Below are 144,179 nucleotides of genomic sequence, written 5' to 3'. Positions count from 1 at the left end.
AATAAAAGTAACTTATCAAGTTTTAATATATCCCTTCAAATCCTTTTTTTTTTTTTTTCTTCTTTTCATATCTCGCTATTTTCTTTTATTTCTTTCCAACCAAACAGAGTACCAACACATCCCACTATGAACTTCTTGAGTTAAAGACCTGCCTAGAGCAAAATGAACGGAGATATTAATTTGCAAGCCCAAGAGAAAATTACTTTTGAGAACTAATTGTATGATTTCGTTTATTTAAAAATGAAATATTGTGCTTAGGGCTTTAAATATAACAAATTTGACTTGAGATCTGATACGAAATTTATTTTTAGATTTAAATTTATATTTGAAAAAGGAACAAATACGAAACATTTCTTGAAAGATCCATCACATAATTGGGTCGGATTGGAATGTGACATTACTTTTTGAAATAATTATATAATGTTACAGTAATTTTGAAGGATAATTGTGATATTTACTTTTTTCTATAAATAAAAAAAATAAAAAATAAAAAACCAAAGAAAGAAAGAAAGAAAAAAAAACAACTATTGGACAATAAGAAGAGTACACCACGCAAGGAATGTGACTTCCCCAAAAAAAAACATACAGGTAATGTGAAGACTGAAGAGTACACAACACAAATGTGAAGATTATTTCACTAATTTTTTTTATTGTTACTTTTTAAATTAAAGAAAAAATTAGAATACGCATTGGCATTATTAAAGAACCTCATTAAATGACACCAAAGCTTGCTCCATCCGAGAGCTCGCTAAAAATTCTTGAAGAAGATCATTTTTCTAGAAGAAAAGTAGGATTTGGACAAAATCAATGAAAATTTGTCTGATTAAAATAAAAAATCATGATCGGGTTCACAGATTAAGATTCAGAAAACCCAATCCAATCCGATTCTTATTATATTAATATATTTATATTTTACATACATCTACCATCTAACCCTAAATCTATCAACCCCTTCACCCTTTCAGGCTGCTCTAACTGTAACTGAAACTCTGATGAGAGTGTACAAAATTTGACTCCATAAAATTCCATTACCTTGTATTCCATGAACAGAACTCTTGGATTTGTTCACATAAGCACCTGAACAACTTCAAATTATATGAACAGGCACGAAATAAAGAGCAATATAATTCGAATTGGTCATAAAGACATCTGTAAGGGACAATACATGAAGGAAATTGAGAATAGAAAACGGGAAGGGAAAAAAAGAAGATCACCTGCATTAAATACAACAAGGGATGCAAGCTACAGAAAATGTTCTGAAGTAAATAAAAAGGCGATGCAAAATCTTTTCTGTCCTCTGTAAGAAGTGAACTGCATCAGAACTACACGAGTTTGAGAATGGCGTTTCAGGGTTTAAGGAAGCAGATTTCTATGTAGCCAAAGCATAGAACATGAGTAGCATTAGTTGCACTGGCCATTTTCTAATTTGGTAGCAATACAAAACGAAGAACAACTTATTGTAAACACAAAATGAATTTGAATCTACAAACAAAGGTCTATTCTTTTTGTCTGAAATCATAAGTGCCTTCTTTCTCCAACACCCTCTATGTTATTTATTTGGCCTTACAAAATTAAAATAAATTTGAGACTCGTGTCAATAAAAAATCAATTTTCCCTGAGACCGCCTTTCTCTTCTATGTCTCCTGAGTTAGGCTTCTCCAACCAAAGTATTTATTCAACCCTTCTAAATTAATTAGTATGGTCTTCTCTACTCCGACTGCTGTTCTAATCCCATCTTCTGAGTGGTGTATCAAGGAATCTAAGTCAGGAACATGTCCAGCTTCCTTCATGTGTGAACGAGCATTCCAAAACTCGCACACCCATCTATATGACAACCCAATTCGTCTCCAACAACAAAAGTATAAACCTGAATTTTATCTCAGCGCAACTCCTCCCAGCATCTTTCTAATTCCTTATTCCTCTGATCAATTTGCTCATTCTCGCAAAATCTCCCCACTTACCTTCAGCTGCATATATAGTTGACATCATATTACCTGAGATCTTCTTCCTCTTCCATCTCACCTGATTTAGTGTTCTCCAACCAAAATATTTCTTTATCCAAATCAGTAAGGTCATCTGAACTTCCCTGCTTCAGCTGCTGTTCAAATCACACCTTCAAAGTCATGTATCAAGCAATCTAAATCAAGAATACATCCAGCTTCTTTCATATGTTCAACGAACAATTCAAGAATACCATACTTCACTCTATAAGAAGACCGACTTTGTGTTCAACTACAAACCTGATTTCTTCTTTTACCTTAACCCAACTCCTCCCAGCCTCTTTCTTACTCATTTCTCTTATTAACTTCATCATTCTAGAAAACTCTCAGCACTTACCTTTAGCTGCAACAATGTTTGACATCATGTTACCCGAGATCATACTTCTCTTCCATGTCTACTGATTTAGGCTTCACAACCAAAGTATTTCTGCAACCCTTCCAATCAGTATGGTCTTCTCAATTCTTCTACTTCAGCTGCTGTTCAAGTCCCACACTCCCATCTTCTAAGTCATGTATCAAGCAATCTAAATCAGGGACATATCCAGCTTCTTTGATATGTTGAATGAGCATTTGCAGAACACCATACACCCACTCTATATGGGGACCCGCTTTGTCTCCAACCACAAAACTATAAACCTGATTTTTCACCTCAATCCAACTCCTCCCGGCCTCCTTTTTGCTCCCCATTCCTCTCATCAACTTCCTCATTCTAGCAAACTCTTCCCACTTACCTTCAGCAGCATAAATGTTTGACATCATCACGTAAGTCCCTGCTTTATTTGGCCTCAAATCCAATATCCTCCTTTCTGCCAATTTGCCCAAATTAGGAACCTCATAAGCTTTACAAGCACCAAGAAATGCTCCCCATACAGACTCATCAGGCTTAAATGGCATACTCTCGATCAGTTCATACGCCTCCTTAACTCTTCCAGCACGTCCTAGCAAATCTACAACACACCCATAAATCTCCTGATCCGGGGTAACATTGTAATCATTGATCATTGATTTAAAATAACTCAAACCTTTATCTACAAGTCCAGCATGGCTACAAGCGCTCAGAACTGCAACAAACACTATCCGATCAGGCCTAATACCAGAACCGACCATCTCATCAAACAATTCTAGAGCCTCTTTTCCGTAACCATGACTTCCATATCCAATCATCATAGATGTCCAAGAAACCAAATTTTTGCAAGACATTTCACCAAAAATTTTGTGTGAATCCTCTATGTTACCGCACTTGCCATACATGTCTATAAGGGCATTAGCCAATGCCAAGTTCCCTTCAAGACCCCTTCGAACAATCCCTCCATGAACCTGTTGTCCACAACGCAAAACTGTTAAATTTGCACAGGCTGCCATAACACTGGTAAAAGTGAAGCAATTTGGCCCAAAACCTTCTGACTCCATTTGTGAAAATATATAGAGGGATGCAATGCTATTTGATTTCTCATATCCGGCTATTAATGTGTTCCACGTAATCACATCTTTGTGGGTCATCCCATGAAAACACTGATTTGCTTCACATAAACAATCACACCTACAGTACATGTCTAATATAGAATTCATGACAGGAATACTAGATTCAAACCCGTGTTTAATTACTGCAGCATGGATTTGCTTGCCACAAGTGTAAGAGCTAATTAAGGTGCAAGCTCTAACCGCAATTGAAAAACTAAATGAGTTTGGTTCAGCTCCCTCCTGTTTGCCAAGAAATGCAAGAATATTGTCAATAGAAAATACATTGAACATTATTCATATTGAAATTTTAATAACTAATGCAACGAATTTACATTCAAGTAATCCTGTAGTAATTAGTGTCATTTTAGCCACTTACCGACAACATTTGCCTAAAAACTTGAAGCCCGCCATGACCATCTCCGCGATGAGTGTATCCTGTGATCAATGTAGTCCATGAGACATCATTCTTTCGGTGAATTTCTTGAAAGACAATGCATGCATCCTCCATACTAACACTACACGTCGCGTATATGTCCAAGAGTGCATTATTAACGTACAAGCAACCACCCATTCCATGTTTAATAGCCAACCCATGAACCAAAGCACCACAAGAGAGTGAGCTCATTCCCTTACAAGCCTTCAATGCACTTGACATAATAAATTCATTTGGGTTTTCCAAATCTTCCCTCATCATCTCACAAAACACATTCCACGCACGGCTGTGATAATTGCAAGAAGTATACCCAGCAATCATGACCGTCCATACAACAACATCTCTCTCAGGCAATTCATCGAACAGCATACGTGCATCTCTGATCATACCCTTTTCGAAGTATGATTTGATGACATTGGTGGCTAAGATTGCGGGTTTCTTTGGTTGAAAGGGTGGCTTCGATTGGGCAGTGCAGTTTTGGACCCACTGAAGAGAGTTTCGGACCATTGGTGGGATCAGATGATGATGAGAGGTGGAGAGTAGCTTCTTAGAACTCATTTTAGTTGTACATGTTCATAGCCTCAAAATTAGAATTTTATACTATCTTATAGCATAATACAGGGCGTCTAGGTTGGTATAACGTAGCCGTGTATTAAAATCAATACAGTCGTAGTCGTATCAATCTAACTCTGTGCAAAAATAAAATTCACTTCCTATTAGACAAAAAGTAAGAGTTGTTTATGATATATATAAATAAATATATGTGTGTGGGGGCCTAAGCTCATTTTGTAAGGAGATATACGAACTCGAGCAGCCACCAAATTTTGGTGGCACTGCTCGAACATTAATCTGCCCTCTGACTTTAGCTTTGTATCAAGTCTACAGGTCTTATTCCATTGTCTTATTAGTTAATTTAGGTTTGTTAACTAAAATTTGTTAAAAGTTGTCCAAATGAAATTTTTAATTAACTAAAATGGTCTTCAAAAGGTCAACCAAAATCCTCTTCATCCTTCCTTGCTTTATTCCCCATAATTCATATTGTTTCAGAAGTTGTGAACCAAATTAAATCTAAATTTCCTCTTATATTTCTTGCTGGAATCACCAAGTGTCATCGTTAATATAAATATACAAATAAAAAAGGCATATAGTGATTGAGAATTATTGGGGAACAAATTGTTTGAATCTGTTTTTCAAACTATATCCAAGTGAACCATGATATAAACAAGAAGAAAAGCATAGGCTAATTGAATTCCAAAAATTCAAGAATTTTCTAGATCCTCTCATATTCATTCTATACAAAACATCTCAAAATTCCCAAAAGTCATACAAAATATCCAATCGGCCCTGTTACACCTTCATAGTAGTTTAAGAAGAACCAAATTTAATATTATCCAACACAGTGATTTGGTAAATGCCAATAGCAATTCTAAGTTTCTTGTCCGCGGTTCTTTTGTTCCCTTTCCCTTCTTCATGTATGAACTCAGACAACGCTAAATGCAGACTGTAATGTCGATGAGAACCGATTTGCAATGGTCTGGGAGGCAAATGCTTGAATCTGTTTCTTAGCATCTGAGAACACCACCAAACAATTTTTATTGTGAACAACATTTCAAAAGAAAAAACATATATAATATCATATAAACAAGAGCGACTGATATGAGATAAGAGTAGCCACAGATTGTTACTAAAGAGGTAGTAGAAAAATATTTCAAAACAGCAATAGCAATGAACAACACCCAGAGAGCACATTCTAAAAAGGCAGTATTATATTTATGGGAATAAAAAAAAAAAAAAAAGGCAGAACAGTTAGCATTTAAATAAAGACCATTTCTGTACGGTTGCATTCACTGGAGTGCTTCAGAATTCCACTTCTGTACGGTTGAATTCATAGGAGTGCTTCAGAACTTATGCACCCAACTTATTTCAATATCATGCTTCGACAAAGATGAAAGACAGCATTAACATTTTAACCCCCACCCCCGGATAAAAAAAGGCTTATCATTAAAAATTGGTAGAAGAGCTAAAGGCTTCTCTGTACTAATTCACATCTCCAAATTAAGTCTCAAATTTCTCCTTTCCCCGTGGATGGGACATCCCAGTCAGGAGAGTCCAATTGTCACCAGAACTAAAATGATACTACCTCCAAGTAACAATGTCCTTAAATATTAATGGATAAATCTGCCAATTAAATATGAGAAAACTATATTTTCTTGTGAAAAAACAATTCAAAAGAAAGATGAAAACTGCAATGTATATAGAACAAAAGTTGAAACGAGGCAGAGTAGCCACTAGCCACATATTATTAGTAAGGGGGAGGAAAAACATTTCAAGCTGCAATAGCAAAGAACAACAACAGCAAGCAGCAAGCAGTGGGAACAAAGTGATCGCATTCTAGAGGGAGGCAATATTTTACGAGTTTGATTAGCATTTAAATAAGCACTTTTTCCGTATAGTCGCATGGATTGAAACAACCTTTGAAATTCATGCAACTAACTTATTTCGATATCATGCCATAATAAATGTTGAAGACTATACTTTTTTGATAACTTCATTCTCCTTTATGCCTTCAAATGATGCAGAGAACAAAATAACATGATTCCATTTACACTGGATATCTTTCCCGGACTGAATGAAGAAGTACATAGTTTCCGACTTAATGGTTGCATTAATCAGATCATTAACAACTAGTAAATAGATTGCGGCTTCCCCCATCATCATTCATCACTCCAAATCATGTCTTGATTTTTCCATTTTCCTTCGCTGGGACATCCCAGTTAAAAACATTCAATTATTAGCAGACTAAATGGACAACGCCACCAAAGCAACAATGCCCTCAAAAGATGAATGGATAAACCTATCAATTAATTCACAACTAAATATGAGTTAGAGCAACCTAAGATATGTCACTTTTGTGCCTCTGCCTGTGATTTCATTAGGGATACAACCTCGGGAAAGCATTTAGTCTGTGACTGCTCAAATTTAAACCCCTGAATAATATTTTCAATGCATTCAAAAACCACAGATAATTTCTTTCAGCATTTTGCGATCAACTTCTATATTTAAATGATTTGCTACAATTATGTGCTGAAATTCTAAGGTCAAGGTTCTTAGCTTCAATTAAAGATTGTATCATCAAAGGAACAATATTTATTACACAAAATTTTGTTTGCATCTGTAAAAATGTTCATTTTTATTATTAATTGCGAACTTGGTATATTTTATACATTGCACTTACATATGATGTTGACGTTTAGTTTCAGTTCAGGCACATCATGCAATAACTATTTACATTGATATCCCATATTTCAATTTTTTTTTTTGTAAGATCTGGTGCCTTCTCTTTGATTCCAAAATTTGTTTCCAATGCAGGCAGGAACATCAATATACATTGTCATCATTCTTGTCTCCTCTTTCTTTTACTCTCTCTCTTCTTTTTTTTTTTTTTTTGGAGAAGGGGGGGTGCTTAGCTTCACATATAAATGAGTTTGTTTCACATTTCCAAATGCTTCAAAGCTTTTAAAACTTGTACCAAAACTTTATGTACAACAATTGCCTATATGATATGTTGTCCAGAAGATCTCCATTTTTCCAGTCAATTGATACTCACTTCCCTTTCACTTTGGAACATGATTACTACATGGGTTGTCACCGCTCAACGCTTTTTAGGGATTGCTTTAATCTGTCTAACACAGAGTCACAGACACAAGCGTAATGTGAGCACTGAGGACAACGATCTTTCCTTGAATGCCTCAAGAAATGGTGCCAAAGTAAAGTTCGCAAAAATAATAATAATATTGTTTATTATAATATTATTGTTTTTAATTATTATGACATTTAAGCCTACCTTCTCAAGGGGGGAAAAAGTACAGAATTACAATAGCTTAGAGAATGGCCAACATATTGCTAAAGCAACCAGTAAAACATACTCTAGATGAAAATTCATCATGTAGAAAGTAAATTGAATAAAAAAAAAACATGCAGCTGATAAGTCCATATGTTTATTTAATGAGTAAACTAGATAATCCTAATTTCTCTTTCCAAATGACCTCGACTTAGACATCATGAACTGATTCCTTACAATTACAAGAATTTTCTTATTACCTTAATGCAACATTAATTCCTGACTCCCATATCTCCTAGTGAAAAAATAAATCTCCACAAAATGATGAATTAATAATGATGTAAAATAGCAATGCAACCCCTATTGTTGCTGAATTGTTGGAGATTTGCAATATTACACAGCATAAGCCCAAAAACTAAATTTCAATTTCAGGCCAAACAATATCAGAAGCCTTAAATTCTGAAAGGTTAAAAAAACTGATAGTCAGTGTACCTTTGCGGCATTTAGTAAATCCAACAATATTTGCGATGCTGAGGGTCAAACAAACTCCTACAACGAGGAGATAATCAGCCTGAAACCTTATGAGAGAGAATATTCCAAGCACAATCCATGCAACTGCCTGAGAATAAAAGAACAGAAACCTTTATTGAAAAGAACCTATTATAATTTATAGAAGTACAGGATATAGCTTATAACTAAAATGAAACAGAACTTATTTACCGAAAAGAAAAAATGAGACACAACTGAATACTGAATGGTATCAATCTATGATGTACGTTTCACCTATAAATTTTATACATGTGCCTAAAGCTCCATTAGCTCTATCATTCCCAGTTCTTCGCATTGGTATTTAATACAAAATTTAAAATAATCCTACTTTTAGAAACTATGTCACTTTTCTTTGCATTACCTAAAATTCTTCAAGCTAATCTACATCTATGCTAACTTTTTTTCATGCATTTGGAAAATTTTCCATTTTATTTGAAGAACGAACACTGACAATCTAGGTGGCAGTTACATGCTATAATCAGAAGAAACATTTTTCTTACTGTAAGGTAAATGGTCCACCAGAATAACCAGGAATCCTTCTTGTTCATTCGAGCCAATGACTGTAGCAATAACAAGGATAAAATATATGTGAGACCAATGTAATCTAAAGTAAAAATAAATAAATAAATAAATAAATAATAAAAAATAAAAAAAAAAGTGACACTATTTATATCTTGCAGGAGTTCCAAGGGGAAATAATGGTATGACCAAGGAAAAATGCATATAGAAATGCATGAAAGCTGTCACAAACCTCTTGATCAAGGCATTCAAATTTCCACACGCTCTCGCCATCATCATTTATTTCATTCCACCACCTCAAACCAACTAAGATACGCCCACTCACATTCTTGACAACCCAAAAATCAAGAGCAGCAAGAAGAACAGTGACCACGAAAATGATAACGAAACTATCAAAAAAGATGGCTGAAAGTATGTAAAATGCCAAAGCTGCACCCTGCCGAATAGGAGAATTAAGATATTACATTATTTACACAATCACAAATAAAGCCCGAACATAAAATATCAAGAACTCATATGTACTAGACCTTGAAGAATACATGGAAGAAACATATCTTTGGGTTGGCGTAATTCTCCCCTGCAGGCTGCACAAACAAGAGAGGAATAACTAAAACAGTAACCTTAAAATTAAGGGTGGGTCTGGCGCAATTGTAAGGTTGCTCCATTATGACCTGGAGGTCACACCAGATACCCGACCCCAAAGAGAGGGAGAGAGAACAAATGAACAAGCAACACAACAACAAATATCCAAGTGATAGAAATACTCATAAATGGATTTCTTATTTTTCTCCTTTCGCAGAGTATGACTTTCCCTCAAGGCAATTGTCATGGGTGAATGCAACAAATTTTGATTATATTCCTACTCAAGAGCTTTTCCTTTTCCAAAAAAAAAAAAAAAAAGGGAAAGGAAAGGAAGAAGTACATAACATAACAATACAACCCGATTATAAAAACAAAAAAGGAGAAAGGCTAATGCTTTATTTGGTGCGAATGATAAAAAATAAATTAAAAAAAAAAAGGTATGAAGGATAGATGAGACATCCCTAGGGAGGAAAAGTCTCCCTTCTCCCTTTTTGTTTAGTGGAGTGGAAGGAAGCAGAAGAAGGTGACACCTTCCATTGTTTGGTAAGAAGGAAGGAAAGGAAGGTTTTATGTTCTTTTACCAATATACCCTCATTATATAATTTTACAAAAAACTGATGAATGGTAATAGCATCACTTTTCATAATACACCATACTTATCATTCTCTTCCCTCCTCTCTCCGTCCATTTATGGAGGATGAAAAACGATAGGCCAGGAATGATGCCTCATCTATCCATTCTTCCATTCTCTCCAACTTTCCCTTGTAGCAAAGGATGGAGATTCACTCCATCCCTTCTCTCTTCCCTCCCTCCCCCTTCCTTTATCTCCTACCAAACACAACCTAAACCAAAGGTCTATTACCGCAAAGCATACATCAATTACGAAGGGATAAAACAAGTGAAAGGATCCAAATGGGAACCAGAATTGAAAAAATCAACTCCAAAGGAACAGCGACCTATGGAGAATCTCCTTAAGCTTCAAAGTAAGCAACAAAGATTCCCTTTTTTTTTCTTTGTATATACACCAAAGAAGATAGATGTAGGTTAGTTCTGAAACAATCTTGCAATTTCAACTACTGAATATGGACTGAACTAGACATGCCTCGAGACACCTTAAACAAATAAAAAGGGGAATTCCAAAATCCCAACCTTTGATACAACAAAGAAAATGATGATCCACCATTTTTTCATTACACTTGCAGATTAAAATTATCAGGGATAATCCATATTCCAATAGATTAAATGGTTCATCATCCCATATTTATTTCTATTAGGTCTATTACATGTGTTCCCTATTTTACGACCATCATATAAAGTTAGAATGATAGCATTGAGTCACTTCATTGATTGTAAGACATCGAGATCTGACTGAAAGATCTAAGGCAGAAGCAATTTTGCATCACCAACATGATTCTTCGAATAATTTGATCACACACCTTAGAGATGGTAGGTAATTAGATACCTGGGGTTTAAGTTGGCTAATTTCCAAATTAGTTGACCTAACACATACTAGACGACCATTGTTAATGGATGAACATTTCTAATTGATCTAGAGCAGTTTGTGAAAGGTGAACTGATCAAACCTTTCAGTAGAGTGGTCCATCATTAAACATTGGTCCGCTTGGGCCAAATAATGGACCAGTCAACAGGAGTTCAAGAGGCACTCAACCCATCAAGGTGATTGTTGACCAGTCGACTACGAAATATTGATATGAACATAAAACAGTGACACAACATAGAGACACTGACAATAGATCTTAAAAAAATGTAATATTAGCAAGGTGAGGGGATAATAAAATATATAGGGAGGGTTTGGTACAGTTATATGAAAATAGTTTTCCAGACTTTGAAAAAAAAAAAAATTTTAAGATCTATAAAAGACAGTATTTTTTTTTCTTGTTTTCTTTTTTACTTTGTTTTCAAATAACAGTTTTCAAAAATTTGACAATTAAACTAATGACACAAACGGCTTGGTTCGGTTCGGTTTGAGAGGGTAAATTAGAAGCAAACCAATCCCAATGGTTCCATGAAACTTGGAAGAACCACTTAAGCCAACCAATCAACAGTATAATAAACTATTGGTTTGGTTTATGTAGTTTAAAAGTATAACTAGACCAACCCAAAATCGAGAGGAAATTTTTAGCATTCCCCACCTTCTCCAAAAATATTAACATAGCTTAACAAACAAATAAAGCAAGAGCAAAAAACTAGTGTTCGAATTATCAAAAAGAAAAAATTAAAATAAAAAACTCTACTAAGTCCCACTAGCTTCCGTCAACAAATTTGCTTGCCAATATTGACATGCTCAAAGAACAAATTAATGAAGCAATCCTCAAAGAAGTGCCCACACTTCCTACTTCTTGGAGAGGTCAAAAAAGTCTTTTCTCAGAGTCAAAGGTTGCATTACCAAAGTACTCAAAAATCACACCCGCTTACTCAAATCCTAACCTTTGATTATTTTCTCAAGCAACAAAAAAAAAAAAAAAAAGTGGCTCCGAAAATTTCACAGTTATATTCATTCTGAAGACACCATTCCAACAGTTCTTGCAACTAACCCAATATTTGCACAAAATTACTTTCATGTTCATTAAATTGTTAGTCTATTGTACTTATTTTCTCTCACATCACAATCTCATATTTCTTTACGCAAGATTGCAGGATTATTTTTAACTAATCTAATGATAGAATCAAAATGAGTTCTAACTATGCCACCGCCATAACCGTATCTCCCTTACACATTGATTATGTAAACAATAATTCATATAATGCGAATGGAAATAAATTTTGTCAATTCACAACATAATTTAGGGTCAGTATGTATCATAAACCAAGATAAATGCAATTCAATAACAGATCTACGATATAAGACAAAGAAATCGAGAAAAGATAGCATCCAGATTCCTAGCTACTGACATTCTAAACGAGATTTATCATTAACAATCATTATAATATATAAGAATATATTACATACAAATGCATATTGCCCTAATTTAATCATTCCGGCTCTAAAAATTAGGTAAAGCTGAATCAAATTTGCAGAAATTAAAATCTCATACATAAATATGTGAGTTTATATATGAGATGTATATGCGTATTCAGCTAGAGAAAGAAGTGGATATGATTAAACCTACCGGATTTAGATCCATATTGCGAGATGAAAATTGTATCAGAAAGCAGATCTTCGTTATTTCTCGCACTCTGAAAAGACTTTCATACAGAAAATTGTAATTTCGGACCTGATTTTTGTCCTTTAAGGTATAAATCTCATGTCACTGTAAGCCCCTAAAACTTTATTTAATTACTTAAATCTCCCCAAGTTTTACTACTCCGTATTTGAAAGCTTTGCTAGTGAGATTTTAACGGGCCGGGATGATCCGGCCCAGATATGAAAAATAGATCAGCCTGAAATGAAATTAACTTTCCAGGCCCGACATAAGCGGAAATTTTCCAAAGGGTTCAGGCTAAGATGGTGCAGGCCCGAAAATTGAAAACAGCCCGTGATTCAGTGTAACATTGAACAAGTGTATTTATTTTCGTTTTATGTTTTGACTTAAAATATTACACATGGAATAAAAAGGTTCAAATTTTAAGCGATAGAAAACTTTGTTAAAGACGATGGTAAGGTGATTTTAGATTTTAAAATATTTTATTAATAATAATTTTAAGGCATAATTTCAGTGACAACCCCACTAATTTGGCCAAATAAACATCTTTAGAAAATAACTATCACACACGTTACAAACGTTTGCTCCGTTTTTCACTCACACCCCAAAAATTAGTTTGCAGGTATGTCAGAACACTTTTACATATAAAAAGACATTTTTACCCTTTTACTTTGGTTTGACCCTTGACTTTGGTCTACCCTCATTTTTTTAATTTATTTTTTTACAAAATATCAGTATTAAAAGACAATATGGCCCCTTAAAAATTTATAAATTTACAAATTATATTATATATACAGGTAGAAATATATATAATCCTATATACATATATATATACACACACACACACATACATATATATATATATACACACACACAGACATACACACACACACACACACCCACACAAGCACAACACCACCACCAATCGTCGTCGATCGCAGTAAAGAGGACCTCCAACACGTCGTGACTGCTCTCCTCAAGAAGATGTCGATCGGCGTGTGTGGCGCAATTCCAGCGACGGGGTGCTGAGCTTGTCTTTGCCATGGTTTGAGTCCGATTCCGATTCAGATTCGTCTCCGGCGGGGTTTGTTGGGTCTTGTGGGTCTCGGTGGCAGCCATCGTTGCCGAGTTTGGGTTTGATTTACACCACCACCGACACCGACACCGGCGAGGATGTCGCCACAAGAGACAGCGACGGCGACAGCCGAATCGTGGTGGCTGAGCACCAAACCACCCTCTCCGACCTCACCAGCCATATCTCCAAAACCATTCTCAGCGCCCAATATGGCCGCCGCAACCCAAAAGTCGTCTCGCCTCCCCAATTGGGTCCTTGCTAAAACTTTACAAGATCGGAGGATTGGTTCCTCAACGGCGCGAATAGAGGGCCTTCGGATTCGGTGTCGGTGATGTGGAGGCACAGAATGAATCTTTTGGGAATGCTAAAAGGGGTTAGTTCAAGATGTTCATTCGGTGCCTGGTTCGCCGATGCTGGAGACGACATCGTCGTTCGGGTTAACTTCGTCCTCGCCGTCACCGCCCTAAACCACGTTGCTGCTTCTGTCGCCTGAAGTTTCTGCTGTGAACCACGCCACCGCTTCCAACCCCCGCGTCAACCTCACCTGACAACAAAAATGGGTTTGGGTTATGTAACCACAGTCGCCGGCAGCACCACCACCACCACCACCCCCATCATCACCGACCACCAACCACCAATCTCTCTATACATTTTCTCTCTCTTCTGCAACACTCAAAACACCACCAAAAAAGCCTTTACTATTGGAACCACCACCCACCACCACAACGGCCAACAGCACCATCTACCCAATGCTCATTCAAAGAGGGTGTTGACATCGTCGGAGAGATGATGAAGTTTAGGGATTTTATTTGTGGTATAATTGTCAGGGGTATAATTGTCTTTAACTAATACAATATTCTGAAATAAATGTTATTAAAAAAATAAGGGCAAAGTTGTATTTTCACATGTTTTTAATGGAGACTGTGACGGAAAATCAAAAATGGACCTAAGTGATAGTTATTTTCGAAAGATGTTTTAGACTGATATTTGGTCAAATTAGTGGGGGTGTCTGTAAAATTATCCCTAATTTGTGATTTGTCGGATCTTGAACAACATGTTTCTAATTTCACTCAGGATGGGTCAGAAGACCTAAAAGCCCACCAGAACCTTAATTCTTCTATAAAAGAAGGCACAAGGCTTCAGAAGAATTGTCCTTTGAATATAAAATTTCTACAGTTGGCCTTCTCTTTCTTCCCTCTCCTGTGAATGGATTTTTGTTTTTAGTTTACTCCAATATCACCAAATTTCAATTAACATGATTCTTTTTCTTCACTTCCAGACGTCCACAGTTCAATTTACATATAACTCCTTATATTAATATTAGAATGGCTTCCACGGTGCTTCTAGTCTAAGTAGGTGAGTACCCTTCCCACGAGACGATTCTAAAAAGAGTAGACCATTTAAATTTATAATGAACGATCCGTCCCACCATTGTTATGATATAAGTAAAAATAGTATGATTTGTGTGAATTCTAAATTCCGTTTAATAAATACTTCATTTTTATAAGTCATTCACTTTACATTAATTTATTTCATATGATTGACAATCACACACAATTTTATATTTGTGCAATAATCACACATAATTTTATATATGTACTTGATTCACTTGTTAACAATGTAGATTTACATGAAAATATTTTAGATGTAATAGTTGAACGAGAACACATTAAGTTTTAAACATTTTTTTACAAATAAACGTGACAATATATCAATTATAGATTAAGCAATTTCATTAAGGTGGTATATTTTGCTCAATTAAGAGTAAAACTTTTAATCTGATTGTAACCCTACTCTTTCATTAATTTTAACTCTTCAACTCGAGTCAATCCTAATATGTTCAAAATTTTAAACTCAGTTCGGCTAAAATAGGAATGAAAATTAAATTGATATTGGATTTAATCAAGGTAATGTCATTGTTCCTATAATATAATTTTTTCCTCTTTACACATATTGCTAAGTTAATATACTCCTTTTTCTTTTCGGTGAAATTCATTATTTTATGTATGTGTTTATATTATATATATATATATATATATATATATAGTATCTGTTACAGAAATATTACGTGTATAAAATATTGAGGACACAAATTTAATATGTACAACATTCATATTTCAATTTTTGCATTTAACAATCTTAATGAATTCATCAATTTGTGATTAATACGGTTCGTTTAAAATTTAGTACTTGAAATTTCTAGCTTTTAATTTTCAATATTATCAAACAACACCGAAAAATCGAACAAGTTCTTCAAAATCCCATTTTATTTGGAGTTAAAAATCAACCAAACTAAAATTCATTCTAAATACTTTACTAATTTAATTAAGTTATATATAAATTGAATTTTTTAGTTATAAAAAATATAAATATACAGTTTTTTACTTACATTTGTGTTAGTTTGTATATCAAGAATTAAAGTATGTAACATTGATAAACATTTTTTAAAAATCTGTATTTAAATGATGGAAGAATTCTCATGGAGAGTGGAGACACTAACACAGGGATCCTTACACTCCTAAATTTATACTTTTTTGTATTTGTACCTACAAAATTTTGAAATTGCTCTCAATGAAATTTTGAAAAAATCTCTCTATATAAATTTGTCCAAGTACGGAGTGCCATTAAAGAGCTACAAGATTATAAAATAATAAAAATGCGCTAAATAATTTAGAATTATGTGATCATTTATTATTATGAGGTCTCAAATAAATAAGCTGGTCATAAAATTTGAATAATGTTATGAGGTTTCAAATAAATAAGCTGATGATAAAACTTGAGTAAAATATTTCAAGAGGTATATACATTACTCCGGTGTAAATAATAATAATAATAATAAATAAATAAATAAATAAATAAATAAATAAATAATACAAATCCATAAAAATAAAACCATACAAATCAATAAAAATCAATAAAAATAAAATCAATGAATTTGTGTCATTTTCACATTATATCATATTCAAACATTTATTTTAATAAATAATTAAACTTGTTGATTTGGTGGGCAACCTTATCCAGCATTTCCGTTCTCTTTTAGTTAATGATAAAAGAAATTTTATTTTTAGTACTTTACTCCAATATCATAAAAAGCAGCATTGCTCTTTTCTACTCAAACGAAAAATGTGAACACAAATAATATTTAACAAACTATAAATACTTTCCAACAAGTCAATGCCATATAACTCCATTGTATTAGGGATTGCTTTCACGGGATGGTCTACATAAATGACTACCTTTCATTTGAGATGATTTTAAAAAAGAATAGACCATCTAAACTTATAATCAACAGCATGCAATGTAATCATTCCCATTATTGTTATGATGCAAAATTAATATAAATAAGAATAGAATGATTTGCGTGAGTTATAACCTCCTTCTAATACATATTTCATTTTTAAAAGTCATGCACTTTATATTACAATCCCACACAATTTTATAATTGTTTTTGATTTCTCTCTCACTTGTGTGTGTGTATATATATATATATATAAATGAAATGATTTTAGATGTGATAGCTGGAAAACGACGCATTAAGTTAATCTTTTTACAAAGAAACGTGGCAATATATCAATTACAGGTTTGCTCAACCTAAATGCAAAACTTCTAATCCCCATCTGTAACCCAACTTTTTCGTCAACTTAAGCTCCTCAACTAGAGCCAACCCAAATATGTTCAAAATTTAAAACTGAGCTAAGTTATTATAGTTGAATGAAAATTGAATTAATATTGAATTCTGCCCGGTTAACATAATTGTTCCTAGAATATAATTTTTTCCTGCGTACCATCTTTAGATTCTTTACATATATTGTTAACTTACATATATTTGTTGAGTTGATATACTTCTTTTGGTGAAATTCATTATTTTACACGTGTTAATATATATATATATATATATAGTATATTTTATAACAACATTATTGGTACAAAATATTGAGGACAAAAATGTAACATGTATAATATTTAGATTTTAACTCTTGCATTTAACAAATAATCTTAATTAATTTCACGTTTAAATTCAAGATAGTATGAAAGAGGTATTCATAGTAATACATTGAACGGTTAAAATTTCATCGCTTAAAATTCAATACTTAAAATTTTTAGTGCTTAATTTTTAATTTTATCAAACAACACCAACAAAAAATGAAACAAGTTCTTCAACATCCCATTTTATTTTGGAATTAAAAATCAACCAAACTAAAAGTCATTCTAAACACTTTGCTAATTTAATTAAGTTATAAATTGAATCTTTTACATCTTATGATCTTATGATATGTTATTCTTTATTATTTTTAGTTATAAAAAATATATATTTACAATTTTTTATATTCATTTTTGTTTGTTAGTGTGTGTATTAAAGTATACAGAAACATTGATAAACATTAAATAAATAAATAAAATAAAATAAAATAAAAATTGATGAGGGATTCTCATCTTCTTAGAATTACAGGATCATTTATTATTACGAGTTCTCAAATAAATAAGCTGGTCATAAAATTTGAATAATTGTACGAGGCTTCAAATAAATAAGCAGATCATAAAACTTGAATAAAATATTTTCAATAGGATTTACTTTTTAGTCTAGTAATATCTTACACATGGAAGTTGAGAGTTCAAACTATATTAGTCACAAAAAAAAGAGTAAATAAGCGGTAATAAAAAAATAATAATAATAATACAAAATGATAAAAATAAAATCAACGAATTTATGTGATTTTCACCTCTCATAATATCCCTGGTTGGGTTAAGTTGAAGGAGAGGCTGGGGAGGGTTGGAAATAACCGGCGATGAGTGGGGTCATTGTCTTATCCTAATTGTAAGAATGAGAGACGTCCAAAGTGGGAAAGAAGTGATGATGGGCAGCCTCCCAAGCCCTCAAATTTCAGTTCTAACGGACACAACTACTCCAAAGGAGAGGAGGTACCATGGCAAGATTGGTGGTGGTGCAGCAAAAACAACCTTCTTTCTCTCTCCTCCCTTCTTCTCTCTCTGAATTCACTGGCATCAGATTAAACACCTCAATTCAGGTATACTCTCTCTCTCTGTATTTATATATATATATAATATGCATATATTGTTTGCATCCCAACTAAATCTAGAATGCTATATAAGTGGAGCTATTGTTATTTGGGTCAAATTTGTGACTCAAACTACCCACCTGCACAACACATTACTGAACCCATGGCATGTTTTGATTTCAATTTACATCAAGATTCAAGTATTTGATTAGAATTAGCTTCTTAGCCAAACTGAAGAGTACATTTAGCTCATAATTTCCATAACTTGGATATTAAATTGATAGAAAGGAGAAATGCTTGATTTCTCATTAGAATGTTAATAATTCAATGAGCTTAATGTATATCAGTATATGTAGAGGTTCTTTTATCAGCCAAGCATTAATACAAAGCATAAAAAGGGCTAGCCCAGTGCACGAGGCTCCCGCCATTGCGGGGATCAAATGTACGCAGCGTTACCTCCCGTATGGAGAAACACAACTCTGAATAATTAGCTAAAAGCAAAGAAAATAACTCAGGAGGAGCCACTGAAACTTAATCCAATGGAAGCTCTCCTCTAGCCTTCAACCCAACATCTCAATGGGCCACCCTATTCTCACTTCAAGACATTGTCTGAAAAGGAATTTTTTTTTTTTTTTTTCCTTAGTTGGTACTCACACACACATGCCTCCACTGAGGCTTGAATGCCTGACCTCCCTTTGGGAAGTAAGGGCCTGATATCGTTGGCCTGTTGGTTTAAAAAAGAAAAAGCTTTATAGCCTCTTTCCACCAAAGGGTTTCTGAACTAATAGGTTTAATCTCCTTGGGAAATCTTAAAGGAGAAGCGTTAACAGAAGCCTCTGTAGCTGCGAAGGTTTGTGTTTGCAGACCTGAGGAAATGGAAATCTTAGCAACTCTGTCCAGCAACCTTTCTATTGCACGCCACCGCAACCATGCTAGCCTTTACAAACTTGGGATTAAAAAGTACTTAATAGTTAATCCTGAACCAATGATTGAAAGACCACCCTTCTGAAAAATTAAGGATGTTTTTACAGCAATAATCATCCCATGCTTTGGAAGCCCTTCTGATAGTAGACTTATGATTACAGGCCTTTTTTCAAACATGAATTTATCTTCACCATCCCAGATAGAATACTTCACTTTGGAGGTCAAAAAAATCTCAGCATAAGAGTTCAGACTGTTCAGCAACCCCATCAACCACAACTGCATTGATTGAATAAATTCTGGCTTAACCATATCATTCAATACCATGTCAACGCATTTAAACATTGAATGTCAGTGGTCTTCACTTCACTACCAAATGGAACAAATAGGAGAAGCTGAGTATTTCTGAAGAACTAGTTCTCCCTAGTGGCAAGGGCACTATTACATGCCTTCTGCCAGAAATTCTTGACCCTAGAATAGCGTTCAGAATCTAATTAACATGACATTTATGACATTAGTGAACAAGCTGATATATTTGTCATCATTTGGCTAGCATTTGGGAGTACCGTTCTTATATATTATTGAGAATAAAATCAAAAAGCAAAAGGAAAAAAAAAACTCTCAAAATTCTGAACAGACCATGAATTAGTGGTTTAAACGAATTACCAGTAATGAAGATGTAGATCATGCCTCATTCTTACCCAAAAACAAGCAGTCCTTGAGGATCACACATGCACATGCATACAACTCTCTCTCTCTCTCTCTCTATGTGTGTGTATATATATATATATATATATATAATTATTCCCAAGCAAATATATATATATATATATATATATATATATATATATATTTGCTTGGGAATAATTAATATAATTATTATCATCAATGATGGTGCAGTATAGAAGAAAAGCATGGAAGCCAAAAGGAGCATTAAATGTTACCGCATCAAGCGAAAAGAAAATCCTCATAATGGGAGGCACCCGATTCATTGGTTTGTTTTTGTCAAGACTTCTTGTCAAAGAGGGCCATCAGGTATAGCCATCCCCTCTCCCTTCCTGTTTACAATTTACTTTTGAGTTTAGATATTAATTCAATAATTTCCTCTCATCATGAAAATTTAACCATCTTTCTACCTTGTGGCGCGGTAATCAATTATTTTAGGGATCGACTTTCAAGGATGTTTTTGCCACTCCATAAACAAAAGATGTATATTGTAATGCAGGTGACTCTATTTACAAGAGGAAAAGCTCCCATCACCCAACAATTGCCTGGTGAATCAGACAAGGATTATGCTGATTTTTCTTCCAAGGTTATTAATTTTCACATTTAAAAAAAAAAAAAAAAAGGAAAGAAAAAAAAAAATCCATGTTCAGATACTGTATCATCTCTTCGTACTTAGTTTCATACTTATCTGATCTTGAGTAATGTAATAGTAAATTCCATGTATAGATTTTGCACTTGAAAGGAGACAGGAAGGACTTTGAATTTGTGAAAAGCAGTCTCTCAGCTGAAGGCTTTGATGTTGTTTATGATATAAATGGTTCGTATACTCAAATTTTGGCGATCCTTATGCGATAAACTTGATGTTTTCTTCTTCCTCTCCCACTATGATCTGTATTATTCTTTTTGTTTTATCTTGACAAAAGGTGTTTAATACTTTTCCTGTTGTATTCAAGTACTTTTTTATATATATTTGGTATATTTTCAGGACGAGAGGCAGATGAAGTGGAACCCATATTGGATGCACTACCAAAGCTAGAACAGTAAGCTGTGAACTTTAATTTATTCACTTTAGTAAGATACTCTGAATCATTCAAACAAAGAGGGTGTATGGTCTTGTATTTGTAATAGAGTCTTTTAGTTTAGGGCCTCATTTGGCCTTCCTGGTCTATAATCTGAAGAAATTCCCAAATTAGAAAAAATATTTAAATTTTTGGGAAAAAGGGTTTTGCTTATGTTATCTACTATATCAGAAGCAACAAAAATAACACATTAACTAGTAACAGATGTTCAAAGGTGCAAAATTATTTTGTCCTGATTTACCAATTTTTCTTTCTAGTTGTCCTCTTTTTTTTCTTTTTTTTTTTATACATATGTGATGCATTTGAAAATCAAAATAGAGCAAGACTACAATCAGAGATGAGATAAAGAAGTGTCAATTAGCATTGTTTATACTAATACATCTAAAAAGAAGAATAAAGGCAGTGCCATGGTTAAATATGATAACTGTAAACAGATATGCTTATATGTCAGTAACTTATCAAAAAAAAGATATGCTTATACCTCGGTAGAAAAGTTAGATCTTTCGTGGATAAATTTAGTTGGAAAGTGTACTAGAGAAATTCATGCTTGAATTGATGACATTGTGATGGCCTAGACAGTCACTAGTCACTAGCGTTGAACTAATGTACTGCACTTTGGTTGGACTGATTAGTAAAATAATAGTTTCCTTCACTAAATATAATTTTTCTACTGAATATCAGGTACATATACTGCTCTTCAGCTGGTGTTTATCTTAAATCCGATCTTTTACCCCATTGTGAGGTCAGATTTATAACTGTTGTTTTTCAAAGTCTATTCTCCAACTGTTGCAGATTTTACTGTAGTAATGTTAACGTTTACATTTGACCTCTGAAATTAGTAGGGTTGGTCCAAAGAACCGAGCATAGCATCTTATTTCTCTACAAACGTCCTTTCCAGTTATACAGTGATCCAGTGCTAGAAGTAATTAAATTTTAGCCTAAATTTTAAACTTTTAATTTACTCGTTCAGTGATTTTTTCATGTGTTAATTAGGCTTTCCCGCTTACTTTACCAAAACAGTGAAACTCTAGTAAAGGCTGGAAATGAGTGAAGTAAAGCTTTTCTTTTCCTAGATTTAGGCTTCAGAATTTGAAAGTTATCTTTGGCTACCAATCTGGGAACTCAAGCCTGCAAATCCAATTCCTTTGTTGGCAGTCCTTATATTAGTGTCATTTCTGGCTGTATTACTTGTGAAATGGTGGATTAAAAACCTCCATCATTTGTAAAGCGCTGCAACATAGAGACCTTTCTACCCATCATTTTTCACTTATCATCTACCATTTTTCCATTTTAATTCTCACTTGTTTGTGCCTGGTGATAGATTGATGCAGTTGATCCAAAGAGTAGGCACAAGGGAAAGCTTAACACAGAGAGCTTGTTGGAATCAAGGGATGTTAATTGGACTTCTCTGAGGCCAGTCTATATCTATGGGCCATTGAACTACAACCCTGTTGAAGAGTGGTTCTTCCATCGGTTGAAAGCAGGTCGCCCAATTCCGGTCCCCAACTCAGGGATACAAATAACGCAACTTGGTCATGTAAAGGTTAGTGAATTTACAATCTCAATATACTAATATCCACTTCAATGATATTCTAAAAGCAACCACCTTAGTGATTATTATAGCTATTCTTAGTGGAAACATTTTTAGCAACTTCATTGAACCACTGTTGGCATCCTGAAAAGCTAGAATGTCCTGCTTATTGGGACAAGTTAGAAAGATCCATTTCAAGGTGTGAAACATATGCATTCTGCTGAAGTGACACTCTATTTATTTCTCCTCCTTCACTTCTTACTTTGAAGAGATATTGGGAGCTGCACCAGAAAATTTGTTTCCAAACAGGCTGATGCACCTATGGCCAGTTGCACATAACATTTTGAAACTCCAAATTAGAAATCTGAATATGCACTAGAAATCGGGACCATGAAAAACATACATCTAATACAGTGAAGTTGAACAAATCCCAGGATTTGGCAAAGGCTTTCATTCAGGTTCTTGGTAATGAAAAAGCCATCAAGCAAGTATTCAACATCTCAGGAGAAAGATATGTCACTTTTGATGGGTTAGCAAGGGCGTGTGCCAAGGTAATTCTAGCAACGATACTGCTGAAGAAATTAATACCCCTTAACTTACTGAAAAGTAAAGTTTAACATTTATTTTTACACAGGCAGCAGGATTCCCAGAGCCCGAGATTATTCACTACAACCCAAAGGAGTTCGATTTTGGGAAAAAGAAAGCATTTCCCTTCCGGGACCAGGTAAGTCGGATGCATAAATTAAATTTCAGTTGTTAATACATGAAAAGTAAACTAATGAAGACTACCATAGTTGTTCTTTCGTTAGCTATCTCTGTGCAATCATCTCACAACAGTCAAAGGGAAAATACTTTTATTGTGTTTTCCTAGGAGCAACAGACTTTAGGCATTGTACCTACTGTGTTATAGTAGAACTATGGTTGATACGCTTTGCGACTTTCTTGAGGTGACAGCATATAAGTTTAAACAGCTGCATATGTTGATGTGTTTCCACATCAAACAAAACTGTTAATGACTTACACCCAAAGTGAGGAAGATGTTCAACTGAAAAGGCGGACGGATTGACACGTGTCATAGAAAATTTCACTGGATTTAGTGTTGCAAGTTTAAATTAAATACTCTTGAATTTGTATATCAGGAAGAAAATGTGTTAGCTTTTCCTCGTGACTAATTGTACAATCATTTACATAAATGATGAAATGCAGCACTTCTTTGCATCTGTTGAAAAGGCGAAGAGTGTGCTTGGGTGGAAACCGGAATTCGACTTGGTGGAAGGTCTTGCGGACTCCTACAACCTAGACTTCGGTAGGGGAACATTCAGGAAAGAGGCTGATTTCTCCACAGATGACATTATTCTAGGCAAGAGTCTTGTTCTCCAGAGCTAAGCCATTTATTTTCTCTTCATTTCTTACCTTCTTTTTCCATTTTCTTTTTTCCTTTTCCTTTCCTTGACCTCAAAAGTCTATTAGAAATTAATGGTTCCTGGTTTGATAATGTAGCCCAGTTTCCAAAATAGAAAGATGGGAAATCTTTCATGTTGTTAATTTATTTGAGAATGGAATTAATGGGGAAAAAAATTGCATTTTCATTTCTTGAAAGGGAAAGAATTTTCCTGTGGCTTCAGAATATGAAATCAAATAGTGAAAAAAATGTAATCACTCTGGAAAGAAAGGTTTGTGCATCCGTCTTCATTTAAGCATGATTACTGCTTTGCTTTGCTTGGTGGGTGGAAACTTGAAAGCGTAATTCGGTAAGGCTGCAAACGAGATGAGCTATTCATGAACAGCGCTCGATTAAAGCTCTGTTCAAGTTTGTTTGTTCAGTAAACTGTTGGAGTTCGATTTTAAAGCTTGCCTGACAAACGAGTTGTACCTGAACCATTCATAACTCCGCTCATTAGGTTCATAAACATGTTCATGAATAGGTATTTGTGAATAAGCTCGATAAAAGGCTCATGAACAGAAGGCTCCTGATTAAATTCTTGTTTGTGAGGAATTGTTTCGAATTATAGTTGTTTTTTCCTCATTAACAATATGATCTCAGGCGAGATCATAATTAAAATTGATTAAACAATAAGTTGCAGTCTAGCTCCGCAAGTAAGTTAAATTAAACTTTAGCGCTCTTGTATGGGCTCATTGAAACTCGAGCTCAAATAGTCAAAAACTCCGCTTGGCTCTGGTCATTTGAATAAAAGAAATTCAAAAGAAAAATGTATATTATATATAATGTATTTAAAATTTATATATATATATATAATTAATACTATAATATGAGATTGAATTGTTTAGAGTTAAGTCACATTAAACGAGAGTAAATGCGAGAGCATGAGAGCGATAAAATTATATTAAAAATAGTGAGAATTTGAGTTAGGACGTGCGGAGCGTATTCGAAACGTGAGGACGATATCTGTTAAGAAAGATTGTGTGACTTAGATTTAGAGTGCAAACCCAACTCTAATTAAATTTGTGTTTAAGTTTTTCATCCCAAAATTATAAAAGATTGAGTTCGTATCGAGTTGGCTGGTTCAAGTTACCTTTATTTTTGCGTACCTTTGGACTCCAAGATTTGACGAGTTTAATTAATACTTATAGGCATATTTATATCCAAATACGTGAAATTCGTGTAATATAAGATTTGATAAGACACTTCTTTTTCATTTTGATTTGTTACTTAGAATTTTCATTTGCTTCTTATTTATCTATCTATAATATCAATTTGGTCCTACATAAATTTTAAATATTTGATTTGTATTAAATAAGAATAAAAAAAATTCTTTCAACTCTCTTAGTAGCAAAAATTGCATTATTAAAGTAGAATTTACTACTTAGAATCAGAAATAAAATTCGGTCGTTAAATTATTATTTTTAAAAATAAAAATAATGATTTAAGGACATAATTTTACAATTGTCAAATTCAATTTATGTGACAAAAGTAATGGGTCTCATAACTCTAGTTACATAACGATATGACGACATCGTATGATAGATTCCACCATCACATTCACATAATTACCAAATTACATCCTCAAATTATTATTCTATACCATTAGTAAAATAACAAAATAAAAATCATAATGATCGGACATGATCATATCAAAATATATAAAAGGGTTTTTCACATTATCAATTTGGAAATATAGTGATGTTTTGGTTAGGAGATCACAAATCACTAGTGTAATGTAGATTATGGTATTTCTAAAATTAATTAGTGGACAAAATGGCAAAAGATTAAGCGGAAAGAATTACATTAGGCTAATTAATTAGTGGACAATATAGCAAATAATTCGTATTGTTAACTATGGGGAGACAGAAAAATACGAGAACCCCACAAAATTTGACAATATTGAAGAAGAATATTACAGAATATTCCTGATTTTTCGTGGAAAGTTCAATTAAATTATCTCCTTATTTAATACCTAATTAGTCCACAGTTAGAGCAACTAACCAAACTATAAAAAAAAAGAGTATAAAAAGAAATGGACCCACCAAGTTTGTAGCCACACACGCTCTCTCTGTCTCTCACTTTTTGCCACGTGGCAAATCACGTACTCTACGTTAGAAGCTCACACACGGTCAAATCCTGTGAACCCCACCTCACCATTGTTATTGAAAATAGTGTGAAGTACATAGACAGCCTGAGATTTGGGGGTAACAAGAAGCAGATGGAAATTCTCCTGAAATTTGCCTCCCACAGATCTTACGACGTATGAAAAGTTTATTTTACTTTTTACTATTTTATTGATTTTAATTATAAAATATTAAAATATTTAAACGACCAAATTACCCTTATATACATACACAACAGTCACCACCAGCCCCAACCGGAAGATGAGAGAGAACCAGGAATAAACGGAAAAGAAAATTGAAAAAATCTCTAAATCATCAACTTCGACAAACTACAGGACTTTCAGATTAGATTTAAAGCAACAACGCCGACACGAAGAAGAGACCAGCCACAGATCCACCGATCGTCACTCTATTCAAAGCGGCGCCATTGGGAGTCGATGATTCCTGAAGAAAACGACGGAGGCACAGCGATACCGGAGAGAGACGAAGGAGGAGCGTCGGATGTTGGGGGGAGTAGGCGGAGAAGCAATCGGAGGGCTGTTTTTGGTATCAAATGAGGACGGAGTAAATATTGCAATCGGAGGGCTGTTTTGTCCAGACCATCGCCGCCGCCGTCTGGTCCATTGAGAGAGAGAGAAGTTTTTTTTGGTTGGCCTGGTAGTAAGATTGGATTTAACATACTCACTAATAAAAATCAACTTCTTAACTCATGGAAGAATTCAGAGAATCCTACAGCGGGATTATTCTCTCTTGAGCTAGACCCAAATGGTAGTCAGTATCTTATTCGGTGGAATGGGTATGAGCGATACTGGACTAGTGGGGCTTCGAATGGTCATATTTTCAGTTTAGCACCAGAAATGAGGTTGAATTATATCTATGACTTTAGTTATTTTAACAATGAAAATGCGAGTTATTTTACATATTTTAAAGATTCTCTAAACGGTCAAATCAAAGGGTAATTTGGTTAATTTTTCATGTCAGGGTGTCTTTGCCCATTTTTAAACTTTTAAAGTGTGTCTTTATTCAAAAAACAATTAAGTTTTATCCGTGTGTCCTTTTGGCAAATCTCGAGAGGTGTTGCAGTACTTTACACTTGAAAATAATATAAAAGCGGCCGACAATTGTTAAATCCCGACGTGGCTTGAGATTTGAAAAGAAGCTTAGATTAAATCCGTCCTGTTAAAAAATTTGTCATATTAATTCTGTCCCATTTTTTAAAGTATGGATTCTGCACCCGCATACTCAGTTTAATTGCATGGCGGGACAAGTTATGCCACTTTTATTATGTAGTTAAAAAAAAAAAAAAAAAACTAGTCTAATGTTTTTAAATTGAACTGATAAATAAGTTGGCTCAACTTTTAAATTACTAAATAGTATATTAATATATTAACTTACACATCCACATAGTAGCAATGGTCTTAAAAATATTAAATATATATGTATATAAAAATTTTAAAGGTACAAATATAAATGGGGCAGGGGAGGGGCGGTTTCCCCACTAAATTTACCCCGCTCTAAACCCACTTCTAATTTTCAATTGTTTTACTATACCATTCCAAACCTATTAAGAGATTACCAAATTTACACAAAGCGGGGTGAAAACCCAACAGGTCAGGAGAAATTGACATCCCTAATAAGAGATGCAACAAAGTAGTTTATGTTCTTGTTTTTATTATGAAATTCAGTCCTTATTTTATGATAATTATATGATTTGAGCATTCATAAATAGACAATACTAGCCTCAAAACATATATTTGAACATTTATAAATTGTATAAGAAAAAATACAAAGAATCATGAAGTCATAATGACTGATTGTATGAAATTTTTTTCTCACGCATTGTAAGTGCAAAAAAATTGAAGAAGAATAATTCACACAAACACCCAAAAATTAGAACAAAGGAACAAATGGATTCAACTAGAAACTTGATAGCCTGAATATGGAGCTCCTGTGTAGTCAGAACTTGATGCCTTCTTAGGCTCATTCTGTGGGTATTTAAACAGAGTTGTAATAGCCTATGTTAAATTGTACGGGTAATATTAAGTTAGTAAAAAAAGTTTGTTATGATTGAAGGAGAATCATAAGAATAAGATAAAGTTTAGATTTTATGAAGCGGTGAACAAAAATAATTTTTTTTTTTTTTTTTTTTTTTGGTCCTAAGAAAATTCGAATTCCTAACCTCCGGAATGTAAGGTGCAAGCTTGTCATTAAATTTTTGTCTTTATATTGTTCATCAATAGTAGTTGCTAATATTTTTTTCCTTTTAGTTGGTACTCACACATCCTCTCAAAGAATTGTTTGCACCCTAATTGATAATAATTTATACGAACTTAGTTGAATATCTAAATACCAAGGGGTTTTGTGGCTCAGTGGGTGGTATATTGTAACGGGTAAACGTTTGTCTATTTATTAAAAAATTTAAGTTATTAGATAGTACTGCATACCCACTCATTTATACTCATTCACTTTTTCATCCGGATCCGATCGATGTAAGACAAACTCTCCCTTATTACATTCTCTCCCACCCGAACTCACAACGCCCTTATTGCAGTTCGAGTCTGTTGGAGAAACAGAAGTTTTAAAAACTTTATAAATGATTTTTAAATAAAGATCTTGATTCATATGTAGAGAAAAGTTTTATGCATGAAAAAGTTGATGATCCATTCAATTAGAGATAGAAAACTTACATCAAGGTTTGAGTAAACCTTAGATCTCTCCTCTAAAGTGAATGTTCTCACTTATTGTAGATCTTGTTGGAAACGGGGGCATTAAAAACATAAACTTTGAAATTTGGAATAAAGTTCGCTAAATTTTTTTTGCAGATCTATAGACGAGCGCGTTCCTCTCTGCAAGGAGATGAACGTGGTATATTTACTTTTTTAAATTCGTTTCCTGGTGAATGAGAAATTAGTTCCAAAGTGAGGTGTTTGATAAGCCTAAATGGGTTTACAAAATGTGGGAAATGATTGTCCTACATCGGAAAATTATTGAAACCAATTTGAGTTTAAATAAGCAAAGTATGGGATTTGGGTTTGAGCCCAAGGGCACCCAAGTTTTTAAGAGGGGAGGGCCTAGGCAAGTTTGGGTCCGAACCAACTACCACACACGCGCGCCACTAGACCCGACCTGGTCCGGGCTAGGCTTGATTGTGAAACCTGTTTAATTTTTTATTAAACGAAATTGGGCTTTTGTGTTGGATTTTAATTTTATTTCGGTTGGGCTTATTCAGATGGGCGATATTGGGCCTATTAAAAATCAGTTTCCAGTTTCTTTTCCAAAAGGGTTGCACCCATTCTGTTTAAACTGAACTAGTGCATTCAGTTTTAACCACCTAACCTGAATCATCACAACCCATGCAGGTGATGGTTCAAGCCACCCGAAATGGCACCATGATGCCTATATAAACCCCCCCTTTCATTTCAAAGCACACCAAAATTCAAAAGAATTTTTCTTTTCTTCTGAATTTTCTTCTTCCTCATTCTCTCTTTAGTCTGTGGGTTCAAGCCTCAGTCATTGACTCTGAGTCCGAGTCCGAGTTCGAGTCAGAGAATACTACACCGAGCCGGTTCGCCTATTCTTTTGGTTTGCAGTGTTACTATCGAAGGAAAACAAGTTGTATCCTGGGAGATAGACGTCACTGAGTCCGTTAGCACTATCGCGGGACAAATCTGTCTTAAAGATATATAATCAAATTTTAGCCTCGATTTTAAATAAGGTTCCTTTATTTTATAGTTTTTTATATTAAACTATATATTATAAGAAATTAGATATATAGATTATTATTTTATAATAAATATATATATATATATATATATATATATAAATATTATATTTTTGTATAATAGTTAAATAAATAATATTATAGTATATGGTATATTTAGACCATATTTTGAACAACAAATCCTCCTTGGATCTCCATCTTCTTAGTAATGATCGTACCTTTAGGAATCACCCATAAGCCTCCATGAATGACCCTGAAGAGCTTAACTTGTGGAAACCTCCATCAGATGAGAACACTGAGCCTAAAATTCTAGAGAGAAAAAATATTTTCTTTCTTCCAAAAATTATTGCACAAAGGCATAACCTAAAATATAATAATTAAAGATAATATATTTTTCTCAATCTCTAAAATTCACGTGATATCTCAATTTTAATAGGCCTCTAATATCAAGTTGGATTATGAGTGAGAATCATTTGGGCTTATTATTTTCTTGGCTATAATGAATTAATAATTGGCCCGATCCATTATACCATGGACTTAATTCAATTAATTCATAAATTAATTTATACTCCACTAAAATAAATTAATTGAACTCCAATTAAATAATAAATAACTTCTAAGTCAATGTTGTATTTTGACCCCTCTATGCATAATTAGTTATCGAATAAATAAAGTCATCAATCTGACTACTAAATTAATATATTTATTTTGGTACATTTGATTATTTCCGACTTGATCACAATAAAACATTTGTTTGACAAAAATAATAATTTAAATAAATAAATATAAAAAAAATCATTTTGTCTAAAAACATACGAAGACTTTCGAATTTAGTTTGTGATCAACCATAATAAATACAAAATAAATACAAGTAACAATGATGCAAATATTGAAAATATAACCCTCTAACTATTAATTACATAATTACCCAAAGTACTGATCTATGGATTCCGAAAAATTTGCCGAACAAATTAAAGTAATTACTAATTAATAAAAGAGTTTATATTTCTCTCATGCTTAAGAAGCAAATGCCATGACAATGATAGAGGGCAATTGCATACGACGGCTCTCGTAATATATCTCAACCTAACGTGGATCCGGTTCAAATCTTAGTTAATAATGAGTCCAACCATAATTACCGACTATGAACATTTATGATTACTATTTATGTTCATGTATTGATCGTCATCACATACATATAAATATCTCTTTTAATCAAGTGGACATTATTAATTCCATAATAAATCGAAACATAATACATTGAATTCACCAATTGTATAAAGCATAAATATTTCAGATATATTAGGAACATGTGTCACTTTAATCCAAATAGGAATTCGCTATGCCAAGGCATACAAATCCCAACAGGGTCACCTTGCCTACTCAGGTTGCAGACCCGAACGTCCGTCGCGTCGGGTGTTTGGCGTGACACCGAATCAAGAATTGGGTCTGGCTCTAATACCAACTTTAACGGGTGAATGCTTGCCCATTTACCTAAAACTTTAAGCTATTGGGTAATCTGCATACCCACCCATTTATACCCATTTACTTTTTCATCCGGACCTGACGTAGGACAAGCTCTCCTTTGTTACATATATCTTCTACCTCCCAAAATGGATGATGATGATTTGAGTCTCTAAAAGAGCAAAGTAGGTGTGTGAATGGGGTCACTGGGGTGTGTGTGTGAGTTTATTGTCAATGACAAATAATAATAATAATAAATAAATAAATAAAAATTTAAATTATTCATTAAAAGTTGAAAATTATATAAATCCAAGTAGACTTAAAAATAAATATGGTTGAGTTATTAAACAATGAAATATGAAACAAAAATATCATTCTAATTATAAAAATATGAAGTTGAAGTTACCAATATTTATTAGTAAAATAGTTTATTTTTATTTTTATTTCTATTATCACATTGGTTACTGAGACAATTTCAGATACTTTAATTTTGTGGGTAGTTGGTGTTTTTTTGGATGGGTGGTGTGTATCATTTGTATTAGTTTAAGTGTTTGTGTGGTCTATATCAGTATATGTTGTGAGAAGTTATTGGGTACTCCCGTATTACTTCATCTATCTTGAATTTTTAATAATAGGGGTGGGCATTTTAACGACCGCCTGAGTTTATAAAAAGAAACTTGGGGGTGAAGGAGAGCTCTGCTCTACCCCTAGCCCTGTATAGGTTTAGGAAAGTATTACACACAGATTTACCCAATCTCCATCTCCCTTTTTCATTCTTAAAGCTCAGAAACATCCGCCATCTCTTCTTCATAACTTGGTTTTTATGGGCAAAATACTAAAGGTATTTATAGCCCACTTTCAATTGCTTTTTACTTTCTCTAGATTATTTAAAAATTATCAATTTCTATTATTTTCTCGAGCCCACTTTCACTTGCTTTTTACTTTCTCTAGATTATTTAAAAATTATCAATTTCTATTATTTCCTCGAGAAAATATATATTAGTAAAGTATAGTCCACATGGTCAATTCAAAAATGAAAAAAGTCTATCTTAAAATTTTAGGAACCTTAGATTTTATTTATTTATTTATCAAGTTCTTCTTGATCTTTTGAAAAGATTCTAGAAAGGGCATCATGTTTCAACAATCAACAATTCCCTTAATGATATTTTCTAGAACTCCGAATATGTTATTGATGCAGAACAGATGATTGAAGATTTTTAAATTCGTTTGAACCGTCAAAAGATCAAAACGGGTGGGCTAACCAGTTTTTTTTCGATGATTTAGATGAAGTCGTTTTTGACCCGGAAAGAGTTCAGTTTGATAAGAAATAACCTAACTTGCAAAGACTGTATGCTTTGCTGCCAGGTAAGACGTCTTTTGGCCGAATTCAATCGTTTAGGGTTCAGAAATTTCGTTTTTTTAATTTTAAATATTTTGTGATTTTCGTTAAAAGACTAAACGGATTCAAATTGCTTTCCTTTTTTGGTATTTAATAGTTTTTAGTAATTTTTTGATCAAGTTTTTTTGAGCAATTTTCTTGCGTTACAAGTTTCCTCACGTTATGATTTTAAATTTTCTTTGCTGTTAAGATTTATTTATTTATGAATATATGTAATCAGATTTCTCTACAAATTTTCTTTTTCTTTGTGGGTTCAATGTAAGTAACCCTGTAGTGCCTTTGTTAGATATTTGATTGCAATATGTAAAGATGTACAGTGTTGTTTGCAATGTCGACTTTTACCAATTCAATGTTGACTTGTTTTTACGGTAGAATTACACGACGCTTTGTGAAGGGATTAAAGAAATAAAATTCTAAAATAAAATAAAATAATATATACACACCTAAAACTATACTACTATATAGTCTATATAAATGTCAATATCATTTAATTTTAAATACATTGTTTAATAAATATAATATATAAGTGGCCCTTCTCTTTTCCACGTCTGGATTTTTTTTTGCGTAATTCTTGTCTCCAACTAAATTTCTAATTTTTATAAATATTTTTTCGTAATAATATTAAATCACATATTTATTACAGATTTTACACTCTATAAAGAGTGTGCATCCATATACATATGTTTATAAAAATTAGTCGCATATTAAATTTTTTATGATTATTAATTAATCACATTATATGAATTATTTTCTGTAAATTTTACACAAAAACACAAGCTTAGGTGTCTTATGGATATATGTTGATGATACTGTTTTAATATCGTACTACTTTGTTGTAGCTGTAAGATGATAATTTTAATTTTTTCATTAAATAATTTAAAATTCTTTTCTAATTTCCCCCTATAAAACATGTATTGGTTTATATTATTATCTAGAAAAAAAAGCAAAGGAAAAAAATATATATATAATGAGTAAGGACTAAGGAGTATAGAATAAAAATGTAGAATAAATTTAAAAGTGAGTAGCTTTTTCTTATACCGTTTTGGACATAAGTCAATGTATCTTTAACTTTTTTATGGACTATGCTAAGTTAGAGAAAGAATGTGACTTCTATCCACGGACCATTGTAGAAGTTAATTGCCAAGAGATGAAAAAAATAATAATAATAGTTACCAACGGGTCTATAGTCTAACGATAGAAGAGACATGTGTGTATGAGTATTAGCAAAAAAAAAAAAAAAAAGAATAATAATAGTTACTTTTAAGCTCTAGTAAAAAACTTTGTTTGGTTACATGAAAATTGTAAGAAAAGAAAATAAATGTATTTTTTCTTTTTTAATACTTTAAAAGTTTGGTTAACTAGAAAATTTTATTTTTAAAAAAAAAATTAATTTCCATAACAACCTAATTTTTCCATAGCATTTTCCTATTGACTCGGTGCGCAAGTGAACTTATGTTAAGAGAATTGCAAATGAGTGTAACCTTTCGAATTCCTTTTTTTGAACCTAATCATAAAAACTCTTTTTTCACCTTTGCCTAAGCTTTAAACCACTATGGCAGTACCTGTTGTGAGTCGTACGCAGCAGAATATTTAGAAAGTTTGGTTTATTTTGAAACAGATCTATGTCTTTACCAACTTTACTTATTTTAGCAATTAAATAGTTAATCATATGCAGATAAAATAAAACAAAGTATAAAGTTAGAGATGGCACCAGAATTTTTAACGAGGAAATCTCAGTTGATAAAATACGTTAACGGTTTGTATGAGAAAAACCTCGTGGATTGTGTAGTCCAAAGTAAACCGATCCACTATGTTTGAAACAAAGTACACTAAACTTTGACTCTGCCTCACACCCTATCGTTCTACCAAACACCAACTGCTGACAATCCCCTGGCTTTATGACTCTCCGTCCAACAACAACTTGACCTCAGGCTTATGCTTAATATTTATAGAAGAGTAGCAGGTAGATTAGACAACACTCCTCGAATGCTCCAACCCTTTCAAAGTGTGATTGCTTTTACTTCTATTCTTCAATCGTCTGAATTCGATATAAAAGTAGATCTGCTTTGGTCTGATCGATGTAGATGCAACTATATGATCACAATCAGGATTTGAACACCACAACTCTAACCTCACTAGGTGAATTCTAGGAAGACAACAGAAAAATCAACTTTGATTTTCTGAAAGAAATAAACTTCCTAAGGTTTTGTATGATATATGAATAATAATGTAAAGCCGTCTCAAAACCAATGTATATGACATGGTTTATATAGAGGTTTGTAAAATCCTATTCTTTCTGAAAATAAAGGAAAATTCATGCATAGGACTTGGAAAGAAAGTTGGATAAAAAAGGATTTAAATAGAATAAGGAAACTATAAACCTTTTGCAATTACGACTTCTGGAACCGGTTCCCACATTTGGTACTTATTCCAAAAGGATAGAATCTAGTTTCTCGAATTGCAGCTTCTGGAACCGGTTCCCAAATCCTGGTACTGGTTCCCATTTGACAGAATCCAATATGAACTTGGATTTTCTGTTTTTAGAAATTCTGAAAAACATACCATATAAGTATTTGTGTCTTAAATGGGAAACGATATCCTAAGGTGTTGTTCTTTCCTTTTCGATGATCAATAGTACTTTCCTCTTCTAAACAAACTTCCAATTCTGCAGTCGATGTTTATATGGTAACTGAAAGTACAACTCGACTAGGACTTGTTTTATTACCAAAATATGTTAATTACAAAAATATATCTCACAATCTCCCCCTTTGACAATTTCGTGACAAAATCCTAAAAACAAATTAGAATCTACCCAAGCAGAAAAGTAAATTACAACTGTTTAAGGAAACACAAAATTTTGTTATCTCTGTTTGCTTGGACAAAATATCATATAATGACCCGGTCATTTTCCTTCTTTTCTTTTTTCCTTAAATTTTACAGATAAATTTTTTCTGTTGTCTTTTATTTTCTTTGTTCGGTTTCTCATCTCTTAGTGTCTTCTCGAGTGCTCAGAAATGATTTTCGAAACTCTTTCCTTTGGATTAACAACTTCCTTTAAGGATCAAGTCATTTCTACATTTTCATTTTTCTGGACACTATTCACTTTTCGTCTTTTTCCCGTATGTCACTTTGTTGGCACAACCTCACTTTTCGCGTTCAGATTGATGTCCACTTTTGCATGCACTCATGGTGTATGATTTCTTAGAAATTTGTATTTTTACTTTCTTAGAAATGTATATTAGAAGTGTACTTTCTTCCTTAGGGGTGTAAATGCACACTTTTTTGAAATTTTTCTTTCTTTTAAGGTTATTTGTGTAATTACTATAAGTAATTATTTTTGTCTTGAGGACCATTTTGCAATTAAGTTTGCAAAATATTTAGAGGAGGGACCTACTTGCAATTATTTTTGGGCTACTTTGGGATTATGTGGTTAAAGGAGGGTTTTTGTGCAATTGAACAAAGATGTGTGTGTTGACCATGGTGTAGGATTTATTTTTCTAAGTAAATTAATTGTTTTTGTAATGAAATATAGGTTGTATGCATGTCTTATGTTAATTTGATAAATTAATGATTAATTGTAACTTGCATATAACTCACTTTAGATTTGGTATATGACATGGCCATGACTTGATCTTTGTTGTATATTAATTTGGCATGATTTAAATGAGTTTTCAAATCTAGAAATTTAATGAATTTAATTTGATTTAAATATTACTTAATTGTACCTTACTTGTATTTCATTTTTGACTTGATATATGGCATGGTCATGACTTCGTCCTTGTTATATATTAATTTTAGATCATTTGAACAACTTTTGAAATCTAGAGATTTAATTGATTTAAATTAATTAAATTCTACATAATGATATCTTGCTTATTTTGCACTTTTGATTTGATATATGTAATGATCATGCTATGTTGTTTCACATATATTAATTTGAGGTTATTTGGAATTGATTTGAAATTTAGAAAATTTAATTATTTTTTGTTTAATTAAATTCTATCTAATTGCTCCATGAATTTAATTGTGTTCTAGAAGTTATTTCTATGTTTAAATCATGGACTTGGACTTGTTGTATATTCACTTGGTTATGTTTTGAGTATTTGATAACATTGTTGTTATATTTATATTCATGAGAGTATGTTTTCTTTATTGAAAATATTGTTGTCTTGTGTAATGTGTTGCACACTTTGTATTTAACATCTTTCATGCAATAGTAGTTGTGGACTTAGAGCATGTATTGTATGTGTTTCCAAATTTGGTTGTACCTGGTAGATAGTTGATTATCTTGTATATACATGTTGATATATACGTTGTTGCACAACTTATTAATTTTGGAAACTTGAGGATGTCGTTATTTGACTACGGCTAGGACATGGTTCTAGTACGGGGGAATGTCCCTCTATAGTCTAGTGCGCACATAGGGAGGTTACCCGTGGGCTAGTAATCCTAAAGTAACTATGGTGTCGGTCTGATCCAGCATGATGTCCAAGTATCCACCTTGTTTGATTTCGCATTTCATTTCAAGTTGATAACTAGATGATATCGTAACTTGTTGTTCTTTATTTGATTTCCCATTTTGAGTTTCAAGATGTTGACTTTGAGAAATCATGCTTTATGCGTTGTATTGGAAGTTCTAATGTTGGTTAAATTGCATCGATATTGTGATTTGTATTTTAAATGTTCAAATGTAGTTTAGGAATTATCCTATAGATTCATTTGAAACATAGACGTTAGGTGGCATGACCCACTTTAGTTGTTTTCGTACTTTAGATTTCAAGTTGATGGCTTTGAGAATCTATATCTTGTTACTTCGTATAATATGCTTCTATGTTGTTGAATTGCATGAATGATGTGATTTATACTAGAAATGAGCTATGGTAGCTTAGGATGATCCCCGAGTCTCACTTTGACATAGACGTTAGGTGGCATGATCCTTTTGAATTATTTCATGTTAATGTAAAAATCTGTAAAAAGTTGAGTCTATGAATGCTCATTCCCTACGAGTAACTTGTTTACTCACCCCAAAATTATCGGGTGATTTGTCAGGTACGAATGTCTTGGTTTGAGATGCACATCATTCCTTGGGTGACTTGTAACTTTTAATTTTACATTTCATGCAAATGTTATCATGAAATGTCATTTTATAGCTTTATATGTCAAAACTTGTATATTTGATTTCAAATATGTAATGTATGTATAAACACACCTTTTGGAATGTATTTGATATGTATGAGATGAGGCCGGAGGCCAATGACAATTATTTTGTATCCTATGTAACTTTTAACTTCATGAAATATTATGAAAATATTGAAAAATGACAAGTTATTGTTTTACCATGGTTGCATCGGGTGTGAGAATTTCATTTATATTCTTTCATAGGGTCTCATTAATCATGTATGAAGTGTGGCCAAGGGCCAAACGGTAATTTGCAATCATTTGTTAATTTTGGTTTTCAAAATTTTCATTTCATATGTATATTCGCCTTTTTGGCCGTCACCTTTTGGAATGTATTTGATATATATGAGATGAGGTCGGAGGCCAATGACAATTATTTTATATCCTATGTAACTTTTGACTTCATGAAATATTATGAAAATATTAAAAAATGACAAGTTATTGTTTCACCATGGTTGCATCGGGTGTGAGAATTCCATTTTTATTCTTTCATAGGGTCTCATTAATCATGTATGAAGTGTGGCCAAGGGCCAAATGATAATTTTCAATCATTTGTTAATTTTGGTTTTCAAAATTTTCATTTCATGTGTATATTCGCCTTTTTGGCTGTCGGGGGGTCGGATTTTGTATTGGCCATTTTCGAGAGTCGCGGACCATTCCCGCACGCTCAAAATCACTTATTACGTTTGTGTGCATATTCGTTTCAACTTAGAAATGCATTTGGGGTCAAATGCATATTTGGTGCAAAGTTGCATTTTCGCCGTTTTGAGCCTAATCTGATTTAGGGGCATTCTAGACATTTCAAAGTGAGTTTTTTTGTTTTCGTCCACGTAGTTGGGTAGAAAGCATGATTTTAGTGTGGGGTTTCTTTTTTGTGTTTTTTTCAAAAAAGTCCAGAAAGTTCTCAAAATCACATTTCAAACTCAAAAAGCTGCTAAGCTTGTTTGCAAGAAGAGCGCTCGTCCATGGGGGACGAGCGCTCATAAATAGGGTAATGGGTTTTTTGCCCTGGGGTATGCTCTGTACGAGCGCTCGTTGCCCTGGGACGAGCGCTCGTCCGTCCTCTTTTTGTATGTGTGTGTGTGTCTTGGTTCAGCACTGCACCTCCGATTTCAGGTCATCGTATCTTCTTCGTTTTAACTCCGAATTTGTCCGTTCTTGAGTCTAAATTGACCATGTCAAAATAAGATTACCAATGGTACTAATTACAGTTTTAGATTCCATTTGTAGCTTAAGATATTCAAGTTTTAGTGAAGTGGTGTTAGTTTTTGGTTCGAACTAAGATTGGGTTTCTCTTCCTTTGACTTCAAGATTTGATATATTTATCGTCTGGACTCTGAATCAAGTGATTCTTGAGTCCATCTTTGTTAATTTCTCATTGTCTTTCTAATGGTGTGTACGGTGATACCCATTTTAGTTTGGAATGACCATTTTGCCCTTGGTTCGTTCCTTAGAAGGTTTTGAAACTCTTACTTTAGTCTTGCTTCCGTTGAGTCACGGGACTCCTCAAAAGGTCACTCTTGTGTCTTAAGAATGATGTACATCTCTATAAACTTGTTTATATTTAGCTTCCACATTTTGGATCCGTTTTGAGTTATCATAGGAGACACTGGGTTTGTAAAAATCCAGGGTCGTCACATATCACCTGAATTCCTGCACATGAATCAAGTAAAACTACCAGTGAAAGCTTAATAAACAAGTTTAAAAACTCCCCCTGAATAAATTATCCAAAAATTTTAAATTTAAATTTTTCCTCCTCCTTAATATAATCTTGTTTTCCCCCTTTTTGGAACAAAATTGACAAAGTAAGTTAAACCGGAAAAGAAACAATACTAAATAGAGAAAATAGTAATCAGTTTATTACATGTCAACAGTCAAACGAGAATATCCAAGAATATCAAGTTATGACAATGTAAAAACTGAACAAAAAGTGATACATGTATGATATGAACATAGAATCAAGCATCAGGATCATCTCCAGCGAATAGAATTGTAGAAGTCGGAATATCCTCATCACCATCATCAGTATCACTCCCACTCCCATCCTCATCATCCTCTGCATCAGCATCTGTCTCATCATCCTCGTCTCTCTCATCCTCAGCAACAAGTGACGAATCTGGAGGGGCAGGTTTGTAGACATCCTCAAAAGTACTTTGCTCTTTAAGCAATCTATCATCTTCATGAAGATCAAGAATAGCATCCATCATGGCCTTCTGATTCTGAAGAATCAGTGAGTAGAGAAGATTAACATCAAAGGTGGTGAAATTCCGTTTAGTTGGAAAGAGCTGAGTAACCTCAGGATGTAATGACGAAGAAGTAGTTGTACCCTTGTTAGCTTTCCTAGATGAAGCTCTTGCGGATTTAGACTTATTAAAAGCTCTAACATCTATCTCAAACATAATCTAAATATGATGAGCACGAGTTGGAAGTGGAATCTCAAAATGTCGATACAAACCCATAATGATCATGGGGAATAGAGATGACTTATTCTTGGTATTGTTCTTGTAGTGTGCTACCATCTGTCTATAAATAGACGAATCAAGATGTATCAATGCATTAATAGATAGTAGATATAGTACCTCTGCACGATTTGAGGAGATAACAACTTTCTTCCCAAAATACCCAAGATTGGAGATGGCAAACAAATTTAGAAACGCCGCCTTATCTGTAAGATAACGAGATGGAATGTAGTCAGGGTACCTTGGCGAATCTGGAACACATAGCTCATTACAAATATCTTCCCACTTCAGTCCTAAATGATCAAGTGGAAAACGGTAGCCACTGCTTGTAAAACTCTGGGAATGCCAAGAATTTTGCCAATCACATCTGTATAAACCACATAGTCTTTGCCAAATAATGACACCTCAAAATATCCAAAGTCATGAACTTTACGAATATTTGAGTAAAAGTAGTGAACTAAATCTGGACTGTAGGAACTCGCCATCATGGTAAAGAATAACCACTTATGCTTCTCAATGTAGTTAACGAGTTTCTTCCCTAGACTATCTTTAAGCTTCTTCAAGTTCACATTTCGTTTCGACTTAATCGGACCGTCCTTAAACACCTTAGTGTATACCTTCCACGTATGCTCATTGTAGAAGTGTTCTCTAACAAACTCAACCTTCCCAATGTCGAATACTGAAAGATACCCAGACGGTATTTCCGTAGAAGGCAAAGAAAAGTGCACGGGAGAAGATGGTTCGTCCCTTGGAGCACGTGAACCCTCTTATGGTTCTTGGATTGAAAGCATTGTTTGGGCTTTCTTTGGAGGTGGAGGAGAAGCGATTCCTTTTCTTTTGGCTCTCCGAGACAATTTTGGAGGCATCTCGTGTTCAAAAATTTTTGGTTTAAGGCTTTGAAGTTCACTCAATTTTGTCGAACACCTAGAGTGCGCTTCAATACTTGTTCTTGAACAAGTTTGATTTAATTCTTCAAAAACCCCCAACAATCAACCACAAGTCTTGAATCACAAGCCAACCAAGTCTTTAATGTCAACAAAGTAACCAAAGATTCAATCTTAACCAAATCCTCTAAGTTTTCTTTCTCAAACCCAAACTCCACAAATTCTCTTCAAATCCTCTAAGATCACAATATATAATTGAATGTATGCAACAATATAATGTGAATAATGCACTTGAAGATGTGAATATCTGTGAGCAATATATAGAGAGAAAATGCATATATAGAGAGAATTTGAGTGTATGCAACAAAACCCAACAATGCCAAAATGGGTTTCTTAAAGCCCATTCCCGCTGCTAGGAACCGGTAGCCAGAGTAGGAATCGGTTCCCACTGGGCAATGAGCTATTGCAAAGCGAGGACCACTGTTGAACCGGTACCAAACTTGTGGTACCGGTAGCCAAGCGCCAGAGAAGTTTGGCCTTGCTACTTTGCACCTTGAATCGGTAGCAAATGGATAGTATGCATTCTAGACTAGAAATTTTTCAAAAAAAGTTTTCAACTAACTTTGAGATTTACTCAATGATCAAACCAACTAAAAAAAAAAATCTTACAAACTAAAAACAAAAATCTTTTTGAATTTTAATAGATTTTCAATTTTTTTTTTCTCTTTTTTTTTTAGAAAAAACAAAATAAAGAACAAGTCATTGAGCAGTTAAACAAAGTAATTCAAGTCCACACATGATCCAAATTTCTAGAAAATTTTTAGAGATATCTATAAATGAAAATTTTAACTCCACAGAATATTCAATCAATTTCAATTCTCAGAAAATAATCACAACACGAATTTTAACTTACAAATTTAAATGAAACATTTAGAAATCAATATAGCAAGTTCAAGTGTGTGTGTGTGCAATCCATCTCATCAATTTTCAATCAATTATTAATAAATCATTGTCCAAATCATATTGATTGAAAATCATCAAGATAAAATTGTCTTTGAGCAAAAATTTTTTTAAGTAAGGTGGCTTTCACTCTAAAGAGCAAAAATCAATTCCCCAATTCAACTTGTCTCCACCTTTCTTTTTACTCATTTAGCTCATCTTCAAAGTCTAATTGGAGTTTTCGAACACATCTCAATAGGTAACCTTTTCCAAACAAAGAATTCAGCACTTTTCACATTTTTATTTTCTTTTTCAAGCTGAATTTATTATTATTTTTTTAAACTCCTATTTTTTTCAGACAATAACCTTTATAGGTTTTGTAATCAATATACCCTAGTCAACAATTCAAAGATTTTCAATCAAATTTCTCAGATTTGAACTAGTGCACAAAATGTTATGAACTTAAGAGATTCAAACCTAAAAATCCCTGAATCAATACAAATCAACTTTCATTGTATAGATTACAAACCAAAAATCCATATTTAATAAAAAATTATGTGTCTCAATTTGTATTCACAGATAGATCATAAATTCAACGGAAGAATTTTCTCAAATATATCATAAAGACTATGATCAGAAACTCAAACCTAAACCAAACCCTAGCAAGTGATCCAATGGCAACAAAATTTTCTTTTAAACACAAGCCATGATCACTGAATTTCATAGGACTCAGTTTGCAGGTGAAGTCCTTTTGGAAACTTGTTCCATGGACTCAACAGGCACAAAATTGATCAAATCAAACTTTTTGATCGAAACAGTTTTCACTTTCATTTCCTGAAATTCTTTTTCTTTCTTTACCTTTTTCTTAGGCAAATTTTCAGCTCTAGAAATCTTAGGTATCACATTCTTTTTCTTCCTAGAACGCACAATTTTCTTAGCATGAGAATTTTGAGAATGAATTTTATAAAAGTCTTTCGTTTTCCTGTGAAGGCATGAGTTATACTTATGTCCATTCTTTCCACAAAAAGTGTAATGCAACAATTTAGGTACATAAGACATATCAGAATGTGATGCATCAGGCAAACATGGTTTAGGCATAATAGCAAGTTTAATAAAAGTTGTTTTACCTTGATTACTAGAAGAACCTTTAACAAATCTTAACTCTGTTTTATCATTCACATCCTTACCCATGTTGATTATCTTATTCAAACTGTTTTGACTCATTTTGAACACTTTCAGTTTATCTTTTTCAGATTTCAATTCAATTTCAAGATAATCATTTTTCAAAGTAAGACATTCTTTCAATGAGTTGGCAATACTTACCTTATCTTCAAGAATGATAATCTGCTTCTCAAGCTCAGTGATGACAGAATTGCTTTCAAAAGCTTTCATTTTGCCTTTATCAATTTGTTTCTTTAGATCTTCATTCTCTCATTTTGCTTGGATAAGCTCCTTTGCTAGCTTGTTGATAACCTATATCACTTCCATGGTTACTTTGACCATCTTCTTTAATCTTTCATCGTCTTTTTCAGCCTCTTGCACGTGTTCATCATAAACTTCATTGTCTTCATTATCTGAAATATCAGAGTCAGATAAAGACATAGCATGAGGACCTCTATCAAGAAAAACGACATAAGAAAAATTATTAGTATCATCATGAGGAGAATCATTATCACTCAAAGTAGAATTTTCAGAAATAGAAACTTTTATTGTTTTTCCTTTATTCCTATCATTTTGTTTTTTCCTAAGACTAAGACAAACATTGGATGCGTGACCATTACCACCACAATTCCAGCAAGTGAATTCAGTTTCTTTTGATTCTTCTACTTTTTTTTCATTAAACCTAAACTTTGGCATCTTGTCAAAACTTTGAGGATTGGCCATGTTGCTATTCCTTCTCTTCTATTGTCTTTGCAAAATCTGAGTGAATTGTCTTAACAAGAATGCAAGATCATCATCAAAGTTCTCATCTACAGAATCCTCAACCTGTGCAAATTTTAAAGCAAGATTTTTCTCCTTCTGATTTAAATCAAAGTTTTGCATCTCAAAAGTTTTTAATGAACCTACTATCTCATCTACTTTACTGATAGACAAATCCCAATGTTCAGTGATGGTTTCAACTCTAATCTGGAATCTTTTAGGTAAAGACCTTAAGATTTTCTCACAGATTTTCTTATCACTAACTTTTTTGCCTAAGTGATGCAGTTCAGAAATTATTTCAGGAAGACTAGAATAAAAATCAGAAAATGATTCATCTTCTTTTATCACGATATTCCCAAATTTATGAGAAAACATTTGAATTTTGGACAACTTCACTTTTGAAGTTCCTTCATGAGTAACCTGCAAAATATCCCAAACTTCTTTAGCTGTTTTATAATCAGAAAATCTAGCATATTCAGATGGAACAATAGAATTAATAATTAAATATAAAGCTTTGTCATTAGCATCATTACGCTGAGTTTCAATGGTAGTAAAAGCAAAAGTATCTTTTAACTCTTAGACTATTTTACCATTCACAGTTGTATCTACTGTAGGAGATGTATAACCAGATTCAACTATCGCCCAAGTTTTACCACTAGAATTTTGTAAATAGGCTCTCATCTTTGATTTCCAAAAATTGTAATTATCCCCTTCAAATAAAGGACCACGTTGACTATAACCACCTTCTTTCAACACATAAGACATGATTATGAAAACAAATTTTGAAAAACAAAACAAAACTTTCAACAAGGATCAACTCAATGTGTAAAGATTTGCTCTGATACCAATTTGTGAATCGTACGCAGCGGAATATTTAGAAAGTTTTGTTTATTTTGAAACAAATCTGTGCCTTTACCAACTTTAATTATTTTAGTAATTAAACAATTAATCATATGCAGATAAAATAAAGTAAAGTATAAAGTTAGAGATGACAGCGGAATTTTTAGCAAGGAAACCCCAGTTGATAAAATACGTCAACTGTTTGTATGGGAAAAACCTCGTGTACTGTGCAATCCAAAGTAAACCGATCCACTATGCATGAAACAAAGTACACTGAACTTTGACTCTGGCTCACACCTTATCATTCTAGCAAACACCAACTGTTGACAATCCTCTGGCTTTGCGACTCCCCGTCTAACAGCAAGTTGACCTCAGGCTTATGCTTGATATTTGTAGAAGGGCAGCAGGTAGATTAGACAACACTCCTCGAATGCTCCAACCCTTTCAAAGTGTGATCATTTTTACTTCTATTCTTCAATCGTCTGAATTCGATGTAAAAGTAGATCTGCTTTGGTCTGATCGATGTAGATGCAACTGTATGATCACGATCATGATTTGAACACCACAACTCTAACCTCACTAAGTGAATATGTGTGTTCTAGGAAGACAACAGAAAATTCAACTTTGATTTTCTGAGAGAAATAAACTTCCTAAGGGTTTGTATGATATATAAATAATAATGTAAAGCCCTCTCAAAACTAATGTATATGACATGGTTTATATAAAGGTTTGTAAAGCCCTATTCCTTCTGAAAATAAAGGAAAATTCGTGCATAAGACTTGAAAGGAAAGTTGGATAAAAAAGGATTTAAACAGAACAAGGAAACTATAAACCTTTTACAATCAGGACTTCTGGAACCGGTTCCCACATTTGGTACCGGCTCCCAAATGATAGAATCTAATTTCTCTAATTGCAGCTTCTGGAACCGGTTCCCAAATCCTGGTACCGGTTCCCACTTGACAGAATCCAATTTGAACTTGGATTTTCTATTTTTGTAAATTTTGGAAAACATACCATATATGTATTTGTGTCCTAAATGGGAAACGATGTCCTAATGTGTTATTCTTTCCTTTTTGATGATCAACAGTACTTTCCTCTTCTAAACAAACTTCCAATTTTGCAGTCGATGTCGATATGGTAACTGAAAATACAAATTGATTAGGACTTGTTTTGTTACCAAAATATGCTAATTACAAAAATTTATCTCACACCTGTGTCTACCCTACTCACACCGCACTCTTAGGCTTAGTTTGTTTGGACGTAAAATATATTTTTAAAAAATATTTTCTGTTTTCATGTAAAATATTTTTTTATTTTTATTTTTTCAGTGTTTGACAAAGGTCCACGTCGAGGTTGAGGTTGAGTCCATTAGGTTTCTTGTCGAAAATTGATGAATAAGTTATTTTTGTTAGATTTTAATATTTTTTTTTCGTAAATATTTTACGACAACCAAATACCAAAAATTAAAAAATTATTGTTTAAAAAATATTTTACATCCAAACAAACGAATCCATGTTTGTTGATATTTTCAGATTAGGCTTATGATTTGTTTCGTGTTTGAATGATATGGTTGGGCCAATGGGTGTATTTGTTTTGCTTCTGTTTGGTAAAGTTATGAGCTGCCCATCTATGACTTTGGGTGTACAGTTGTTTGGGCCATAGGATATACTCAATGTTTTTCTATAATCATTTATTTATTGACATATTTCACTCTTACTTATCGAAGAAAAAAGATTACAAAAAAAAAAAAAAAAAAACAGCAGTTAAAATCATAAAACCCTAGTTATTTTAAATTTTGATTATCAAATTTCAATCTATATCTGAAAACCCCTAAACTTCTAAACAGTGATCATATTACCTCAATATTCATATCCAATCTGTTAACCAAGTTATAAAATGACAAATTTAATCTTACTGTTTAATGTTATATTAAAAAATAAAAATTAGTTTTTAAAATTACAAAAATAACCATTAAAATTTAAAAAATTATGTTTGAGAGAAAGAGAAGAGAGAGTTTTAGATTTGTAGTGAGATAAAGGGGTGAAAAAAGGATTAAAGGATATTTTTGTAATTTTTAAAAATAATTTTTTATTTAGCATCTAATATTAAGGTTAAATTTATCATTTCATAATCCGTGTCGATAAAGGATATTGTAGCCAGGGGTTTTATGATTTTAAAACAGCAAACAAAAAAAAATTCAAGTCGGTAAATTTGATAATCTTGAGTCCATTCAATGGGTACTAATCACCCAGATTCTCTGCCAATTAAAGAAGAATATAATAGGATATTCCTGCTTTTTCTTGGAAAGGCAATCAAATTATTCCATTAGTCAAATTATAAGGTAAAGAAAGTCCGTTTTACTCTAAATTATCTAAAAAATGGATGGTTTTTAATTAGTCCATAATTAGAGCAACTAAAGAAACTGAAAAAAAGTATAAAAAATAATGACGTGCCATGCTTGTAGCACACGCTCTCTCTCTCTCTCTCTCTCACTCACTTTTTGACACGTGGCAAATCACCGTCCTCTGCATTATATGCTGACACATGTCATACGTAGACCAGCAAAGCTTTGACACGACTATATCAAATATGCATCTGTTCAAAGCTTGTGGACCCCACCTCAACCTTTCCGCTTACTGTTGACATGAATATAAAAAAGTAACCGACATTTGTGAGAGCGCCACGTGGGAACTAGTTCTACATGTGGCTTGAAATTCGACGACTTTCTTATTAGTTGTTCCCAATTGTAGGTGAGAAAGCGGTGGTGACTAAAAGATTTATTTAATGCATGCCCACTTTATATATATATAATTTTTTTTTTTTTTGTTACACATATTTAATTATATTTATATGTTATTTTTGTTGATTTATTACTTCAAAATAAATGAAGGGTCTATGCTATAACATTTTTAGTTACACAAGAGTATTAATTTTATGCTAGAAAGTAAAATGGGTGTTTAAAATATGAAAATTTAGGTTGTGTTTAGAGAAGCTTTCCAAAATAAAAGGCCTTTTTCGATTAGGGCTTCTGTAGAAGTGATTTTGCTCAATGAAATTTTGAGAAAAAAGTTAGTTGGTGGATGTGTTCTCAAGCGTCTTTTTAATTTTTAGATTATTTTTGTTTTACAATATTACCCATCTCTTTGGGTCTCAATTTCTTCCAAGCTCATTACATGTGTACAACATTCCATCCAAACCCATCGCCATTTCCATGGAACTTTTATTACCACTATTTGCAATATAAAATTAATAGTAAGAGATAAAAAAATATGGAGAAAATCAATAAAATGATAGTTAACTAAATAGAAAAATTACATTCAAAATAAAGAAAATGTCTCGTCCATTACAGTGAAACTTGATTGAAGATTGTAGATTCATTTTTGTTTTTCTATTTTTTTTTAATCTCTGAACAAAACCTTAGATTAGTTTGCGTGAAGACGTGAAGTCGATTAGGAAGTATATTTTATTGGCTTTGGTCAAATGGCTTGTAAATTATTGAAACTTTCTAAAAATTCGTTTTCAGAAACTTTACCAAACACTCTTTATTTTGGCGATGGGCTTCCTGAACTTAGAATCCCTTTTTGAGGCTACAAAAAGTCTAGCCAAATAGGCTCTTAGACGTTGGATTCTAGGATGTGATAAAAGAAACTGGTTAAACTGGGAGGCGATATTCGCACTCCACTTTTCAACATTTACATTACCATCTTAAATGAAATGACAATTTTAACCTTACATTTACAAGTAAATAATTCTTACTTTTTAAATGACACAACTGCTCTTTTATATTTTCTCTCCTTATCTCTAATCTTTAATATTTTAAGTATCTTTTGATAACACAAATTAAAAATAAAAAGTTGAATAATTTTTTTTAAGGGATCAGAAAAAAATAAAATTTTGTTATGTCGAATAAATTGCCTCTTTTGGCCGGATAAAAAAATAAAAAGTAGCCATTTAAAAAATTATCTTTTTTGACATGAAGAAAAAAAACCCAAAAAAAAATATATTTATTGAATAAATTATTTCTGTTATCAAGATCCCAAAAAAAATAATAATAATAAAAAGTACAAAAGGAAGATGATTAAAAAAAATAATCTATATTGAATAAATTATCTCTTTTGATAAAACCAAAAAAAAAAAGTTATTTTTATCGGATAAATTATTTCTTTTGACAAGACCCATAAAAAATTACCAAAATATAAAGTTACCTCTTTTGACAAAATTGAAAAAAAGTCAATTTTGTTTAATAAATATCTCTTTTGATTGTACAGAAAAAAAAAAAAAGTCATTATGGAATAAATTACCTCTTTTGATTGTCAAAAATAAAATTATTAGTATATAAAAAAATTATTTTCTTTGAGAGGATCTCCAGAAAAAACAAAAAGAAAGGACAAAAAAAAATAATAATAGTAATGAAAGTAAAGAAGGTTAAAAAAAAAAAAAAAAAAAATTAAAATTATATAAAGGGTAGTTTTGACATTATAAATTAAAGAATTGTGCATTAATGAATTCAAAAATTTTCTTGTCATTTCTTTTAAAAAAAAATGATACATATAATGTAATTAGAGAAAAGTAAAAGTGCGAATATCATCTCCAACCTTCTTAATTAGACTCCATGTATCTTGGAACCTTCCATCCATTGTTGTCCATTGATGCAAGGTAATTAAAAATCATGTAACTTGGAGCCTTTCATAAACTTTTGTCCGTTGCTTGGAAGGCCACGCAATGTAATTAGAGATCGTGTACCTTAGAACCTTCTGTCAACTTTTGCCCGCTGCTTGGAAGGCCACTCAAGATAATCAGAGATTATGTATTTTAGAGCCTTTTGTCAACTTTTGCTCATCCCTCGAAAGACCGCGCAAGGTAATTAGTATTAGAGATCACATAAGTCTTCCATCCACTTTTGTCCACCATTGGAAAGGCCACGCATGGTAATTAGAGATCATGTATCTTGGAGCCTTCCATTAACCTTTGTCCGTCGCTCAAAAGGACACACAAGATAATTAGAGATCATGTACCTTGGAGCCTTCCGTCAACTTTTGTCCGTCGTTCAGAAGGCCACACAAGGTAATTAGAGATCATGCATCTTGGAGCCTTCCATTCATTTTTGTCCACAATTCAGAAGGCCATATGCTTCCTTTTGCAATGGATTTAAAGAAATAAAAAATAATCGGCTTTGACATTTCATAACGTCTGATCTATTTTCAACATTACTATATGTCTCTTAACATTATATTCTTAATTAAGAATATGAACGTATTAAAATTTGAGACTTTCGAAACATGCATCACCTTTCACTCTCAGCTTATTTTCACGTTGAGCCGAAATTCATTTTTCTTTCTAATATCATTTATTTCTCTCTTCGGTGATTGAGCAGCAAACAGAAATAGACAAATCCCCCAATGCAGAAGAGGCGGATCCCATTTATCATAGAATGTCATTTTCACGTGCGCAACACGTGAGTAAACAAAATATAATATCTATCACTAAATTAAAATTTAATCATATTGATTTTTTTTTTCTCTCTAATGTAAAATTAATCTCAAAATATTATGCAACAAAACATATAACACACCATTAAAAATAGAGCAAAGAAATAAGAATTTTTAATATAACCGTGCAGAAGTTCACAATTTGACTGAAATAGGAATTTGTCATCCAAGGGGTTCTTTTTAGTGTCAATTTCTTTGATTTGCTTCTTGTGCACAAAATTCTTGAACGGGGTATTAAATTGGCCTTACTTGTTAAATAAATTTTAACCATTTCCATTATATATCAAAAATAAAATAAAAATCTGGAATCGAAGTTTATATTACCTCAAATTAACTTTTCTCCTATTCTCTCACAAGCAGTGTCAATAATACAATAGAATTTATGTCATGTAAACATCATGATAATTATATAATTTTTTTTTTTTTTCAGAGCGAGTGTATCGATCCACAATACATACATCATTCAAGTTAGGAGTGCGAAAGCAAGATATCAACAACTTACATACTAGATCCTGCCAATGAATCAACAAATTATATGACGGTTTCTTTAATATAAAAGGAAATTCCAAATTATGGTTGATTTTTTTTTTTATTATTTTAAAAAAACTGATATTTTGTTTAGTAGATCTTAAATCTAATCAAAACCATATAAAGAAACCAAATCTTAATGTAATTTATATAATTTGGAAAGAGCTATCGTTCTTATTTTTGACTCAAGAATTAAATCCTACACATGAATTTTATTTTTACATTTTTTTTTTCTGTTACAAATAGTCTCTTTTTTATAATATTTAACTTTTTATTTTTAATGATTTTATCTCATTAATTTTTGTTATCAGATATATGAAAATTTTATTTTATTTTTCGTTTTTCCTAATCGACACTCATTAATTAGTAGATAATAGAAGAGAGAAGAAAGAGAACCATAGAAATTTTGAGAATCTTTGAGTTCATTAACGGTTAACAATCACTATTGGAAAGGCAATTAGAAAACGGATTGCTTAAATTATACGCTAAACGAAAGTCGGTTTTACTAGAAAGTTCAACCATTATCCTATATTATCTCCTCATCTAAACTCTAATTAGTCCACATTAAACCAATTGATCAACTTACCAAACTGGGGAAAAAGTGCAAAAACCCTTTATCTCTCTGCCACGTGTAACAACACATTCTCTCCGTCCATTGCTTGTTGTTGACATGTGGCTTGTGTGCACCCTGGCATTATCATCATATGGGTCCCACTAAGTTCATATTACCACCCATTATTAGTTGTCCATCTTTGGTCTTATAATTTTTTAAGGGGACATTGTTATTTTTAATTTAAATATATATAGTTACAAAGTTTGAAAGTTAAAAAAAAAATAAAGGACAATGATGAAAATATATAAAAAAAAAGATACTTTGACTTTTTAACGAGGACAAGGGACATGTACAAAGAGAAAAATAAACTACCAATAAGAAATGGAGGGAGTGACTTTTGGACGCTTCTGACAAAAAAAAAAAAAGAAAAAAAAAAAGAAAGTGTTTCGCCATTCATACTTGTTAAACTAATTCATACTTGTTAAACTAATTCTATTCAAACACTATATTACAAGATAATCTCAACATTTATTTTTATTGAATTAATCTAAGAATATCAAATTGTGGAAGATCATTTAATAATTTTTACCAACTCACCCCACTGTTTTATTGATAATAATTGAATATTTAAAGGCAACAACGTTACTCTATCATAATTTACACTTTTTATAAAACACAAAAATATCAAATTTAGGTACGTGAAAGTAAGGAACCATGGGTCCATGATATATATGTTTGGAATAAATTTTATATTGAAAGAGTTGAAAAAGCACTAACTCACTGAAAGATTCTATTCATTTATTGAGAAATTTTCTAAATAAACTCGTTCTATAATAAATGAATTACGCATTGTTATTAAATAATTTTCTTAATTTTAAATATAGTTATAATAAAAAATTAAATATTGAATGAAAATATAATACGGTGTTGTTTGATTATTCAATATTAAAAATGGGATAAAATTTTAAGTGGCAAAGTTATCACTTATCACTGAATGTTGAAAGTTGAAAATTAAAAAAGATATAAAAATATTTATTTTTTTAAGTACTATTTAAAAACTTTAACATTTAAAATTCAAAAACCTTATTTTAACTATTTCATTTATATTAGAGAGGGTATTAATATATTTTTATGCAAATAGAGGGGGTAATTGCACCAAATTGATAGTATTGTGGGGTTTTTGTGATACCCCTCGATTCTAGAGCCATGGGTGATCAAGTCCGACCACAGATCCGAGGGATACCAAACAATCAATATGTAAACAAGTAGAAATAAAAAACTGAATTAATAATAAAAGAATAATGCGCTGAAAGAAAATTAAAATAAAAATTCTCAACCTTAAATAATAAATTAATATAATTTAAATTCATACAACTCGGGAATCCACCTAGTGGACCCCTAATCCCAAATCTTTGAATAAATTTACAGAATTAAAATCCAAAATTAAAATAGAAAGGAAATCCTATGTAACCGGAAGAGTGAGTGTCTGTATCTGCATCAACACGATCAAGCTCTAAGCCTGGTACTATCGAACACCTGAAAAATAAGAGAGTGGGTCAGGCCCACATGCAAATCCTATTCTACTACGATCTATACATAAACCCGATACGCAGATACATTATACATAGACTCAACAATATCTAGAGTAATCCATATATGTATAAGTACACACTATAGGACGCTCACTGGTCCAATAGGTCTGTCTCAGCCTGAGTAGAGGTACCATGCAAATTGCACATAATGTGGTCATGTGTACCTAGACTTACCAAGGAACAACATCTCTGTTCAGCTATCCATCCCAGACGATATACGCACCCTAACCATGGTCACGAGACTCAAGCTCATACAATGGCATCATAACATAAATATATAAAGTCCGTGTCCTCCTAATACAAAATATCATCCATCTAATATAGTGGCTTGATATCTGTACAACAATTCATCCCAGAAATCCAATTATGTCATTCAGTTACTTACTGACCTGACACTAACAGAAATCAGACTTAACTTTTATTGTTAATCCGAACCTCAATCCAGATTAGGTAGGCTTAGTGTCTGAACTAATCCATACCTAGTATGCCACCGTCCCATGCCGGTGTACACTATCTCCATTTACCATAGTTGACCAAAAACAGTATAAATAGTTATCAACTACATTCCAAAATAAGCACAAATGCAATTTCACGTGTGTAAAACTAAATCATGCATCCACTAACAGAGTTAGAATCCAAATCCCAGTCCTTTAAATTTGTAAAATAAGATTACACAATCTACCTCTCCAAATAGTACAATACTGGTGCAATGTATAACAGATTTAAACACCAGTTAACTCCATTTAAGTATACACATAATTAAATTACTATATGCCTAAACCACAGCTGAAAACATGATTCTCAATTTAAGATTTTGCAGAGAAATCAAAGTTTCAAAAACAGTAAGTAACAGAAGTTAATTCTCTAATCCTCCACCTATGAACTCTCTGTTTAAGCTTAGATTAATCCTATCCTAAATATCTAAATGTAGGTTTGCTTCCCAACAATTTTATAAGTCTTAAGCAGTGAATTACATCATTCAGTAGCACATAGACAGCCTTAGAAAAATCCAGTTTAACCAAATAGACCTCAATTTATCAGTTTTACGAATTAAAGGAGAAAGAGAAGGCTCTGAAACAAAAGAGCCTTTTCCATTTCAAGGGAGCCTTCTCCATTTTCAGGAGAGCCTTCTCCATCTCAAGTTTCAGTAAGCAATTCAAATAACCAAAACAGTGTGCGTTCTACCATTGTTCCTTAACTGCAACTTGCTCCATTCCCTAGTCCAATTATGAATTAGTGTTTTTTTGTTATAATACAAGTCTGTTACAGTCCTAAGCATCATTTAAAACAAGTTAAATGAAGTGCAAATACCCTGTATAACCAAACAGCCCCTAAAATCAAATCTGTTGCAGCCTAATGAGAAAGCAGGCTCTCCCAAAATTGGGAGCCTGCTCTAAATGACCTAGAGCCGGCTCTTAGGGACTCCAATGCTTCTAGAGCCGGCTCCCAAAGAGTGGGAGCCGGCTCTAAGGTTTTGGGAGACTGCTCTCCCTCCCCTTAGCAGCCCTCGTCTGTTTCAGCTTCGTCTCTTTCGACTCCGGTGATGTTCCAGCCCTCTGCACTGTAATAAATTCTTGTTCTAACATCCAATTAACCTTCCAGACTAACTACAAGCCATCCATATGCATCATTAATCTCAAATAGCAAAGCTTAAACGCATAACAAAAAGAACCAAACAAATAGAGACTTTAAGAATTTTGTGAAACAGCTTCATTCAACGAGTCTAATTATCAGCCAATCATACATAAACGTTTGTTTAGGCATTTATTTAAACTCCTGGAGTCCATCTAAGCATGCACAGATCATAAGTTTAAGGGAAAGAGAAGAACAGAAGTGCCTTTGAGACTTTAGATTAAAATCTCTAACTGTCATCTCTATCAACTCCGGCAACGTCGGTTGTATTAAATTACCTCTACTGCTCCTAGTTCAACCCAATAGCATACACCAAACTCCCCTCATTGACTCTTCTTTGTGAATCACCCAAGATCACTCCGTTTCCCTCTGTATCTCTCTGTTTTAGGTGAATAGTCTGTTTTTATGTGAACAGACTAAGGTTGTATTTCTTTCAAAACCCTAAGCCTAATGTAACAACATATTTATAGACTCAGTAAATCTATAACCCTAATCCTAATACACTCCGGAAAAGAACTGACTAATGTTAAGTCGGCAATATGTAAAATCCACAACCCTAACTTAAGATCCAATAATTTAAAACAATTTAAATAATTATAAACAATCAACCAGTTACGTATTACTAAGGCAATTAATTTAAATAAATTCAAATAATATAATTAAAACAATCTATCAAATAATTAAATTAAAACAATCTCAATTCAGCAATTCAATTAAATACACACAAATAATAATAAATCAATTTGGCAAATAAAATAATTAATTTAAACAAATAAGTCCAATAATTAAATAAATAAAAATAAAAATGAAATACAAATTAATATTGAAAATTAAATTCCCATTTTATCCTTTTGAAAACTAGGGGTATTACAGTTTTATACCACACAGGGACTATTTTGTACTATATCGATAGTAGATGAGGTTTTTTGCATTTAACCCAAGGGCAAAATAGGGTTTTTGAATATATTTTATGTCAATTTTGACCAAAAAGTGGTCATAGGGGCTTATTTGCACCTTATTTTGAATTTTTTTGATTGAAATGCACATTTTCAAAAAGTATAGACTATTTCTGTACAAATCCTATATATTAAGGGTTTTTTTTTTTTTTTTTTTTTTTTTTTTTTTTTTTTTTTTGCACTTAACCCAAAGTTAAAATAGTAAATTTACCTTAATTTGGATGATATTGTAAGGTGTTATTGTTTTTAAAGTGTTTCAGTTGTACTCCCTCCGTCCCAAAATAACTTTTTTGTCTGTTTCAAAATAAGTGTCCACTTTCTTTTTTCAAACAATATATTTCGCATCATTCCAAAAATATCATTTGAGTTTTAATTTCAAACTTGAATATTCAAAACTTTAAAGGGCAAGTTAGTAATTTTTCAAACAATACATGTTCATCTTGTCCCCTTAAAAATCACTACTCCCCATAAGCGACACTTATATTGAGACGGAGCATAAGCGACACTTATATTGGACTGAGGAGTATATACGTGTCTTTAACCGAAAACATTAGGCATGAGCGTTGTTGTAGAAAGAGTAAAATACATTAAGCGTGTCTTTAACCGAAAACATTAGGCATGAGCGTTGTTGTAGAAAGAGTAAAATACATTAAGGATGTGCTCGATCAACTTGCACATTGTGTATATCAGTGTATAACTGTATATATAGGAGGGAGTATATCATTAATCTGCGGTACAGATTGCAAGAGATCCGGGCAGCTTTTTTCTATCTCTTCGATAAATGGAAGTGCAAAGGGCATGTGCGTTTCTCATTATCAAATATCAGTTTTTTTCTTCCTTTCTTTGAAAAACTATCAGAGCCTTTTTCCCTCTTCTCTGTAAATCCGAGTCTTTTTCTTTCTCTACAGATTTCATCTACAACTTCCATCTCTTTAGTCTCTAGACATTAAATCTGAGTCTTTTTCTTTCTATACAGATTACATCTACAGCTTCCATCTCTCTAGTCTCTAGACATTAAATCTGGGTTTGAGAAATCTGTTTTATTAGGAGTATTTTTTTTTTCCTCTTCCTCATGGTCTGTTAAGAAAATGGTCCAAAATTGGAGAGAAATCGGAACATGTGACGTCAAAGGAATAACTCTTCACCTCTCATTCTTCATAGTCGTCTGAGATAAATCATGATTTATTTTATGTCAATGCTTTAGTGAGGTTTCTTTTCAGAGCTATATTTTGAAGTTGAAACTGGAAATTTAACTTTTGAGATTAAGATTTTGTTTGGGATTGTGGTGAATCCATGAATCATTTATGACAGGTTTTCTTCTCTTATATTTTAAATTAATATTTTTATTTGTTGGGTGTGTTTTCTACGGTATTTATACTTTTATGAAAATTTCCTTCCATGTGTAATGATTTCTGGACCGGAAGTTTGTTAAATCAATTATTAATAGAAAGACTCTAGACTCATGTCCAAAGTCAAAACAACTGGCAAGTATGAATAGGAACCATATGCACATGCAATTATATACATATACACATGCCTAATGATATATATGAACCTATATTTTTTTGAATGTTAGTTAACCATGAAACCTTCTCTATAGAAGCCACTTCCGAACCACCTGAAGCCACCATTTCTACCAGTTATGCCCATATCCAATGGTCCGTCCATGTAATGATTCAGTTATTTTTCTTCTTTTCCTTTTCCTTCAAATTTTACGAATATTTTTTTTTCTGTTGTCTTTTCTTTTCTATGTTCAGTTTCTCGTCTCTTGCTGTCGTCTCGAGTGCTCGGGAATGGTTTCCGAGACTCTTTCCTTTGGATTGACAACTTTCTTGTTAGGACTGCGTCATTTCCACATTTTCGTTTTTAGAAAATATGCACTTTTTTGTCTTTTCCCTGTTCGTCATTTTTTTGGCATAACCTCACTTTTCGTGTTCGGAGTTGAGTTTTGACTTAATGAGTTTTCATTCCAGTTGTTTTCCTCGAAACGTGTAACTTTACTTTTAGAGAAAAGCTCGTCGGTTATTTATTTCTCCTGAAGGGGCGTGGATGAAATGATTCTTTAGAAATATTCTTATTTCCTAGGGTTTTTTTTCATAAATATCTTTTGAAGATATTCATTTCAGGGGTTTTTAAGAAAATATCTTGTGGGCCAGTTTTGCAGTTATTCTTTTTTGTAGGGGCCATTGTGTAATTAACGAAAGTTATTTCAAAATATCTCGTTTTGAGTCTGGATCCTTGTACGGGCTTCATTTTTACTTTTTATCGAGTCACATACTCTCAGAATTGTCTTCTGATCGGGGTTTCTGACCTCGATTGCCGCCAAACTTGTTCGGGGCATATCTTTCTGCACGGGACTCAATTTTCGACGCCGTTTATTTCGTTATTCATTTTTTTTCATTTTGGTTTTTTTTCATTCACAGTGTTTTACCGTTTGAGCGTGTTTGCGCAAATACCACTTTTTCGAACCCGGCGGGGCTTAGTTGGGACACTTTTAGGGTTTTTCTATAAATAAGGGGTTCTAAAATGAAAAGTCAAAGTTGGTCATCTCTTTCCCCTTTTGGCTGGCAGCCTAAGGGGTTGCCACCTTCTTTTCTTTTTTTCCACCTTTTTCCCTTAATTATAATGCCGTAGTGCCTTAGTATTTATCGTAGGCCTTGGCGAGGCGATCATTTCCCCCTTATTAGAAACCATTTTCGACCATCTTTGAGTTTGGGTTTTGAGTTAGGGTTTAGATTTTGGTAGTGCCTCGTGAAGGATTGTTGTTCCATTCGTTGTCCCCGTCATAACCCTGAAGTATTGTCGCTGGTTTTTCAAGCTAGGGCCGTCACAATCCACCTCATCCTCAAACGCACACCCAAGACCCATACCAAACCAGCACTTCCCAAACCACCCACCCCGCCCTCCAAACCTCCTCTTCCTCCCAAGCAACCCATAGCTTGCAAGTCTCCAAACAAGCCCTCACATACTTTTATCCCAACAGACTTGCAAAAGCACTCCCAGCCTTACTCTAGGTCCTGGAAGTTGCATGATCAAGAGAATATTTTAGAAGGCATTGATATTCGCAATACACAACAAATGATCGATGATATTTACAGGCTGAGAGTTACACTTGTGGATTTTCAGAATGATACAAAATATGCAACCTTGATTGATGAAGTTGCATGACTCAGAGATCTCATTGGTGTCTCAAACACAAGGAATGCCACCCTCTCCAAAACAAATGCAAACATAACTGATGAGCTTACTACTACTATTTTTGGTGCTAAGCCATGTTCTCCGGCCAACCCAATGCACAAGTTCCACCACCTGCTTCTTGATCCAGTTCCTACTCAAAATTCAAATCCTCCTGTTCAAAATTTAAATTCTCCTTCACAGTACAACTCTGGAAAGGAATGCATTGACTAAGGAACATTGGAAACCGATTTCTCCTTTCACTAAAAAGGTAACCCTTCAAAAGTAAATGTCACTTTCTGTACTTTTGTTGCCCTGTCTTAACCCCATGCAGACACTTCTCTCTGCTAAAATTCCATCAACAACTAAACCATCCTCACCCAGCACTAATTGCACACCACCCACCACAGGCTAGTCAGTCCCAAACTACGGACCAGTAATTGCTTTGCATGATGGTTAAAGAAAGAAATAGTCAGATATTGTTGCTTGTCATGGGGGAAAATGGAACTCAAGTTCATCCATAGCCCTTCAGAGGATAACATCATTGCTCCACCAGTTGATATTACAAAGGAAAGGGGTTTCTTTTTGGAGTAGCCACCACCTACTTGGGTTCTATCCTCATAAGCGTCTCCCCTTTAAAGTCATTCAGGCCTTTGCAAAAAGGATGTGGGATCGCCATGGTCTCAAGGATATAATCCCAAGGGATAATGGGTTTTACATCTTCAGATTCATGTCCAAGAATGTTGTCACTAGCATACTCTCCAATGGACCATGGTCCATCGCAGGGAAGCCTCTTATTCTTAAAAGACTGGACCAGGATAATCCATTCCCATCCACTCCAAAGAAGAACCTACCAACGTGGGTGAAATTCTACAACATTCCCCCGATTTTTGAACAAGGAAAGGCCTTAGTCTTATTGCCAATTCAGTTGGGACTCCACTGTATGCTGATGAAGCCACCGAGAAGAGAAGTAAACTGCTCTACGCAAGAATTTGTGTGGACATTGATTGGGAGAAACCCTTCCTAAACTCTGTCAAGCTAAAGTTAAATAAGGGTGAAATTGTCGACATCCGTATTGAATACCAGTGGACTCCAAAGTTCTGCCAGAAATATAACACCTTATTCCACTCGGATTCTAATTGCTTAACTAGCCACATGGAGTTACCACCTTCCCCACCACTTGGTTCGAATAGTAAGGATGAATGAAGCCTAGTTACTCGAAGAAAAAATGGCAAGGATATCACACCCCATGGCACATGTATTGATCACCACCATTCTAGCCCTATTCATAGCGACCAAAGATCAATCATTAATCATCACATTTCCCCCCAACCAGAGTCTCCCAACCAGCCACTACATGTTTCTCCTCCGACTACACCACACCCTCCTCACACTATTACCACTATATGCCCCACAACTACATTAGTACAACCCCCATCACTCACCAGGAACTTATTAGTAGACATTTCAAGTTTTAATGTTCACATATTCAACAATGCAGAGTGCACTTCACATAGCCCACTGGACTCAACCTTTGCAGCAATACAGAACCTATTCAGCCATGCAAGCCCACTTGCAGATGCGACCCTCTTATCCTCTATAGACATTTCCCCTGTGGATACAGATACTGATGAAGATGCACCTGACAATGCAAGCACTACTTACCACACAATGTCACCGAAGGACACCTCCAAAAGATTGAAAAAAGTTAGTTCCAAGAAGGCAAAGATGTGCAACAACATGTCCATGACAGGTAAAATGCCATCTAGTTCACATGGATTAAGGTATCTAAGAGGGTCCCTCAAGCCACACTCTAAATGATTAACATAATTGCATGGAATATTAAAGGCTTTAATGGCCTGGAAAAGCAGCTGGAGATAAAAAACATTATATCTGAAAGTAAAGTTGACCTTATTTCTATCATTGAAACAAAGGTTGCAGAGGTTGACATCAATGTCATTCATAAATTTATTGTTGGTAGTTGGCCTATCACTTACAACTATGGGTTTTCACAATTGGGTAAGATTTGGATCCTATGGAATCCACTTAGAATTAACCTCTTAGTCAGCTATACATCTAGGTAATGCATTCAGTGCTTCATCACATCCTGTGAGTTCTAATTGCCTTTCAGCATCACTTTTGTTTATGGAGCAAACTTAGTTGTTAAAAGACAGGTTCTCTGAGCTAATATTAAGGCACAATCTAGCTTACTTACATCAACGATAATCCACTCCCTTCCACTCTAAGGGCGATCGGCAATCAATGATCAACGATCAGCTCTAGAATGCCTACGGTCACCATCTCGCCGAATTAGTTGATATCCTTTGTCTCTGCTGTTGTAGTTATCAATAACTAACTACTCTGTAATACAACTGGGTGCTTATGGTCAATTCAAATAGGACCTTTGGGCTGCGGGTTGGGCCATCATCCCATCTCCATTGGGTGGGTTTTGTAAGGGTCATTGCCTCTCTTGTTGTGTTGTTATCCGGGCCTCATGTTGTTGGGTCACCTGGGCATATATATCTCATAACCATATATATAAATTCCTTAACCGTTCGAAAAAAAAAAAAAAATTTGTTAAATCAAATTGTTGAAGCACCATTTTACAAGAAATGTGTAATTGAAATTGAAATATTTTCTTGAAATTTGAATTTTCTTTTTCCTTCTACAATGATCTGGTCAAAGCACACTATAGTCATGGCATGGCCCAAGGTTAAAGCCTTTCCCAAAAGAATCTCACCAGCATAAACAATAAATGATGTGTATAAATAAAAACTCGACTGATTGATATATATATATATATATATATATATATATATATATATATATATATATATATATATATATATAAAATTATAATTATATATATGTATGTATATAATTATATAAAGATGTGTATAAATAAAAACGGAGATATGCAAAGTGCAGGGAGCAGGGGGTTCTTGATAAAAAAAGACTATTAGAAGTTTTTTTAAGACATAGATCAACTTACTTCTCATCTCTCTCGTGAATGTCTTTTCTAGAAGCAAATTAAAGTTTCTCTTCAATTGAGATTTTCATTCCAACCAATCATCTCTATGCGTTTGTGTATAAGTGGGTTTTTTTTTTTGGTTACTAACGTATGAAACTTGTATTACCTTCATCTTCAAAATTTAAATTTTCATCTGCATCTGTTACAACCTGAAATCTGTATTAACTGCATCTTAATTTGAATGATACAGGGTTTACATTTGAAAAAAGAAGCAAAAGCAAAAACTGAAATGAGTGGAATCGGAAAAAAGATGGTAAATTCTTTCAACATATTTTATTTATTCTTCTAGTGCTATATTGTTTATCAATTGAATTTTTCATCTACTAGAAATAATTATCTCATTATTTTTACTTTAAATGGGCCCTCCCACCCCCCCCCCCTCCCCTCCCCCACCCTCCTTTTTTTTTATTTTTTATTTTTATTTTTTTTTATTTTATGGCAAGTTCTTTAAACATCTATCGTGTATCAAGATAACCTTCCTAAGGCTAGTTTCTTTCTATTTGTGGTATATTTTTACTGCGTGGATTAGTGTCTGTAGACTATAGAGATAGAAGAGAGAGTTGTTCAAATTCTTCGTTGATTTTGCAGAGCAATAAAAGTACATTTACTATCATTCATATATTAAATTCATTATCAGACTTGGTTTTTTTTTTATATATGTATTAATTTTTTTATTTTTTTATTTTATATATATTCATATTTGAGATTTATAAAAGTACAGCGTCCACTGATTGAACATAATGTCGATAGGCATATTATAATATTGCCTGTCTTATTACCACTTTTCGTTATTGTTTTACCATTTGTTTTTAATTAAAAAAAATTGCCTACATTACTTTGTTCAGCTCGCCAATACTTAGTACTGTTTTAGAAGATACAGAATGTCTTTAGTTTGTATTAATTTTAATTTTTCTTCAGTGAATATCTTATGTCTTACATTAATCAATGCCATGAATTTTAAGTCTCCTTGTATGCTTATCAAAGTATTCCTTCTCTAATATTGCAGTTGATCAAAGACAATAATATTTGTTAGAATATATTTTACTATTGCCGGGGATGGCACCTTTAGCCCCATCCTTGGCGGCGACAGTTAACAGGAAAATCATGCTTGCAAACTTACACTTCCGCACTCCAAACCGTGCCACCATGTGCCTCAAGTGGTAATCCCACTATTCCATGCGCTTTCACGCGCACCAGCGGTAATCCCACACCTTAACGTGTCAGATCAGCTCAGTTATCGCACCACCATGCGCCATTAATGGTCATCATGCGTTCACATGCGCCTTCAACCTATTCACGCTTTGCATCTACCTCCAAGATCTTCACAGATCCACCTTATATCACCTAACATATCAACATCAGTCCAACGTTAGACACATTTTGCAATGGCGCCAGTAGTTATACCAAGTCACCTACCACGTCAGTTGCCATACATCAGAGGTGTCATCAGTAGTGCCAAGTCACTTGCCACTTCAGTTGCCATGTCATCAACCACGTTAGCATCGGTGCCACGTCAGCTACATCAGGGTGAAATGATTATCTTCAAACTCAAGATAGTTTCATATAACCCAACTTGACTTTGAGGGGGTTGTTAGAATATTTTCTATAATATATTGTTACTATGTATTGTTAGAATATATTTTATAATATATCATTACCATATATAGCATTATCTTATATGGTAGCTGTCTTAACCTACCCTCATTACCATATATAGCATTACTTTATATGGTAGTTGTCTTAACATACCCTCATTCCATATATAGCATTACCTTATATGGTAATGACTTACTCTCCACACATGACCTTTTCTATATAAACCCCCATGTATTCTTGCATTACACATTTTATTTAATATTAATACAATACAGAGTTATATTCTTTCTTTTATATTTAACATGGTATTCGATCTCTGGTAAACAATCTACTAGTTTATCATACTCACCGTTGGGGATGGCACCATTAGCCCCATCCTCGGCTGTTGCGATCAACCGGCAAATCATGCTTGCAAACTCACGCTTCCGCATTCCAAACCGCGCCACCATGCGCCTTAAGCCACTCTTCCATGCGCTTTCACACCCACCAGCGGTAATTCCGTACCTCAATGTGTCAAATCAGCTCCGTCCCCACGCCACCACGTGCCATTAGTGGTCATCAAGCACTCACACACGCCTTCAACCTATTCATGCTCCGCACCTACCCCAAGATCTTCATAGATCCACCTTACGTCACTTGACATATTAGCATCGGTCCAACGTTAAACACATTCTGTAACGGTGCCAATAGTTGTGCCTAGTCACTTACCACCTCAGTTGTCACACAACAGAGGTATTAGCAGAATTGCCGAGTCACCTGCCACTTCAGTTGTCATGTCATTAACCACGTTAGCAACAATGCCACGTCAGCAACATAAGGGTGAAATGATTATCTTTAAACTCAAGATGGTTTCATATAACCTATCTTGACTTTGAGGGGGACTGTTATAATATATTCTATAATATATTGCTATCATGTATTGTTAGAATATATTCTATAATATATCATTACCATATATAGCATTACCTTATATATGGTAGCTGTCTTAACTTACCCTCATTACCATATATAGCATTACCTTATATGATAATGACTTGTTTTTCACACATAACCTCTTCTATATAAACCCCATGTACTCTTGTATCACATATTATACATCAATACAATACAGAGTTCTATATTCTCTCATTTTTATCTAACAATCTTAAATTACCATCAAAGATTGTCCTCCACGGTAAGACATAGACCTTAAAAGTAGTTATGTGGAGTAATAGGCGGACATGGATCCGTGAGTGGAAAGCAGTTTGCAAATGGCACAATCTGCGGGAGAATGACAAGTGCATTTGTGAATTTTTGCTAGGAAGAGACGGAGGGAGCACTTTCTTACCGATTCAAGTCATTCCAGTAGAATCGTTTCATCTTAAGATATTACTTAATCAAATTTACTTATATTAACATAATAACACCATTGATCTGCAAAACTAACCACATTAATTTTGATATGTGACGTGGTTGAAAAAGATTAGTATCACACATTTAGTTACATAAACAAATTGAGTTAAAAAAAAAAAAACCATAGATAAGAGAAAATGATAATAGATTGTTAGAAGAAAATTGAGAAGTTTGAGGGTTATATAGTAATCAACCTTTTCAAAAATTCAATTTGGGAAAAATTGTACTCCAATAGGTTTATTTTTGCTTAAGGAATGGAATGAAACTCTCTTTCTCAAATTTATCATTTAAGCTTCTTACAAAATATATATATATACTAAGATTTCTTTTGGCAAAAATCATTTAGTAATCTTTAAATAAGAAAAAAAATAGTTTAGAAAACTCTAAATAGGTAGAATGATGGTTTTGCTATAGTAGGAAAGTATAAATGTAAACTTGTAATATAATCTTAGGTAGATGGTTTTGCTTAGTAGATCTTAAACCCATTATTGTATTCAAAACCATATAAAGAGACGAAATCTTAAAGTAATTTATATAATTTAATTTATAAAATTTGGAAAGAATTATCGTTATTATTTTTGACTCAAATTTTCAAATAGATATATGGAAAGAATTGGCACAAATTTTATTATTATTATTATTATTATTTCTTAATTGACACTCATTATTAATTAGCAAATAATAGAAGAGAGAGAAGAAAGAGAACCCTATAAATTTTGAGAATCTTTTGAGTCCATTTAACGGTTAACAATCAGCATTGGAAAGGCAATTAAATTACGGATTACTTAACTTATACACTAAACGAAAGTCGGTTTTACTGGAAAGTTCAACCATTATCCTATATTATCTCCTCATCTAAACTCTAATTAGTCCACATTAAACCAATTGATCAACTTACCAAACTGGGGAAAAAGTGTAAAAAGGTGCACCCTTTATCTCTCTGCCACGTGGAACAACTCATTCCTCTACATCCAATACTAGTTGTTGACTTGTGTGCACCCGCGGCTTTGAGACGGCAGTATCAATTTATCACCATATCATGGGGGTCCCACTAAGTTATACTCATCACTTTATATACTTTAATTTTTAAAATGCAAAAAAATCAAATTTAAGGAACTATGACATACATATTTGAAATAAATTTCATATTGAGACAGTTAAAAAAGCATTAATTTGTTGAAAGATTTTTTATATTTATTGAGAGATTTCCACACAAATAAGTACAAACAAAATTTTAGATTATGAATAAATTAGTTCTATAATAAAGAATTACACAAGCAATGTAATGTTATTAAATAATTTTCTTAATTATAAATATAGTTATAATAAAAAATTAAATATTAAACGAAAATATAATAGACTAAATCTAAATTTCAAATTTACTTATATTATCATAATAACACCATTGATCCACAAATATGTGACGGGTTGAAAAAAATGAATCTAACACATTTAATTAAATAAGCAAATCGAGTTAAAATTAGTTACATATTGATCGACATTAATTCAATGAACAAAATTTAATTCCTAAAAAGAATTATTAATCCTGCTTAGGTTGATTCTTGCTCAACCCAATTTGTGAGCAGATGGGAGAATTAATTACTGCTAAAGTTATCGACAATTGTGTGTTTTCCACGTGTCATAAAAGTTGCCCACGTGGAATGAAATTTGATGATTTTTCTCGTCAAGCCACATTTGTCTCTGTCATGTTGGTTGTTCTCAGAAGGTGTGATAGGTGGTGATGGTGAAAAAAATCAAGCAAAATAGTTGTAGTTGTTACCATGTGGCACAACGTATGATCCAAATAACATTAATATGGGAAATTATCCACTACACCCTTCACCTACACTTTGAAGTCGGCGACCTTATATTATTGGTCTAATGATTTATTGCAAAATAGTATTTTAGGGTCGAGAAAGTTTAAGAATATTTTGAAGTATTGTAAACGGGGTACTCCGTCACTAGCTAGACGAATATAATCCCGATGAAAAATTAAGAGTTTTTATGTCGGCTGAGCCTGAGAGCATCACATATTAGATTAATTATACTATTTATTTAATGGGACTCAAATAAATTTAGATGAAAAATGATGAGAAAAAAAAACAAATCATAGATAAGGGAAAATGATAATAGATTGTTAGAAGAAAATTGAGGGTTATATAGTAATCATCCTCTCATGGAGCCAAAAATATATATATGCTAAAATATTGTTTGATAATATCAATTTAGTAATATTTAAATAAGGAAAAAAATGGTTTAGAAAATTCTAAATAGGTAGAATAATGGTTTTGCTATATTAGGAAAGTAAAAATATAAACTTATAATATAATTATTAAATTTAATCTAATAATAATCTGTAGAAAATTTCTTATTATAAGAAATCACTACTATATATATATATATATATATCATATGAGCCAGTTACCCAAATAAATATATACATAAGTGATAAGATGTCTAATTATAAGAAGACAAAGTTGCTTCCTTCATTTTACATTAAACAGTTCTATTTCTAGAAATTTCAAGGAGAAACAATACTGACCGTCGGATGAAATCATAGTCACATGCAAAGTTCGATATATTAGGACAAAAAATAATGGATGGATCTCCTTCTGGATTCCAATTCCATTTTCAAACTTCACGACATCGTTTTAGTATATTAGTCCCTGTATCTATTAAATACTGCCTTGAAACATGTACCTCCTAGACTCATCCACAACTTTCGGGATTTAATTTCCATTAATATATTATTTTATTATTATTATTATTATTTTTTCCATTTTCCAAACCCACCAACGTCTATATAACAACCATCTCTGCCTCTTCACCTCAAACCAACTGATAAACATCCCATTTTTCTCACTCCAAGTTTTCAAAACTTCCCTCTCTAATGGCTCCTAATCTACTTAGTGCCACCACCAACACCACCACAGGTCTAGCCAAGGCCGCTAGTCTTTCTAGCCGTGCCTATCTAACTTTCTTGGCGGGTACCGGTGACTACTGGAAGGGTGTGGTGGGTCTGGCCAAGGGCCTGAGGAAGGCCAAAAGTGCCTACCCTCTGGTGGTGGCGGTGTTGCCGGATGTGCCGGAGGATCACCGCCGCATACTAGTGTCTCAGGGCTGTATAGTCCGTGACATCGAGCCTGTATACCCGCCCGAGAACAAAACCCAATTCTCTATGGCCTATTATGTCATCAACTATTCCAAACTCCGCATTTGGGAGGTAATTCTTTATCTTACACATAAATATAAGACATGTTGGTTGAGTTTTTAAAATTTAATTTTTCATTTTCATTAAATTGGAACATAAAATGGTGTTGTGGTTTTTGAAAACTGTTTTTTGAGTTTTTCTGAACTGTTTTGAAAAAGCAGTTTGTGGAGTACAGTAAGATGATATATTTGGACGGAGACATACAAGTGTTTGGCAACATCGACCACCTCTTCGACATGCCAAATGGCCACTTGTACGCAGTGATGGATTGCTTTTGTGAGAAGACTTGGAGTCATACCCCTCAGTACGAGATTAGGTACTGCCAACAGTGCCCAAACAAGGTCCAGTGGCCTGCTGAGTTGGGCCCAAAGCCACCGCTCTACTTCAACGCTGGAATGTTTGTTTTTGAGCCCAGTCTCTCCACCTACGATGACCTTTTGAGGACCCTCAAAATTACCCCTCCTACCCCTTTTGCCGAGCAGGTATTTTCCACACTCCCAAGGCTATTTATGTCATTTCGAGTCTTACCGTATGATGACGTCACGGATTGCATTATTTTGCAGGACTTTTTGAACATGTTCTTTAGGGATATTTACAAGCCTATCCCTTCGGCGTATAACCTCGTGTTGGCCATGCTGTGGCGTCACCCGGAAAACGTTGAGCTTGAAGAAGTGAAAGTTGTTCACTATTGTGCTGCCGTGAGTGATTAAAATATTAATAGAATGTTTAACTTCTAATCCATTGATTAATTATCAAATAATTTTTGGGTTTAAATCATAAAACTCTCATTACTTTAATTTTTTCATCATAAAATCCCAAACTGCTTGTAAAAACTCCAACACGATTACAAAGTTGTCACTTTGCCCTAATTTTGTGTTTGGGACGTTAACTGCGTGCGTGCTTAACAAGTGTTTTGGCAATCAAAATTTAGTGACGAAAATACCCATTAAAATACTCTTGGCTGAACATTTGCCAAACAGTTTTTATGATTATAAGAGTAATTTAGTCATTTTACAAACCCTATCATGATTTAATTCCTTAATTTTCTTAATTTTTTTGTTTTGGTGAGTTTATTAAGGGGTAAATTTGTCATTTTGTGGTAATAATTAGGGATCAAAGCCTTGGAGGTACACAGGGAAAGAGGAGCACATGGATAGGGAGGACATAAAGATGCTGGTGGATAAATGGTGGGATATATATAATGACGAGACTTTGGACTTCAAGAGGAGTAATGTGGCGGCGGCGGCAGTTGATGGTGGTGAAGCTGAAGATGAAGGTGTAAGGAAAATAATGGCGGCGTTATCGGAGGCTGGTGGTGTTCAATACATTACCGCCCCATCCGCTGCTTAGTTTAGTTTTAGGGCTTTTTTAGTTCTTTGGTGTTGGTGGTGGTTTTTTTTTTTTTTTTTTGGGGTTCTTGGGGTTTGGTTTGTTTATCAAAAGGTTCAATCAATTGGGATTCTGAATATAGAAGTCCAGAAGTTGGATGTTAATCACAATTGTTAATGTATTGATGGATAATTAATATTTTGTTGATGTCTTCACTAATGCGATTTATGTTTCAACTTTATCTCAACTTCTTAAGACTGATTATGACTATTTATTTTTATTTATTTATTTATTTTTGTTGAGAAAATTACAATATTATAGCAAATAGAGCTATTTTTATTGTTAATATAGTAGAAGATGTAAAAACAAGAAATGTCATTTATTAAGGATCTCATATCCTCTTGGATAGTAGGATAGTTGGGTAATATGAAGTATTGGAATATTCTATGTTCTTTTTATTTTTTTTATTATTATTTTTTTTGATCTCTAGTTGTTGTTTGTTTACTTCTTCAATCAATTATAAAAAAGAACCTTAAACGTTGGTGCCCTGAATTATTATTAGTTAGTCAAATTAATTTTTAATTATCTATTTTATTATATTAAAATTATAGGATAATTTTAAGGAGGATATTTTGGTATTTTGAAATAAAAGTGTGAGGATATTTTGGACCTGAGCAATAAATGTTAATGTATTTGTAATTATTTTGCTTAATCAAATTAAAATAGAAAATTAACTTTTAAAACTGATTTGTTATTTAGGGCTCCAAACTTTATCTGTATGTAGTTTTCCCTTGATTTAAACTTCTGGGAAAAATGATCTAGAAATAATTTTTTTTGAAAATTCTAGTTTGGAGGCGACTAAATTCCTTGAAGATAGTCAACATTTCCACAAGGTGCAATGGATCATGACCCTATTTTCAAAATTCAACCAAATCTAATACATTATTGGGCGCAATACTTAATTCTCTTTTCAAAATATCCCAAGTATAAAAATCAAAAGAGAGAACTTTTACAATTTGAGAGAAAATATTTGAATATAAGTTGCCAAGTTGGGATTGAAATTCTCCATGATTGATTAAGGAAAATACTATAGGTTTTATTTTATATTGAATTAAGGAAAATGCTATAGGTTTGATTTTATATTGAATTATGTGGTTGCTTATTTATCAGTTTATTTGGTTGTTTTGTATATTTTTAAAGTAATTTTTTTTTAATATAGGAAAGATTTTAATATAGAAAAAAAAAAATAGAAAACAAAACTTATCATTATACAATTCAAACTTAAGTTACATAAAGCGGGAATTAAGTCATAAATAGTGAGAATTTGAGTTAGAACGCATGGAGCGGGAGCTCACTGATTAAGAAGGATTGTGTGACTTAGATTCAAACCCTAATAAAACTCAATAATTTGAATTTAATTTTGCCTAGACCCTTTATATTAAATATTCAAATAATTAAAACTAGAGTTTAGGTTAAATTTTAAAAAATACCCAACAAAAATATACAAAAGTTGTGAAGAAGAGAATATATTATATATATATATTTGCAATAAAGAAATGAATTAATGGTTGGTTCTTACCTTTACCTACAATGGTTAATTTGTTTAGTTTGTTCAAAATAGAAAACATACTTTATAAAGTGTAATATGTATTAAAATAGAGGGCATTCATGTTTTTATTAGTTATCTCACTTTATCAGATTCAAGATAAAATCTCAAATTAGCACTGCTCATTAATTAATACATTTCTCATATTTTTTCCATACTCAGAATATTCATATTATAAGATAATTAATTTGGTTTTTGTGAATATGAGATGCATTTTGACTAAGTGTAGTTTATGTGACAAAAAAAGTTCCATTCACTGATGCGTTAAAATTGATAGTTTGAACAAAGTTTTTTTTTTTAAACCAGTGTTTGTGCTAATAAAAAAGAGCTAACGATATCCATCATTTTTAATGTTATTACTAGAATACATTTAATTCATAAATATAAAATTTAAATTCATGATTGTGTTTTTAATATATATAAAATTCCCTACATTTTGGGTTTTTTTTAACAGGAAAGAACAAGCCAGAGCTTGGGTTAAATAACACTGGAATAAAAATCATAAAAATAATTGTTTTACTACACTGTTCAAATCATCAAAATACCAAATACTATACCGCTCAGTAGCCTTTAACACATGAACGCAATACAACAAAATTTTAAACGTACTGAACTGAACTAGCTCAAACAAACTAGAGGATGGGATGGTTCTCTTAAAATGTACAACCATATATATACCAAGCAACAATGGTCAATACAAGTCAGGGAGTTCATCGAATCATCGCCCTAACAAGGCAACACGATCTTTCTGCACCACCTGTGTCAAGTTGATATCAAACAGCTCACACCGGATTGGCATCTCCATTTCATAGAAGGGATTCTTTAAGACGTAGTCGGTGTACAGTTCGTAAATGTGTTTCAAGAGACCTTCCATGTGCAGTGCTCCAGGCTCACACACCACAAAGAACTTTGTTCCTGAAAGAACGAACGATTAATATCATAAATTAACTAATACCATGACAGATATGCATGTCAGTTCATTCCAAGAAGAAATCTGTTCAGAACAAGGCCTAACCGATCAACTGAAAAACCATCATGTTATCATGACCATACCTGTAAAAACTGTTTGCTGTCTATCATGTCAAAATTGAAAGTGTTTAAAGGAACAAAAACAACTTTTGTGATGCACATGATAGTTCAAATGAAAAACTTGACGGATTTGTTAAAATTCTTCCAAACATAATCTTGGTCATCTACACTGCTACAAGAAAACTTGGTTTCTACTTTTAATTATGTCATCCTCCAAAGTCTTTCCCCTTTTCCTTTCCTAAAATCCTTTGTGTAAATGTTCACAGTCATCACAAGTGGGAGGGAAAGGAGACGGAAGGAAAACATAAGAGACGAAATATTTTAACAGCCATAAAAACTTTCATGAGAGGGAAAGAGGAATCCCATTTCTTACTAAACCTTTATGGATGCAGCCATATTCTACAAATAATGCCAAAGGCTAGTCTATACTCCATCGGGAATCAATTAAATAATATAATTTATTGCTATACACTATATTCATAATCAAACAAATTATAGACTTTTCTTACTCAAATTTTAAAAGCAAACCATCTAGATGTATAACTACAACTGTACAAGCACATATGTTTGTAGCTGGAGGCTAAAATACATGCGATGTGTCAGTAAATCATCTAATTTAAGCTCTAAATTATAACCATCTTAAGATTATATTATGATGGCACATCGTCACTTGAATTCTACTTAAAATTCAATGCACCATAGTCCATTACGTTGTCAAAGTTGTCTTGTTTGTCCACCAAAAAAGAGTATTTATAGGCTAAAACCAAAACCACCATAGAAGTCTCCAACAACCAATCTTACCTAATAAATTATTAGAACTCAATTTCTACTACATAAAATTCTAAAACTAACACCCTCACCCAGGTGGCCTGCGCGGGACACCCCCCGCACCCCCACACACACACACAAAACACTAACACCAACCACCCACCCACCACCACTTGCAATAACAAAACAAAGAGTTAATAACTCCAACATTAAATATAATCACAATATCATGCCATCTACCATCTGCGTGTGAGATCCTCTTACAATTAGCCTGATCCCCCCACCCACACACACACAGGAAATAAGCTCCAATACAAAGAATGAACTATTTGTTTAATTTAAATGAGCAATCATGTACGATATGTTTCTCATATAACTAAATTTATTAGACAATCTAAATTTCTCTATACTGACGGTGCACAATTTTTTTGAATATCCCACTGCATATTCCAGTAAAATACTTAAAAATTTTAAACTGCAAAAGTAACTCACAACTATACATGAACATAGCAAATAATAAACACAAACAAATCAAGTAAGAGACAGAAAGAGAATCTTCACAAGACTCCCAACCTACATACTGCATCATATTTTTTATTTCAAGGGTGCGTGGGCTCTTGAAATCAAAGTCAGAACTACTACTAACACAAAACTTGTAAGGTATATCATGGCTACATTCTAGGAAATATCTTTAGGTTCTTGTACGCCAGGTTACCCAATTTTGTTCACACATTTGTGGCCCATTAGATTCATAATAAGACTAGGTTAACTTCAGTACTTATGGACCATTAGAGTCCCCCATAAACCTTGAGTGCTTGGTCTGGTAAATGTATCAACAAGTCATGGAATTGTTAATATCATATATGTGCATTACAACACGTACTACTAAACAATTCCCAGAATTCTTCAAACCAACATGAACCATAAGGCACAGAGAAAATAATAATAACTTTCTGCTGCTTCTAGTCATACAAATATTATCAACAGCCTCACTTTGATGGACTACTATTTGCTCAAACAAGGAACTTCAATTAGCATATCCTAAGATTCTGGTTCTGTGAATTTGAATTTCAGTATGACGCACACAAAAAGGTAATGCATAAATATTACAAGCATTGTTCATCATCAGATCTTGGCTCTAGCTGCAAATTGAATCAAACAACAACTCACACACATGGTCACTCTTAAAATGTTTGCTTCTATTAAATTATTTTTTGTACATAATCTGTGATGATTGTGATCTATGTAGCATAGAAACGGACATGGGACACGGACACGTCGACACGCCAAATTTTAAAAAACTAGGACACGGGTATGGCTTGAACACGACTATAAAAATATAAATTGTTATTTATATACATACATTGAGTATTTCTAATTTTTATACTAAGAGTTGTAATGACTTTTATATCATATATACAGTTATTCCACTACTTTGTCATAATAATGTTTTTATTTTAAATGAACAAATATCATTTAATGCTTCCCTTGTGACCATATGTGCATAATGTCAATTTTTCTTAAGGAAAAAATTTGAACACTTTAGAATGTGTTCGTATTATTTTCAAGAATACGAGTAGACTTGTATTAGAAATATTTGAAAGTTTCCGCCTAAGTGCCCAATAAGTGTCGGCGAAGTGTCGAAAAAGTGTCCAAAATAATAAAAATTTATTTTTATTTACGGACACGTATATGAAGTGTCCGTGCTTTATAGATTTACTTGATGTCCTTATGTAGAGAACTCCAGATTTACTTGATTTAATACTAAATGTTAAATGATTTTGAAAACAACATTGATAAATCCCAACAAATATCAAATACCGAACAAAAAAAATATATATATCATGCAACTTCTACAAGCTTTTTACTACGATAATTGATCACAATATATTTTTTGATAAGTAGCAATTGATCAATATATATATATATATATATAGAAATAATAATTGATCACAATGTTGAACAACCCCATAACATAATCTAGTCAACAAGCTGTTGACAGCATGCTCCACTTGGTTGCCAAGAGTTTTATCACAAAGATCAAAGTGTTCACTTTGTAGATTACTCAGGAAAATTAGCCTGCAATAACTAAGCCAAGCAAAACCAATTTTAGCCAACAAGTCGTTTTTTTATTCCTTTGGTTTCTGTTCAAAAGCCAGTGTTCAACATTTCTTTTATTTTCTTTTTCTATGTTGTTTTGGCAACAAAAGAAAGTAAGAATCCACAAATTAAAGGTATTTATTCTCATTCAGAAGAAAATTACAATTAGAATGAGATTTACCAGTGAGAGATTGGAAACAGTGGAGATCGAATGTGTCCGCTTCGAGGAGTTCGATCCCTGAGCAGCCCCCAACCGGAGATAGCTGCTGAGATATGGCGTGCATCGAATGCCAAACACTGGCTAATCGCAAGCTATCGTTCGTATCCATCCGTCCCGCAGACCCATAATCCTAACCATATTCAATCAAAAAGCATAGGAATGTTCAAAACAAAAGCAATTACAGTTGGTCCTCAACCTGAATCTGATTGTTCGAATTGAAACTATTTTCTCCGAAAATCTTTCCCGGAAAGGAAAATGTTTGTGAGGCTTTACCTTGCAGAAGATGAGGCCACCCGATTTGTTGATGATGTAGAGACTGAAAATTGCAGCCATTGATTAATTTCGAAACAGATATCAGAGAGTTTTAGAAACCCTAGCGACTGGTCTGATTTGCTTTGAGCTTAGTAATTATCTATCAAATGAGACCAACTCACTACTACTGAAGATGTGAGTTGGTAGGAATCGAATCGGGTCGGGTATCCACCAAACCCACAAAAAGCTTAGTAACGACGACGATCTATCAAAAAAATGAGAACAACTCACATCTGAAGCTGTGACTGTGAGTTGGTAGGAATCGAATCGGGTCGGGTATCCACCCAAACCCACAAAAGAACGGCATCCCTTTATTATAGGACTCCATCACTTTGTTGCAGAATACTGACTCCTAAACTTTTATGATGAATACATTCCGAACTTGAATGATTTAATTTTTTATTTAAATTTTGTTCTTTTAAATAGGAATGCACGTGGTCCAGAATAATATGGTTAGTCGAATCGGTTCCATACCACATTTTTTCCCTTCTTTTAGGTGCGTTTAGTAACGTTTTCGTTTTCTGTTTTTGCAGTCGCAAAGAAACAGAAACATAATTTTGTTTTATAAAGTAAAAAATAGAAAGCAAAAATAACGTTTAATAATCTTTGCTGTTGCCACAATTTTAATAACAAAAAACAGTGTTTAGTAAAACATTTGTTACAAAAAAAAATTTTTTTTTGGAAATTTTTTTAATTTATTTTTTCATCAATTTATCAAAATCATAATAAAAGATATGATCTACAAAAGGAAAAAATATATATATATATGCAGGGCAAGATAAGATAAGCGTACTTTTGAATATTTTTGTGCACCCTACTTTTCAGTATGATTTTTATTATTTCTACGGTCTAACAATATTTTTGTGCACCGTACTTTTGAATGGAGGACCTTACCTTTTGAGTCGACTGACTTTGGATGAGCAGGAGATTATTGAGTTCAAACTCCTTTCGGTTCCTTTAGGTTACCGATTTATGGGGAGATTATTTGGTGGTTGAGTTCAACTCTCCTCTTATTTAAGGGGCTACTCAATCGGAGACAAATGTTAGGGTCCCAAACAAAACTACTTGAAGCGTCTAATTAAAGTTCAATTATGATGGAACTTTACGCAAGAAAAGAATTGCTTGAAAAATGGGTTAAAGGCCCTGTATGCACCAAATGTTATGTTGATGGAGTTTCAGAGTTTTAATGATGTTCAATTTTCCACCACACCCTCCCCACTTGGAAAACCGTCATTCCATGAATCCTATATTTGAATGTCTCTTTCATATATATATATATATATATATATATATATAACTATACATACATACAGTAAGTTTGATGTTACCACAACTATTTCAATACGCCATGCGATGTTGTCAGTTGTCTTTAACTCGACAATTGGGGTAAATCAGTTGAAAAGTTACCAGAAAAAATTGGCTTTTGACTGTGAATTCGCAACTTGCAAAGTAAAAAAAATGTTGTAACAACTGAAAACATACCTGGCACGACCTAATTAGCTAGAAAGTTTTCAATGAAATGATGATACCATGTCACGTGCTATACTAACAAATTAAATTTTATCAAAAAAAAAAAGAAAAAGCATTGCATCATATTTGAACGGGTTTCAAAACCAAGTTTGATATCACTGCTATGTTAAAGTTTTATTTCTTAATAATCGCTTGTCAATTGTTATTCAAGCTGCGAATACATACACAAAATGGTTACAATTAAGCTCTCACATTTGAATCTGCAATCTCAGATAAGCTGAAATTTTACCATATTAATTGAATCACAACAGCTTTACAAGAGTGATAAGATCGTTTTTTTGACATATATATACAATATATATAAGGAGTATTGTTAACTCCATAGAGATTTAATTATCTTGGTTGAATATCACGAATTAGGTAACAATGTAGCAGTGGTTCCATCAAAACTTCAATTATCATCTCTTTTAGAAAAGAAGGAGAAACAATGCTTAGGCTTAAAAATTCTTAGGCTAGACAAATCGGAATCATATTTTTCGAAAAGAGAAATGTTGCCTGAAGTAGGCTCAACGTGACCAGTCCAACCATGCTAATGAGGTAAGATCGATGAAGAGGCCCTATAAGTGAATGTCAAATGGTAGCTATGACAACCACCGGATCACCATACTATAATTTGACCACCATGATGATCTTCTCAACAACCAATGTCCCAAGGTCAAACCGCAATAAAGCTGGAGAGTTCTGGACTATTATTGGTGATCATATTTGCATCTAAGTTTATTGGCCTAGAAAAATTTTATTAGTTGTACAATAATCCATGGAATTTTATCAGAAAAAAACAAACAAAAAAATCTTTATACATGTATATATATGTGTCTAAATTTTTACTAATAAAAATTGTCCAAAAAAATTGCAAGAGAGTTGGTTTTTACAATTATCTAGAATTTGAACAAGAAATCATTTCTAAGCAAAATTCCGTAAAAAAATAAAATAAAATTCAAGAATTTTTTTTTAGTAAGTCATTTTGTATATAAATAACATTTTCAGGAAATGATTTTACAAATTTCATTTTCCTGCTGAAAAATTAACTTTTAATTCATGGGAAATAGTGGTTTCTCAACAAAAAAATGAAACTGAAATATTTATTTTGGCCTCAATATTTGCTGGCAGTTGCTTGTCCTACCTACCTAGGTCTTAAGCTCTAAATGCTTTGTTATGATTAAATTTTTAAAAAAATAAATAAAAAATCAACAAACAGTCATCAGTGTAGTGAAGAAACTCTCGAGAGGAGGTAGTCCTAAAATTGGTAAGTCTTAACATGAACATAAAGAATTATGCGGCTATGCAGAAGTCAATCTCTCTTTAAATTTGTGTGTCACTAGACCAAGTTATCTTGGAATTAAAGACTACAATTAAATCCTCTCATCTGCACAACTAATTCCCTTGTTCTACTGACTAAACATGCCTACAAGTTTTCCTCTTTATATCCTTCAGAGGGGACTACAAGTTGCAGAAGAAAAGAAGGGGTTCTTAGCGAGAAAATGTGGGCCGGCAAGAAAATTTTCACCGTGTATATTTTGGGATTTCTGCTATTCTATGGCTTCATGCATTGTCAAGCTTGGATTCAACACCATCGTTTCATTGTAAGTACTATTATATATCTTTCTGAAACCATTCGTAGGCTGATAATCACACAGAGATTTGTGAATTCTCGGGTTCATAAGAGTGCATTCTATTGTAACTGTGTATGGATACCTGTACATATATGTATTTATAGATACATGTGTGTGTGTGTGTTCACTTACATTTTCTTGCAATTGCATAGTCATGGGATCAATGTCAACCTTTTATTGCAGGTCAAAGAAGTTCACTACAAAAGACTCTGCAGCAGAAAGAATATCTTGACAGTGAATGGAAAGTTTCCCGGGCCAACTCTGCATGTTCACAAAGGAGATACAATCATTGTCGATGTCTATAACAAAGGAAAATATAACATCACCATTCACTGGTATGAATCTATATACGATAGATATCCTGTAAAAAAATCACAATGTGGCACATGGTCATGGTTTTTCTGGTTGCTATTGTCAATTTTGACATATTTAAATATATTATAGTATATGCTCAATAAAAAAATTAATTCTATGTTCATTCAAATTTAATTTCCAGGCATGGAGTGAAAATGCCAAATTATCCATGGTCAGATAGCCCCGAGTATATCACACAGTGCCCAGTCCAACCGGGTGCAAAATTTAGTCAGAAGGTCATATTCTCGAAAGAGGAAGGAACCCTTTGGTGGCATGCCCACAGCGACTGGTCACGAGCCACGGTCCATGGGGCTATTATCATCTACCCCAAACATGGTAGTCGATATCCTTTTCCTAAGCCTCATGCCGAAGTGCCCATAATATTAGGTACAACTAACTACCATGTTGCTTAGAAATTATAGAAGTCAATTAATCTCTTAACTTTTTACTTACTGAGGAATTGAAGTTATGTAACTTGTTTCATGTTGACTAATAGGAGAGTGGTGGAAGAAAGATGTGATGAGGTTCTAAAGGAATTTCTTGTAACAGGAGGAGCCCCAGAAAACTCTGATGCTTTCACTATAAATGGTCAGCCTGGTGACCTGTACCCATGTTCAAAGCAGGGTTGGTAAATCTGTTCTTCATTTCTCAATGAAGACTTTTTTCCTAGTTTTACGTTCCCAAAAGAGCAACGTTACAATTGTTGACATTGCCACAACGACAGAGAGAGGAGAGTGTGTGGGGTCCACCACTTCACACCTCTCTATCTCTTAGTTGGGTGTCGCAATGTCGTCAATTATAGACTTTTCTTTATCTCTCAGAATCTTTTATCTGGTTTTGAAAAAAATTACCAATAAGATAGTTTATCTTTTATCCTAAATTAGCCCCTTGAACCATAGTCATGAATTACTCATAAAGTTTCATTTGATGGCTGCAGGAACATTTAAGCTAACTGTGCATCATGGTAAAAGATACCTTCTGCGAATAGTCAACGCAGTCATGAATGAAATTCTATTCTTCTCAATTGCAAAACACAAGCTCACAGTGGTTGGTGCCGATGGGAGCTATACTAAGCCATTGACACGAGACTACATCGCAATATCCCCTGGTCAAACCCTTGATGCAATCCTCCATGCCAATCAACGGCCGAACCACTACTATTACATGGCCGCCAGAGCATATTCGAGCAACGCTGCTGTTGCTTTTGATAACACAACCACCACGGCTATTGTGCGCTACAAAGGAAGCAACACTCCTCCATCTTCACTACCTTCCTTACCTTGTCTTCCATATTACAATGACACAAATGCAGCTTTTAATTTCAGTGGTAGCCTTAGAAGCTTGGCTAGTAAGCACTACCCAATCTTTGTCCCATTAAAAGTGACCAAACGAATCGTTTCCACCATTTCAGTCAACACATTTCCCTGCCCTGTAAACCGTAGTTCATGTGAGGGGACAAATGGTACGCGATTGGCTGCTAGCATGAACAACATTAGCTTCGTAAATCCATCAATCAACATACTAAAAGCTTACTATAATCATATCAGTGGAGTATTTGGAAAGCGATTTCCTAGTTTTCCACCATTGATATTCAATTTTACTGCAGAGTATCTTCCACTGACTTTGGAGATTCCGAAAAGAGGGACAGAAGTGAAGGTACTCAAGTATAACTCCACAGTGGAGCTCGTTTTTCAAGGAACAAATTTGGTTGCAGGAATAGATCATCCTATGCATCTCCATGGGTACAGTTTTTTTGTGGTTGGATGGGGATTTGGTAATTTCGACAAAGATAAGGACCCTCTCACATATAACCTTGTTGACCCTCCTCTTCGTAACACTGTTGTTGTGCCCAAGAATGGATGGACTGCCATCAGATTCAAGGCGAGCAACCCGGGTTGTGACATGATCTGAACTCCATTATTGTTATTCAATGGTCAGTTGCACGAAATTGGTGTCGTGGAATTGAAATTGAAAAAAGATTAGTTTAAACTTTGAACTAAATTTTCTCCAATCCCAAGATACCAATTCCATCCAACCAAACAAAGTAGTTTTGTTGTTTTTAGTAAATTAATCTATATAGGTTTATTTTTTGATAACAGGAGTTTGGTTTATGCATTGTCATTTCGAGCGTCATCTTACATGGCGCATGGAAACCGTGTTCATAGTGAAAGATGGCAAGCAACGTGAAGCACGTATGCTACCACCACCACCAGATATGCCACCTTGTTGAAGCAATTGGAAATTTCTTATAGTTTTTCTTTGATGTTTCTGAATTCAGATCAATCGTTTCAATGGTGAAAATAGTGGCAAATATAGAACAAAGCTTAAAGAAAAGAAAAGAAGGATATTTATGCATTATTAATTAATTTTTCTTCATCTTGTCAGTAAAAGTAATTTTTTTTTTTTATTAAAATTATTATTATTAATTTTTTGTGGCAAGGACTATAAGTAATGTTAGTTGTAGATTGGGTTTGAATAACTTTTTGGTTATCCGGGAAAGGCACTAGACACCAGCGAATGATGAGGTTTTGGGCAGGGATTGGGCAGGTCTTAGTTCAATAAAGCTTAGAATGATGGAGGTCATGTCTATCAATATTAGCTTCACAAGAAATTAAACATGATCCAGACGGTGATAGATATAAACACTGATATTATATATGATGGACTTCATTATGAGAGTTTTCCAGTTGGGAAATTAATTTTGAAGATACCTTGTGATCCTGTTTTTCAGAGAATTGGTTCTAGTGTGTCTCCTCCACTTATATATAACTAGTAAAAGATCTTGGTTAAGTCCAGTACTTGTGGACTATTGGAGTCAAGTTAACTTTGAGTATTTGGTCTGGTAAATGTCTCAACGAGGCATGGAATTAGAAATATCATATATGTGCATCGCAACACATACTAGTAAACAACTAAGTCCAAACATCATATATGTACATAGCAACACATACTATAAACAACTCCCAAAATTCTTCAAATCAATATGAAACATCAAGCACAGAGAAAAGAGGTATTGCCTTTTGGTGTCGTCCTTCCCGTCATAAAAATATTATCAACAGCCCACATTTACAGAATACCATTTCTCAAACAAGGTACTTTTCTACAATTTTGCAAGGTTTACTCCACAATATACAACAGCAAACAAGCAACACGAGTAAAATGAGCTATCCAGTAATTCTAGCTAAATTGAATTTCAGTGTAGTGCAGACAAGGTAGTAATGCATGAAGATTACAAGCATAGTTCATCATGCAGCTTCTATAAGCGTATTACTATGATTATTGAGCACAATATCAACAACCCGAGAACATAATCTAGTCAACAACCCGTTGACAGCATGCTCCACTAGGTTGCCAATAATTTTTATCATAAAGATCAAAATTTTCACTTTCCCGACTACTCGGGAAAATTAGCCCGCAATAACTATGCCAAGCAAAATTAATTTTGGCCAAGTTGAGTGGTTTATTTCCTCTGCTTCCTGTTCAAAAGCTAGGGTTCAAAATTTCCGTTTCTTTTCTTTTCCCATGTTGTTTTGGCAACAAAAAGAGAGAAATTCCACAAATTAAAGGTATTTACTATATTAGAATGAGATTTACCAGTGAAGGTTTGGAAAGAGATCGAATGAGTCCGCTTCGAAGAGTTTGATCCCTGAGCAGCCCCCAATCGGAGATAGCTGCTGAGATATGGCGTGCATCGAATGCCATACACTGGCTTATCGTAAGCTATCGTTCGTATCCATCGGTCCAGCAGACCCAGAATCCTAGCATACTCGATCGAAAAGCATTAAAAATATTCAAAACAAAAGCAGATTACAAATGCGTCTGAATCTGACTGTTTGAATGGAAACTATTTTCTCGGAAAATCTACCCTGGAAAGAGAAATGCATTATGTTTGTGAGGCTTTACCTTGCAGAAGATGAGTCCACCCGATTTGTTGATGATGAAGAGGCTGAAAATTGCAGGCTATTGTTTAATTTCACGAAACAGTTAATAATAGAGTTTTTGAAACCCTAGCTACTGATCTGGTTTGCTTTGAGCTTCAACAACGTTAAACTATCTATCAAATGGGACCAACTGCCTGCTAAAGCTGTGACGACTGACGAGTTCGAGTTGGGTAGTTGGGGTGGGAATTGGGTGGGCATAACCCGATTTCCAAATGGGTTTTCACATAAATGGGTAAGGTACCGTACATTTGAGAATGGGTTTAAACGTTAAAGTTCAATTTTAATTCCAATAAAATTTGACTAAATATTTTATTCGCCCAAGCGTTGAAAGGTAAAATTATGGAGTATGATTTACCGTGTATTAATTTAACTTTGATAATATTTTAAGTTCTATCTAAATTTTAATAGAAAAAACTATTATTAAATTTTAATCATCAAAAGTTTCAAATAAAATTTTACTTATCTAACTAGCCGAGGTCTCATCCCTAGTTGGTATGATCCATCCGGGTCGGTTATATACCCAAACCTACAAAAACTGTATGTGTATATGTGATATACAATTATACATACATACATGTATGTGTGTGTGTATGTATCGGTATGAGTAGTGACTGACGATAGGCCACGCCTCTTCGACTTGGTTCGTTGTCACTATAAAGTACAAACTACCAAACTTAGCTCAATACAACAACTCTCTCTCTATTTCTCTCTCTAAGAAGAAGAATGGCGGTGAAGCAGAATTCGAATCCAACGGTGGCGATCAACAACCTCAGGTTCACCTACCCTGGAATCGACGGCCACCCTCCGCCTGGCTCCACACCTCTGATCGATCATTTTACTCTCACTCTCAATTCCGGCGATCGCTGCCTTCTCGTCGGATCTAACGGCGCTGGTTCAATTCCTAACTTTCCTGATTACTCTAACCGCCCGTTTGGTCGCCGAGAAAAATGAAGCAAAAGAAACGAAAATTTATCGTAAAACCGTTTTTAGCTTTCGTTTGCATTTTCTCAGCAACCAAGCAGGGCGCCAGGGCGTATCTGAAATTCTCATCTCTCCATGAGTTTCGCTAATTGGATTGATGTAAATGTGACAGGGAAAACCACAATTCTGAAGATATTGGGAGGGAAGCACATGGTGGAGCCAGATATGGTTCGTGTGCTCGGAAGATCGGCGTTCCATGACACCAATCTCACGTCCTCCGGTGATCTCTCTTATCTTGGTGGCGAGGTTTGTATTTTTTTGTTTTATATCACTTAATTCTATGAATTATATACATTATTTATTGGTATGTATGTTTGAATAGCTGTATGATAATTGATTTTTCTGCTAGGCATTGTAAAATATCAGTTGGATGTTTCTGTTATTAGTTGTCTGATTCTTTGATAGCAAAAAGAAGTTGAACTTATGTAAGGTTATCAGTTGGTTATGCATTTGTTTTCAAGTTACAAATGTATGATTTCCTGTTTCAGGGATGAATGATATTCAGCTGGAAGATCCAAATTTTTATTTTCAATTTTTTTTGGGCCTTTCTCAACCAAAATCTATAATTGATCCAAATTATAAGCCTTAATCATGAAAAAAAGTATTAAAGTGGTCTAAATTTCTATCTTTTATTTCATCTGAAATTTTCTAAATATAGCTTTTTTTCCTTTTTCAATGGGCCATTAGCCCAATGGTGTAACTATAGCCTCTCCTCCCTCAAAGGGGAGGTGAGGGCTTCGAGCCCCATGGTGGGCAATTTGTGAAATGTGTGTGTGAGTCTTACCTAACCAAAAAAGACCCTTTTTTTTATTTGAGGTGCTGGCTTCTTTTTTGGGGTTCCTGATTTTCCCTGAATCAAATCTAATTTTACAATGTTTCAGTCAGTTCTGTATTTCAGATGACAAAAGTTTTGGAATTTCGTCGGGTCATCTATGGCGTCAAAAATATTATCTAATTGTGAAAATTTTTAATTTTTCCCTTCCAGTGGAGGAGAGAAGTGGCTTTTGCTGGTTTTGAGGTTCCAATACAGATGGATGTTTCTGCTGAGAAAATGATATTTGGGGTAGCAGGAAGTAATCCTCAAAGAAGAGCTGAACTTATCAAGGTAAGATGCCAAAGTCTTTCTTGTGAGAGTCTTCGACTTTATACGCATAATTTTATATGTTGTGTGCACGTGGTTCTAGTGATAAAACATGATAAACTATTTATTAAAAAATTAGTAAACTCATAAATAAAGATTCCAGAATGAAAAATCTTCTCTAGACCGAGTTTGGGCTAATTGAACTAATTTTCGTAATGGAAATTATGTTCCTAATACGCAGCGTTCAACTCAATTCAACTTAATTTGTACCAATTATGGAGTCATACATGAATCTTGGTTCATTTTTTTGTTCCATCTGAGGTCACAACTTTTATTTTAACCACATGTTATCATTTATCTCACTATCTCAGTTCATGTTAATATTGGTCTTCCTCTTCGCCTAATGTGATCCTCTACACACACCATGTCACTCTTCTTCATTAGTGTTGTTAGTCTTTGTGTACATAACCAAACCATCTTAATGATTTTTGTCACGTTATTTCCAATGGTGCTACTTCAACGGTTTTACAAATGCAAGACTTCAAGTTCCTATGGCAGATCACGAGATTCATATCTAATTCTACTTTTTATTTTTATGATCTTATCATACTTCTATCTCTGCATCCGTAGTTCGAAGAAGTTGTTTCTTAGGGACCCAATATTTTGTTTCATGAAGTACAGACCCTCATATTTATTTTAAAGAAATTACCTTCAATTTTAGAGGTGTCCGATGGTCACACAAGAAACACTTCACCATCTAATACATCACACTTTGATTCTATGAGCAACATCACCTTCAACACTCTTATCTTTGTGACTATTATAAAGTCTTTGCTTTTAAATTTATTGACTCAATTTTTACTACATATGTATTTTCATTTCACATATTATGTTCTCATTCTAGTTATCTTAAGCCTCTTAATTATAGTCTCTTCATATTTCTAATTTGGCATTTATCTCTGCTTTAGTTTGACATCAAAATAATATCATCAAATATCATATAGCATGGATTTTCACACTAAATCTGTCTTATCAGTCCATTTATAATTAAGTGCTGAACTTTATTTAAGCCTATAAGCTATAGTAACTAAAATGTCACTTCTTATATTATAGCCTTCCATATTGTAGTCATGCTTCCATCATACATGTTTCCTATATATTTTCCAGAATTGTACTCTAATATTCTCGTCTAGTCCTACTTGGAGTGCATAAATATTAATGAACATATAAATTGGTGTTCTGTTTTTCATGCAGAACTGCCAAAAGACTAGGGAAAATTGGAACAAAGTTTGGTGCGACGTCATTCTGTATATGGATTGTTCAAAATAATCAAGGAGAAGAAAAATTTAGATAAATTTCAAAAACAATAGTTTTTTTAACTAACTACGGGTTAATTGCATTCTTTAGGATGGTAAAGAGAAGTTAAGAGTAATGGTTCTTTCCTCTGTGTGTACATTTTTGAAAAACTGACTTTATTAAATTTTGGGGCATGGTCATGTCTCAACCTGTAATCCTAGGCAATATGTTGTTTCTCAAGTTATAATCAACTTACTCCATAACTCAATAATGTAGGTGCTAGACATTGATCTATCTTGGAGAATGCACAAGGCATCTGATGGTCAGAGAAGGCGAGTGCAGATCTGTATGGGTCTGCTAAAGCCATTCAAGGTATCTTTATCTGTTGCATGACATTTAAGTTTTCAGATGTTTACATTTTAACCTTTATTGGCTAAATTCTTGAGATCTTTTTTTAATCCAAAGTTGCGCTTCTTTTTATCTAGGTTCTTCTTCTTGATGAGATTACGGTTGACCTCGATGTGCTTGCAAGGGCTGACCTTCTGAAGTTTCTCAAAAAGGAATGTGAAGAGCGAGGTGCTACAATTATCTATGCTACACATATCTTTGATGGTCTTGAGGATTGGCCATCACATATTGTATGTAACAAATTCATTTTTTGTCCATGTTTCATATCTAAATTTCTGTTTTTTTTATTCTACATAGTTGTAAAAATCATTATGTTGTTTTTAGGTTTATGTGGCTTACGGGAAGTTGCAATTAGCAATGCCAATGGACAAAATTAAGGAGACTAGCAATTTGTCACTAATGGTCAGTTTCCTTGGTCTTTTAAACACTAAAATCCTCCAACTATAGCACCTCCAGTCAGTTTGGTGTTCATTAATACTGTTGGATTTACATTTATGCAACCAAAAATATGGATATGGTGTAATATCATTATTTGCATGCGAGGTTTCTCTTGATTTAGTCTTCCACTGGAAAATTTTCTTTGAATTTTCATTATAAGTAATTTGTTGAAGTTATTATACCAACCTGTTGGGTGTATGTATTGTTTATGCCTCGTGGGAATGGAATTGCATTATTGCAGAGAACAGTTGAGAGTTGGCTGAGGAAAGAAAGAGATGAGGAGAGGAAAAGAAGGACAGAGAGGAAGGCAAACGGTCTTTTAGATTTTGAAAAACAAGTTGAGGGCAGTCGTGTGACTGGGGATCCAGCCCAAGCTGCCATCCGTGCATTGAACAATGGTTGGGCTGCAGGAAGGCTGCATTCCACCATTGCTGGTGAAGAAAATTTTGTCCTGAGCTCAAACAGAGTTCTGAGGCAGTAGTTATATTTTTACTAATAACAAAAACCTCCAAAAGTTGAGGTGCCGAAGTGGAACAAGGTTCATATTTCCTCCTATTGCTCCTTCATTTTTATTTAGTAGTCTCTACTTTCACACACGCGCGCACACATACATAAAAAGTAAAAGGAGTCTCATAGATTGGTTCATGATTAGTATTGTGCTTCCTTCTGTATCAATTTGTAATTCATATATATCTTCTCCCTAATGTTAAGTTGTTATTTTGCATTTAAAATAACAGATAAAATTCATTATTTTTTTCCCACATATTTTGCGTAATACTTGTATGAGAAACTAAGACGCTGTTTAGGCTCTTATGAATTGGAATGAGAATAAAATTCCTAATGTAATTTTGTCTATGCTTCAAAAGTATAATTATCTTGTATTTGCAAATATTTTCTGGGTTTTCTCGACTATTTTGGAGGTATTTACTGTCACACAAATATGATGGTTGGGAAAATGCTTTGTTGAGTACAAACAATAAGTTGCATCAATACCACTCATCCAACATTTATAAGTTGCAGATTGGAAGGTCCTCAGAGCCTTACAATTCAAAGCCCTTTAGCAACTAAACGTTGCACTACAATGTGATCTGCCACTCAAATCTTCTGTGTCGCATTGGTTTCTGATTGTTTGTAAAATACAGTAAACTGGATCGATCATTGTGGCAATGGGTAACCAAGTTTGTGGCTCAGTTATTGCCATTTACCAACATTCCAATACTGTCTTGTGTTATGGATTCTTGTGCCACGTGATCAGGATGGAAAGGGTCTTGGGTATATAAAGTTGAGCATTAACACCACTTGACAGTTCAAACGTTTGGTTGAAGCGTGGAGTATCTAGCCTGTGACAAATGGTTTCAGATGACAAATGGTTTAAGAGGCCAAATGCTCACACTCGGTTGTTACTCTGTCCATCGACCGGGTCCCAACGATGGGTTCAACAATCGTCCCAACGATGGGTTCAACAATCACCCCTTGTCTTGGTCGTTATTGGGTCCATTGATCGGGTCCCAATGATGGGTTTAACAATAGGCTGTTGCCTCACATTGGGCTGGTCTTGATTATTATTGAGTCGAAGCTATGTGTTTTTACATTGGGTCGTTGCTGGGTCCCAGCGATGTGTTTCGATTATTACTGGGTCTCAATGATGGGTTCTTGTCTCACACCGAATTCAGTTGGAATCCAGAAAGAAAGAACTTATGGATCAAAGTTAGAATTCCTAAAAGAGCGTGGAATTCCTAGAATTTAGCCATTAATGAGAATGCATAAATTTTGTCTATATATAGGAAAGTTTAGGAGTGAGTGAAAGAAACTGCTCTGGACTATCTAAGAACACTCTTTAAGTATTTATTAACTCTACAATCAACTTGCTCCAAATGTCGTACAATTTTCCATTCTCTCTACACATTAACCGGCCGGAAAATGTTCAAGTCACCTTTGGGTACAAATGGCCAGTAATGCTGTGGCTGGGCGTCCTCTATTCACATACCATATTTGGATCGTCTTCGTAAATAGGTTACTTTGAAAAGTCAATTTCATGAAAAAAAAAAAAAAAGGCTCTCAAAGGAAGGTCAAGTTCAAGTTGAAGGCACGTGTATGTATATATCAACTATGAAAAGTCAATTTCATGTAAAAAGGGAGATAATTAATTTCTTTCAAATTATTGAGAAAAATTGAAAGCTATGGTCAAATAATGAAATATTTCAAATCAAATATTTTACACACATTTTGCCCACACCTTGTTCCCACACTTGACATTGAAAAATCAAAAAATTGACGGGTAATTTGCAAACGCTATGGATATTACGAAAGGTTAGCTGCGAAAAATTTAGTACAATGGGGTTAAGTGCCAAAAATGAAAAGTATAGGGGGTTATCTGAAATTAACCCATAAAACAATAAACTGAGTACAACAAACACATCATTCTTCCATACGATTAATGAAAAAAATTCAATACACCAAGAAACACAATATCAATTTTATTCAGACATTCTGCTTAAGAAGTCATTGAACATCATGCCATCTTCTATGCCTGCCAAAATAAACAGAATTACTAAAACAATGCCACCAAATTTATATTAGGATAGAAAGTCAGCATTTATTGTCAGGAGTGTCTAATTTTAGTGTCCAGAGACAACCTACCTTGTTAGCAATGTTGTTGGAGAGCCAGTCCAGTCCCTCGTACAGACCCTCACCGGAAGTGGCACACGTGCTTTGGATATACCTTAAAAAAAAAAAGACGAAAAAATAAACAACATTTGTCATGCTGTGAATTTGGGAAATTCATACACACATACAGAGAGAGATTTGTGTATCAAAAGGTACCAGTGTCGTTGACGGAGGGAGTGAAGACCAAGCTTGTCAGTGATCTCAGCAGCATTCATGGCATTTGGAAGATCTTGTTTGTTTGCAAAGACGAGCAGCACGGCATCCCTCAACTCATCCTACACATGTCAAGAAAAATTGTCACTGACAATAACTTTTATCCTGATAGATTTGAACATGATTAGAAGACCATCCGTTGTATAAACATTTTGACGTGTAGAGTGTCCAAAAGAATTTTTATACAGAGGCCATTGGATCAAGCATTTTTTCCATACAAAAGCAAGGATCAAGCATTTACCATTATGAGGGAAATGACGCTAAGCTATTAATATGAACTGTACATCATTTTGTAACACATAATACACAGTAGAATGAGGTGGGCATGCATGTAGTAGAAGAGGTTTGACAAATTTAAGTACACATCCTCTAAAACCATTTTCTAGTTTTAAATTTCCCTATTTCCAAATGCATGCTAACATTCATATCCTGTATTCTAATAACTAATAAGCTTGAATACTGACAGGGAGCACTTGCGAAAAAGTAAAGTTCTCCATTACCTCATTCAACATCCTGTGCAATTCGTCCCTAGCCTCAACCACACGGTCCCGATCATTGCTGTCAACCACAAAGATGAGTCCCTGTGTGTTTTGGAAGTAATGTCTCCACAAAGGTCGAATCTGGGAACAGAACGCAAAATATATGAGATGCCAGTGTGCAAAAACTCCAGAAAAGCTAAAAAAAAAATTGGATTACAAAAAACAAGCCAAAGATGGCACAAAGATCAAGCCTTGGCAACTAATCTGATACAAAATCAGAGCAAATAAAAAAAATTTGTTCACAAAACAAGATATAGACACCAATTAAATTACAGAGCAAATGCTTTCATTTTTAACTTCTTGTAGGAGTTTGGAATTATCAAGTTTCCTGTTTCAGACTCTTACTGTTCCTTATCCATTTTTTCCCCAGAAACTGTCATACAACTTTCTTCCCAATTTTAATACAATGTTAATAATTTAAGAAGCATTCGAGTATTTAGGAGGTTAAGCAATAACTGCCTATCACATCAAGCTATATATAAAAGAGCAAATTCTTCTAGCTAAAGTCACTAATCCTAAGACACAATGTTGCAGAGCCCGTGCCTTTTGTGAGACAGATGACATATTCTAACTCTATTTTCTTTTTCTTTTTTAAAGCCCCTATGACCTATGTTCATGGACTTGGGTCATGTGTCGGGTGCGTATGTCTTTTTTTAAGCCCCCATGACACACAGACACCATTAAATATTCACATTATTTGGTATTTGTATTTTCAAGAGTAAAATAATATCTTTATGTAACATAGTATTCAATATAGGCATTTAACTAAATTTGAAGCAATAAAATAATAAAACTAAATAATTGGACATGCTTTCTAGGTGAATGTCCATTGTCCAACCAAAAGTGCCGGAAACATATCCCATATTCATGTCCGAGTAATGTGTGTTGGGCACGGGTAGTTCACCTACTTTTGAAGAGTCCATGTAACATAGCCCACACCCCACATTCAAATATATTACATGTATTTATATTAAGTGTATTGAGTGCAATTATTTGTCTGTGTTCCTTGAATCCCAAACATAGGACATGAGGACACGGATTACTTGAAATGTGACCAAAGATTGAATCCGTGCATGGACATTCCCAATTCAAATATATTACTATGAGGTGATCTATATTTAAAAATAAAGTCCAGTGAAATTTAAAACTAAATAGAATGTTTTGGAAAAAGAGACTCGATTTTTCCATGTGATGAGTTGGAACAACCCTTTGTTGCTATTGAATTTGACTTCCTCCTATTTTCCATCATAAGATCCGGAAGATCAACATGTACAATTTAAAACCCACAAATGATAGGGAAAAAAAAAAAACGAAAGAAAAGAAAAGGGCATGAAGTTCAAATAACATAAAATGCACAAAAGAACATAAAATCGCGTTTTTAATATAATCTTACTTATCAAAAAAAAAAAACATAAAATCCACAAAAGAGGCAATTAAGCTGTACACTATTTTTAAGGGTCTCATCATGAAAGATTATCAAGACTTCAGTCCAAGAATAAAAACAATATTCCAGTAGAAAAAGGAAAAATAACTCTGTTTACACTGTCACATACCTTGTCCTGACCACCAACGTCCCAGACAGTAAAGCTAATGTTCTTATATTCCACAGTCTCAACATTAAATCCTGGTTAAAAATGCAAACGAGTACAATCAGCCAAAACTGGAAAATTCAATAAGTTCAATTCGTACATACTCAAATACTAGTGGGCACTGAAGATGGATAGCCTGTCCATGATAAAAAACCGGACACAATTGAAACAAGTAGGTCACAAGTATTAAAATTCAGAAATAGAATATCATAACCAAGAAAAAGAGAATGCATCCCACTAAATGAACTTCAAATTTTCAATAATAAACCAAAATAATATGCAGGAGATAGATAATTTTTCTTCATCATCCTTCATATACAGCGCGAATTTCTCCATCAATTTAGTACCCTTTCACATAAGACTTCAAACAGATATACTCATGATAAGTAACTATCTACAACTAATAAGGACCAGTCAATTTGGACTTGCAAGTCCAAAGTAAAAAAAAAACTAAAAAAGTAGAGGACACAGCAGCCCTTCACATGTGGAATCGTCTCTTTTGTCCAAGGATGCCTACTTATCAAAAAAAAAAAAAAAAAAAAAAAGATGCCTAATCGCCGGACCAATCAATTTTTTTTTTTTTGGGGGGTGGAGTTAATATATAAATATAATTTTCTCCTTATATTTTATAAAACAACTATAGAATTATGATTTTTTGTAATTTCTATACAAAGATTACCTAGTAGGTTAGATGAAACAAAACAAATATCATTTAACATTAATATATTATATACTCTAAGTCTCTAATTATATTTGGCTCTTTACAGTTACATTCTTATCCTGTATTATCAATTGTCAATTACATACTTGACTTATTGGTGATCATGTGTGCATTTCTTATGATTTTTCTTCAAAAATAATACTCCCTCCATCCCAAATTAAATGTCCACCTTCCATTTTTGGCTATCCCAAAATAAATGTCTCATTTGAAAAGTCAAAGTACTATTTTTTTTAACATTACCAATTTAACCTTCTTGCATTGAACTTATAAAAAGTAAGCCATCACATGTTGTGGACCCACTATGGACATATTTGGTAAATCATTCACTACCAATACAATAAAAAATATTAAACCCTATCCTCTTAACCTTCTTGCATTGAACTTATAAAAAGTAAGCCATCACATGTTGTGGACCCACTCTGGACATATTTAGTAATTCATTAACTACCAATACAATAAAAAATTATTAAAACCTATCCTCTTAAAAAGTTAGATTCCCAAAAAGGACGTTTAATTTGGGACGGAGGTAGTAAGTGTAACACTTTTGGGGGTTATGACCACATTGTTTCAAAGATTGTTAGATATGAATACTTTTAAAATGTTTTATTGCTACATAAGTTTTGTGTTGAGTAGTGTATGAAATGTGTCGGCCAAGTGTCTAAAATAATGGAAATTATTATTGAATGATACACGTTGATAAGGTATCGAATATGTGTCTACAAAATCTCCTTGAAGTGCTGGTGTAAGGTACGGTCTAGCATAGAGAATACACACAAGCATACATGCATCATTGCCCTACAATCCAACTTTTATTCCTTTTTCAAGGGAGTCGGGTAAACTTACCTGGACAATCTTTCAAACAGAGGTCAGACATCCTAGGGAAAGTGAAATCAGTCTAGGAGGCTTTATATATATATATATATATATATATATATATATAGATAGATAGATAGATAAATAGATAGATAGATTGCATCTGAAAATGTGAGTTGGTAGCACTACTAGGGAACACGACATTAAGATAACATACCGATTGTAGGAATTGTAGACAGGACTAATATTAATCTAATTCATTGATTGCATGCTCAGAAACATACCGATTGTAGGAATTGTTGTAACAATCTCTCCCAGCTTAAGCTTGTACAATATGGTGGTCTTACCCGCAGCATCAAGACCCACCATAAGTATTCGCATCTCTTTCTTGGCAAACAACCGACTGAAAAGCTTGGTGAAAGACAACCCCATTTTTCTGTTTGCTGGAACCAAAAAATACAAGGGGCAAACTCAATCTACAATGAAGTACAAGTAAAAGCATATGTCCAGGGTGCAATTTATAGTAAAATTAGCATATCATGTGCACAAAAAAAGAAGGTAAAAAAAAAGAGAGGAAGAAACTAAACAAATATAGTGAAATATGAGCAAAAACTCAATATGGTTGTTCCCCAAAGAAACATTTTGTGGATTTATTAAAATCAAAAGGGATTCCTAAAAACAACAGAAACTTTTGCTCCTGACAACATTATGAATTTAGAAACATCACATAAGAACCAGATAAGCTTTAAACTCAAAAAGTAACAGCAAATTTTAGATTCAAATTTATTAAAAAAAAAAAAAAAAAAAAACCCATATTCCTATTTCTACACATTATCACCATAAACAAAACTGCACAGTGAATTGAACCTGAGGTCCTCTACCCTACCCTCCATTTGAATCTTGGACACCATAAGAGGTAGTAAATGTTTATAGAGGCATCAAAAATAAATCTTCTATTCACAATTACAATGAAAGCTTTCCTTTATAAAAGAAAAAAGCAATTTCATAAAAGGAACAAGAATACAACAAACAGAATCTTTGAAATTGCTGTCAAATAATTTGATACCAAAAGATTGATAAACGCAATACAGTCGAAAACTAATAGCAATAAACACCACCTTAAAAAACACTTGTTGAGAAAAATAATAATAAACAATGAAGAATACAAACATAAATACAACAGATAAGTATATGAACACACAATAAGCATACCATTCGAAATACAACAAATGTAACAAAAAATAAAAATCGACCCTAAGCAAACGGACGCCACAAACATAAATGATATATTGAAAATCACAAAATATGAAATGTACAATTTACATTAAATTCGCATCAGTAACATTGCGTCAATAAAAATACAAATCGAGACACAAAATAAGCCATAGCTATCTATACATATACACACATTCATAAGAAGACGACGAATGAACCAAATCAAAAAATAATTTAAATAAATGAACTTTAGAAAATTTACAAAAACAAAATACTTTCATGGAAATTTTAAGATGCAAATCCGCTCAACAAGATACTGATGCTGATCAGCGTTGAAACAACATCAAAATTCACAAAAACAACCAAATCGAAGACGAAAATGTACCTGAATTTCACGAGAAACAGCCAAAACGAGAGTCGAAAGAACGCGAGCTCTGTCACAATAGAAACACGAATCAGATCTAGCACTATCCAGATCTCCAATACACATATATTCATATGTATATATATATATATGTAGTATGTGCATCTGCAATTATATATATATATATATAAACTTACAAAATATAAGGCTAAACTTGGACGAGTAAAGGAGGGCAGATCTAAAGAGACTGCCCTCACGAAAGCAAGTTTGTAGCTCGACGATTTGAATATGCGACCGATCAGAAATATGAAGATCCCGTGAATCTTAGAGAGGGGGAGAGAGAGGATTTTCTTAGGAATATATATATTTGCGGAGGTGATATTTTGTCGGGGTGAAGAAAGGCCTGTGGGCCCAATGGCAGCAGGTCTTGGACCAAGCCTTTGCGAGTTGAGACCCAATTTGGCCCGCATTATTTTCGAACATGGGCCACTGGTTCAAAACTCTAATTTGACTTTCAACCCAAGTTAACTATCCTAGTCAAACTCATCCTTATTCTTTTACGTAAGAGACCTTTATCAAATGTTGATAAATAAATCAAAATTGATCTAATGAGCTTTAAATTACATTACTTGTATAAAGTGATTTATCTTCAATTGTCACCTTTTCACGTAATAAAGATTTTTATTAAATTATTAGAAGTCGAACTAATATTGATCCAATCAACTTTAACATTATTTATATACGTATTTGTTTTCAATTATCACGCACTTTTATGTAATTGTAATAAAGATTATTATTAAATATTATAAGTGAATCAATATTGATCTAACCAGTCTTGACATTACTTGTACAAAGCATCCACTTCAATTGTCACGCTTTCGTATAAAAAAAGACTATTATAGTATTATTAAATGTTAGAAGTGAACCAATATTGATCTAACCAGCTTTGACATTATTTGTACAATGCGTCCTCTTCAACTATCACACTTTCATGTAACAAAGACTCTTATTAAATGTTTAAGTGGCCAATATAGATTTACCTAGCTTTGACATTACTTGCTAGTCTTCAATTGTTGTGACGCTTTCATAATTTTTTTCATTAACCAATTATTTTTCTAAAAACCAACCTAGTATCCTCCAAGACATCATGCATTTGCTTCTCTCTCACGGAAAGAATGGAACATAAAACACACACACACACACATATAGAATTGGAATTCTCTAACTCAAAATTGGCATAATAGCAAAGAAAACCACACACAATTGTTTTACTCATCAAGTTGAGGCCTCCATCCAACAAACAAGACTTTTGAAGAAGCTGAAGCTCTGATGATCATATATATAGCTTTGCCGTGAGGGCATTAACATGATATAGTATTGAAAAACTGATTAACATAGCCTTGTTTTGCTTAGCTTGTCGCATGAAGATTAATGCCATTTGATTGCACAGGTAACTGCAATTCCAAGTCGGCTTTCGCGTCTTGCTTCTGATCATCTTCTGCTGCTGCCACAATTCTGCTCTTCGGATTCATCTCCTTGTTCTTTCCCCAGAGAACAGCATATAGCCCCATAACAATCAATGCAGACCCTACAACACTGGCACAACCACCACATAAAACTATTATCAAAATTTGCTCGGTTTTAACAAATTAATTTCCGCCTTAAAAATAAGTAGTACATCAAATTTACATACGTTCCAACGTATAGTGTCTCTCGAATTAGTGCCCAGCTGAGAATAGCCACAATGACAAGAAGCAATGGGCTGAACACGGACACGTAAAGAGGACCTTTCCTTTGTATGCACCATGACATGAGGCAGATTGCTAGAGCAGAACACACTAGTCCCTGAAATAACAGAATTTGGTAAGAGAAGCTGGTCAAACACACACAAAAACACACATTGATCCAATGGAGCTCATAATTTACAAGAATCATACGGCGTATAGGCAAGTAACAGCCCTAATGCCAGAGGTCAATGACCATGCAGATACATTATGCTCGACGCACAAGCCAATAATGCCACACTGAACACTGGCCATCAGACACATCAGAGCCGAGGTTGTGTATGGAGCTGCATAGTTTTCACTCATTTTGGCCTGAAAATTTAAGTACTTCAACGTTTAATTGTGATCATGAAAATGCTATATATATATATATATATGAAGCAATTTGGTTAGTGCTTACTTGGATAATGAACCATATTGCCCAAGTGACAGAGCTTGCTATTAGGAGAAAAGGGCCTAAGATGAAATTCCCATTGTTACTAGAATTTCCTTCTCCCATATTGTCTGCATATTTCCAGTGAATGCTTGATTCACCTATTGGCACACTATGTCCATTGTAAAATGATAGAAACATGGCACCACCTACACACATTATTGTTCCAAGAACCTTGGCTTGTCCTGCCCTAGTCTTAATTCCCACACTTTCCAAGCTACCAAACATAACAAAGAAAATGAAGTAAATATTTACAGTCATCTACATTTTTAGAAGTCGGGAGACAATTTTAAGAAGAAAAAAAATTACCGGAAAGGGATGGCGAGGAGAAAAGTGACTGCCGGGAGTAAATTTGACAATGCACAAGCAATTGTTGGGGTGGAGTTTTTCAACCCAACGAAGTAAGTGATCTGGTTCAAAGTTACACTGCACATTTCATTAGTCATTTAGTCCATGTTAAGTACTTAATTAATATTGAACAAGTAAAAATGGTAAATAAATTAATAAAATGTTACTATAACAAAACATAGTGAAGTATTAGAATGTCCCACACACACACGCACTTGTTGTGTTGCACTAGCATTGTGACAGAAGAGAACGAAATTATTGAAGTCTGAGAACTTACCCAAAAATGGAAGATAAGAAAATTTGGAAGAGAACTTGCAGTGTCATCTTTGGCCTTGTCTTTCTGCACAAAGATGCAAGAAATTAGTGGAAAATACAGGAAAAAGGTCACCATTTACCGATCCGAATTCTTAATGATTGATTAATTAATCTTGTCTTTTTGTACTAAGAGTCAAGAAATTAGTGGAAAATGCAGGTAAAAACCTACTATTTACTGATACAAATTCTTAATAATGACTTAATCTTATCTTTCTGCTCTAAGATGCAAGAAATTGTTGGAAATTGCAGGAAAAAAACCCACTATTTACCGATACAAATTCTCAATAATTAATTAATTAATAGTTAAAAAAACAAATAAAATTAAATGAACATCTTTGAAAAATAAAAATTGAGTAATCAAATGAAAATGTTATTTTCATTAAAATTATCAATACTATTTGTGAAAAAAAAAAAAACATACATTATTAATAAGAAAACCACACAATTCCATTTTTAGCATGGAAAATGATAAAAGTCTCTGAATTCATATTATAATTATATATTAACGTGCTTATTATTTATTTAAATACTTTTACTATCATTAATTAAGAGTTCCTGTTAGAGACTCGTAATCGTCAGAATATTGAAAAAAGTCATCGTACAACTTTTTCAGCTGCCAGATACAACCATTAGAGATGGACAATTAGGGTGGCTTGTATAAATTGGCTACCATATTGATATAGTAAGAAGAAAAAGAAACAAATTAAATTAACCTATAATAAAGCAAACCACGCATTGAATGGATTGATTCTGTGTTTACACGTGTGTATATACTTGGCTAGCTATAGCATTAGTTTTTTGGGAAGTTGAATGGAACAGATGAACGGTAACACATGCACTCTTGGACTCTTGTGTAGACACAAATGAGAGGCACGTGAGTATAGTGATGAGAAACACGTGACATAGCAACCATGCACAGCCACACGTGTATAGAGTGAATCTTATAATCATTGTTTTTTTTTTAATTTAACAAACTGCATTACTTTTGAATCGGTTCAACATTTTCAATGTCCCTTTCACTATTAATTGAATAAAAAAAACCAATTTAATTATTTGGTATTTAGAAGGATGAAAATTAATTGACAAACAACTTGATCGGTTTCTTGATCACATATAAGAGATCAAGAAATGCTAATATAGGAAGAAATCCTAGCTAGAAAATTAAAGTACTAATCTGTTTGGTTTCAAAGAAAATGTAGGAAAATAAAATATTAAAACTTCACTCAAGTACTGAAGTTAATATGTCAAGAAAAATAAATCCTAGCTAGAAAGTTAAAAGAGTACAAATAGTAGCCCGTTTGGTTTCAAAGAAAATGAATGAAAATAAACAAATTCATTTTTCATAATTTATTAAACCCTTCAGTACTCTATTGGTGATTCAAACACTAAATAATACGCCAGGAGTATTTCACTTCATTTTCTCACTTTTTCTCGGAAACCAAAAGGCAATTAGAATTATGAACCCACAATAATTCATTTAGCATCAAACAAGAAAACCCATTACTATAACTACATTTAATTATACAATACTTAATTAAAGCACTATTGTGTGTGTGTGTGAAAGCCATGAACAGAGTTAAGCAAGAAATGTGAGTGGCTTTCTTTACCTTTCCAAGAAATAAGCGAAGGGGATGATGGCTATGGTGGCGAAGATTTGGCGGTAAGCGACGAGAATGAACGGGTTCAGACCGGAATCCATGGCGAGCATAGCTATGATGTTCATGCCGGCAAAGCCAACTTGTGTAATGACCATGGCCAAGAATGGCAATAAATCACCCGCCATTTTTAGTTTCTTAATTTTCTTCGAATGAGTGTGGTAGAGACGTACACATGCGTTTATATATATATATATAGAGAGAGAGAGAGAGAGAGAGAGAGGAATTGAAGAAAGAGACGGAAAGAGAGAATTAAAGACAGAGAGAGACAGAGACGACACTACATAGATGGGCAGAACAACAGAAAGGGTGAAGAAATATATATCCATGGAAAAAAAGAGGGGGGAAAAAACGGCCAAGATTTCTTGTAACACATACACCACGGTTCATGCACCACACAAGACAAAGCTTGCCGCTCACTATTGTCTAAAGCTCTTTTCAGTTAGAGCACTACTGTCGTGAGGTGCATCTCATGATAATTTTCATGAGTTCTCTCAAAATTTGTGGTACAATTTTTGTTTTCGTTATGACTCAATATATATATATATATATATAAATATAAATTTGATTGGTTTAGAGCTGAGCATTCTATTAATTAGATTACTACATAATTTTCGCTACAAGAGAACACTTATAGCAAAAGAAAATTAGAAAATGAAGGGAAAATATATTTGCATCCTTTCTTGCTCTCAAGCATTCCGTGAAATTAAGAGTTTGCTTGGTTTGTAACTGTGAAAACAGTTTTTCTGTTATCAAAAAACTGAAAACATAAAATTGTACAAAAAATTCTGTTTGATTCAGTTTTCTGAAAACTTAGTTATAAAAATATTTGTTTTCAAATAACAGTCTTTTATAGTCATCTGAAAACTGTTCTTTGTTTTCTGTTTTCTGAATTTCTGAAAATTATTTTCAGAGTTACAAACTAAACATGCTTTAAATTTTACGAGACGACTTACAACTAAATTTGGCAAATGAAGCCATATGATAATTCACTTAATAAACAATAGACATAAGACATAATTGTAATTGTAATGCTTTCAAATGATGACTTGGATGTTTTTTTAACTTTCACCTTAGTTTCACGGGTGTAGGAAAGAGATCTAGTTAGAGGGGATCTTTGTCTGAGAGAGGGTTTGAAAAGTAAAACTTGTAATCTTCTGTTTTTTTGAATTGTGAAATTTTCGGATTCAATTTTCACTTTAAACTAAGATTTTACTGTCACTCATACAATTGGTGCAATTAAATTTTCTCCTTTTAAACAATCAAATAAAGCCCTTGTCATAATCAAAATGGAAGAGTTCAGGAGTGTTGCAATAAGTTGCACCTCATTCTAATTTTTCTCTTTCAACAAATAGTTGTAGTGTTTGCCAGCTTTAATAGAGACTTGAACGGCTAGCTAGCTTGCCTTTTGCCACTTACAAACAATAGAACCCCCACTGTAAAGATTGGTGTTTGTTGCAAACTTCATAATGTGCTCTCTTTTATCACTTAGGTGCAAGTAGCATCCTTTATTATTTATTTTTATTATTTATTTTTTAGTAATATTTTATTCATAAATAAATACAAATAGTTCAAATTCACCATTTGGTGAAATTCATCACTAATAAAAAAAGGGACAGATCGTAATGAAAAAAGATTTTAATTCGTGCAAGTAACTATTATTATAAAAGTAATGTTATAAATAGAGTCGACATGCCCTACTTCTCAGGTTCAAATTTGGAATTTCTCACACCAAGACATTTTCTTTATGAAAAGAAAGAAAAATCTCACACGGTCGAATTCAAAATTTCTTACTCCAAAACATTTTCTTTTTGGTAAAAGAAAAATTCTTCCCGTTCAAATCGGAGTTTCTCACTCCAAAGGATTTTCTTAATTATGTAAAAAATTGAGAAGAAGAAGAATCATCTGTCTGACCCTCTATGGTAAACCTACTCTTAATTGTAATGTGAAAGAGAAATGCACAAATACAATTGGTTAGGTGAATTTTTTTGATTGTGAATCCACTACTGAAAAGCAAAATCACAAATTTAACAAGATCGTGATAGACATTTATGTACACCTTCTACATGGAGTCATTATCACTAGTACCAAAAATCAAAAAGCATTTTGGTGTTTTGTTTACACTACTCGCAACACAAAACACACAAAACACGCAAAACTCTGCAAACAAATTTCGAAAGAAAATGGAAAAGTTTGCCCGAATGAGGCCTTACCATCCTCTTTTAATTTCTTACCAAGTGCCACTATTCTAAATGGTAGAGAGAGTCTACCCTTTCTCTCTCTCTCTTAGCGACTCATTTCCTCCTGATTTGCTCCTCCCGCAGGTTAATAATCTCGGCGTGTCTCAATAAGTTCGCCCTGTGGGTGGTTTTTCACATCGTTTTTTGTTTTGTGTGGCTAAATCTGCTCTTGTTTGGTTTGTTTTCGGCTCGACATGGTGGATCTGTTGTTTTCCTTTCGGCTAGATCTATGATCGATCTGGGTCGATTTTTGTTTTCTCTGGCTTGATTTGATCTTGTGCAGGGTTGGGTGTGTGCAGGTGCCTTGTGGATGTAGTTTTGGAGCTATTGCTTTAATAATGGCCTAACCTTTGATCACTCTAATTGTTGCTCTTCTCCCTTAGTGATTTCCGTTCTAGAGTGGTGACTCTTTCCCAACAAATCTGGAGCCTGTTCTTTATTTTTATTGCTTTGCTCTATGATTTGTATGTCTTTATCTGGCTTGGCTTATGCCTCTTTACTGTCATTTTGGCTTGGCCTTTTGTTTTGTGCCTTTCAAATGAAAAAAAAAAATGGCAGAGTGAGAAGTTTCATAGAGGCACCTCAAGGATGTAATTGAAATCCTACTCTTCTCCTTTTAGTGGTTTCCGTTCTAGAGTGGTGGCTCTTTCTTAATAAATTTGGAGCATGTTTTTTATTTTTATTACTTTACTTTATGATTTGTATGTCTTTATCTAGCTTTGTTTATGCTTCTATACTGTCACTTTGGCTTGGCTTTTGTGCTTTTCAAATGATTAAAAAAAAAATAATAATAATAATAATATGGGAGAGTGAGAAGTTTCATAGAGGCACCTCAAGGATGTAATTGAAATCCAATTTTTTTTTTTTTTTTTTTTTTTTTTTTTTTTTTTTAAATTAAAAAAAAGGAGGTTGGGACAAGTCTTGGTCGCCTTGGGCCTCAAATTTTGAGGCCCATAGGGGATGGAAAAAAGAAAAGGTACTATTAAGTTAGGGCAAGTTTCAGACGACACAATCTGCTTCGACTCTCGGCAGGACGCAGCCTCCGCTATCGCCTCAGGTGACGAGGTATGCTCATCCTCTTTCTTTCTTCTCTCTCCATTTGCATGAATCGATCTTTTATATATATTTCTTTCTTTCGTTCATCTCATCATTTGATTTGTTCTAACTTTGGTTCGTTTGATTTGGGCCTTTACCTTTGTTCCAATAGTGAAAAGTAGCTTCCAAACTATGGTTTTTTTTGTGTGTGTGTCACTGTGTGTGATGGCTATCAAAAGCTGAATTAATATAGTATGATTCTCTTAGTATTTTAATAAATGTGTGCCTTTCTACATGTGTCTTTCATGGCGATCGAGTCCATAATCTATGGCGGGCACTTTTTTTTTTTTTTTTCCTCTCCCTAATTCCACTCCAATCTCACAACAGCAGCAATCATACCCCTTTTCCTCATAAGTTTTTGCATTTTCACATTCAATCCCACGAAAATTAAGGATCCCTTCTAGCGGGTTGAGGTAATAATTAACTTTTTCGATCTCTAAATTAATAATTATGCTCATACTTAAAAGTGCAAAATTAAGGGTTTTTTTATTTTTATTTTTATATGAAGATACATACCACCATTATTGATGTTATTTGAAGTTGGCTCAGCTAGAATTTCAGTTAATAATACTGTCAAAGCACTTGCCATCAGAATGTGCAAACACATGGAAATCAAGAGCAGGCTTTAACAAAACAAAAGTTAATGGTTTTTTCTATTAATTTGCACAGGTCTTCTGTAGCAATGATCAATCAATCACTGCGGGTAATTGGCTCCCAAAAAAAACACACACAAAGTGTAGTGTAGTTAATATAAAGAGTGAAAGACAAAACTATATATGATAGTGGATGCCACTTATAACCTAAAAGTCCCACTACTTCTTCAGTACTACAAGTTCAGCCTCCTATATATATATATATATAGTCACCTCATCTCTACATATTTTTGTCATCTGTAATCATCAAATTTTAGTAGCTATATAAACAATGAATGTAAAAGAAGCTGCAATTTTCTGTTCTCTTCATTTTTTATTTTGTGCCTGTGAAAATTTCGCACTCTTTAATTGATAAATTTATTGTTATTAGTTAGCTGTCTTATGCGCACTGCACATGCGCACAATTATTTATTGGTGGTGATAAAAATATATAGTTATTAGTTAGTTGTCTTAAGCATACTGCACATGCGCACAATTATTTATTGGTGGTGATAAAAATTTATAGTTATTAGTTAGTTGTCTTAAGCACACTGCACAGACGCTCAATTATTTATTGGTGGTGATAGATTTATACTTATTAGTTAGTTGTCTTATGCACATTGTACGCGCGCTCAAATATTTGTTGGTGGTGATAAATTTATAGTTATTGGTTAGTTGTCTGCACAATGCACAGGGGCACAATTATATTAGCTATAGATTTTGAAAACATCGTGTTAAAATTTCGCACTCTTGTAATTCTTTTTTTGCGCGTGTGATACTCAAGGGCCTCACATTCGAAAGTTCGCTTAGGGCCTCTCAAAATATTTGGAATCTCAGGGCCGGCCCTGTCTTCTCACGTTCAAATTTGAAATTTCTCACACCAAGGCATTTTTTTTTATGAAAAGAAAGAAAAATCTCACACGGTCGAATTCAAAATTCTCACTCCAAAACATTTTCTTTTTGGTAAAAGAAAATTTCTTCACGTTCGAATTCGGAGTTTCTCACTCCAAATAATTTTCTTTAATTATGTTAAAAAAGAAGAAGAAGAAGAAGAATCTTCCTGACCCATGATTGTGAACCCACTCTTAATTGTAATGTGAAAGAAAAATGCACAAACACAATTGGTTAAGTGGAAATTTTTTTTTATTATTGTGAATCCACTATTAAAAAGCAAACTCACAAATTTAACAAAATCCTGATAGACGTGCATGCCCACGTTCTAAATAGAGTCATTATCATCAATATCAAAAGTCAAAACGCAACAAAGTTATCAAATGCATTTTGATGTTTTGTTTACGCTACTCGCAACACAAAACACTCAAAAATCTGCAAAACAAATTTTGAATGAAAGTGAAAACGTTTGCCCAAATGAGGCCTTACTATCGTCTTTTAATTTCTTACCATGTGCCACTATTATAAATGGTAGAGAGAGAAGTTTCATAGAGGTGTAATTGAAATCCAAAGTGAACTTTTTAATTTTTAGAATAGGAACCAAAACCGTTTTATTATAAAACCGGATAAAATCGTACGGTTCGATCTGATTTAACGGTTCGACGATGAAGAGTCTGTATAGAAGTCAGAGATAGTGACACGTTGCCCTAGTTTTTATTCCCGCCTTCCCCCATTCAACTGAGATCATCTCATTGTTGTTAAAACTTGAATCATCATCGACTCATTGTAGAACATTTTCTTCCTATTTTCATTTTTTTTAATTATTCATCATTGCATATTTTTCTGCTAAAATTTGATTGATGGGTGTCTAAAAAACCCCTAAATTAACACTAAAAGTCGAAATTAATTGCCTTTTTATTCGGGTTGTTAAGGTTCTGGTCAATCGATGCAGTTTTTGTTGATGCAGTATCGAACATACTGCTCAAGTATAGCGATTTCAGCTAATTCTCAGATAGCTAGGTTTGCACGTATTGGCCAAATCGAAAATGCACGAAAAGTGTTTGATCAAATGCCCCATAAGAGTATTGTTTCTTGGAATTCCATCATTGCTGGGTACTTTCAGAATCATCAACCGAATGAAGCCCGGTTTCTGTTTGATAGAATGCCTGAAAGAAACACTGTTTCTTGGAATGGGCTGATTTCAGGGTATGTCAAGAATAAAATGCTAAAGGAGGCTCGGAAAGTATTTGATAGGATGCCAGAGCGGAATGTTGTTTCGTGGACTGCGCTGGTAAGAGGGCATGTTGAAGAGGGGTTGATTTCAGAGGCGGAATCACTTTTTTGGCAAATGCCTGAGAGGAATGTTGTATCGTGGACGGTGATGCTGGGTGGCCTAATTCAAGGCCGTCGAATTGATGAGGCTCGCCGACTTTTTGATATGATGCCGGTGAAGGATGTAGTTGCTCAGACTAGTATGATAAATGGGTATTGTCAAGAAGGTCGTATGCCTGAAGCACGTGAGGTTTTTGATGCTATGCCTTGTCGAAATGTTTTTTCTTGGACTGCTATGGTTTCTGGTTATGCACAGAATCAGCAGGTGGATATTGCTAGGAAGCTTTTTGAAGTAATGCCAGAGAAGAATGAGGTGTCATGGACAGCTATGCTGATGGGTTACACTCGATGTGGACGGATTGAAGAGGCCTGGGAACTTTTTGAGGCAATGCCCATGAAGTCAGTTGTATCTTATAACACAATGATACTTGCTTTTGGCCAGAATGGGGAGGTTGCTAAAGCAAGGCAGCTTTTTGATCAGATGAAGGAGAAGGATGATGGGACTTGGAGTACGATGATTAAGGTTTATGAACGGAAAGGGTTTGAACTGGAAGCACTTAATTTGTTTGCTTTGATGCAAAGACAAGGAGTTCGGCTGAATTTCCCGTCTTTTATAAGTGTTCTTTCTGTTTGTGCCAGCCTGGCCAGTCTTGACCATGGTAGACAGGTTCATGCCCAGTTGATCAGATCCCAGTTCGTGTCTGATGTGTACGTTGCCTCAGTTTTGATCACAATGTATATTAAATGCGGTGATCTTGTTAAGGGGAAAGAGGTGTTCGATAGATTTTCTCCTAAGGATATTGTTATGTGGAACTCTATTATCACAGGCTACGCTCAACATGGCTTTGGAGAGAAAGCTTTACAAGTATTCTATGAAATGTGTTCTTTAGGTGTTGCAGCAGATGATGTTACTTTTATTGGAGTTCTCTCAGCTTGTGGGTACACTGGAAAAGTAAAAGAAGGGCTTAAACTTTTCGAGTCCATGAAATCCAAGTATCTAGTGGAACCAACAACTGAACATTATGCTTGTATGGTTGATCTGCTTGGCCGAGCAGGCCAAGTAAATGAAGCAATGAATTTAATTAAAGAGATGCCAGTGGGAGCAGATGCTATTGTTTGGGGTTCTTTATTGGGTGCCTGTAGAACCCACATGAACTTGGATTTGGCTGAAGTTGCAGCAAAGAAACTTTTACAACTTGAGCCCAAAAATGCTGGGCCTTATATCTTGCTATCAAATATGTATGCGTCAAAAGGTAGATGGGCTGATGTTGCAGAGCTGAGGAAAAACATGAGGTCAAGACAGGTGATCAAATCACCTGGTTGTAGCTGGATTGAGGTGGAGAAGAAAGTCCATATGTTCACAGGAGGAGATAACATGCCCCACCCTGAGCATTCACTGATCACAAGGCTGCTGGAGAAATTAGGTGGGCCATTAAGAGAAGCTGGGTATTGTCCTGATGGTAGCTTTGTGCTGCATGATGTAGATGAAGAAGAGAAGGTGCATAGCTTGCAGCATCATAGCGAGAAACTGGCTGTGGGATATGGACTTTTGAAAGTGCCTGAAGGAATGCCTATTCGTGTAATGAAGAACCTTCGGGTTTGTGGGGATTGCCATTCTGCAATTAAGTTAATTGCAAAGATCACAGGGCGAGAAATCATATTGAGGGATGCTAATAGATTCCACCACTTTAAAGACGGCTTGTGTTCTTGCAGGGACTATTGGTGATTACACTGGACCTGATGTTCACCAATTGATTTAAGGTCAGCTTATGGTCTTATGATAATGAGAATATATATGCATACTTGACAGGTCCCCATATTAAATCTTCTGAGGCCAGATAGTTATATTAATTGCTTTGAACTGTTCTAAATCACTGTTACTTATAAAAGGATGTTTGGAGGGGCTATGATGTTAATATCTTAAATCTGTATTGTAATCCTAATAATATGTTGGTTATAGAGTTTTCTTATATGGAGTAATTACAAAGTAATGCTGTCAGCAAGGATCTTCTTTTTTGGACGTGCATTAGTATTAATATTTCTTGAACGATGTCATCGTTAAGTTTATGGGTGATGTTTATACTTCATCAAACTATACAGAATAGTTCCTAATCAAAATCATTTGTGTATTGTATTAATTTTACGTTAAATTTTCGTTTCGTTTGCATTTTCTCAGCAACCAAGCAGGGCGCCAGGGCGTATCTGAAATTCTCATCTCTCTATGTGTTTCGCTAATTGGATTGATGTCAATGTGACAGGGAAAACCTCAATTCTGAAGATATTGGGAGGGAAGCACATGGTGGAGCCAGATATGGTTTGTGTGCTCAGAAGATCGGCTTTCCATGACACCAATCTCATGTCTTCCGGTGATCTCTTTTATCTTGGTGGCGAGGTTTGTATTTTTTTGTTTTATATCACTTAATTCTATGAATTATATACATTATTTATTGGTATGTATTTTTGAATAGCTGTTTGATAATTGGTTTTTCTGCTAGAAATTGGAAAATATCAGTTGGATGTTTCTGTTGTTAGCTGTCTAATTCTTTGATAGCAAACAGAAGGTTGAACTTATGTAAGGTTATCAGTTGCTTATGCATTTGTTTTCAAGTTGCAAATGTATGATTTCCTGTTTCAGTGATGAATATTCAGCTGGAAGATCCAAATTATTTATTTCCAATTTTTTTTGGGCCTTTCTCATCCAAAATCTTATATAATTGATCCAAATTATGAGCCTTAATCATGAAAAAGAAGTATTAAAGTGGTCAAAATTTCTATGTTTTATTTCATCTGAAATTTTCTAAATATAGCTTTTTTCTTTCTTTTTTTAATGGGCCATTAGCCCTAACTATAACCTCTCCTCCCTCAAAGGGGAGGTGAGGTGAGAGGTTCGAGCCCTATCGTGGGCAATTTGTGAAATGTGTGTGTGAGTACTTACCTAACAAAAAAAAAAAAAAAAAAAAACCCCTTTTTTTGAGGTGCTGGCTTCTTTTTTGGGGTTCCTGATTTTCCCTGAATCAAATCTAATTTTACAATGTTTGGCGATTTTAAGTTGCAGTCAGTTATGTATGTTGGCTGACAAAACTTTTGGAATTTCATCGGGTCATCTATGGCTTCAAAAATATAAGTAACAACCAAGTAATATCTAATTGTGAAAATTTTTAATTTTCAATTCCAGTGGAGGAGAGAAGTGGCTTTTGCTGGTTTTGAGGTTCCAATACAAACGGATGTTTCTGCTGAGAAAATGATATTTGGAGTAGCATGAAGTAATCCTCAAAGAAGAGCTGAACTTATCAAGGTAAGATGCCAAAGTCTTTCTTGTGAGAGTCTTTGACTTTATTAGCATAATTTTATATGTTGTGTGCACGTGGTTCGAGTGATAAAACATGATAAACTATTTATTAGAAAATTAGTAAACTTGTAAATAAAGATTCCAGAATGAAAAATTCATCTCTACACCGAGTTTGGGCTAATTGAACTAATTTTCGTTAATGGAAATTTAGTTCCTAATATGCAACGTTCAACTCAATTCAACTTAATTTGTACCAATTATGGAGTCATACATGAATCTTGGTTCATTTTTTTTTTGCTCCATCTGAGGTCACAACTTTTATTTTAACCACATGTTATCATTTATTTCACTATCTCAGTTCATGTTAATATTGGTCTTCCTCTTCGCCTAATGTGATCCTCTTCACACACCATGTCACTCTTCTTCGTTAGTGTTGTTAGTTTTGTCTACATAACCAAACCATGTTAATGGTTTTTTTCACGTTATTTCCAATGGTGCTACTTCAATGGTTTTACAAATGCAAGACTCCAAGTTCCTATGGCAGATCACGAGATTCATATCTAATTCTACTTTTTATTTTTATGATCTTATCATACTTCTATCTCTGCATCCTTAGTTTGAAGAAGTTGGTTCTTAGGGACCCAATATTTTGTTTCATGAAGTACGGATCCTCATATCTATTTTAAAGAAATTACCTTCAATTTTAGAGGTGTCCGATGATCACTCAAGAAACACTTCACCATCTAATACATCACACTTTGATTCTATGAGCAATATCACCTTCAACACTCTATCTTTGTGACTATTATAAAGTTTTTGCTTTTAAATTTCTTGACTCAATTTTTACTACATATGTATTTTCATTTCACATATTATGTTCTCATTCTAGTTATCTTAAGCCTCTTAATTATAGTCTCTTCACATTTCTAATTTGGCATTTATCCCTACTTAGTTTGACATCAAAATAATATCATCATCAAATATCATATAGCATGTCCACTTTTGTATAAGGGACGCGTTCCCCTTTTGACCGCCTTTTTATTCAACTATTACTTATCAAAACAAAAAAAAAAATCATATAGCATGGATTTTCACGCTAAATCTGTCTTATCAGTCCATTTATAATTAAGTGCTGAACTTTATGTAAGCCTATAAGCTATAGTAACTAAAATGTCACTTCTTATATTATAGCCTTCCATATTGTAGTCATGCTTCCATCATACATGTTTACCTATATATTTTCCAGAATTGTACTCTAATATACTCGTCTAGTCCTACTTAGAGTGCATAAATATTAATGAACATATAAATTGGTGTTCTGTTTTTCATGCAGAACTGCCAAAAGGCTAGGGAAAATTGGAACAAAGTTTGGTGCGACGTCATTCTGTATATGGATTGTTCAAAATGGTCAAGGAGTAGAAAATTTTAGATAAATTTCAAAAACAATAATTTTTAACTAACTACGGGTTAATTGCATTCTTTAGGATGGTAAAGAGAAGTTAAGAGTAATGGTTCTTTCCTCTGTGTGTACATCTTTGAAAAAGTGACTATTAAATTTGTGGGCATCGTCATGTCTCAACCTTTAGGCCTAGGCAATATGTTGTTTCTCAAGTTATAATCAAATTACTCCATTACTCAATAATGTAGGTGCTAGATATTGATCTATCTTGGAGAATGCACAAGGTATCTGATGGTCAGAGAAGACGAGTGCAGATCTGTATGGGTCTGCTAAAGCCATTCAAGGTATCTTCATCTGTTGCATGACATTTAGGTTTTCAGATGTAAATGTTTACATTTCAACCTTTCTTGGCTAAATTCTTGAGATCTTCTTTTCATCCAAAGTTGCACTTCTTTTTGTCTAGGTTCTTCTTCTTGATGAGTTTACGGTTGACCTTGATGTGCTGGCAAGGGCTGACCTTCTGAAGTTTCTCAGAAAGGAATGTGAAGAGCGAGGTGCTACAATTATCTATGCTACACATATCTTCGATGGTCTTGATGATTCGCCATCACATATTGTATGTAACAAATCCATTTTTTGTCCATGTTTCATATCTAAATTTCTGTTTTTGTTTTTTTTATTCTACTTAGTTCTAAAAATCATTATGTTGTTTCCAGGTTTATGTGGCTCACGGGAAGTTGCAATTAGCAATGCCAATGGACAAAATTAAGGAGAATACCAATTTGTCACTAATGGTCAGTTTCCGCAGTCTTTTAAACACAAAAATCCTCCAACTATAGCACCTCCAGTCAGTTTGGTGTTCTTTAATATTGTTGGATTTAAATTTACGCAACCAAAAATATGGATATGGTGTAATATCATTATTGGCAAGTGAGGTTTCTCTTGATTTAGTCTTCCACTTGAAATTTTTCTTTGAATTTTCATTATAATTATTTTGTTGAAGTTTGTACCAACTTGTTGGGTCTATGTATTGTTTATGCCTTGTGGGAATGGATTTGCAGAGAACTGTTGAGAGTTGGCTGAGGAAAGAAAGAGATGAGGAGAGTAAAAGAAGGAAAGAGAGGAAGGCAAACGGTCTTTCAGATTTTGAAAAACAAGTTGAGGGCAGTCGTGTGACTGGGTTCCAGCCCAAGCTGCCGTCCGTGCATTGAACAATGGTTGGGCTGCAGGGTGGCTGCATTCCACCATTGGTGGTGAAGAAAATTTTGTCCTGAGCTCAAACAGAGTTCTGAGGCAGTAGTTTTATTTCTACTAATAACAAGAACCTCCAAAAGTTGAGGTGGCCTAAGTGGAACAAGGTTCATATTTCCTCCTATTGCTCCTTCATTTTTATTTAGTAGTTAGGGCTGCAAATGAACCGAGCTGTTCATAAACAGTTTCGGCTCGGCTCAGGCTCGTTCGTTTAGTAAACGAGCCGAGCTTGAACACAGTTTTTAGGCTTGTTAGGCTCGTGAACAGGCTCGTTTAGTAAAATGTTAATTAATTTATTTTTTAAAAATCTTCTATACAATTTTTTTAGCCCATATAATATAAATTCAGCCCAACTTGATTCTTCTTTAAGCCCAAAATGTTTCAACTTAAGCCCAAGTCCACTTAACTTGTTTACCCTATCATCACACACATATATATATATTATGTATGTATCAGCCGTTGATTCCATTTGAGATAAAATCCCTAACAAATCTCGCAGCCCCAACATATCTGGCAGTGCAACTTTCAGTTTCAACAAAGCGTCCTTCTTCCTCTCTTACTGGTCTCAATTCAACACATCTTCCTCTTGCTCATCAATGACGGTATTCATAGATCTCTGTCTCTCAAATCTCTTTCTTGGGTTTCTTTTCTCAAATCTGTTTTTCTTTCTCTTACGAGTCTCAATCTCATTTTAGTGTTGATGGGATCAGAGGAAGATGCGCCGAGCTTGAGCCAGGCTTGCACGATCCCGAGCCCAAGCACACTCCTGGCACTGGCGAGCCGAGCCCAAACATGGTAAAGCTCGGCTCAGCTCGGCTCATTTGCAGCACTAAGTAGTCTATACTTTCACACGCTCGCACACAAAAAGAAAAAGGAGTCTCATAGATTGGTTCATGATTGAGTATTGTGCTTTCCTTCTTTATCAATTTGTAATTCATATATATCTTCTCCCTAATGTTAAGTTGTTGTTTTGCATCTATAATAACAGAGAAAATTCATTATTTTTTTCCCACATTTTTTGCATAATACTTGTATGAGAAACGAAGACGCTGTTTAGGCTCTTATGAATTGGAATGAGAATAAAATTCCTAATGTAATTTTGTGTATGCTTCAAAAGTATAATTGTCTTGTATTTGCAAATATTTTCTGGGTTTTCTCGACTATTTTGGAGGTATTTACTGTTACGCAAATGATAGTTGGGAAAATGCTTTGTTGAGTACAAACAATAAGTTGCATCAATACCACTCATCCAACATTTATAAGTTGCAGATTGGAAGGTCCTCAGAGCCTTACAATTCAAACCCCTTTAACAACTAAACATAGCACTACGAAGTGATCTGCCAGCCAAATCTTCTGGAGTCGCATGGATTTCTGATTGTTTGTAAAATCTTTGACAGTAAACTGGATAGATCATTGTGGCAATGGGTAACGAAATTTGTGGCTCAATTATTGCCATTACTGTCTTGTGTTATGGATTCTTGTGCCACATGATCTGGATGGGAAGGGTCTTGGGTATATAAGGATGAGCATTAACACCACTTGGCAAACGATTAATCGTTTGGGTTGAATTGTGTCCGTGACAAATGGTATCAGGCCAGACGCTCACACCCAGTCTCCCGGTTGTTACCCGGTCCATTGACCGGGTCCCAATGATGGGTTTAACAATAGGTTCTTGCCCACCGGTCCCAATGATGGGTTTAACAATAGGTTCTTGCCTTGTAGAGGGCTGGTCTTGATCGTTATTAGGTCGAAGCTATGTGTTCTTACCTTACATTGGATCGGGGTCCCAATGAGTTTTTGTCTCACATCGGATTCAGTTGGAAACAATGGGTCTGCGAGGTTCCGAAAAGAAAATACTTATAGATCAAGTTAGAATTGCGTGGCAACCATAGAATTTAGCCATTAATGAGAATGCATAAATTGTCTATATATAGGAAAGTTTATGAGTGAGTGGAAGAAACTACTCCATACTATCTAAGAACACTCCTCAAGTATTTATCAACTCTACAATCAACTTACTCCGAATGTCCTAGAATTTTCCATTGCTCTCGACACATTAACCGGCCAAAAAATAATCCACTAAAGCGATAAACATTGTTTGATTTTAGATTCAATATACAGAAGTAATACATATCGAATTGATGAGGCTCGCCGACTTTTTGATATGATGCCGGTGAAGGATGTAGTTGCTCGGACTAGTATGATAAATGGGTATTGTCAAGAAGGTCGTATGCCTGAAGCACGTGAGATTTTTGATGAGATGCCTTGTCGAAATGTTTTTTCTTGGACTGCAATGGTTTCTGGTTATGCACAGAATCAGCAGGTGGATATTGCTAGGAAGCTTTTTGAAGTAATGCCAGAGAAGAATGAGGTGTCATGGACAGCTATGCTGATGGGTTACACTTGATGTGGACGGATTGAAGAGGCCTGGGAACTTTTTGAGGCAATGCCCATGAAGTCAGTTGTATCTTATAACACAATGATACTTGCTTTTGGCCAGAATGGGGAGGTTGCTAAAGCAAGGCAGCTTTTTGATCAGATGAAGGAGAAGGATGATGGGACTTGGAGTACGATGATTAAGGTTTATGAACGGAAAGGGTTTGAACTGGAAGCACTTAATTTGTTTGCTTTGATGCAAAGACAAGGAGTTCGGCTGAATTTCCCGTCTTTTATAAGTGTTCTTTCTGTTTGTGCCAGCCTGACCAGTCTTGACCATGGTAGACAGGTTCATGCCCAGTTGATCAGATCCCAGTTCGTGTCTGATGTGTACGTTGCCTCAGTTTTGATCACAATGTATATGGTTGATCTGCTTGGCCGAGCAGGCCAAGTAAATGAAGCAATGAATTTAATTAAAGAGATGCCAGTGGAAGCAGATGCTATTGTTTGGAGTTCTTTATTGGGTGCCTATAGAACCCACATGAACTTGGATTTGGCTGAAGTTGCAGCGTAGAAACTTTTACAATTTTAGCCCAAAAATGCTGGGCCTTATATCTTGCTATCAAATATGTATGCGTCAAATGGTAGGTGGGCCGATGTTGCAGAGCTGAGGAAAAACATGAGGTCTAGACAGGTGATCAAATCACCTGGTTGTAGCTGGATTGAGGTGGAGAAGAAAGTCCATATGTTCACAGGAGGAGGATAACATGCCCCACCCTGAGCATTCACTGATCACAAGGCTGCTGGTGAAATTAGGTGGGCCATTGAAAGTGCCCGAAGGATGAAGAACCTGCCACTAGATGAATCACCAATCATTCGTGTTCTTTATTCGTGTAATGAAGAGTTTGTGGGGATTGCCATTCTGCAATTAAGTTAATTGCAAAGATCACAGGGCGAGAAATCATATTGAGGGATGGTAATAGGTTCCACCACTTTAAAGACGGCTTGTGTTCTTGCAGTGACTATTGGTGATTACACTGGACCTGATGTTCACCAGTTGATTTAAGGTCAGCTTATGGTCTTAAGATATAATGAGAATGTATATGCATACTTGACAGGTCCCCATATTAAATTTTCTGAGGCCAGATAGTTATATTAATTGCTTTGAACTGTTCTAAATCACTGCTACTTATAAAAGGATGTTTGGAGGGGTCACTGATGTTAATATTTTAAATCTGTATTCTAATCCTAATAATATGTTGGTTATAGACTTTTCTTTTATGGAGTAACTACAAAGTAATGCTGTCAGCAAGGATCTTCTTTATTGGAGATACATTAGTGTTAATATTTCTTGAACGATGTCTTCGATAAGTTTATGGGTGATGTCTATCCTTCATCAAACTATGCAGAATAGTTCTAATCAAAATCATATGCGTGTTGTGTTTCTCTTTGTCTTAATTTTAGTTTGTTACTTTGGGGAGAAATTTTTTTTTATATGCACTACTATATCCTACTTAGGGATGGCAATAGGAACGGGTTTGGGCGGGTGTATCCTCCCCCGCCCAGCAATAGTTAAAAACCCTGTCTTCGTCTCCGCCCAAAACCGCCAAAATGGGAGAAGTTTTCACCATATCCCTGTAACCGTTTAACATTTTTACCCCAGCGGGTACCTGCCTCGCTCCGTTTAAGACCATAATTTATTTATTGTTGAAATAGATTTGCTCTTTTTTTTTTTTTTTTTTTTTTTCATCTTCAATTCTTCACCATTTCAACTTTTCTTTTAATCAAATTAATTTCTTACTTTAATATTGTTATATGAGGTACTTAATATATAGTGAAAAATATATATATACTAATAAAATAAGGGTGCTTAAGTAATTAGCCTATCTAAACGGTGCGGGGCGATATCCCCTGCCCTTGCACCAAACCCACACGGATTTTTATTATATCAAATCATTCCCGCCCAAATAAGCAAAACGGTTCCCCAAAACTATAAAAAATGGGACGGGATGGAGCGGGTAACCGCGGAGGCGATTTAAATTTTTTTTTTTTTGGAAAGTGGAAGCGATTTAAATTGCCATCCCTAATCCTGCTCGAAGTTATCTGCCAAGTACTTCTATATTAGTTGTACACTTGTACTTCATTTGATTTGTCCTCTATCTGCTCATCTTCTTGATGTTCTCCCTTTATCCGCATATGCTATACGCATCTTATTGCTTGAAACTGTAGGTGAAGTCAAGTGCTTTTAGGGATTGGTGAGGAATGGAAGGTTATCTGTATAGTCAGCCTACCTTAGAGATTCAATTAAGGATGGCAAAATCCCATCCCCGCCCCGTCCCGTTTATAACGGGGATAGGGACCCTTTTATATAAACAGGGATGGGAATTGGGGTAAATTTTGAAAACTCGCCAGGGGCATGGGAAGGATGGGGTAAACCCGTCCGCTCCAATTAAGTGTGAAATTACTAATATATTCTTACATATAATAATTTATTACTAAATTAGATTTAGTATATGTATGAAAATAAGAAAAATTATGTTTTTTTTATAAATATATATGTTAAATGGGGCCAGGGATAAGGGGTCGGGGTCGGTGGCGGGTATGGGGGTGGTGGTGAAATTTTAAGCGGGGATGGGGATTGAAAAATTTAACGGAAATGGGGATGGGGAATGAGATCCCCGCCCCGCCCCATTGCTGCCCCTAGATTCAATGAAGCAGGTCTAAAGAAGTATTTGGTATGGTAACACACAGAACAAACTTAAAACACTTATTGTGGAGTTGTTGTCACATCAAAATTACAGTTCATAAGGTCCTAAAAATTGGAGTATTGAACATTGAACCCTTGTGTATGATCTGTGGTGAAGGCGTTGAATCAAAGGATCTTTATGAAGTGCAGACAAGCCTGACAAGCTACTTTAGTTGGCAAGTTCTTCCCTTAAGGCTTGATATGGGAGCAGTGAATGTTAGCAGTTGGATGGTGTAGGGGACGTATCCCATGGTTACACGTGGCAGTAGAGGCGTAGACAAATGGCGTTCTAATCACAGATGGCGAGCCCTCAGCGCTCCACTTTCGCTCAAGAGCAAAGACCTTGGCCAAGGTACCTCGAAGACGAGCCTGCTGACCCACATGTGTTCCGGCTACAACACTTATAATCACATTTATTGCGTCCCAGCTACCGCCGCTTTTGAAAGGATGTGCATTCAATACGACAGTAACATCTTTCGGACAAAAAGACTATAGTAACCCTATATGACTTTATAGGGTCATCCCGACTACTCTAGCGGATCTAGCATCAAGCTCTCGAGAGTCGAGAGTAAAAGCAAGGACTATAAAATAATACATAAGAGTTCCGGTTAAAGATCAAAATTGGGGGCCTCCAAATACGGACTGGATTAAATGTAACGTTGCTGCTACCTTCTTTTCTTAAGATTTGGCTACTAGAGGGGGTTTTGTTTTTCGTAATTCAGTTGGTCAGATTCTAAAAGCTGATGTGGTGCCAATGCAGAATGTTAGTAATGCTCTTTCCGCAGAAGCTGATGTTCTGAGTCATGCCTTGCGTCTAGCTACAAATCTGGGGTTTCAAGAAAGTCGTCTTTGACGGTGATGCAAAAGTCTTGTGCCAAGCAGTGCTGGGTAAACTGCTGGTCTCTGTGGAAATCCAGTTGGTTCGGCTTGATATCGTCAACTTCTCAAAGGAATTTGATGAGTGTAATTTTGGTTTCGTGAGAAGATCTGCTAACAAAGTTGCTCATGCTCTATCAAATTCATGCTTCTTAGCGAAGGAGGGTGTTGCAATTTTGGAGACTGTTCCATCTTCTACTGTCCTTGAAGCTGTCAATGATTGTAATGTTTCCTCTTGAGCTAATTATATTTCTCTTTGCCAGAAAATATATGTCTTATTGCTGAATCAAATCTTTATAGAATGCAAGTTTTTACAGCATACACATCATTATCATGCATTTGATAAAATAATGTTGAAATAATTATTCAGATTAAAATATTTTCAGATATTGTGGTATTCTTTGAAATATTCAGTGCTCATATGCTCTGTTGGGTGTAGCTTGGACACGGTTCAAAAAATGATAAGATGTAACCTAGATGAATTATACAGTTTCAGATTTTGAATCTTCAAATCTACGCTTATTTTTTACTTGCTGATACAGTTTTGCATTTTCTACCCTCTTTTTCATCTTGGGGTGTCTCAACTCCGACCCAATATAGTCTTTTTCTCAACTACTTGAGATAATTGACTAAGTAAATTATATTTTTCCATTCCATTTATTTAAGCTCCTTTCAAATCATATGTTACCAAATCGTTCCTTATTAACTCTGTATGCGTTAAGGAAAATGATGAGAGGGCGAAGGGTAATCCCAAAAAAACAATTGAATCTAACGTGGCTTGGCACGTCAGATTCTTTAAAACTTCTCTAAAACTTCTTGTGCCTGAAGAGTAAAAGAGTCATTACATGCTTAGCTCACCCCTAAAATAAATTGAAAAAAAAAAATTTGTTTGAGAAGGTAATGTAGCGATAAATACAGTGAAGATGACCGGAAGAAGTGAATATATACAAATAGAAATATATATATACACACACAATTACATATATGTTAGTAATAGATCATAAATATTCAAAAAAAATTTTTTACAAATTTATCAATAGATTTAGATATTACTCAATGATATGATTTTAAGAATTACATGATCATCTTGTATTCGAATCACGCACAAAAATGTAGGAGTATTCACAACATCACTATTTGGTTCGGGATTGACTCTCTCTCTCTATTTAGGGTTTTGAATAAGTTTTCTTCTCCAGCAGCAATTCAATCGGTACAGTAATTTAATTTGATATATCTAGTCAGTGTAAATTCTAAAATATATCAATTATGAAAAAAAAAAATTCTGATATTCCTTTTTCACGATCACCTTCCCACTTTTTTTTTTTTTAACCTGCACTTGATGGACTCTTTCGCTCCCTCGCACAAAAAAGGTGAGAATCTGACGTGGCTAGACAATGTCAGTTTCGGTGATTAATTCAGGGATACCTTTCGGTTCCCTTATCACTGTTCACCTATCACTGTTCAAGCATTAATTCTAAAACTCGTCATATTTACATAAAACTGGTTTAAGACGCAACATAAGAACATGCAAGCTTACATAAATTCAAGAACTACATAATAACCAGGATGAGAATGATAAGATCATACTATTATACATTACAAGGTAAGATTGAGGTTTAATCCCTTGCATTTTTCTTCCTTCCTCTCTTCCTTTCTCGCGCTTTCCGCAACAGAGATTGGCTTAATATTTTTCGCATTTCTACGCCCTAGCTCTGCAAAATCTTCTCTTTCGAACGAAGGAATCCAGCCAGGTTGTCGGATATGAACCTTCTTCACTGCTCGACGCGCCTGTGTTTCGTGCAAACCGATAATCCCAAATGCACGGGCATCTTGGAACCTTCTGATGATTGCAAAGAATTTTTCGATCTTTTCTTCATCATCCATGTCTTCCTCCTCATCTCGACCCGCTCTCTTTTTTCTGTTCTCTTCCATGGTTGCTAACCAGTCTGTTTAATGGTTTGTATATAGTTCAGTTTTAGATCTATATATTTCGATGAATTGTCACTCTTGATATCAAGTATGAAGAACCTAAAGTCTAAATCGTTGAAAAAATGCTGTGTAAAGTGGGACACATTAAAAGTGTACTACAACCACCACCTATCAATTTAGTTTGGTGACATTTCTTTGAATGTAGTCCACAGGCAGTGCCTTCAATTTGAATCTTCTATATACCCTCTCCCTATTGTTTTGTCTCCCATATCATTGGTGATGACGTCATACCATTGCATCACTCCCAGATCAAACCTTTGGAAAGAAATTGTAAATTTAGAAAGAAGGAAGAAAAATTGGGAGAGAAGAAGAAGAAGAAGAAGAAAGAAGATTAGAAGAAGAGACGCTAAATCTGTTTTGGAATTTTCAATTTGCCGCTTAAACATGAGTTTCAATAGGTATAATTTTGTGTATGTATGTATGTATAATTTCGTCTGTGTGTATTGTTCGTATATGTATCTGTGTGTGTACACCTTTTTTACCCAAGGTCCTATTTTTCCTCTTTTACCATCGCTACAGTGCGTGAAGGATTCTCCTGAAGGATTCTAGTCCAACAAATATCTCCCCCGCTCTCTGTCTCTCTCTCACACACACACACAAACACACCACACAGAGAGAGAGAGAGAGAGAGACTGCACTGTTTTGACTTCTCAGTTAATTAAGATCACAGATTAAATTGGACCACTTCTGATTACTGCTGCTATTATTTTTCGAGTTCAGTAATCATTCCAACATGACCTAGAATTGTCTATTAAGAAGTGAGCATGTTACTAGGCTTGCGTAGAATTAATACTTGTAACCTTTTAAAATGGTAATTGGACTTAGCATGATATAGGACATCGTCTATTTTTTAATTGTTTTCAAACATGTTGACTTTATTGTCAAATGAAAACAAAAACAGGGCCCCAAATTTCACAGCTTAGATATAAATGTGGTTTGAGTTTATCGAATCAAGTCATAGTATTAGTCTTCGGCTTCTACTGCTTTATTGTCAAATGAAAATAAAAACAGCTTTAAATTATACAACTCAGGTAGGTACGTTAATATGGGTCGATCTTATCTGTTAATAATATGATCCCACCAAATATAATATATAATACTATGTTATACATATATTATCCGTCATTCAATTGGTATACAGTTGAAAAAACATAAACAAAATATGTTGTTCACATAATATTTTATTTTGTATGGTATTAAAAATTTAGAACTCGAAAGTTATATAAGTTTTTCTTCACTCTTCATTATTATTTTTATTTAACTAAGTATCAAATGTCTCATTTCTTCCATTTTTTGGTTCACACAGTGGTCATCTTTCTCTCACTTTTCTTAATTTACTTTAAAAATTTTAACAGGACAAATATTTCAGGTATTAGAACGAATATCTGATAAATTACAAAATCAAATACTTCTTTGGATCAAATTATGGAATCCATCAAATCAAATTGTGAATATTTTTTATCAGATGGATCGATATCGATCGTAATAATAATAATATTGAGCATCTTGCACGATTTCCTTGCCCAATGGGACCCGTTTACAGGGCTTATGATCATATCGTTCCACGTGTGATTGTCAGCAATATAAGTCATCATCATCAACAATGATATAAATTGAAATTTTAACCTCTGCAATAATTTATGAACACCTTCTAGTATGGTACCAACTAGTTTGGGCCATAATGACCTACCATAAATGTATATAGGTAGAGCTTTCGCCAAATCTGACGTTAAGCTTACTCATGATTTCGTATGGAAATCAATCATGGAGTAAATATTCCTTGAGGTATTTTCATATTCTCCAAGGAAAATGATTTTTGTACATAAATTGTTAAATTTATTTATTTTAATTAATAAATTATATAACAAATAATGAAGTAGAGTTTTTCATTTAGTTGTATTTAATATAAATAGATCAATTAAAAATTATTCTGTAGCACAATTCACTTCAAATGTGCGGTGTGAGTATCATTACTCTTCGTCACAAAGATTGTTGTTCAAATGCATGTATACTTCTTTCTCCGGTCACCTTTGATGGGATCTTTTGTGTGTTTTTAAGAGCAACAACATACATGATGTCTCACCAACTATTCGTGGTGGGCTCTTACACTCTTGCAAGACATCCGACTCAATTTATGTTTTAGTTTTTTTATATGCATGAGAAATGAATTATATATAGGAAGTCACATTTATAATCTAGAAAATAGTTCTTAATTGATGGTAAAGCTTCTCAAATTAATTAGAAAAAAAAAAAAGCAGCTTCTCAAATTGCAAGGCAGATTTTCGGAATCTTGGTGTTCATTTGCAAGACCTGGTGCAAATGTTTAGTCTTTGAACAATATTGGCCTGTTAAGGATCCTCGATCTGCTTGGTTTAAATAGGAGGGGCTTGCTTGGTTTTTCCCTTTTATAGGTTTCTTTTATTTGTTATTTACGTTAGCCAACTTTTCAATTTGTGTGTGTGTGTGTGTGTGTTTTTCTTGGGAAAATTTGTTATTTTCACTCACAAATACACGCGTGTGTAAACATATACTGTAAATGCAGTTAAAAGAACTGGAAGAAACTAAGTGGAGACTGAGGGAACATCCGTAGTTTTAAGAAACTGGTTGTTCTCTTTGCTATGGGTGTGGTTTCTTGTGAGGCCATTAAATTACAGGTGAGCTTCGGATTGAAGATCAATGGACAATGGGTCTGGTGAGAGTTTTAGAAAGAGAGGGTGTTGAGGATGAAGACTCCGTGTTATTTTTGTAATTCTACAATAATAATTTTTAATTTTTAATTTAATATTAAATCATAAGAATAGTTTTGTCCTTTCATATCAATATGGGGGCGGGATAACTTGATAACATTTTATAGTTTAGGGGGTGTTAAATTTTCGTAAAGATTTTTTTGCACGAGAATGATAATACAGGAGGTTATGTGATTTTTTTCCTTATTATATATATATATATTAATTCAGATTTTAAAATATCTTTTAATATGTTCATTGATTCTTGATGTGATAATTAAGTAGGGTCAAGGAAGTAGACTTGGTGGGAAAGCCATTACAGTCCATTAATTAGGAACAAAAGCAGTTTAAACTTTTAAAATATCTAACTAGAAAATGATTAAAGAAGAACAAGTGCACATTCATGTATATGTACATATATGTTTTCAACTATATATATATATATATATATATATATATATATATATATATTAATTCAGATTTTAAAATATCTTTTAATATGTTCATTGATTCTTGATGTGATAATTAAGTAGGGTCAAGTAAGTAGACTTGGTGGGAAAGCCATTACAGTCCATTAATTAGGAACAAAAGCAGTTTAAACTTTTAAAATATCTAACTAGAAAATGATTAAAGAAGAACAAGTGCACATTCATGTATATGTACATATATGTTTTCAACTACCCATCAAATAATATGGAATAGTTGAATGAACCAGTAAATTACATTATTCAACACCTAATGCACATGAATTCCCCAAATTAACCCACTAACTACAGAGAAAGCTTGAGGTCCAAGCCATCTCCATCCCCACGGACCCCACCTCCTTCTTTATCATGTTCTTGTTGTTGACTTTCATCTTCTTCTCTCCTAGAAGGACCTGCTGCTACTACTACTACTGGTAGTACTGGTGGAGTAATTGCATGATCATCGTGATCGTGATCGTGATCATGATCATGATGAGCTTTAGACTGAGGATTAGCACGAACCAGCTCGACGAAATCCTCTGGCCTGAAAATCGGATTCCAAACGGCGGACACCACCGGCGGCTTATCTTCTTGATCAGAAGCTTTCTTCTTTTCTCCGTCCATGCCCATCATTTGGCGGACCTCTCGGGTTCTTTTTATCAAAGCAAAGAACCTCTCCATCTTCTCATTTTCATCTTCTTCTTCTTCTTGTTCCTTCTCCATCTTCCTCTTCCTCCCAACACCCTCCATATTATTTACAGTACAAATTTAGAGAGAGAGAGAGAGAGGAGAGAGAAAGTGAGGTATGGCCTATACTTACTCCCCTTAGAGCTGATTAACGAAACAAACACATACATATAGATAGAGAGATCAGTTTGTGTGTGTGACTGTGTTTGTGCATGAATTGGTCAACTGTGCTTCCAATAAAGTCTTGGATAAATTATACTCAAGAGGTTAGCCCATATTTTAGATGAATAAAAATTTTGATTTTAACTTTCACTTACACTCTTATTTACTTTTTGTCTGTGAATTGACTCTTTTGCTCTCAAATTGTTAATACAAAATATATATAATCTTAAATAACAAAAAAACCTCCTTTGTTAATATATATATATACACACACTGTTTGTACACGTAGCCTCGAGACCACCATGTAGCAATCCTAACCGTTGCACACATCAACACCTTCTCTCATCATTCTCTCACACATACTCCCCTAAGCAGCAAACCCATTTCCTCACCACTTTCTCTCTCCTCCAAACTTCTCTCTCTGCACTCTCACATCTCTGCAATCGTCTTGAACCATCTCATCTTCCTCCTCATAACTCTCATCACTCTTTTCAACACTGTCACTTCCGAGTCCATCTCGGACCGAGTCGCAAAGTCCCAACCCACCTTTGCACAGTTCGGCGTCAAAGCCCTCCCTCACTATATGAAGGGTGACAGGGAAGCGACGGCGGCGAAATTTGGACTGGTGTTATGGCCGGAGTTTGGTTGATGAGAGCTTGCCGCCGGAATTTAGTTGATGGGTTAGGTCTGTAGGTGACGCCGGTAAGGATGAAGAAGTTTGGTTGATGGGTTGAGTCTATAGGTGACGCCGAAAAATCAATATTCCGGCAGCCAGAAAACAATTCTCCTTCTCTGAGTTTCGAAGCTATTCGATTCTTCTTCACTACGATACACATGAGAGCAAGGTAACGATTTTGTTTCCACAAAAGTTTTTGGACGAATTGATTTGTGTGCGTGATTTGAATGAGGTTATCTGCATGACGACATATAGTGATACTGTGATGTGAGATTGTAATTAATGGTTTGGCCTTTAAAACTAGCTTATGCAGATGTTTGTGAAGTTGTTCAACCTAACCTCATTAATTGCATGTATTGATTTTACTTTTCAATGCTTTCTTCAACATATATTTCTGTAAAATTTTTGAAATTAGGATTATCAATTTCATTGATTTGAGATACAATTTTGATCTGAATAGTCAGAGTGAACGAGTCTGAGACTGCAACAGAACTGACAGAGCACAGCTTCGTGACTTAGAGTGCAACTATGATAATAGCTGAAATTACTAATTAATTTTGATAGGTGAATTACTTATTTTTGACATATTTTTTTTTTGGGCAAGTAGTAAATTTTGACAATTACAGAAGTTGAATTGGTTGAACGGTCGTAGGGTCGTAGGTGACGTCAGTAAGGATGAGAGCTAGGGAGTCTATGTTGTTGTTGTTGATGCGGGTCTTCTTGTGTTTGTGGTTGTTGTCTCTGGTTTGCTAGGCCAGAGGTGAAGAAAATGGTGCCGATCATGACGCTGGTAGCGACAAAGGGTGATTGGTATCACCGGGATAGATTTGTGCAGAGAGAGAGAAGATGGCTTATGTGCGAAGAATTTTGCTGATGCGGATATTCCTCTCTCTCTTGGGCATTAGTGCATGTGGGGTAGTTTGGTCACAAAATAATCTAACACATGGTCAAAGGATAATATAATCATTTCTTTATTAAAAATTGATATTTGGAGTGTAAGTGAAATATTAAACTACTAATTTAAATATAAATTAAATTTAAAATTAAAATTTTCATCTAACTTAAATATGACCGGACCCTTGTGAGTAAAATTTATCCTAAAGTCTTTGTCTTTGTAAGTTAGAAGCGTGTTGTAATCGACGAAAATGGGCGTATTTGACTTGACTTGATTGGAAGAGAGGTGGAGGGTGTTTTGGTAAAAATGTATGGAGGTGGGTTAAGAATCAAAATGGTTGAATGCGTCATTCGCCATAACGTAATGTTTCCCTCTAAAGTGACGCGGCTGACGCCCATGCCCTGACATCTCATATATGGCGTCTTGCTACCGACTTCTTTCCCTTGGTTGGAATCACTTGCCTAACCATGTCCCCCACACGCAACTTTCACGTGGCGCTATCTACACCCTTTCTCAATAATATATATATTATTAATTGAAAAATTATTCTTAGTCCGATTATTTGAAATTAATTATATGATTTATAAGTTTTGATTGATTATATAAAACAAATATAAGGATTTCACTTATTTATTTTTATATGTTTCGTAAATATAACTAGTTAGGTCAAATAATTTAGTTTTGAGACTTCAACGTATCATTACACCGTTGGTTGGTTAAGAATCATGATATAAAATTGAAGGTATAACTCCGACTATATTGATCTAAGTGCTAATTAAGTTTGACTATTAGACCAATTTAAATAGTTTTTCATTGCTTAAAGATGGAGTCCATTAGCATAGAATTCAAACAAAGATAATGATAATGGCGAAGATGGAATTTTTTAGTAAGGTAGATAGAGTGACTCTTGGATTGAACTGTTAAAGTAAATTATTTGACTTATAGTAAATTATTTGACTTATAAGCTACGTTTATTTGGGCGTAAATTGTCGTTAAATATTTATAAAGAAAAAAAATTAAAATTTAGTAAAAATAATTTATTTATAAATTTTTGACAATTTATTTTTCATATTCCTATTAATGAATTCGATCTTAATTCTAACATAAATTTCTGTCAAACATTAACAAAATAAAAATAAAAAAATATTTTATATCAAAACAAGCGTAACCATAATTTTTAATTTTTTATCTTTATGAAGTACAAGAGAGCGTGCGAAGTCTTGCTTCCTTATATTTTAATATACCTAACCAACAAAACTTTGAAGTTAAACAAATGACTTTATAACACGTCGACTTTCCAGAGAAAATTAAGTTATGATATAGTTATGTCACATGTACCCATAAAAAGGGAAGACTAGTTCACAAATGATCTTCAAAGAAGCATCACATGATGACGACAATGATGACGACAAAGCTGATGGTGATGTGGTATCAGTCAATTAGGCTTCTTCGACGAAGTGGTATTTAGTGGCAGGTAAAGATTGGGATTATTATCAGTATTTTTGTTGAGGAACAACATGCAACAGTCATGCTGTTGTAAATGTAGGACCCACTGGAAATTATGATTGGATTCTAAAAATCTAATTCAACATAGAAATTGATTTGATCCCACAGAGACTTGCTCCATTGTTGACATGTATGTTAAAATCTACTCGAATATATAGAAATATGATTATAACTCAACTAGACAATGATTTTATACCCAGAACTCCTATTAAAAACAAATTTATAGAAGTCGTGTCTCAGACATTGATCATCTTTTAATTAATTGTGGAATGTTAAGGCTTTTTTTCAGAGACCTCATATCCCAACCCTTTACATCGGTATGGACTATGGTGACATCTATATGAATGATGTCCATCTCAAATTAATCTTCATTATTGCCTTTAAGCACATTAATTGTCTGTCAATTCTTCAATTGCAAAGTTACATCATTACACTTAACCATTAAAAAAAAAAAAAAAAAAAAAAATTACATCATCAGAGCATCTCCAATAAACTCTTTAAAATTAAGTTTTCGAACTTGTCACGTGAGCATTATTCAATAGCCACATAAACATTTCTCATAGTCACATCAGCATTTTAGAATTTCTAAATTTTAGCTATCGCATGTACTCCAATGGTGCATTTTCGCTCTCCAAAAATATTAATATTTTAATATTTTTAAAATTTAACATAAAATTTATTTTTTAACTTTAATGTCAATAGAAACATTAAAAAAAATTAAAAACGAAAAAAAATCACTTTTTTCCAATTTTTTAAAACTTTTTTTTACCTAAAAAGGCCTTTAAGGCCAATGTAATGACCCGGTCATTTTCCTTCCTTTCCTTTTCTCAGATTTTTACGGATATTTTTTTTTGTTCTTTTCCTTTCTGAGCTCAGTTTTTTGTCGCATAGTGTCATCTTGAGTGCTCAGAAATAGTTTCTGAGACTCTTTTCTTTGGATTGACAACTTCCTTTGAGGACCATGTCATTTCCACATTTTCATTTTTCAGACACTATTCGTTTTTCATCATTTTTCCTATTTCGTCTTTTCCCCGTTTGTCACTTTGTTGGCATAACCACACTTCTTGTGTTCGGAGTTGGTTTTTGACTTCACGTATCTTCATTCTAAGTGGTTTCCACGAAAAACGTATCTTTACTTTTGCAGAAAAGTACTCTGGTTGCTCCAGGTGTCCGTAGGGGCACGGATGTAAAGTTATTTGAAAACTTATTCTTTTCTTGGGATATTTTTCATAAATATCTTTTGAAGATATTTATTTCAGGGGTTTCTAAGAAAATATTTTTGGAAGATACTTTCATTTTGGACTAGTTGTGCAGTTTTCACTTTTTGGATAGGTCATTATACAATTAATGAAAGTTATTGCTAAATGCCTTGTTTTGAGTATGGATCCTCGTACGGGATTCATTTTCACATTTCGTCGAGTCACGTACTCTTAGAATTTCCTTCTGGTTGTTTTTCTCTAGTTTTAAGGTTTCTGGCCCCGGTTGCCGCCGAACTTGTTCGGGGAATATCTCTCTACTCGGGACTCAGTTTTCGACGTCGTTTCTTTCGTTGTCCATTTTTTCTCATTTCAGTTCTTTTTCGTTCATAGAGTTTTGCCGTTTTTGAGAGCGTCTGCTTAAATTTAACTTTTTCGGACCCGGCGGGGCCCGTTCGAGACACTTTTTAAGTTTTCTATAAATAGGGGGCCTTAGAAAGAAAAATCAGATTTTTTTTTTCTCTCTCTCTCCCATGGCCGACCCTAGCTCCTCGCATGGCTGCCATCTTCTCTCTCCTCTTTTGAGCCTCTTCCCTTCAATTAAAAGTCATAGTGCCTTAATGTTTTATGTTCGTTTTGGCAAGGCCTTTGATTCCACCGATTGGAATCTCATTTTGGCCATTTCTTGAGTTCGGATTTGAAGTCAAGTTGTGATTTTCATGGGGCTTCCTTGGGGTTCTTGTTCACCGTGTTGTCCCTGACAAAACCTAGAAGTTTCGTCAGATTCGGAGCCGTTTCATTTCGGTGGGGATTTGAGATTTCATCTCAAATGGTGGTAAGGGATGTTTTAGGATTTTGTATGTGTTGTAATGGGTGTTTTCTATGATTATACAACTTGTTTGCATGACTTGTAACAAATCTAGGAAATTAGTAATAATTAAGTCTTTGTATAAGATTAAATTTACAATGATGCATATAGCTTAGAATTGAAAAGTGGCATGATGATAAATTATGTTTTGATATGTGTGTTAACATATATTAAATTGGAATTATTTGAATAAGAATTGCATTTTTTATTTAATAATTATCTTTTGTGGAAGTTTAACTTTCATGAGTATATCTTGCATGAAATTAAGTTGTGATATGCTTTTAAATTAAGCCTTGACATGTTTGTTAACATACTTTAATTTGAGAGTATTTGGGCAAGTATGAAAATCTAGAGGTTTTAAATTAAATGACTAATTAAAATCTATTTAATGGTTCCCTTGGCCTAATTAAGTTTTTAACTTGATAATCATGATGACTATATATTAAATAGGGACCATTTGAAATTGCTTTGAAATTTAGAAGTTTAATTATCATGATATAATTAAATTCTACCTTGTTGTATCATTGGCTGACTTGAGATTTTAGTGAATGTGTGTGGATACCGTGCTATGTTGTTTAACATGTATGAATTGCGGGCCATTTAATTGAGATTTGAAACCTAGGGAAATTAATTAGTTATTTGATTAATTTCCGTTTCTATTGCATTATTGATTAAATCATGTGTTTAACATTGATATTATGTTTGAAACATGATTTTAGACTTGTAATGGACTTATGCGATTATATTTCAATATTGAATTATATTGTTATAGCGTGTAACAAATCGCACACTGAAGATTCGACATGTGATGTTATATTAGCACGTAACGAATCGCGCTCTGAAGATTCGATATTGTCATCCTGTAGTAGTTTTGGATTTAGGGCATGTATTGTGTGGTTTTAACCTACTTGTGCATGGAATGTAGTTTCGTGCTGATATATATATTTCGTATATAAGTTGTTAACTTATTTATTTTGGAGTCTTGGGACATTGTTACTGTGATATGGCTAGAGTTTGGCTCTAGTGCGGGAGTTATGAGTTCTCCCCATTGAGATAGTGCGCACTAGGGTGGTCTTCCCAGCGGGTTAATGCCCGGAATAACCATTTTGTTCTTGGTTTAATTCGAGACGTAATATCCAAGTCTTCCACTATTTGTTTTCGCATTCAATTCCAAGTTAACAACCAATGTTTAATTGTGACTTGTGGTTTTGGTTATTGGCGATTTAATGTTGTTAAGTACATTTACGCATTATGGTTTTGAATGAATCATAGCATACTTTTAATGTTGTTAAGTACATTTATGTTTTTATGATTTTTGATAAATCAATGTAAACCTTGATGTTGTTAAGCACAATATGTTATATTGTTCAAATGTAGCTTAGGAATGATCCTATAGATTCATTTGGAACATAGACGTTAGGTGGCATGATTTTAGATTTCAAGTTGATAACTTTGAGAATCTATGTCTTGTTGCTTTGTATAGCATGCATCTATGTTGGTTAAATTGCATAGATATGGTGAATTGTGTTATATTGTTCAAATGTAGCTTAGGAATGATTCTATAGATTCATTTGGAACATAGACGTTAGGTGACATAACCTACTTTGGTTGTTTTCGCATTTTAGATTTCAAGTTGATAATTTTGAGAGTCTATACCTTGTTGTTTTGTATAACATGCTCCTATGTGGTTTGAATTGCATGAATGATGTGATTTGTGCTAGAAATGATCTAGGGTAGCTTAGGATGCTCCCTGAGTCTCATCTTGACATAGACGTTAGGTGGCATGAGCCCCTTTAACATGTTTCACTTTAAGGTGATAAAATTGTAAAATGTTAGGTCAATGCATGCTCATTTCCTACGAGTAGCTTTATGTTACTCACCTACGTAGTGGGGACATTTTTCAGGTACATGAATCAAGGTGGAGGTTCTCATTATGCTTGGATGATTTTAGGACTTGAAGGGTTCAATTCTTGTAAAGGTTGGCTTGAAAAGCCATTTGTAACCTTATTTGTCAAATGTGTATATTTGGTTCTAAACTTGTAATGTGTGCCTAAACACACTTTTTGATTTTCATTTTATGTATATGACTTGAGGCCAAGGGCCAAACTTCTTTTGGAATTGCATATATGTCATAGATGTTAAATCTTGCCTTTAATGAGAATATATGAAAAATCATGTGTTTTAGTATGCTATTTTGCACCGGAGCGTGCATCGTGCGAGAAATTCATCTATCAGCATTTATTTATCATGTATGAAGTGTGGCCAAAGGCCAAACGGCATTTCAAAACCATTTCATAATTTTGAATTTCAAGTTTTCATTCCAAGCTTTATTTTTCTCATTTTGGCCGTTGGGGGGGTCGTGTTTTGCATCGGCGGTATTTTTAAGCCGTGAATCATTGTAGCGCGTCCTAATAGGTAAGTTATATCTGCATGCATAGTCGTTTTCGGGAAAAACTCTTTTGTTGGCGAAATGAGCCTCTTATGGATTCATTTCACATTTTTGTTGAAAAATCTTGCATAGGGGCATTTTGGGGATTTTCTTTGGGAAATAAATTCTATTCTCAACTCCTTCAAATAGAAAATGTGATTTAAGGGGGAGTTTCTTCATGAAATTTCTCCGAAAAATGTCATCTTGATCTTGAAAACCGCGCTCCAAACTCAATTTTTTGCTATTCTACTGTTTCTGCTGTTTAAGTTCAACTTTGGTCAAGTTGAACCGGTTCAAGAAGGTTGAATCGGTTCAAGATGTGTCTTTTGGTCCAGCATGGGCGTACTGCCCATGTTAAACTGGTTCAAGTCTTGCAGTTACTGTTGTAGGTTCAGCTTTGACCTTCCAACTTCAAACTATTGTAACTCCTTCGTTTCAACTCCGAATTGGTCCGTTCTTGAGTCTAAACTGACCACGTCGAAATAAGCATTCCAATGGTATGATTTTCAGTTTTAGATTCTTTTCCTTGCTCATGATATCCTCATTTTAGTAAGAGGGTATCGAATTTGGTTCGAACCGGGATATGGTTGTTCTAGGATTCCTTATCCTTTGGCCTTGAGACTTCATGTGAAGTTACCAAATGATGTTTTTGGATATTTTTGAACTCATTTGACTTATTGGGATTCAAATTCCTTCCTCTTAGGGTAAAATGACCATTTTACCCTTGGTCTTTCTTTTGGTAGGGTTTTGATACCCTTATCTTCATTTTGCTTCCGCTGAGTCTCAAAATTTCTTGAAAGGCCATTCTTGTGTCTTAGGGATGATGTACATTTCTAAGGACTTGGTTTCGTTTTGCTTCCGCATTTTGGATCCGCTTCGGGTCATTACAGGACACACTGGGTTGAAAAATCTAGGGTCGTCACAGATGGTATCAGAGTGTCCGGGTTCGAATACCTTGGACGACGGGTTTTGGGTGCATATCATGCTTTTGTTGATGTACCTTGATATGTTCACATGCTTTTAATAACATGTTTACGTGCCTTTTGATAACATGCTTGGTGTAATGATATGTTTTTTGCATTCATATGCTTATGTGATTAAAAGCATCATAGTTTGATACATGTTTATGTGTCTAAGTACCTAAGAGTTTTCATTATCTGTTTAGCATGTTGTGTTTACTTATCTGCTTATGCATGACTGTATGTTGGATACATTGATGTGCTAATTATTTGATGCATTCATTGAGCGAGTTGCATTCGATCATAATAACTTGTGTTATTATTGATCTCGTTTCCTTTTTACGCATATAGCGTCACAGTCTTGACTCCCGGAGAGTCTTCTCGTTAGGGCTCAGATGAGCGTAGTGTTGTAGTATTCGTCTGGCGAGATGAGACATAAGCCACGGAGGCATCGTTTTGTCTCATTTTCTTTTATCTTTTCGTGATGTAGTCATGGTGGTGTTAGAGGTGTCAGTGTCATCTCTTAGGACTTCATGGTGGTCTTGACGTCATTGATGTCATTAAGATCTTTATTACTAGCGTCATGGGATGATGAGTCAGGGCTGACTCGAATCCTTCCTTGAGGAGTCGGGAGTTACTTTGTGGGCCTCAGGGCGAGGTTCTCGTGTCTTGTTTTCTTAGGATAATAGTTTCAGGATTTGGATACAAGTGTTGACCTAGAATCCTTCTTGTGTTGTCTTGAACAGCTCTTACGAGCTACAGTTGGGATATGAGCGGTCTCGTGTAATTAATTGCGCTGGTGCAATTGATTACTCTCCCTTGTCTTTGGAGACTTGGGGCGTTGTGTTAGGGTTCTGGTAGAATCCTGTGGAGTTCCTATCGAACACGTTGGCATTTTGGATTGCGGGTTCTCTTGTTGATGTCTCGTAACGGTTAGCATTAGGGCTATCCATTTCATTGTTGTCTTGTTTTGTGTAGTGTTGGGATTCCATCGGCATATGAGCTGGTCTTGGGAAAGACTTGCTGACCCTATGTCTTGAGGACTTAGTGGTCATTTGGGGGATGATTCCTTTCCTCATGGTGAGGGATTGGATTCATCCAGGTTTTGTGTTACGATTTCTGCGTGGTATCTTGTGAGAGGCATGCCATTCATTTCTCTTAATTTTGCAAACTTAGCATTTGTATGATCACTTTTACATGTTTATGAGCCCCATTGTTTTCGGGCATGTCTTAGAAACATGTTTAGGATATGTGATTATGTGGTAGTTGTATGAGAATGTATATGATACGTTTGCTTATACAGTATCTGTTTACCATGTTAGTGCCGTTGGTGGTGTATAGCGCGTCGCTATTTGTTTAACCTCTATGTGATAGGTGGTTTATTTGGTTTACTTTATGTGTACTGTATATTTAGTACTATGATATTATTTGATTCATGTCATTTAATTTTATGAGCATGCACTATGTAAGTATTTGGTTTATACTGTTTCATCTTTCCAGCACTCATGTTTGGGTTTCGTAACCTTGGTTGTCGGGATTAAGATGTGTGAGCTACGTGGTAGACTTGTGTTTTGAAGTTTTAGTTGTCCAGTATAGGGATTTTGACCCAGCGTTTTGTCTTCTGTATGTAGCCTTACGGTAGGCTTACTTCATATTTGTGCTTAGGGTTTTGGTTTTGCGGGTCCAATCCATTAGCTTGGGGGCACAGATTTGTCAGGCTGTGGATTTGGGACTGGTGTTGTTGTTGTCGCATTCTCATATATGGGGTTCATTAGTACTCCAGCGTTAGGGATCTAAGGCCTTAAGCGTAACTGTGCTACTGACATTGTTGTTAGAGTTTTGGGATTAGCTACCCCAACTCTCGCGGATGCCTGACTTCCGTAGTGCTTTTGGTAATAATCATTTCCGACATTGATGTCATTTGCATCGAAAAGTTTCTTTCTGTGGCATGTTATGAACTAGTACTTTATACTGTCATACTACCTTACTGACGATTAAGTATAGGTGGGTTCTGGTCATTGTTCGTACTACCGTGTTATTCTTAGCCATCTGTCTTGATTCGACTTGTCATTGTCTTGGGATTCTCTCGGTGATTGACATTGGGGTAATATGCTGATTCGTTTGGGAAGTGTCACTCAGTTCTTGAGTTTTGCATTCCTTCAGAAGACCTTCAGGCTTTTGAAGTTGTCTTTTTGCACCTTATGGTATATCCTTTGGTTGATCTTGCTTCGATCTTGTTCGGTTCTCTTTTGTCTGTTCCTGATTTCGGGGACGAAATCTCTTTAAGGAGGGTAGGTTGTAATGACCCGGTCATTTTCATTCCTTTCATTTTCTCAGATTTTCACGGATATTTTTTTTCCGTTGTTCTTTCCCTTTCTGAGCTCAGTTTTTCGTCGCATAGAGTCATCTTGAGTGCTCAAAAATAGTTTAAGAGACTCTTTTATTTGGATTGACAATTTTCTTTGAGGACCGTGTCATTTCCACATTTTCATTTCTCGGACACTATTCACTTTTCGTCCTTTTCCCTATTTCCTCTTTTCCCCGTTTGTCACTTTGTTGGTATAACCACATTTCTTGTGTTCAGAGTTAGTTTTTGACTCCACGTATCTTCATTCTAAGTGGTTTCCACGAAATATGTATTTTTACTTTTGTAGAAAAGTACTCTGGTTGCTCCCGGTGTCCGTAGAGGCACGGATGTAAAGTTTTTTGAAAACTTATTCTTTTCTTGGGGTGTTTTTCATAAATATCTTTTGAAGATATTTATTTCAGGGGTTTTTAAGAAAATATTTTTGGAAGATATTTTCATTTTGGACTAGTTGTGCAGTTTTTACTTTCTGGATAGGCCATTATGCAATTAATGAAAGTTATTGCTAAATGCCTTGAGCCTGGATCCTCGTACGAGATTCATTTTCACATTTCGTCGAGTCGCGTACTCTTAGAATTTCCTTCTAATTGTTTTTCTCTAGTTTTAAGGTTTTTGGCCACGGTTGCCGCCGAACTTGTTCGGGGCATATCTCTCTGCTCGGAACTCGGTTTTCGACACCGTTTCTTCCATTGTTCATATTTTCTCATTTCGGTTCTTTTTCGTTAATAAAGTTTTGTCATTTGAGCACGTCTGCTCAAATTTCACTTTTTCAGACCCGGCAGGGCTCGTTTGGAGCACTTTTTGAGTTTTTTTATAAATAGGGGGCCTTATAAAGAAAAATCATATTTTCTCTCTTTTTCTTTCTCCTATGGCCGGCCCTAGCTCCTCCTATGGCTGCCATCTTCTCTCTCCTCTTTTGAGCCTCTTCCCTTCAATGAAAAGTCATAGTGCCTTAATGTTTTATGTTCGACTTGGCGAGGCCTTTGATTCCACCGATTGGAATCTCGTTTTAGCCATTTCTTGAGTTTGGGTTTGAAGTCAAGTTGTGATTTTCATTGGGCTTCCTTGGGATTCTTGTTCACCGTGTTGTCCCCGACAAAACCTAGAAGTTTCGTCGGATTCGGAGCCGTTTCATTTCGGTGGGGATTTGAGATTTCATCTCAAATGGAAGTAGGGGATGTTTTAGGATTTTATATTTGTTGTAATGGGTGTTTTCCATGATTATACAACTTGTTTGCATGACTTGTATCAAATCTAGGAAATTAGTAATATTTAATTCTTTATATAAGATTAAATTTACAATGATGCATATAGCTTAGAATTGAAAAGTTGGATGATGATAAATTATGTTTTGATATGTATGTTAACATATGTTAAATTGGAATTATTTGAATAAGAATTGCATTTTTTATTTAATAATTATCTTTTGTGGAAGTTTAACTTTCATGGGTGTACCTTGCATGAAATTAAGTTGTGATATGCTTTTAAATTAAGTCTTGGCATGTTTGTTAACATACTTTAATTTGAGAGCATTTGGACTAGTATGAAAATCTAAAGATTTTAAATTAAATGACAAATTAAAATTTATTAAATGGTTCCCTTGGCCTAATTAAGTTTTTAACTTGATAATTATGATGACTAGGACTTGTATACTAGTATTTATTAAATAGGGACCATTTGAAGTTGTTTTGAAATTTAGAAGTTTAATTATCGTGATATAATTAAATTCTACCTTGTTGTACCATTGGCCTACTTGAGATTTTAGTGAATGTGTATGGATACCATGCAATATTGTTTAACATTTATGAATTGCGGGCCATTTGATTGAGATTTGAAATCTAGGAAAATTAATTAGTTATTTGATTAATTTTCATTTCTATTGCATTATTGATTAAATCATGTGTTTAACATTGATATTATGTTTGAAGCATGATTTTAGACTTGTAATGGACTTATGCGATTATGTCTCAATATTGAATTATATTGTTATAGCGTGTAACGAATCGCACACTGAAGATTCGACACGTGATGTTATATTAGCTCGTAACGAATCGCGCTCTGAAGATTCGACATTGTCATCCTATAGTAATTTTGGATTTAGGGCATGTATTGTGTGGTTTCAACCTACTTTATGCATGGAATGTAGTTTCGTGCTGATATATATATTTCGTATATAAGTTGTTAACTTATTTATTTTGGAGTTTTGGGACATTGTTATTGTGATATGGCTAGAGTTTGGCTCTAGTGCAGGAGGTATGAATTCTCCCTATTGAGATAATGCGCACTAGGGTGGTCTTCCCAGTGGGTTAATGCCCGAAGTAACCATTTTGTTCTTGGTTTAATCCAAGACGTGATGTCCAAGTCTTCTTCTATTTGTTTTCTCATTCAATTCCAAGTTGACAACCAATGTTTAATTGTGACTTGTGGTTTTTGATATTGGCGATTTAATGTTGTTAAGTACATTTACGCATTATGGTTTTGAATGAATCATAGCATACTTTTAATATTGTTAAGTACATTCATGTTTTTATGATTTTTGATAAATCAATGTTAACCTTGATGTTGTTAAGCACATTATGTTGTATTGTTCAAATGTAGCTTAGGAATGATCCTATAGATTCATTTGGAACATAGACGTTAGGTGGCATGACCCACTTTGGTTGTTTTTCGCATTTTAGATTTCAAATTGATAACTTTGAAAATCTGTGTCTTGTTACTTTGTATAGCATACATCTATGTTGGTTAAATTGCGCATAGATATGGTGAATTATGCTATATTGTTCAAATGTAGCTTATGAATAATCCTATAAATTCATTTGGAACATAGACGTTAGGTGGCATAACCTACTTTGGTTGTTTTCGCATTTTAGACTTCAAGTTGATAACTTTGAGAGTCTATACCTTGTTATTTTGTATAACATGCTCCTATGTGGTTTGAATTGCATGGATGATGTGATTTGTGCTAGAAATGATCTAGGGTAGCTTAGGATGCTCCCTGAGTCTCATCTTGACATAGACTTTAGGTGGTATGAGCCCCTTTAACATGTTTCACTTTAAGGTGATAAAATTGTAAAATGTTAGGTCAATGCATGCTCATTTCCTACGAGTAGCTTTATGTTACTCACCCACGTAGTGGGGACATTTTTCAGGTACATGAATCAAGGTGGAGGTTCTCATTATGCTTGGATGATTTTAGGACTTGAAGGGTTCAATTCTTGTGAAAAAAACCATTTGTAACCTTATTTGTCAAATGTGTATATTTGGTTCTAAACTTGTAATGTGTGCCTAAGCACACTTTTTGATTTTCATTTTATGTATATGACTTAAGGCTAAGGGCCAAACTTCTTTTGGAATTGCATATATGTCATGGATGTTAAATCTTGCCTTTAATGAGAATATATGAAAAATCATGCGTTTTAGTACGCTATTTTGCACCGGAGGGTGCATCGTGTGTGAAATTCATCCATTAGCATTCATTTATCATGTATGAAGTGTAGCCAAAGGCCAAATGGCATTTCAAAACCATTTCATAATTTTTAATTTCAAGTTTTCATTCCAAGCTTCATTTTTGTCATTTTGACCGTTGGGGGGGGGGTCGTATTTTGCATCGGCGGTATTTTTAAGTCGTGGGTCATTGTAGCGCGTCCTAGTAGGTAAGTTACGGCTGCATGCATAGTCATTTTCTGGAAAAACTCTTTCGTTGGCAAAATGAGCCTCTTATGGATTCATTTCACACTTTTGTTGAAAAATCTTGCATAAGGGCATTTTGGTGATTTTCTTTGGGAAATAAATTCTGTTCTCAACTCCTTCACATAGAAAATGTGATTTTAGGGGGAGTTTCTTCACAACATTTCTCTGAAAAATGTCATCTTGATCTTAAAAACCGCGCTCCAAACTCAATTTTCTGCTATTTAAGTTCAACTCTGGTCAAGTTGAACCGGTTCAAGATGTGTCTTTTGGTCCAGCATGGGCGTACTGGCCATGTTAAACCGGTTCAAGGAGGCTTAACCGGTTCAAGTGTTGCAGTTTCTGTTGTAGGTTCAGCTTTGACCTTCCAACTTCAAACTATTGTAACTCCTTCGTTTCAACTCCGAATTGGTCCGTTCTTGAGTCTAAATTGACCGCGTAGAAATAAGTTTTCCAATGGTATGATTTTCAGTTTCAGATTCTTTTCCTTTCTCATGATATACCCATTTTAGTGAGAGGGTATCGAATTTGGTTCGAACCGGGATAGGGTTCTTCTGGGATTCCATATCCTTTGGCCTTGAGACTTCATGTGAAGTTACCAAAGAATGTTTTTGGATGTTTTTGAACTCATTTGACTTGTTAGGATTCAAATTCCTTCCTCTTAGGATAAAATGATCATTTTACCCTTGGTCCTTCTTTTGGTAGGGTTTTGATACCCTTGTCTTCATTTTGCTTCCGTTGAGTCTCGAAATTCCTTGAATGGCCATTCTTGTATCTTAGGAATGATGTATATTTCTAAGGACTTGGTTTCGTTTTGCTTCCGCATTTTGGATCCGCTTCGGGTCATCACAGGACACACTGGGTTGAAAAATCCAGGGTCGTCACAGCCAAATAGTGCCTTAACTGCTATTTGGTTCAATTATTTTAAGGGAAAAAAAAGATAGAACAAAGTAAGCCAAAAATCGAAATTTTAGCTTTTATTTCAGCCAAGCATGACCTTAAGAATAGTGTTCTGGGCTTAGGAATAGTGTTTTGGCTTGAATTTAAAAAATAAAAGAAAACAAAAATGGGCCCACAAAAAGTGAGCCTAATCACAAACCCACTCTTGCTTTCTAGCTACCTCTATCAAGAGTCATTCTTTGGGGCCCACTTTTCCCATAGTCCATTGGAGCATCCAATCTTTCAAAATTGGCTCCATTTCGCCAAAAAGAGCACTGATGGAGTTGCTCTTACCCATTATTAATGTTACATATTTCTAGATAGGTTGGTCCCTAAGGCTGGGACAGGACATGTTCCGTGAAATAATTTTTTTCCTTTAAGAGGTTATTACTGATTCCCTGACTGATATTCTCATTGTGGTGGTTGTAACAAATGTGGATGTTGAAACTTTTAACTATTTTTTATGTTGATCTTCTGTGCTTTACTTAGGTCTTGTTTGGGTTGGTTTTTCAAGCGTTGTTTTTGACTTTTTGAGTTTAAAAGTCGTTTTGAATAGTATTTGACTAAATTTTTAAAAAAAACTTTTCGACTCTGAAAGAGCGTTTTGAAGTAGTAGATAACAAAACGCTCTTTATTAGAGTTTCTTCAATTTCTTTTTCTTCCTCGGTTTTTGAGCTATTATATAATTTGAGGTGTAAATTATATTTTTTTGCACTTTCTCCTTAATGTACAAGGAAATTTTTTTTAAGTCAACTTTTAATATATTTTTAAGTCTCAGTTAAAGGATGTTTTACCATGAAATTGAGAAGGATTCTAATCTTACTAGACCTCTCTAATCTTCTGTATAAACTCTCATTCACACAAACAATTCATCACGGCATTTGCATTGAACATTTTAAAACCCTTAAAATAGCTTTGTATGATGTGTTTTTTAAGAGATTATTATTTTTTTGTTATTTAAAGCATACACTTACATACGCAGGTGATTTAGGTTGTTGTTCATCATTGGATCGGAGTTTGCATGATTGAAGATTCTATTGCTACCGGTCATTAAGCAGAATTTCTTTTCTACTCAAAATTAATAAAAAGAGGAGAATATTATATTTTAAATGGATCAAGACATTCATGGAGTATTGGTTGATCTACCAGTGATCATTCTATAGTGATCAATAGTAAGTCTGAAATCAAAAGCTATTGAATGGGGGAGTTGCAAAGGGAAGATGCTTAACAATTGATTTTTAGTAGAGTGATAGAGTGTGAGCCTGAGTCGAAATCCATTGTACTTTGCTTATTTTCGCTTAAAATAACATGACAGTCTTCAAGATTTTTTTTATTATTGGATGATTTCTTAGTCTTCGCGCTCCACTTTCGCTTTAGAGCAAAGACCATGGCCAAGGCACCTCGAAGACGAGCTTGCTGACCCACGTGTGTTCCGGCTGCAACATTTATAATCACATTTATTGCGTCCCAGCTATTGCCGCTTTCGAAGGGATATGCATTCAATGCGACAGTAGTATCTTTCGGACAAAAAGACCATCGTAGCCCTATATGACTTTATAGGGTCATGATCTAGCATCAAGCTCTCGAGAGTCAGAAGTAAAAGCAAGGACTATAAAAAGGAAGAGCCCTACTCCAAGTGGGGAGGAGGTTTTTCATCTTCAGTCATCTTCTGTATTTAGATATCACTCTGTTTGTTTGTACTGGTTATTGTTACTTAAATTGTATAAATACATAGAACCCTTACAAATTGTTTGGTGAAAAAGTATTCAGAACTTATGGATCAATGTGGAAGAAAGAAAAAAGATGTTGCGTTAGCTTCCTTTATCTGTTGGTATTTGTTTAAGGCCAGAAATGCCTCGATCTTCAACCAAGAGAGGTTGGAAGTGAAGAAAATTGTTGAACCTGCAGTTAGCCAGTTCTGTAAAGTTTTAAATGCTAAACATAAAAAAAAATAATAAAACTGTTGGGATTTATATGCCCTGGCATAACAAATTTCTATCTGGATTATAGTGACATATGTTCCTGACATATCTGAAATATTTATGATTTATATAATTGGTGAATTCAATGTATTATGTTTCGATTCACTATGAAATTGATAGTGTCCCTGTGATTACGAGAAATATTTATATATATGTATGTGATGGCAATTAATGCATGATATATAAATAGTAATTATAAATTTTTCATAGTCGGTAATTATGGATGAACTCATAATTAATTAAGACTTGAACTGGATTCGCGTTAGGTTGAGATATATTGCGAGAGCCGTCGTATGCAATTGCTCCCTATCACCGTCATAGCATTTGACTCTTAAGCATGAGAAAATTATAGACTCTTTTATTAATTAATAATTACTTTGATTTGTTCGGCGGATTCTTCGGGATCCTTAAACCGACACTTTGGGTAGTTATGTAATTAATTGTTAGAGGGTTATATTTTCAATATTTGCATCATTGCTACTTCTATTTATTTTGTATTGATTATGGTTGATCACAAAGTAACGAAGGCCTTCGTATGTTTTTAGACAAAATGATTTATTATATATTTATTTATTTAAATTATTATTTTTGTCAAACAAATGTTTTTATTGTGATCGAGGCAGAAATAATCAATGGTACCAAAATAATTATATTAATTAAGTAGTCGGATTGATGGCTTTATTTATCCGATAACTAATTATGCATAGAGGGGTCAAAGTGTAATATTGACTTAGTGGTTATTTATTACTTAATTGGAGTTCAATTAATTTCTTTTAGTGGAGTAGAAATTAATTTATGAATTAATTGAATTGGGTTTATGGACCGGGCCAATTATTAATTCATTGTAGCCAATAAAATAATAGGCCCAATGGATTCTCACTCATAGCCCAACTTGATATTGGAATCATATTAGATTTGAGACATGTGAATAAAGATTGAGAATGATTTGTTGTTTCCTTTTCTTTATCTTTATATTACCTATAAATATACATAGTCTATATATATTTTAAGGGTGATTTTTGGAAGAAGGAAAAAGGAATATATTTTATCTCTCTAGAAAATTAGGGTTTATGTTCTCATCTAATGGAGGCTCCCACAAGCCTAGTTTTCCAAGGTCATTCATGGAGGCATATGAGTGATTCCTAAAGGCAAAACAATTATCAAGAAGATGAAGATCGAAGGAGAATGCATCTTGCTAAGGGATCTACAATAAGTGAGAACATTCACTTTAGATGAAAGTTTTAAAGGTTTACTCAGATATTTAATGTAAGTATTCAATCTGTTAATTGAATGATACATCATATTTTATTTTTGTATAAAACTTATCTCTATGTAATGAATCAAGATCTATGAATCAAAATCTCTCGAAAAGTTTTTAAAATTAGCATGTTTCCTAACAAATAATACATAAGAGTTCCGGTTAAAGATCAGAATTGGGGGCCTCCAAATACGGACTGGATTAAATGTAACGTTGATGCTGCCTTCTTTTCTCAAGATTTGGCTGCTAGAGGGGGTTTGGTTTTTTATAATTCAGTTGGTCAGATTCTAAAAGCTGATGTGGTGCCAATGCAGAATGTTAGTAATGCTCTTTCCGCAGAAGCTGATGTTCTGAGGCATGCCTTGCGTCTAGCTACAAATCTGGGGTTTCAAGAAAGTCGTCTTTGACGGTGATGCAAAAGTCCTGTGCCAAGCAGTGCTGGGTAGACCGCTGTTCTCTGTGAAAATCCAGTTGGTTCGGCTTGATATCGTCAACTTCTCAAAGGAATTTGATGAATGTAAGTTTGGTTTGGTGAGAAGATCTGCTAACGAAGTTGCTCATGCTCTATCAAATTCATGCTTCTTACCAAAGGAGGGTCTTGCAATTTTGGAGACTGTTCCATCTTCTACTGTCCTGGAAGCTGTCAATCATTGTAATGTTTCCTCTTGAGTTAATTATATTTCTCTATGTCTTATTGCCGAATCAAATCTTTATAGAATGCAACTTTTATAGCATACGCGTCATTATCATGCGTTTGATCAAATAATGTTGAAATAATTATTCAGATTAAAATATTTTCAGATATTGTGGTATTCTTTGAAATATTCAGTGCTCATATGCTCTGTTGGGTGTAGCTTGGACACACGGTTCAAAAAATGATAAGATGTAGCCTAGATGAATTATACAGTTTCAGATTTTGAATTTTCAAATCCATGCTTACTTTTTACTTGCTGATACAGTTTTGCGCTTTCTACTCTCTTTTTCATCTTGGTTGCCTCAACACCGACCCAATATAGTCTTTTTCCCAACTACTTGAGATTGACCAAGTAAATTTTATTTTTCCATTCCATTTATTTAAGCGTCTCTCAAACCATATGTTACCAAATCTAAAACTTGTCATATTAACATAAACTTGTTTAAGACACAACATAATCTCACTTGAACGTGCACGCTTACGTA

The 144,179-nt window shown here is 34.2% G+C and overlaps 9 protein-coding genes and 3 pseudogenes across 9 annotated transcripts; 7 read left to right on the top strand and 5 right to left on the bottom strand.

Moving 5' to 3' along the window:
- Positions 1-1,396: 1,396 nt before the first annotated feature.
- LOC132294530 (putative pentatricopeptide repeat-containing protein At1g56570) lies at positions 1,397-4,989 on the bottom strand. The gene is made up of 2 exons (XM_059792425.1): positions 3,838-4,989; positions 1,397-3,701 (listed from the first exon to the last, which is right to left on the bottom strand). Exons 1-2 carry the CDS (start codon positions 4,450-4,452, stop codon positions 2,466-2,468), a joined length of 1,851 nt encoding a protein of 616 aa, XP_059648408.1. The 5' UTR covers positions 4,453-4,989; the 3' UTR covers positions 1,397-2,465.
- Positions 4,990-5,112: 123 nt separating this feature from the next.
- On the bottom strand, positions 5,113-12,646 carry LOC132294531 (Golgi apparatus membrane protein-like protein ECHIDNA). Its single transcript, XM_059792426.1, has 6 exons — positions 12,517-12,646; positions 9,331-9,387; positions 9,036-9,239; positions 8,785-8,844; positions 8,228-8,354; positions 5,113-5,463 (listed from the first exon to the last, which is right to left on the bottom strand). Exons 1-6 carry the CDS (start codon positions 12,529-12,531, stop codon positions 5,375-5,377), a joined length of 552 nt encoding a protein of 183 aa, XP_059648409.1. The 5' UTR covers positions 12,532-12,646; the 3' UTR covers positions 5,113-5,374.
- Positions 12,647-18,487: 5,841 nt separating this feature from the next.
- LOC132294529 (chloroplast stem-loop binding protein of 41 kDa b, chloroplastic) lies at positions 18,488-24,488 on the top strand. The gene is made up of 10 exons (XM_059792424.1): positions 18,488-18,651; positions 20,464-20,598; positions 20,789-20,875; positions 21,016-21,106; positions 21,275-21,329; positions 22,050-22,110; positions 22,690-22,911; positions 23,334-23,450; positions 23,534-23,623; positions 24,106-24,488. The coding sequence occupies exons 1-10, from the start codon at positions 18,550-18,552 to the stop codon at positions 24,283-24,285; spliced, it is 1,140 nt and encodes a 379-aa protein (XP_059648407.1). The 5' UTR covers positions 18,488-18,549; the 3' UTR covers positions 24,286-24,488.
- A 43,402-nt stretch (positions 24,489-67,890) lies between these two features.
- Positions 67,891-69,994, top strand: LOC132286352 (galactinol synthase 2-like). The gene is made up of 4 exons (XM_059788679.1): positions 67,891-68,436; positions 68,586-68,906; positions 68,988-69,122; positions 69,535-69,994. Exons 1-4 carry the CDS (start codon positions 68,104-68,106, stop codon positions 69,772-69,774), a joined length of 1,029 nt encoding a protein of 342 aa, XP_059644662.1. The 5' UTR covers positions 67,891-68,103; the 3' UTR covers positions 69,775-69,994.
- Positions 69,995-71,831: 1,837 nt separating this feature from the next.
- LOC132294528 (uncharacterized) lies at positions 71,832-75,901 on the bottom strand. The gene is made up of 3 exons (XM_059792421.1): positions 75,750-75,901; positions 75,438-75,606; positions 71,832-72,274 (listed from the first exon to the last, which is right to left on the bottom strand). The coding sequence occupies exons 1-3, from the start codon at positions 75,807-75,809 to the stop codon at positions 72,078-72,080; spliced, it is 426 nt and encodes a 141-aa protein (XP_059648404.1). The 5' UTR covers positions 75,810-75,901; the 3' UTR covers positions 71,832-72,077.
- A 2,898-nt stretch (positions 75,902-78,799) lies between these two features.
- LOC132295942 (laccase-15-like) lies at positions 78,800-81,515 on the top strand (annotated as a pseudogene).
- Positions 81,516-83,898: 2,383 nt separating this feature from the next.
- LOC132294526 (ABC transporter I family member 20) lies at positions 83,899-88,276 on the top strand. Its single transcript, XM_059792419.1, has 7 exons — positions 83,899-84,118; positions 84,320-84,453; positions 85,193-85,312; positions 86,861-86,956; positions 87,070-87,222; positions 87,317-87,394; positions 87,672-88,276. The coding sequence occupies exons 1-7, from the start codon at positions 83,950-83,952 to the stop codon at positions 87,909-87,911; spliced, it is 990 nt and encodes a 329-aa protein (XP_059648402.1). The 5' UTR covers positions 83,899-83,949; the 3' UTR covers positions 87,912-88,276.
- Positions 88,277-89,770: 1,494 nt separating this feature from the next.
- LOC132294527 (ADP-ribosylation factor-like) lies at positions 89,771-95,909 on the bottom strand. Its single transcript, XM_059792420.1, has 8 exons — positions 95,749-95,909; positions 95,573-95,621; positions 94,257-94,415; positions 92,403-92,473; positions 90,811-90,930; positions 90,254-90,372; positions 90,071-90,152; positions 89,771-89,960 (listed from the first exon to the last, which is right to left on the bottom strand). Exons 3-8 carry the CDS (start codon positions 94,402-94,404, stop codon positions 89,955-89,957), a joined length of 546 nt encoding a protein of 181 aa, XP_059648403.1. The 5' UTR covers positions 94,405-94,415; positions 95,573-95,621; positions 95,749-95,909; the 3' UTR covers positions 89,771-89,954.
- Positions 95,910-96,960: 1,051 nt separating this feature from the next.
- Positions 96,961-100,214, bottom strand: LOC132295941 (WAT1-related protein At1g09380). The gene is made up of 7 exons (XM_059794199.1): positions 100,039-100,214; positions 98,394-98,456; positions 98,078-98,194; positions 97,736-97,985; positions 97,489-97,647; positions 97,245-97,396; positions 96,961-97,147 (listed from the first exon to the last, which is right to left on the bottom strand). Exons 1-7 carry the CDS (start codon positions 100,212-100,214, stop codon positions 96,961-96,963), a joined length of 1,104 nt encoding a protein of 367 aa, XP_059650182.1.
- Positions 100,215-103,195: 2,981 nt separating this feature from the next.
- Positions 103,196-111,535, top strand: LOC132294524 (pentatricopeptide repeat-containing protein At1g56690, mitochondrial-like). The gene is made up of 6 exons (XM_059792418.1): positions 103,196-103,391; positions 105,877-108,037; positions 108,535-108,668; positions 109,452-109,571; positions 111,213-111,308; positions 111,428-111,535. The coding sequence occupies exon 2, from the start codon at positions 105,891-105,893 to the stop codon at positions 108,000-108,002; it is 2,112 nt and encodes a 703-aa protein (XP_059648401.1). The 5' UTR covers positions 103,196-103,391; positions 105,877-105,890; the 3' UTR covers positions 108,003-108,037; positions 108,535-108,668; positions 109,452-109,571; positions 111,213-111,308; positions 111,428-111,535.
- Positions 108,498-113,376, top strand: LOC132295939 (ABC transporter I family member 20-like; annotated as a pseudogene).
- Positions 112,916-115,653, top strand: LOC132295938 (pentatricopeptide repeat-containing protein At1g56690, mitochondrial-like; annotated as a pseudogene).
- Positions 115,654-144,179: the final 28,526 nt, after the last annotated feature.

The sequence above is a fragment of the Cornus florida genome, unplaced genomic scaffold (genome assembly GCF_030987335.1).
Source record: "Cornus florida cultivar Cherokee Brave unplaced genomic scaffold, ASM3098733v1 CherokeeBrave_3.0.0_Hap2_Chr02, whole genome shotgun sequence".
Classification (NCBI taxonomy): domain Eukaryota; kingdom Viridiplantae; phylum Streptophyta; class Magnoliopsida; order Cornales; family Cornaceae; genus Cornus; species Cornus florida.
Note: the sequence above shows the minus strand (reverse complement) of the source record. Positions and strands in the feature narration are given on the sequence as shown.

What these genes read in the sequence shown, in the direction of transcription:
- LOC132294530 (XM_059792425.1), bottom strand. Translation starts at nt 4,452, where the DNA reads ATGAGTTCTAAGAAGCTACTCTCCACCTCTCATCATCATCTGATCCCA. An exon ending in TTTTTAGGCAAATGTTGTCG is followed by an intron (nt 3,702 to 3,837) that starts GTAAGTGGCTAA and finishes CTTGGCAAACAG; the next exon opens with GAGGGAGCTGAACCAAACTC.
- LOC132295941 (XM_059794199.1), bottom strand. Translation starts at nt 100,214, where the DNA reads ATGGCGGGTGATTTATTGCCATTCTTGGCCATGGTCATTACACAAGTT. An exon ending in TTCGCTTATTTCTTGGAAAG is followed by an intron (nt 98,457 to 100,038) that starts GTAAAGAAAGCC and finishes ATCTTTGTGCAG; the next exon opens with AAAGACAAGGCCAAAGATGA. An exon ending in TTCTTATCTTCCATTTTTGG is followed by an intron (nt 98,195 to 98,393) that starts GTAAGTTCTCAG and finishes TGAAATGTGCAG; the next exon opens with TGTAACTTTGAACCAGATCA.
- LOC132286352 (XM_059788679.1), top strand. Translation starts at nt 68,104, where the DNA reads ATGGCTCCTAATCTACTTAGTGCCACCACCAACACCACCACAGGTCTA. An exon ending in CCAAACTCCGCATTTGGGAG is followed by an intron (nt 68,437 to 68,585) that starts GTAATTCTTTAT and finishes TTGAAAAAGCAG; the next exon opens with TTTGTGGAGTACAGTAAGAT. An exon ending in TTGTTCACTATTGTGCTGCC is followed by an intron (nt 69,123 to 69,534) that starts GTGAGTGATTAA and finishes GGTAATAATTAG; the next exon opens with GGATCAAAGCCTTGGAGGTA.
- LOC132294531 (XM_059792426.1), bottom strand. An exon ending in TTGAATGCCTTGATCAAGAG is followed by an intron (nt 8,845 to 9,035) that starts GTTTGTGACAGC and finishes TTATTGCTACAG; the next exon opens with TCATTGGCTCGAATGAACAA. An exon ending in GGTGGACCATTTACCTTACA is followed by an intron (nt 8,355 to 8,784) that starts GTAAGAAAAATG and finishes TTTTATTCTCAG; the next exon opens with GCAGTTGCATGGATTGTGCT.
- LOC132294527 (XM_059792420.1), bottom strand. Translation starts at nt 94,404, where the DNA reads ATGGGGTTGTCTTTCACCAAGCTTTTCAGTCGGTTGTTTGCCAAGAAA. An exon ending in TACAACAATTCCTACAATCG is followed by an intron (nt 92,474 to 94,256) that starts GTATGTTTCTGA and finishes ATTTTTAACCAG; the next exon opens with GATTTAATGTTGAGACTGTG. An exon ending in TGCACAGGATGTTGAATGAG is followed by an intron (nt 90,373 to 90,810) that starts GTAATGGAGAAC and finishes TGACATGTGTAG; the next exon opens with GATGAGTTGAGGGATGCCGT.
- LOC132294529 (XM_059792424.1), top strand. Translation starts at nt 18,550, where the DNA reads ATGGCAAGATTGGTGGTGGTGCAGCAAAAACAACCTTCTTTCTCTCTC. An exon ending in TGTTGTTTATGATATAAATG is followed by an intron (nt 21,107 to 21,274) that starts GTTCGTATACTC and finishes GTATATTTTCAG; the next exon opens with GACGAGAGGCAGATGAAGTG. An exon ending in CATTTCCCTTCCGGGACCAG is followed by an intron (nt 23,624 to 24,105) that starts GTAAGTCGGATG and finishes GATGAAATGCAG; the next exon opens with CACTTCTTTGCATCTGTTGA.
- LOC132294526 (XM_059792419.1), top strand. Translation starts at nt 83,950, where the DNA reads ATGGCGGTGAAGCAGAATTCGAATCCAACGGTGGCGATCAACAACCTC. An exon ending in CGTCGGATCTAACGGCGCTG is followed by an intron (nt 84,119 to 84,319) that starts GTTCAATTCCTA and finishes TAAATGTGACAG; the next exon opens with GGAAAACCACAATTCTGAAG. An exon ending in GTCTGCTAAAGCCATTCAAG is followed by an intron (nt 86,957 to 87,069) that starts GTATCTTTATCT and finishes CTTTTTATCTAG; the next exon opens with GTTCTTCTTCTTGATGAGAT.
- LOC132294528 (XM_059792421.1), bottom strand. Translation starts at nt 75,809, where the DNA reads ATGGCTGCAATTTTCAGTCTCTACATCATCAACAAATCGGGTGGCCTC. An exon ending in GTGGCCTCATCTTCTGCAAG is followed by an intron (nt 75,607 to 75,749) that starts GTAAAGCCTCAC and finishes GAATATGGTTAG; the next exon opens with GATTATGGGTCTGCGGGACG. An exon ending in CTGTTTCCAATCTCTCACTG is followed by an intron (nt 72,275 to 75,437) that starts GTAAATCTCATT and finishes TCGTTCTTTCAG; the next exon opens with GAACAAAGTTCTTTGTGGTG.
- LOC132294524 (XM_059792418.1), top strand. Translation starts at nt 105,891, where the DNA reads ATGCAGTTTTTGTTGATGCAGTATCGAACATACTGCTCAAGTATAGCG.